Source organism: Haemorhous mexicanus, chromosome Z, assembly GCF_027477595.1.
Source record: "Haemorhous mexicanus isolate bHaeMex1 chromosome Z, bHaeMex1.pri, whole genome shotgun sequence".
NCBI classification, from domain to species: Eukaryota; Metazoa; Chordata; class Aves; order Passeriformes; family Fringillidae; genus Haemorhous; species Haemorhous mexicanus.
In genome coordinates, this window is record NC_082381.1 from 3,748,335 (window position 1) to 3,870,230 (window position 121,896).

The following is a 121,896-nucleotide window of genomic DNA, read 5'->3' on the forward strand; positions in this document are numbered from 1 at the left end:
AATCTTATGTCTACTGCTTAGGTGTAACCACAGTTCTGCTGTCTCTGAGGCCTGCCTTTTGCAGCTTTCCCACAACTTTCTGGTTTATGGTTCCCCACCTTTTGGTTTAGGGTAACTTTGGGAGAAAACTTTTTAAGGGGACTTTTCAGAAAGCAAAATTATATGGCCCCTCTCCCTCACTGCTTTGGCAAGGATGCTTTGGAAAGAAGTGGAAAGAACCTGGTTATTTAACAGGTAAAGCACTTTTTAGCACACAAAATGAACAATACTGGATGGCAACACTTTTTTACTCTTTGAAAAAGATGACAAACTTAGAAAGTCTCTTTTAGGAGTGGTTGCTTTGTTATTGGCCCCTCCAGCGCTGGGATTGGCTGCTGCAGGCCGCAAGGTGCAAACTCTTGGTGTTTCCCAGATCTCAGTCCGGAGCAGGTTTGAGTGGTTTTAAGAAAGAGAAAGAAGGACAGTCTAGGGAAAAATCGGCCTGTTATGCTAAACTAACTAATGAGCAGAAGTAAAAGTAGGAGCAAAGCAGGAGCAAAGCAGATCAAGATCAAGAGCAAAGCAAAAGCAAAGCAAAAGCAGCACTAGGTACTGCTTCATTTTTGTGTCCTGCCAGCCAAGGGGGAGCAGGTTGAAAACAAAACAAAACAAAACTTCAATCTTTAGAGTTAGTTTTGAAGATACAGAACATAATATTTCGCATAAGCAGAATAACGACTGGGGATATAAGCATCATAATGTCACCATGGGACATTCTACCCCTTATCCCCACATTGTCAACATACTACTAAACTTTATGTATTTTATTTACGTAAAAGCTTCTATCTGTTCTCACCAAAAAATTACAAGCAATACCCATCAAGCTTTTGTCGCATGCCCACACTGGACTACTGAATTTAGGCCCTATATTACAGAGCTATAGGGTTTTTCTTTCATTTTTCTCACTCAAAACTCTATCTTTGATTTGCTCAGACTTTTGATACTCACACATTTCTTTCTATTTCATGTCTGTGTGGTTTAATGTACAGACAATGGCAGTAACATTTAACAAACAGTGATATTTGCATATTATTCTCACTCCACACTTAGGTTTCTCTGAGGTACACATCATGCTGTTTTATCTTTCTGCATTATCTACTATGTGCAACTTGGTCCTTGAGCAAAGACAACCTCATGAATGGGTTTGTTTGTATTTGAGGCAGAATTGATCCACACGGTCTTCCTTAAAAAGCTGCTGACATGTGCCACTGGCACTTTATTTCCATCTATTATATTCAGGGACTTAGACTGGGCAGGACCTGCTCGGTTGGTGGAACTTTGGGTATTACCTAACCAGGTGGCCTTTGTTAAATGCTGTTTTGAATTTTTTAAAAGATTTCTTAGTTAAGGTTTTTAACTGGGTTTTTAGTAGTCTATTGTACTTCTTTGTCAAAGATTTTTTGCAGATTGAGGAGTTTTTGAGAAACAATGGCCATATTCATCCGATGCACAATCCAGCCTGCTTGGAATAATGGACAATGGACACGTTCACAAACAATAATGGACATATTCAGAAAATGGGGGCGGTATGTCCTTGAAAAAGATACAAGAAGAAGAGTGATCAGAAGTCAGCAGTTTTGTCAGTGAGCTTGGGAAAGTAAGGAAAAAGACAGTTCATGTGTGGGACAAAAAAACTACGGCCAGACACAAGAAAAATTAGATGATCCAATCAGCTTCCTGTCTGAGACCCGTGAACAGCTAGGCCTAGCCAATCATGTATTAGCTAGAGACATGTGGACAGTAGAGAATTATTATAAATATAGTCTTTTTAGGGATAATAAATTTGGCTCCACTGGATCATATTGGTTGTTGTGTGATGTCCCTGAACCTCCGCATCCCGCACTTTTTCCCCCTCACTTCTTCACTTGGCTTGCAGCTGGTGTATGGTAGGGGATATGGTACACCTACTTAATGCTGTGTTCTTTAGCTTAGGTGTTGATGAGGTTGTTCTTGAAATGAGTCTCATTGTCTGACTTAATCTTCTCAGGGGTACTGTGTTTCTAAAGGACTTGCTTTTCAAGGTTCAGGATGGTGTTATGGGCAGTAGTATGAGACACAGGGAAGGTTTCCAACCATCCCGTGGTGGCTTTTACTATTGTAAGCACGTAGTGCTTGCCTTGGCATGTCTGGGGCAGTGTGATCTAGTCAATTTGTCAGGCTTCTTTATATTTGTACTTGCACTACTGCTCACTATACTATAGAGGCTTCACTTGTTTGGCCTGTTTGATGGCAGCACACGTCTTACAGTCATGGATAACTTGCAAAATATTGTTTATGGGTAAATCTACTCTTTGGTCTTGTGCCTACTTATAGGTGGCATTTTTACTCTGATGGCCTGAGGCACCATGGGCCTATAGAGTTAGGAATAACTCTTTGTGTTGTCAGTTTAGGTCTACCTTTGACACCTCTATCTTTGCAGCCTGGTTTATTTGCTCCATGTTTTGGTGCTCCTCATTAGCTCTACTCTAAGGGACAAGGGCATCTATATGAGGATTTTCACAGGTAGGCTCCTTACTTTGGTAACAATGTCTTTCTACTCCGCAGCAGCTTAACTTGGTTTTCTTTTACACTGCCAGTTAGCTTCTTTCTACTTTTTTAGCTATCTGTACAGAGCATTGGCTACCATTTATGAATTAGTGTAGAGGTAGAGCTTTGGCCACTTTTTTCTTTCTGCAATGTCTAGGGTTAGTTGAATGGCTTTGAGTTCTGTAAGTTGGGTTGATCTACTTTTTTTTTTTCAGTAGCCTCTGAGCCTCTGCGACCTGTCATGTGGGGTTTTATACAGCTGCTTTCCACTTCTGATTCATTCCTACAAAGCGACAGGAACCGTCAGTGAAAAGAGCATAGCATGTTTTTTCTGGCAGGACCTTCTTTAGCTTATGCTATTGGGTTTTGTCTTTCATCTGTAACACTAAAATTTTCATCTTTGGGCCAATTTGTAATTAATTCTAAAATCTCAGGGAGATTCAGTTTACTTATACGGGTGCATTGTGTGATAAGAGCAATCTACTTGCTCTGTGTAGCACTGGTGGCATGGTGGTAGAAGGAACCTTGCCTTTGAACATCCACGCCAGCACCGTTAGTCGGGGTGCCAGGAGGAGTTGTGCTTTTGTACCCATTACTTCTGAGGCAACTTGGACTCCTTCATAGGCAGCCAAGATTTTTTTCTCTGTTGGGGTGTAGTTGGCTTCAGAGCCTCTCTAGCTTCGACTCCAGAATATGAGTGGTCAACTCTGAGTCTCCCCAGGCACTTTCTGTTAAAGGCTTCAGGACAAACCATGGTTCCCAGCTGCAAAATAGAGCATGTTCTTCACCTCTGGTCCTGTCCTGACTGGGCTAAGGGCTACTGCATGAGTGATCTCTTACTTAATTTGGGCAAAGGTTTGTTGTTGCTTAGGGCTTTAATGGAAACAGTTTTTCTTGTCAGTGAGTAGATAAAGAGGGGTCACAGTCTGACTGTACTTAGGAATATGCATTTCTAAAACCCTATGGAACTTAGGAAAGCTTGTGTTTTCTTCTTATTTGTTGGTGGAGACATAGCTGTGATTTTGCTGATGACATCTGAATGAATTTGACACTGTCTATCTTGCCACTTTACTCTTAAAAACTGAATGTCATGAGTTGGTCCCTTTACTTTGCTCTTTTTGATGGCAAAACCAGCTCCCAGGAGGATTTGAATGATTTTTTTTCCTTTCTCAAACACTTCTGTGGCTGTGTTCCTCCACACAATGATGCCATCAATATATTGTAGGTGTTCTGGAGACTCACCTTTTTCTAGTGCAGTCTGGATCAGTCCAGGCAGATGGTGGGACTGTGCTTTTACTCCTGGGACAGTTGGTTTTAGGTACATTGCACTTCCTTCCACGTGAAAGCAAACTGAGGCCTGCATTCTGCTGTTAGAGGAATGGAGAAAAATGCATTGGCAATCTCAGTAGTTGTTGAGGATTTGTTGCAGATTGAGAGTTTTTGAGAAACAATGGCCATATTCATCCGATGCACAATCCAGCCTGCTTGGGATAATGGACAATAGATACATTCACAAACAATAATGGACATATTCAGAAAATGGGGTCGGTATATCCTTGAAAAAGATACAAGAAGAAGAGTCAAATGGACTCAGCAAGTTTGTCAGTGAGCTTGGGAAAGTGAGGAAAAAAGACAGTTCATGGGTGGGACAGAAAACCACAGGCAGACACATGAAAAGTTAGTTGATCCAATCAGCACCTGATCTTAGACGTGTGAACAGCTAGGCCTAGCCAATCATGTATTAGCTAGAGATGCGTGGACAGTAGAGAATCATTATAAATGTAGTCTGTTTAGGGATAATAAGTTTGGCTTCACTGGATCATATTGGTTGTGGTGTGATGTCCCTGAACCTCCTCATCCCGCACTGTTCCCCTCACATTTCTGGTGGAGAATTGCGGGGCAACCCTTAGAGGAACTCGAGGACGGCAATTTGGCTGCTGTGCAGAGGATCGCAGCCAGCCTTCGAGGAGAGGAGAAGCTGGTTGAAAGTATCCTCACTGCCCCAGTGAGAGGAAAAGGTTACTGGAGCTCCAGTCTTAGATGTCCTGAATCTCACCCTGATCAAGGTGAGCGGCCGGGGAGGAGACGGAGTCTGAACATGAAAGGGAAGGTGTTCAGAAACTCCTCCAACATATCCTCTCTAAGAGAGAATATAAGTATGATGCTTCCAATTTGAAGGGACTATTACACTGGGCTTGGGAGCATAATCTCATACCAGGAGCACAGGTTGCTTTTGACATTTCGACACGGGAAGCTGTGGGGCGAAGATTGTGGGACTGTATTGCATCCGGGGGGAATGAGGCAAAAGAGGCATCTAAGTATGCTACTTTGTGGAAAACCAGCATGGAAGTTTTACAAGGTTTAAAGGCAGAGAGCAAAGCTGCTTCTGCAGCTTGTGCTGCCCTTGCCTCTGAGCCAGAAAAGCCTCAGGCGTTCCTGGTAACTTCAGTTCAGCCACTGTTTTCTACAACCTTAGATATTCCCTCGCACGGCCCACAACCCCTCAGCTCAGCATCGAACATTACACCAACTGCTCCTCCAGCTCCTCGTGAGAAAGAGGAAGCTGCTGCCTCTTCAGAGGTGTTGGTCTGCAGACCAAAGGACACTTGTAATCACAGTGAAAAAGTTCTTTGGGTTTGTTAGTCTGCAGAACAAAGGACAGTTGTACTCAGAGTGAAAAAATTGCTGATAACAGTAACTTAGAGACTAAACGTGCTGTAAAGGATAAGGAAAGAGATGTTGTTATGAATAATACTTCTCTTGAAGAGGATTTAAGGTCTCTTGTGGACAATTTACAAAAATTGGTAATTCAACAAACGGATTCAGTTGTCCCTAAAAGAGATTATTCTTTTGAAAAAATGGATCTACCTATGATTGTGGGTTCGGACAGACAATCAGGAAAGCGGGTGCCTCCCTCTCATGTTGTCTCTGAGCCAGCATCCCAGCTGGTTAAATGAAATCCTCCCTCTCATGCTGTAAAGAATGTGGAATTAGAACTGGAATGTGACCCTGAAATAGAAGCAGCACAGAAACGCAAGTGGCAGGGGCTTATTACAGAAGGGATTATAGAAGGGACTTTTGTCACAAATGATATACAGGCTTTTCCTGTAGTAACTAATGCTGCAGGTAGAATTTGGGAACCTTTTGTTTGGGAGATTTTAGAGAGGGTAAGAAATGCAATCTCACAATTGGGTTAAAATCCCAGCTTGCACAGTCACTGCTATATGTATGTTTTTACCTCTAGCACATTAATTCCAGCTGATGTGTATACCCTAATAATGCCACCCCACCAGCAGGTGATGGTCTATAAAAGCTGGGAGGAAAAGTGTGCCCAGGAAGCAGCAAAGCCTCGGGCAGGGTGATCCTCTGTATGGTTTAACAGCACAACAGTTACTTGGCAAAGGGCCCTGGGCTACTGACACTGCCCAGGTTAGGAGCACTGACGAAGTTTTACAGATGAGTCAACAACTAGCCTATAATGCTATTCTTGCCCTTCCTGATGGATTACACACTAAGACTTTTACACAAAATCACCAAAGAGAGAATGAGGACTTTGATAAATTTGTGGACAGATTGCATGAGGCTATTTATGATCATCCTGATTTGGACCCAGACACAAAGGTGAAAAAGTTTAATATGCTTGCTTTTGACAATGCTAATGATAAAACTCGGCAGATTTTGGGTACATTAAAGAAGGGAGTTGATGTTACAGAAATGCTGGAACTGATGGCTAGGACTACAGAAAGGGAAAAGGCATCCGATGTAGCTGCTGCAGTACAGGATGCAGTAAACCCACTGATTTTTAAACTGCAGAAGAAAGCAGAGGGAAAGAACATTAAGTGCTTTGGATGTGGAAAAATCAGACATGTTCGGAGTCAGTGTCGCTTTGCTACTATGAAAAAATTTTGTTCTGTCTGCAGAAAAGATAACCACAATACTAAAGAACGTTGTTTCCAGGAAAACCACTTTGCCAAGGTGTTCTCTCCTCGCCTGCAGAAACTAGTAAGGGAAGCCGCCTGGGTAGCTCAGCCTGCCACCTTGCAGGGGGAGGGGGACTCTACGCACTCAGATCGTCGACAGCCGGAAGTGCCGGATTGGACGTGGACACCGCAGTAGACGTCACCATCACGGACTCTGCTGTTCACCTGATAGACACGAATGTAAAAGGACCCTTGAGGGGGTGGGCTTAGTGCATTTCTGTTAGGGAGATCATCTGCCAGTAAAAAGGGATTGGATATAACCCCTGGGGTTATTGATGTGGACTATCAAGGGGTTGTTAAAATTATGGTTAGAACATTTTTCCTCCCTGTGTCTATTCCCAAAGGTTCATGAATTGTGAACAGCTTGTTCCTTTTAAGTCTTGTGTCCCCTGTGCAGGCGACAAGGAGCGGGGAACAGGAAGATTTGGTTCCACAGTTAACCCAGAAGTATATCGGGCCATGGACATCACAAGAGGTAAACCAAACCAACAGGTAACACTGACACATCCTAATGTGATTCTATTACTAAAAATCTCACAATTGACACTGGGGCAGATGTAACCATCATTTCAAACACAGTATGGCCTAAGATTGGGCATTAGTTAACCCTATTTTAGGCACTGCAGGTATTGGGGAGACTCAGGCAACTCAAATAAGTAGAGATGTAATTACCTTTACCTTCCCAGATGGAGTAAATGCATCTACAAGGCCTTATGTCATGCAAACTCCTGGTACTTTGCTAGGTTTGGTTGGCAGGGATCAGTTAAGCCAATTGAGAGCCACCGTTGTCACACAGTCTTTTTAGCAGCAGCCACTGGGGGGCAGCCAATCCTCAAAATTAGCTGGACCACTGATGGACCTGTGTGGATTGAACAGTGGCCGCTGTCAAAGGAAAAGCTGCCCATAGCTCAACAATTAGTGCAAGAACAGCTTGAGGAAGGGCACATAAAACCATCCACTAGCCCGTGGAACACTCCAATTTTTGCCATCCCAAAAAAGAGTGGGAAATGGAGGTTGCTGCATGACTTACGTGCTGTAAATGCAATAATGCTAAGTATGGGTGTCTTGCAACCTGGTCTTCCATCTCCTACTATGATACCTCAGTCATGGAATCTATTGATCATTGATCTCAAAGATTGTTTTTTTACCACCCCCTTACATCCGGAGGACACAGATCATTTTGCTTTTTCTGTTCCCTCTATCAGTAAGGGAGAACCCTACAAAAGGTATGAATGTGTTTGTTTGCCCCAGGGCATGAGAAACTCCCCTGTGATGTGCCAAATTTATGTTGCTTGGGCTTTAGAACCTGTTCAGCAACAATTCCCTGAGTATATCATCTGTCACTACATGGATGATATGTTAGTGGCTGGAAAACAATTAGACTCTGTAACTGTTCTAAAAACCATGACAGTTTTGCTAGAAGAAAGGAGGTTAAAATGCTGCAGAATGCTGCACCTCCTGATGAGGTGCAGCATTCTGCTCCTTGGAAATATCTCGGGTGGCAGATGGATCAGTCTGTAGTGAAACCACAGAAACTCTCTATTACCACTGAAATTAAAACTGTGCATGATGTTCAGAAGCTAGTTGGAGATATTCAGTGGATCAGAACTATTTGTGGGATACGTAACGCAGAACTTGAACCATTAATACAGTTACTAGGTACTTCATCTTGGGCAGATGAACGCCGGACTCTGGATAAGAGACAACAGCGGGCCTTAGATCACATTGCCACAAAGGTTGCTACATCACATACATATTGTCTGATCGAGGATGTTCCAGTTCAATTGATGATCATCAATCAGAGCAAGGAAGATGACTACTTTGCCAAGCATCCTTTCGCCTTAATTTTTCAGTGAGTTAAAACTCGGGCTAATCCTTTAGTTCTTTTGGAATGGGTGTTTTTACCTGTAAAACAGTCTTGAACTATTACCACACGTTAGGAAATTTTTGCTCATTTGATAATGAAGGGTAGAGGGAGAATTTTGGAAATCTGGGGACATGAACCGTATGCAATTGTAGTACCACTGGCTAACTGGTATCTTGAATGGGGAATTAGACATTCTGTTTCTTTTCAGATAGCCTTGGCTGGTTATGACGGAAAAGTTCACAACACTTACCCACGACACTGGGTGTTATCTTTATTGGAGCATCAGCGTCTGGAGGACAGACCCTGGAGATCGGACTGTCCGGTATCTGGGCAGACAGTATTTACAGATGCAGGTGAAAGGTCAAAAGAGGCTGCCTGCACTTGGCACCAGGACAAAGTGTGGAAAAAGCATGTCATTTTTGGAGAGTCAAAAGATACATTGCAGACATTAGAATTGAAAGCTGTGATTTGGGCTTTTGAAGATTGGTATAATGAGGCCATTAACATTGTTTCTGATTTGCTTTATGTAGTTGGCTGTGTCCAACGCCTTGAAAGAGGTGAGTAATAAGCATTTGTATTCCCTTTTAAGCCGATTGCTTAAAAACCTAAATCAACGATGGCAGGAATACTTTATTACTCCTATTCGAAGTCATCACGCTATCCCTGCTCTGTCTGAAGGTAACGCTCAAGCTGATCGGTTGGTAGCCACTGGTCTGGCCAATGCCAAACCCTGATAAATTTCAGCAGGCTAAAACTTCCTACGCTTTTCTTCATCAATCTGCTAAAATATTAGTTAAACAATTTGGTGTTCCCTTTACTGATGCTTCTGGTATTGTGCGATCCTGTCCTGATTGTCAACAAGAGGGCATTGGTTTAGGCACTGGTCTTAACCCTAGGGGTACTCAGCCTTTGCAATTGTGGTAAATGGATGTAACTCATGCAGCAGAATTTGGTCAGAAAAAGTTTGTACATGTTTGCATTGATACCTATTCTTGTGTTACATGGGCTACTCCCTTAACAGATTGAGGCAGCATGTCATGTTGAGAAACATTTGTACAATTGTTTTGCCATATTAGGTGTCCCCTTAGCAATCAAGACTGATAATGGTCCTGCTTATTGTTCCTTAAGATTCAAGCGTTTCTGTAATTTGTGGGGTATTCAACATGACCCTGGTATTCCTCACAATCCTACTGGTCAGGCAATTATTGAGCATGCTCATCAGACATTCAAGGGCATGCTGCAAAAACAAAAAGGGGGAACTACAGGGTTATCCCCTGAGGAAAAAACAGCTAAAGCCATCTTTGTGCTTAATTACCTTAGAACAACAGGAGATAGGGAAGATCCACCTATTCTTGTGCATCATGCCCTCACACGTAATGCAAGGGAGGAATTGCCTGACGGTATTCAGGTCATGTTCAAAAGCCCAGAAACAGGAGTGTGGGAAGGACCAGCTACAGTAAAACTAATAGGCAGAGGTTATATGTGCTTGCTTACAGATAAAGGCCTTCGTTGGATCCCAGCCAAGTGGGTGAAGCCTTATCTGAAACCACTGTCATCAACCCATGCTGTGTCCAGAGGCGGAGAGTCGGCGAAAACACCGATTGCAGACAGCCTTAAATCCACTTCTTCAACACCTGACAACTGAACAACAATCGGAATATCTACCAAGTGTGCTGGAGTATGCTGAGGAATTACTAGCAACTCCACATAGGTTTAACATACACGGGTTAGATGTAAACAGGCTCCGTTTACCTTCACTTCTATCACAGGTTAAAAATCAGATAGAAAAGGCTTGTTATCTGCATGGTTGTGCATGCAAGCTGTGGCTTAAGGTTCATTGTATAAAGTGTAACTTAAAAACTTGGCAACAAGTTCGTCAGGAACATAATTTAGCCTTCATTCGAGAGAAAAAACAAATATTTAAGCCTACTAACCTAAAATGCAATAGATGCTCTAACCACCTTAACATTTTTACCCAAGAATAGCATTAGCCAAGTTTTTAGGGCATAATTCGGGAGGATATCAGAGTTTTCTCCAGGATGTATCTTTAATAGAAACATATGAGCAGAGATTGTTACTGGGGGTACAGTTTAGACTTGCTTTTATTGCTCTAGTAAACCAAATTTTACTAGGGAGCAAGATAATAGCTACTGAATGGGGAGTGGGAATAGCAATACCACAAAAACATCACATTAGTGATAGGGAGTGGGAACAGGCCAAAGCATTTTGGGCAAAGCGCAGGTGTGTCCTAGACGAGGGCAACAATGGCAATGGTCTGGCAGATATTAACAATGTTGCTTAGTGCAGTGATCAAGGAGACGCAGGGAATATACAATATAGAGCAGCGAGCTAACATGTGTGTTACATAGGCTAACAGAACAGGGCAAGAATTCTTCTGCTTATCACTAGCTACACCTTCGGATCCATTTCGTACCTGCTTAATTGGAGTTCCCTTGGACTCAATGGAAGAATTTGGAAAATGGACCTGAGCTCAAATTTAAGTAAGGCCTGGTCAAATTGGTGTACTAATCAAAATGGAATAATCACAGAAAATTGGTGTGAAAACCAAAACTTCCCTAGAAATCCTTGAGGAGCTCAGGCATTTAAAATCACTGAAAATTTAAATAGTACAAGTCAGGCACCACAGGAGCTGGATATTCTGGGATCAGTGCCAGGAAATTATTGTTTGTTCTTTGAATACTTCAAGGGCAGAGAGATGATTTAGGAGGGGTCAGGAAAGCCCGGAGATGGCAGCACTTGGATATCTCCTTTTTCTTCGTGGTATTACAATACCACGGCATACTGGGCCAACTGGACACAGTCTGTGCTCTTAAAACAAAAATCAGCAAGCATGTTGCCTCCTGGAGTTTTTCTCATTTGTGGAGATAGAGCTTGGCCTGCAATTCCTCAGAAAGCATCAGGAGGACCTTGCTATTTTGGGAAAGTGACACTGTTTGCCCCTAGCATTCAACAGATGCTTAACATCAGGCACAAATAGCAACATCAGAAACGCAGTGTGCATTCATTTGGCTCAGGCTGTAAGGCTAACGTAGAATTGTGGAATAGGCCTTTGGTTATACTGGCTTCACTTTTTACACCAGGCATAGCTTCTTCACAGGCCCTTACACAATTAAAACTATTGGCTTGTTGGACAGGAAAACAAAATAACATTACATCTACAATATTGAATGAGCTTACCACTGATGTAGGTAGCATACGCCACGCTGTGCTACAAGACAGGGCTGCTCTAGATTTTTGGTTGCTAGCACAAGAACATGGGTGTGAGGATTTTGAAGGGATGTGTTGCATGAATCTTTCTGACCACGCTGAATCTATTCACAAATACTGATGCTGCTTAAGAAGAATGTGCAAAAGCTCACAGTTGTTGAGAATGCCTTTGATGTGTGGCTAAAATCCTGGGGAATAACAGGCTGGCTCAAGGACTTAGTGCGCATTGGCATTATGATACTTTGTATTCTTTTTTCAATTCTGTTGATAGTGCCTTGCTTACTACGCTGTATGCAGAAACTAATTGAAAGTGCTTTTAAATCAGTCTGGCTTGTGCAAAAACAAAGTGAGGGAAATGTTGAGGATTTGTTGCAGATTGAGGAGTTTTTCAGAAACAATGGCCATATTCAGCCAATGCACAATCCAGCCTGCTTGGGATAATGGACAATGGACACGTTCACAAACAATAATGGACATATTCAGAAAATGAGGTCAGTATATCCTTGAAAAAGATACAAGAAGAAGAAACAAATGGACTCAGCAAGTTTGTCAGTGAGCTTGGGAAAGTGAGGAAAAAAGACAGTTCATGGGTGGGACAGAAAACCACAGGCAGACGGGTGAAAATTTAGATGATCCAATCAGCACCCGATCTTAGACGCGTGAACAGCTAGGCCTAGCCAATCATGTATTAGCTAGAGAGGCGTGGACAGTAGAGAATTATTATAAATACAGTCGGTTTAGGGATAATAAATTTGGCTTCACTGGATCATATTGGTTGTGGTGTGATGCCCCTGAACCTCCACATCCCGCACCGTTCCCCTCACAAATAGTGGAGTACCACTTCGCTGCCTGGGACTTAAGCTCGTACTGGAGCTCTAATATGTCTAGCATGGCAGCGCTCAGTGGTGGAGTCACTTCATTCAATGCACGGTAGTCCATTGTCCATCTCCATTTTTTTTTTTTAGATTTATGCACAGCCAAATGGGGCTGTTGAAGGGTGAGTGGGTTTTGCTGACCAACCCTTGGCTCTCTGGCTCTTGGATTATTTTATGGATGGGAATCACAGCATCTCGAGTGGTTCTATACTGTTGGCCATGCACTGTGGAAGTGGCAATTGGTACCTGTTGCTCTTCTCCCCTCAGAAGTCCAACTGCAGATGGATTCTCAGGCAGTCCAGGTAAGGTGTTCAATTGCTGGAAGCCCTCTGTCACTATAGCCGCTATCCCAAATGCCCACCTGAGTCCTCTTGGGTCTTTGAAATACCCACCTTGGAGGTAATCTATGCCCAAAATACATGGGTTTGACTAGAGGCAGGGCCTCTCTAAGCCTGGTTATCCTTCTTTTCTTGGACATATGTCTTGGAGGTTCATTCAGGGGGATTGGACGTGTCATCATCATCATCATACCTGCCAGTTCGGATTCATCAGGTCTACGGGTGTAATCCTTCCTTAGGCTACGAAGGTCCTTCAGCGAAAAGGACTCAATATTGGCTTCTGATTTTGTGCCTATTGCTTTCACTCCTGATTTTATGTCAGGAAGCCTTGAGGGTCCTTCTCCTGCATCATCATCATCATCATCATCATTATCATCATCTTCATCATCTTCTTCATCATCATCATCATCATCATTCACTGGTCGATTGGTCTTGTCTGTGCACTTTCCGCTTTTAGTGTTAGTAGCAAGCGCCATTCATTGAGGTTTATCGTCTGGTTTAGCTGCTGGCTTAGGCTCACTCTCTGGTTTAGCTGCTGGCTTTGAGCCTGGGATGTTGGCTGTAGCCTGAGTGACTGGGATAGCTGCTGATTTATCTCCCTGCCCCCCTGCCTCTGTCTGCTACCCTACAGTATTTAGCACTGTACAACAGACATATGCCAGGGCCCAGCTCACTGCAATGATCTTTTTCTCCTTAGGGTCATCATGGTACTTCTCTTTCAGGTATTTTCCGACCTCAGCTGGGCTCTGAATTTGTCTATGTGGAAAGTCTCAGACTATAGGGTTAGAGAATTCCTTCAGGATTTGGCTCATATCTTTCCATTTCCCACACCACTCAGGATTTTCCACGTCTGGGTTTATTCTTGGGTCAGGGGTCGCATTAGCCCATTTAGAAATCTTAGCCTTCATTCTAGAGAAGCTGCAGCCTGTATAGAGGAAGCTTACAAGATTAAATACTAGAAATGTGGTTTTTTTCACATTCAGGGGAAACAGAACATTCTCTAATAGGGAGGTAAAAGATTTAGAGGAGAAGAAGGAAAGCAAAGGCTGAAAAGCCTCATCTCCTGCTCCTCCTCTAACAAACTGGGTGCATAACCATAGTCATGAACCAGTCATACCTGGAACAGACCTTAGCAACATTATAAATTTCTTACAAGTCATTACCACCAAGCCCAACAGCATAGCTATTTTGGTCACTGCTCTTCTGCTGTAAAAACTACTATTTTTGGATAAGAAAATAAACTTAAGGACCAAAGAGATATTAAGATCTCAAGACAACCTAGGGACCAGAAACGCACGCAAGCCTCCACAACAAGAGACATTATGAGTTCAAAAATCATGGCTGTAACTGCTTTATACCAACACAGGGTAATGGCAACCAAATGACAGCTTGGTTTTGCCCAGGGAGCTTGTGTTGTTTTCTTTTCCGAGGCACACCCCCACTTCCCCCCTGAAGATGAGAAGAACCAGTCTGGGGGCAAGGCAGCCGTCAGCAGTTTTAAATTGAGCTGTGATGATCATTTTTCACTCAGGCTCTGTCACCTTTGGAATAGATCCAAGAGGCTTTTCCTTCCTTTTAGTAATGGGTATGGAGTGGGCCACATTTTCTCTGTCCTTTTTATAGAAACCTTCCTAGAGTTGAGATGGAGCTGTGGGAGAACCAACGAAATTTGGAATTGCCACCATAGTTGCTTCTATTGACAATTTACTAATGTTTGTGACTTGTCTGTAGTCTCATCACAGGTGACATGTTGGGAGACCAAATATATGTCAAAGAACATAATTTTATTTTTTTAATGAAAACAAATAGTGGTGTAGAAAAGCTCCTATGGATGTCTAATTTTTCTCAACATAAACTTCTACATATTTAAAATTATGTTGACCTTCCCAGCTCTGCCTTGGGAGGTTTTATAATTACTACTGTCTGGCTACATCTTTCAGGTTTTCTAAGAAGGAACTGAAGAATCCTAACAGAAAACAAAAAATGTCCACTGAGGAATGGTTCCCTTCACCTTCCTCAAGTCTTTTTCAGTGGCAACGCTGTCACCACAGCAGCAGTGCCATGGCAGCAGTGAGGCTGAGAGGCGGCAGCTCTCTGCCCCACACGGTGCTGCTGGCAGAGCTGGCTGCTGCCTACTCAAGGCCCAGGGTAGGCACCTGAGCTGCCTTGCTGCACGGCCAGAGCCATCTCGATGCTGCAGTGCAGGCCAGAGGCGCCACTCAGCCGGAAACTGCAGGACTTGCTGCAGGGCAGCGCCGTGAGCTGGAAGTGGTCCAAGTGCGGCAGGAGCAGCCAGGCCGACAGCACCAACGTTTGCACCCAGCGGGCCACTTTCTCCATGTCCAAGTAAGAGCCCGTGCAGAGGGTGTCCATCAGGTACCACTCCTGATCCGTGGGCTGCTGGCCACCCGAGGTGTGCAGAAAGCACGTGTGCCCCAGCAGCCGCTCCCCGGAGCACAAGCACTCCAGCACCACATGGATGCGCCTGGCTGGCGGCCGCTTCCTGCTCTCCAGGCTGAAGGAGTGGCCGGGGGGTGGCCGCAGGATGAGCAGTGTGCGGTAGGTGCTGCCGTTCTCCTGGATGCCGCAGGCTGCAGGGCTGGTGTCCGTCCCAACAGCTTGGTGCAGCTCTGGCATGAAGCTCCTCCGGGAGAGCACTCGACAGAAACCAAGGAGCTCGTCCACCAGCTCTTGCAGCACCTTCGTGCTGGGCAAGCCCTGCAGCAAAATTACAGAATCACAGAACAGCTGTGCTGGGAGTGACCTTTAAGGACCATCCAGTGTGACTCCCACAGCAATGAGGAGGGCCATTCCCAATGAGATCAGGTTGCTCACAGCCCACTCCAGCCTTATCCTGGATGTGCCCATTGGTGATGGGCTGGGCACAGCCAAAATATTGCCACCCAAGTCTGCATCCTTGACTTTCTTATGGTCCCTGACCTTTTCCTTGCTGCTGAACCTCTCCCTGACAATGTTCCACCTACTGCTGGATCCCTACTCCTTCCTGCAGCTGGCAGGGCCAAGATTCCATCTCCTGACCAGCTAGTAGGCCAGAGAGAGCAGAACAGCCTTGGTGAGCAAAAGCAGCCATAGCAGCTGCCATGCAGAAACGGATGGGCTTTTCACAATGGAATTGCCATCAGTCTCCAGCAGGAGCTGAGTCATCTCCTGATGCAGAAATTCCTCGTGCTCCCACATCCGTTCAGCTTCCTTTTTTTCAGTTTCTGCATTGGCCTTCTGCCTAGATTTGGTGAACCAAGGCATCCACAGCAGCTGCCATGCAGAAAGGAGTAGGCTTTCCATGATGGAATTGTTTGCATCCACCTCCTGCAGGAGCTGGGTCATCTCCTGATGCAGAAATTCCTCGCGCTCCCGCATCTGCCTGACCACATCCTTATTAATTTTCATGTCCGCTTTCAACCCACTGGGGGTGCACAACAGGGCCAGGATGAAGGCCAGTGTTGGAGACAGGGTCTGGTGGGAGAAAGGGAGCTCAGCATGAATGGCTGGGAGGGAGCAAGGGGCTGGCAACACCTGCAATGTTTCCGGAGCCGCTCTGGGCACCAGCCACTCTTAGAGCCCCCAGCCCTGAGGACAGTGCCCTGCCCTGAGGGTCCCAGCTCTCACTCTGGCTTTAAACCCCTAGGGCACCTTTCCCAGCCCCACTCCAGCCCAGCTTTCCCCCTGCATATGCAGTCACTTGCTGCCAGAATCCAACTGCCCGGTGCTGCCCCTGGACACAGATGCCAGCATGACCTGTCCTCTGTGATGTCACAGCCAGCAGAACCATGTCACTCAGCTTCCAAGCTGGCCGTGCCCCTGCTCACAGCTCCCACTGTGTTATAAATTTGAACGAGGCCAGATTTTGAGAAGGAAAAAGCCTCTTCTTTATTAAAACAAACTACAGAGGTCAGGGAGTTTGAGATAAGCCAAAATTCCCACACAACAACCCAAAGATTACAACATGTCCCAAAAACGCTGGATTCTCCCCCAAAAAAGTAGGTCCCTCAAAGGGAGAAGAAGACCAAACCCAACCAAAACCTACATTTTGTAACCCCTCTCAGGTCCAGGATTGGTGGGTTTTGGATCCGTGTGTTGATTGGTCGTTTTCCTGGTGTTCTCATTGGTCCTTATTGATATTCATTCTGGACCAATCATTTTCTCGGGGGGTGTCGAATGATTGGTCAAGTCTCCGGTCCAATCACCTCCCACCCCCCTTCAACTATCGCCCCCACCAAACCCTGGACATCCCCAGGATCCGCAACAAACACCCATCAACTCACCCCAAAACAACAATTCCCAACCCAGCCCCAATTCAACACAAATTGAACCCCATTTATAACACTGTGACCCATGCCCTGGCATGTCACAGCCCCCAGAGCCACACCTGCCAGGCCACAAGCCCCCGCCCTGGTCCCCACTGCCGGCCTCAGCAGCTAGTGGGCATCCTCACCCTGAGTGCCAAGCCAGCAACAGGAGCCCCCAGGGCGCTCTGGATGCAGGCTGCAGACACCCTAAAGCCACCACGGAAAGGGACATGGATGGGAACTGAAGCTGGATCTTCCAGTGCTCACCACCTCTGGCTGCCCTCTAAATGAACCCAAACCTGCAGCAACTTCAGAAGCATATAAGACTCATTGTTCGATCTGTGTGAATTGCATGCAAAGATACATACCAATGTTTGATTGCTCAAACACGTGCATGAAATTCGATAAAATAAAAATAACAAAAGGTACTAAAAAAAAAAGGCATAGTTTCTTTTATAGCTATTTCTCATGCATGTTTAAGAATGCTTTCCATTTTGAAAATTTTGTTATACTCCTGCAGCACAACTCTGTCCCCTTTTTATAAGGGTAGTTAGAAGATCCACGTAAATTTCTCTTAAGAATAACGAGTCTTTAAAGCCATTGAAAAGCCGAGAGCTAAACCCTCAAACAGCCTGACTAAAAGGATATGTAACTAAATATAATTTTGTCTCTCTAGGTACTCTGGATGTAACAAATCTGTGAACTGGAATTTGCAATTAATGAGTCTTTACTAAATCTTGTAGCCTATCGCAATTTAATTTTATCTTGCAGATGTATTCTGTGTACAGGTTGTTCTCTGAGAAATTGCTTCCGAGGGAGCCCTGCTTGCCCATGCAGCCTCTTGGAAACTTTGCTCCGCACCAGCAAATAAATGGTCCCATGGCCAAAGTGACCCACATGACTTGGGGAAGCCTGCTCTGCTAGTACCTAACATTACCATAATTCATGACCAAAAAATACTAAGCACAACAGATTTGTCCATCAGTTTAAATCTGGCTGCAGAAACCAAATTGATTTTTGAGGTAGAAAAAAGAAAATCGTAATCTACGTATTGGGTCCTGGGGTTACTGCTGCAAAACCTTTAAAACAAAATGCTAAGAGAATTGAAAGTGCTAGCTCAGTAAGCAAAGCAATGCTACGTCCTAAGCACCGAGTGAGCTGCTAACAAATGCTAATAACACCAAGCATGTAACACTATAAAACCAGCAGCAATAGACTTTTCACTGCTCGCCCGTGGACACAGCTGCCACAACTTTGAAAGGATGTTCTGCTTCAACTTTTCTTTGCACTCATCATCTATCCATGTAAACATCCAGAAGCTGAAGGAGGCAAGTAAAAGACTTAAGAGTTGAGAAGAACTCAGATGACATCAATGAATTTTTCGGACAATGGGAGAGAACAGGATAGGTTTCATTGTTTTTTCGAGGAATTTTTTGGTTTGTATTCATCGTTTTTACTCCTGTTTCCCTGTTTAGTTAAGTGTCTGCAGAGGTTCGCTGGAGAAGTCTTCATAGTAAGGGAAAAAGAGGGGAGTTGTGGAATCCTCTGACTCCTCTCCCTCAAACTCTGTATCATAGAGTTTTCCTCACCTAGGCTGCTGGAGAAGATTAAATGTCATTATAGAGCACGACACAGTACAGAAATACATGACTCCATGAGAACGGTGCAAGAGAGAGAATTTATTAGAGCAACGTTGTTTTTCTACTTTTTTAAGACACTTACACTCATCCAACATGCATATTCACTTCCCATTGGTCACAAGAGGGAAACAAAGTTCCCAGTAGGTGATCAGGGAGCCATGTCACTCCGTGAGCCAGCCAGAGTCCGTATCTCTTAACTTTCTCTCCTTCATCCTGACTCCTTGGTAACTACCTTGGTCTTCCTTCGGGAGAGATATGGGGCTTCTCCTTATCTTCAGGAGGCCCTTGCTAGCTCCAAAGGACAGCACAGAATGTCTTTCCTACAATTCCTCCTTTTTGTATTTGACCTGCAAGTACAACTGCTAAGGACTTGTGTAGGGCCCTTGCAAAAATTCAAGCAGATGGAGGATCTATTCTTCATTCACTTACAAATAACCAACTTCTACTAACTCCACAACACACACCCTCACAATCTTAAGGTTCACGTACAAACAAAGCACATAAAGACCGTTACAGACCTCGCAATTTCCCGATGACACATTTGTAGCAGAATGACATCTTTACCTCTAATCAAATAACTTTCTCCCACACAGAATCAGAGACCAAGTCATCTGCCTAGTCACCACTTAGAGCCAAGTAGCATCCACTTAACCTTGTAACTGGTTGCTGCTCTCATAACAGGCAACCAACCTAATAGCTCGAAGTGTGGACTTCAGCTCCTATGCAAAGGCAACACTTCTCCCTAAGGTACATCAAGTGCCCCTATTTTGGGACCGTCAGTGCCCTGCAAAAGAAAATGGTACACGACACACTTCTCAGTACTATCAACCTCTCTACAAGAGAATTCAAGGAAAAGAAGCAAAAGTTACTTCCAGTACTTAAATTTTGGATTTTCAGCATAAGCCTATAACTCCCTTTACTCTGTCTCGAATTGTATCTTTACCATACATTCCTTGAGGGTCCATGCTTCCGTCTACCTAATAACTAATGCAATTACCTATTCATTTTGCTCTCACTGTAGAACCACTCATCCTGTCCTTTTCTGTGTGCTCCAAATAAGGTTTGACACAATGGGCAGAGACCCATCGAGGGCCATTTTCTGTAAAAACACATGCATATCCTCCTCTCCATGTTACTAATTCTACTGGGCCAGTCCACTTTCCTGTGATTAAATCTTTTACCCATACCTTAATACCTTTCTTAAAGTTCGGCTGTTTTGAATTCAAAGACAAAAAATGGTAGAACATAGGAGAGACTTGCAAGTCAGGTAAAGGACACAAAAAGTTTAAGACATAAATGGCTTTGTCTAATCTCACTTGAGGTGACACCCTCTGCATTCCCCCTTTTTGGTTTGGTCCTGGCGCTTCAACACACTGTGGAGGGCTGGTAACATGACAAAGGTCACGTAGACATGCTCTGGTTAGCTGACCAGGAATTGGAAAATACTGGACCCAGCTAATCTGAGTCCCTGCACCTGCAAGGCCGCTGTGGCCTTGAGCATAGCTGTAGTATGATACCAAGATGATGTAGCTGAGAGAGGGACGTGAGAAAAGGGAGATGTAAGTCGTAAGGAATGAGGGAGTAAGAGGGGAACTGATATCTATAGTATATCCAATAGATTGCTTAGCTTACAGAATATGCATGAACTTATTACTTGTTGTGCATAAATGTCTGATGCTCTAATCAATAAACGAAGATTGCTGATTCTCATATTGAGCATCCCAAGTCTCCCTCACTGCGACAACACACCATGAGCATGTTCAATAATTGCTTGGCCTGTCAAAGCATGAGGGATACCAGAATGACCAACACCCCAGGCAGGAAAAAACACTTCCAATTTCTTTGAAACATACACTGAGCCATTATCCATCTTAACATGTGATGGAACGCCGAAGATGGAAAAGGCATTGCAGAAATGACAAAACACGTCCCAAGCCATTTCACCTGCCAATGCTGAGACAACCATGGCATGAGAAAAAGTGTCAATTGTGACATGAACATACTTTAAATGGCCAAATTTGGGCATTTCTGTAACATCTGTTCGCCATTCTTGCAAAGAGAGTAAGCCTCTAGGATTAGTACCATTATATTGTGAAACGTGAGACATATGACAATCAGGGCAAGAAGAAATAATTGACTTTGCTTCACTATGTGATAATTTAAATTTCTGCTGTAGTGCCTGAGCACCCTGATGAAAAAATTGGTGAGATAGAACAGCTTTTTGTAACACATTAGGCACCGTTTTTACTGCTGAGGCAGCCACAAGGGAATCCACATAGGCATTACCTTCAACAAAAAATCCAGGTAGCGATGTAGGGCTACGAACATGCATAATAAAATAAGAATGCTTTTGATTACGAATAACGGTCTACAATTTCAACAAGATAACAAATAATGGTTTCTCCTTTACATTATACAACACAGCTTGATCCAACTGCTTCACTAAATTAGCAAAATAAACAGAATCAGTAACTATATTTACAGAACTAGGAAATAAAGTAAAGGCCAAAAGTACGGCACAAAGTTCAATTAACTGAGGAGACCCTTGTTGAACCATTACTTCATATTCCCAGCGGTCATCTTTCTTCCAGGCTACAGCAGCTTTTCCAGTTCTTCCAGATCCATCTGTAAAAACTGTTGCACCTTCCACTGGCACTGAAGAGCAAAGTTGCTTCCCCTGAAAAGGAATCCTCTTAGTGAAATTCAAAATAGGATGAGAAGGTAAATAATATGCTATTTGACCTGTAAAAGAAGATAAAGCAGGTTGCATCTCATGATTATTTTGAAAACACCACTCAAAATACCATTGGTGTACCGGTATGACTATAGTTACAGGATCACAGCCTAAGATTCCATGGCAGCGTCTGCGACCTTTGATAACGATGCCTGCAAAAAGTTCATACAGACCTGGAGCGGTTTTTCGGGACCTGAAAGACAAAAATATCCACTCTAAAATATGCAATTTATCTTCCCATTTATCATTCCATTGACACAACAATCTGCAGAGTATTTCATATTCTCTCAAAATTAATAATTGCACACCAAGAGAAACATCTGTCCTGGTAAAAAATTTAGCTGTCAAGGCCAGTTCAATTTCTTCCACAGCCTTTTTTGCTGCAGCAGTCAAATGTCTCTCATCAGTAGAGGAATTTGTCCCTGATAGTAAGTCATACAAAGGTTGCAGTTGATGATTAGTTATCCCCAAGTATGGCCTAAGCCAACCTATTGCACCACCCAATTTCTGTACATCTACAGCAGTAATTTTATTATTAATGCCCAATTTTACAGGTTGAGGCAAAATTTGTGTATTGGTGATTGTCAACCCCAAATATTTCCAAGGCATCTGTCTTTGAACTTTCTCTGGAGCAATAACCAAATCAAAGGCTTCTAAATTTTTCACAGCACATTGTTCGAGAGCCAAGAATTGTTGTTTATTTTCGGATGCCAACAAGATATTATCCATATAATGATAGCAATAACAATTGCTAAATTGCTCTCGGACCTAAGATAAAGCCTGTGCCACAAACCATTGACAAATACTTGGAGAATTTCTCATTCCTTGAGGCAAAACTGTCTACTGATATCTTTGGACTGGTTCCTCATGATTTAAAGAAGGCACAGTAAAGGTGAAATTTTTCCTTATCCTGATCAGCCAATAAAGTAGTAAAAAAGCAATCTTTCAAAATCAATGATAATTATTTCCCATCCTTGTGGAATCAGTGTAGGTGTTGGGAGACCTGATTGTAAAGCACCCATTGCTGCCATCACGGCGTTTATCCGCCACAAATCGTGCAAAAGTCTCCATTTACCAGGTTTCTTTTTTATTGCAAACACAGGTGTTTTTCATGGGCTAAATGATTTTTCAATATGTCCAGCTAGTAACTGTTCTTTCACTAAGCCTCACAGGGCAAGAAGCTTTTCAGTAGGCGGGGGCCACTGATCAATCCAGACCGCCTCATCTGTCAGCCACGTCAAGGACACAACTGGATGTTTAAAGCCCTGAATTTCAGTGGGCCCCACTAAAAATCTGTGGTAATTTTAACACCCCATTGGGTTAAGCAATCACGTCCCCATAAATGAGGCTGAGCGTTAGTAACGTATGGTCTGATATTAACTTGTTGGCCTTCCGGATGTGTTACAGTGATCGCAATTGCAGATAAAGCATCAGCAGTTGACCCACCTAACCCAACAACTCCAAAGGCTGATTGGGTGAGGGGCCATGTTGGAGGCCAAACAAGCTGTGAAATTATAGTTAAATCTGCTCCTGTGTCAAGTAAACCTGATATTGTTGTAGTTTCTGGGTGATATCCCTTAGCAGTGACCAAACATTGTATTACCGGACACTCATCTGTCACCTTCTGAGTCCAAAGAACCTGAGGTGGCCCTGTAGGTCCAAAATCTCCAGTGCCACGAATCCGGTCCACTACAGTTGGAACACAACTCATAAAAGGAACAAGTTGAGCAATACAAGTACCTTTTTGAAGAACAACAGGAGGTTCACTAACAGACACCATAGCCTGAATTTGTCCCACATAATCAGAATCAATAAGACCCAAATGGACATTAATACCTTGAATAGTGCTACTAGATCTTCCCATTAGAAAAGCACTCACACCTTGGCCTATAGGACCATAAGCATCAAGAGACACTTTACATATACCTCTTGTCAAAACAGTCACTGTGTCAGCTACCGGTATCTCAATCCCTGCTGAGCCTCTTGTGGCCCCTGTGTATTGGTCACAAATGGAGAGCTTTGCAGTGCTGACACGGCTCGCGATTGTTTTGGGGGTATTTGTGTCTCCACACGCCCCTTCACGTTCCTCCTCCAGTTTCCTTGCGCTTGTCGACCACCTGAAAAAGATCTTAACTTACAAAATTTAGCAATATGGCCAAAGTTACCACAATGATAACAAAGCACTTTACTGGTCCAAATTACCCTAGAGTGTGCACATTGTCCAGCAGTTTGAGGGCATTGGGTCTTCACATGCCCTGATTCTTCACAAGCAGAACATCTGGGTGAGGACTTCATGACTGTTGCCAAAGCAGCCATTTTGTGTTCAACTGAATCAACCTTTGAGCAAGCAACTACAAGATCATACAGCGAGGGATCTCCTGGTAAAAAATCAATAATTCTCCTACAATTGTCATTTGCATTTTCCCATGCTAGCTGTCTGTATAAAATTTGCCTCAATTTATCATTTTCTACTTGCTTCTCAGGGGCTGCAGCAACCCTCTCCACAAACTGCAGAAAAGGTTCCTTCAGCCCTTGCTGAATAGTAATATACCTTGGTTTGGGAGCTGCTGTCTCCATTGTTTTAAGCAAGCACTCATACCCAGCTGCTGGGCCTGTGCAAGAACCAGGGGGTCCCATCTTGCCTGCAAATCTGGGTTAGAGAACGGTCCGTTGCCCGGCAAGGCATCAACTCCCACAGCATGACGTGGATCCTGCTGAGGCAATGACATATTGCTCAGCAATATGTTGAAATGGTTGAAAGCTACTCTTTCAACCATTTGTTTCCAGGTATCTTGAAACACACCATACTGCACTGGCTGAAACAGAACTGTAGCAAGGTGAACAATATCATAGGGTGCAAGTACAGCAGCATTTAGAACACAAATTGCTTGCATCACCTGGGAAGAGTTAACACCATACTGATCTACTTTTGACTGAAGGTCCTGCACAACCCTCCATGCAAAAACCTGATGGCTATCTTCTTGTCCTGAATTAGGAGCAGCTTTGAAAACAGGAAAAGCCACAGGCCCACCAGAAGCAGCAGCAGCAGCCATCTCCATCCTTTTTAGGTGGACCTATTGTCTCTAACAAATTCCAATCTCCCACTTCAGCTGCTTTCATTCTCACATGCTCCCAAATTTGCAAAGGGTATCGAGGAGTCACAGCCACCTGGCGGGGAGGCAGAGTCCAAGAAACAGCAGGACTGGATCTGCTGCGAGGTCCCACAGAAAGAGATTCCTGCTTCTTTTTAGATGTACTTATAACCGGCAGTTCATCGTCAGAGCTATCACTAGACCAGAAAGGACACAATGTTAAAGATTTCATTTGTTCAACCAGTTGGGGGGGGGGGCGGCAGATGGCTCAACTGGGGGTGGAGTGGAGGCAGATGGCTCAAAGGGGGGCAGAGAAGAGGTGGGTGGCTCAAGGGAACGTGGAGAGGAGGCAGATGATTCGATTGAGGGCAGAAGCGGGGCGGATGGCTCAAAGGAAAGTGGGGAGGGGGGGAGCAGCCGAACCATGGGAGGGTGGGGGAGGAGAAGCCGACTGAGGGGAGGGGTGAGCAAACAGCCCAGGGAGAGACAGAAGGGCCGATGACCCAACCTGTTTTTCACTTTGCTTCTTCTGTGACTTCATTTTTGCTAATTGCTGTGCAGGCATAAGATACTTTGGTTTAGCACTCAGTTCAGCTAACTGCTGAGCAGGCGAAGCGTACACAGGTTTAACATAGTCTTTTGGAGATAAATACTGAGGAACAGTCTTAGCCTGCCTTTTGATTCTCATGATGGCAAACCCTGGGGGAACCTCCACAGCAGCTGCAGTAGCCTCCACAGGGGGTGATACATCGACAGGCTCAGCCTCATCTTCCTCCTGTTCCTCTACTTCAGTTTCTTGCTCTAATTCCTGCTCCTCCAATACCTCCCCTCTATCTTGTTATACTTACCATTCCTTCAATGCCTCTACAACAGTCTCCAGGTAGTAGCCAAATGCACAACTGTATTATCCCCCTTAGATATCACTTCCCATAGTCTCTTCCCAAATGTTTTCCGTGCCTGGACACTGAAGGCAGTGTCAACATCAGCTTCAAAGTCCTGTGATTTACACCATGTCAGGAAACTATGAAGAGCATAATCAGAAGTTTGAACATCTTTTCTTTTCAGTAAAGTTTTCCACGTGGACAAAACAGTATTTTCCTCATTTGATAAACTATTTCCCTTTTTTTTTTCTTTCCAATCGCTCACCTCAAATCAGATGTCTGAATTAGGTTTGGACCTCCTCAGCGTCCCTGCTGCTTTCACTCATTTTTAGGGTACCCTTCAACTTTTTTCTCTCTTTTTACAGTCCCGTTGCAATCACGGCGTACGGTCACCAGATGTCGCTATAGAGCACAACACAGCACAAAGTACCACGACTCCATCAAAACGGTGCATGAGAGAGATTTATTACAGCAACGTTGCTTTTATACTTTTTCAAGATATTTACATTCATCCAACATACACATTCACTTCCCATTGGTCATAAGAGAAAAACAAAGAAAAACAAAGTTCCCAGTAGGTGATCAGGGAGCCACGTCACTCTGTGAGCCAGCCAGAGTCTGTATCTCTTACCTTTCTCTCCTTCATTGTGTCTCCATGGTGGCAACCTTGGTGTCTTCCTCAGGAGAGATATGGGGCTTCTCCTTATCTTCAGGAGGCCTATGCTAGCTCACAAGAACAGCAGAGAATGTCTTTCCTACACAGATGAACTGTGCTGCTTCCTCTGAAAGATACAAAATTATGGAAATAACATATGCAAAGTCATAGGTTTTTTAGGGCAGGCCTCTGCTATGTAAAATAAGGACTGTTTACATTTAGCATCATGTGCACATAAAATAACAATCAAAACATTTTCTTACCTTCATGAAAAATACTTTTGGTGCTCCCAGAAATGGCACAGCCAGTTAAGGCCGAGCTCAGATACAAATGCGTTCCTCACCATACAAATGGCCAAACAAATGACAGCTTCTTGTGGCACTTTTCCTGCGGTCCCGAGTGCCCCAAGCATGGATCAAAGCGGCGTCTCACCTGCTCAGCTCACTCCGGCCCACAGAGCCGAGCCTGCCCGAGAGCATCAGGAGCAGGCACGGAAGGTCAGCAGCTCGGGCTCGATGCCGTGTGCTCCGCTCGGGGCTCCCGAGAGCTCCTGTGGGGCTGTAGCAGCCCCGGGCAGAGGGGAGCAGCTCCTGCTGCGGCAGCCGGGCAGCCTCGGGGGCTGCGGGGGCACGGCCTGGGCAGGGCTTGGCTCAGCCCCGGGCAGCGTGGACAGCGCCGAGCTCTCCGCAAAGCTGCGTGCTGGCCGTGGAGAAGGGCGGGGGATCTGCTCCAGTGATCCCTGTAATGCCTGAATCCAGAGCCCGCGGGAAAGGCCGCCTGGGGCACAGCCACCTTCCAGTTCGTCCTGCAGCCTTTTGGGAGCTGCCAAAGGGACCCGGGTCTCTCCTTGCCGCCTGCGGGCATCGGCACATGGCAGGGAGCTGTCAGTAGGAACAGGGCTCATCCAGGCTGGAGGCTGTGCAAACAGGGCATCAAAACATCCGTTCCCGAATTCCTCTGTGCCGACGCCTGTGGCGGATAGGAGTAGTCCCACACCTATGAAAAACTCCTGCACATTCACAGCAGCCCCAGCAGCCATGGGTGTACACCATTGCAGAACAGTGTGCTTGGGAATTCTTAGCCAGGCTGATAAGCATATTAAAGGTTTCTGCAGTCAATCAGTACATCGATCACAGATTTTAAGGTTTATAAACTTAAAAATTAGAGTAAGAATTTTAAACAGTTACATTACAACAACTTACCTATATCCCAAATGAATTTTTGCATCAGAATTGTTGAGGAGACAAACCTCTTACAAACTAGGACAACTTTCTTTTCTCTGTAGGGAAACACCTTACAAATATTATTACAACAGAATTAATAACCCATGTTTTCTCTGCATGTTCCATTAAACACAGCCTAAAAAATATGTCACAGGAAACAGTTGTAAGCTGAGTTATTAAGTTACAAAATGCAGCAAAGGCCTGTTGTCCCTGTCTGTGTACATAAACACATTTCCTCTCTCATCTCACGGCTCATTCTGCAAGTTGCAATAAACAGCTGAGTCCTCTCAGTGGCTCCAAGTCCTTCCTCTTACCATCCTGAATGAATGGGCAAAAGTAGCAATAAACGATATAAACAACTCTTTGATTCTATTAAAGCTTAACTCTTAAAAGACCAGTTTTTATTTTGTGTCTTCCAGGGGAAGCAGACGTACCAAACACACAGGAGAACATGATTTTACATGGTGCTGTTTGGTCTGGTAGGTGGTGTGGTCAGGAGCTGCTTTCCTCAGGAACTGGTGGATAATCCCTCTCTAAGCCTCAAGAGCGGCAAAATGAGTAAAGCCTGAAGGGACCAGCTTGCATTTCACGTGTTAGATGGTAATCCTTACATACTCTAAGCTGTGTTTAATAAAGCAGTTAAGGGATACTGGAAAAACATCCTCTCTTGACTTGATCTGTGATTTGCAGGTAAGAAAAAATGTTGGTTTTCCAAAGGGAAAAAGAGTGAGTGTTTACATTGAGGAATTCCCTAGACCTGCCTGAGAATGTTGCACTTCAGAGAAGGCAATGAAGCAATATAGGGATCAAAAGAAAACTTAGGGTAGAGTTGAGAATAAAAACACGGAAACACATATTACAAATATTAACCCATTTGATACACTGAATGGCTATGACTCTGTAACTTTTATTTCAAGTTGTACAAGTATTCATCTATATTTTTTTTCACATTTATTTTTAAGTAAGACTGTACAAATAAAGTAAGGAAAAGCACAAAGTACAGTTAATACTGTCCAAAGAGTGATGTTAAATACAGGCAGAATCAAATAGTGTGAAACAGTGTCAAGCAATTTCTGAAGGCATCTGAAGTCTGCTGGTGAGTCACTGACTGAAAGGAATGGTAGAAAAAACAGAACAAATGTAAAAAAGACAAGACTGGCTATCACATCTTTCATAGATATCCATGCATAGGTGCCTTCTATTATGATAAAAAAGTTTGTCCTGTTCAGGTCAGTGAAAGGATTCTTGCTGACTGCAGTGGGCTGGAAACTACATGCTTTGTGAAAAGATGACAGAGAAAACATAAAACTGGTCAGCATATCCTTTGTAATCAGTCTCTGTTTTCTCCAATAAAAATGAGATACATGCTTATAAATTACAATCATTCCTCTGCTCTCTGTAAGACTTATTTTGGTATTTCACAGCGCTCTTAAAATTTAATTTGCTGTTCTCCTTTCTATTCTTCTACCAGTCACATGAGTAGGGACAAGAAGTGCTGACAGCTCGCAGTGAAGAGTCAGAAAGTACATCCCATTTGTGTGGTTTTTTGGTTTTTATTGCTACGTCACATACATGTGTGACCCTCTCCTTTAGTGAGTTGCCCTGTAACCACTCATACCTGCCAAATATCACAGCGATTCAGCAAAGGGATAAATTTGTTTCAAAAGTTAGACTCCTAAAGTCAGTGCCCTTCATGAAGCTGTGTTCCCATCAATGGAGACTTCCTCAACAAAGCCTCTTGGGTTTATCCTGGGAGTTACAAGCAGAAGTGCCAGCTGGGCACATCTGCAGCTGCCAATATCTCCTGCAGCTCCTCACACTGCAGAGCTGAGCTAGACTTTCATATCTAGATATAGATATAGATCTAGATCTAAAGAAGATGAGTGTACCTTCCACCTCAGCAGCTCATCTCCTGTACCCGAGACCCCTGCCCTGCACCCCATGTCTGTAGGGTCCATGTGTGTATGGGAGACCCTTTTCCTTCTGGAGCAGCAAATGAGGCACAAGAGATCCCACAGGTTGATGAAATTGATCAAGATACCCTCTTGAAAGCACCTGAACCGAGGATGAGATCTCTACCAGCTCTACAGGCAGTTTGGACACCCAGCTCCCATGCAGGCACAGGTACATGGGAAACTAAAGTACAGCCTAAAATTATAAAATATCAACTGTAATCCACCTAATTTTTGCTGGGGGAAATAAGGACTGCAAAGAACATGCAGTCCTACTACAGAAACTTTATGTAGCTGCCTAAGAGTGTTTGAAAGCATTTTTAAGGGGAGATGCCATTTTTTATTTGCCTGTGCAAAAGGACATGTGTGTTCTGCAGGTCATGGGTGGTATCTGTAGGCTCTTTATGGACATTTTGTGTTTGAAACAGTATTAGATGGCTGTGCTGAGACCACAGAACTAAATTCTAGATACCTAGTTATCAGAGACTCAGAAGCCCAGAAGAGCAAAGACAAAAATCGAAGTAAAATTCATTCTTGGTTTAGATGGCTTAAAATAAAATGTGAAGAATGTTAAAGCTTTTTTTAGTGTAACTTTTCCTAGATGGAAACTATAAAGTCTGTAATTTAAACTGTCTCTTACAATCCATGGCTGCACTACCCTATTACCAAGGGCACAAATATTAGCTGAAAGAATAAATCATGCTGCACATGGATAATCAAGAGATTTTATAATGTGGTCTGAACAATAACAAATCTTTGATATTGAACTGCATTGCTGCTGCCTCAGCAACCCCCAGATAAACAAGTAGAATAATTTATTATGTAATGTACTGACTTTTTCTGCCTTTCTAAACAGGATATGATGATACTGGCCACTTGTGCTTACAATTCTGCATCATGTTGCTTAATTGTAATTTTTATGATTTCTTACTGAATCTGTTAATCAGTTTTTTTTTCTACTGGCTCATTTTCTCCTTGATAGCCATGGCAATTTCAGACATTTGTTTTGCTCTCATTAAATTTGCTGACAGACTGCAAATCAGAGCTGTGTTTACTTGCAATGTTGCACAGCTCCTGGGAATGCCTCGCAATGGCAGTCGATGTAATTTACAGCACTTTCTGATACTTCAGTGACAAATCAAGTGATACTGGTTCCATACTGCAAGCTGTAGCAATGGGTTTGTCTTTTAAATCTGCGGGCTGAGACTAAAATAATCAGCATTAATTATTCAGCAACATACAAGAAGTGATGAGTTTTCAATCAGTATAAATCTAATCCATATAAAATACATGTTAAGTATAACTAAGATGAGCAGGAAAAGCTCTTTTTATTGTTATCAAATGGTTCTTTGAATCCTCAAGGGTCAGTGTCTCTTATCCCCATCATTGATGAGATCGTCATATTCACTGCTAGACAACATCCTACAGGTAGTTTGTGCAACCCTACTGGTAACAATGTCTGGTGTTTACCACAGATGAGGTGTCAGTTTTGTTTCTCTTTGGTGACAATTAAAATTATTGTTTGCATACTCCTAAATCAAACTTCAGGGTTGTCAATATTTTAATGGAATAATTTCCCAAAGAACAGCTGTGTTTCTCTTCCTGATTTTACTGAGAAAGAACAGAAGACAAGGATAGCAAAAAATGTAGACGAGAAGTTGTTTACATATAGCATTTATTATTTATTATTAGCTGATACTTCATACCAAGTACCTATATACATGATTTTTTAGGTAATGGTGTATTTAACCAGGTGATTACAAAGTGATGCAAAATAACTCTCAAGCTTTAAAAGATTTGCTCTCTTCCCTTCCTTTAACCTTTCCGTTCCTGAGAGCCATGGATAGTTGTAAATGATAAAGTAGTTGCAAGGTATCAATTGGCCTAGTGGATTACTGTCTTTAAAATAAAAATCAAAATTTTACACATGCCTTGTTTCCAAGGGAAAAAAAGAGGAAAAAAAGACTGCTCTAGTTTTTTATTCCAGGGCATTAATCAGATTTAATGGAAATATTGCACAGAATAAAATAGAATTTGTATTAGATTTTAAACCAGCACTGCAAATCTCATCCTTAATAGTTTTAGCAAAGTGTCTTTCTACTACAAGAACCTCAGAAAAGTATTTGAAATAAATTTCTATGGAACCGTGCTGCTGGAAAACAAGTACACATTCTCAAGGTTACCCTTTCTTCACACAGATGAATGTTACAAACATATACAATTACAAATATATGTGTGAGTGTATATATATAAAAATCTGCTAAATGAGAGAATGCATAGTTCTAAATTTGGAGCACTACGTTTTGGAAGCACAGATGGTACTTAATGCAGAGATAGTCAAAGAAATAAAAAATCCACTATTAGCAGTGGTCCGACTAGTTCTGAGGTCTTATACCTGCTATAATTTATAATCAGGTCTGCTTTCTGCAGTGGGTTGTGTACGAATTAGTAAAGCTAAGAAGATTTTTAGAAAGCTGGGAAAGCAGGCCTTAGAAACAGAAAGAGCCAAGAAACTTAGAGTTAGCTGCAGCTGCAAAGTCTGAAAGTAGAAAAAGTTACAATAGTACAGCCAGTGAGGACATTAACCAATAGCTTGAGTCTTAGGCTTGGCTAAGATAGGCCTTAAGACTGCAGGAAAATATGCTTAGCAAGATAGTAGAAGGTTTTAAGCTTAATAATAGAATATTGTCTATTGTTAATAGAAAGAAGACAAGCAAGCGCTGTGTGAAGCAGGTGTACGTGTACTTTAAGTAATCAGTTAAAACAACTGCCTGTAAGCTTTAGCAATGTGCTATTGGCTAAAAAGTTTTTAAGATACTCTGTAACAAAGAAATCTTTGGCTGCTGCTGGCTGTACCTGAGCTTTGCCATCTTCCTATTGTCTCAACCATGTAATGAGGCTGATGCTGCTAATAAAGCTCAAGTAACGTACCCCGGCAATCCTGTCCCGTTCATGAGAAGAAAAAATGCCAACACAGGTTGGAGCTCAAGAAGCCAAAGAGAGCCTGCAGGACAGGTGACTGCACTGTGACTGCAGCACCAGGAGGGGTCATCTTGGCAGCTCAGGAGCGGCTCCGCTGTCCATCTGTGATGTGCCTGCTGCTCCTGTATCCTGCGAGTCCTTCCCTGGCAGTGACAGCAGGAGCTGCTCCCTGCCGCCGGCCAGCTCCTCTGCCTGTAGTCCCTTCCCGTGCTGGCAGGACAAGCTTCCTCTTGCCTGGAGCCACAGGCGTGCCCGAACTTGGGCTGCCTTTGCCAGGTCTCTTTTTCCAAGCGTTTGATCCCAGGCTTCTGCCCCAGCCCAGGGACGTTTGTCATTTCCATCCCCAGGTCGGTTTACACGGTGAACCATTGTGGCTTTACCTAAGAGGTGAATCATTAAGATTGTGGTGCTTTCCTGTACACAATGTCCTGTTAAGACCAAGAAGAAGCTGCTCCTGCTTACCACGCCGTTTATCCCACACTGCATGACTAAGGAAAATCTATCCTTTTCCTTACTAAGTTCAGGCTACAGCTGAGTGCAAATATGTGATAAAAGAGAACAAATGCCAGAATCCCCTTACATTTTTCCCCTCCCCTCCCCTCTCCATCCACGGTGCTGCCTGAGGGGGTTCTAGAGATGGACCACAGCTTTCACACAAATAACCTCAGACGGATGTTTCACAGACAAGACAGGTCTATTACCCACAGCTGGACAGACTTGTGAGGAATTGGGTGCCACGGCTGTCATACACTCGTCAGAGCTTCAGGATCAGGGAAGAAATAGGGACAAACATTGATGTGGTCACTCACCATAGAAATGAGAAGTGCCCCAAAGCCAATGTCAGTTTAAAAGGGAAATTCATTACAGATTGCTACAACTGAACTGCTTAGACACAGTGACCACTGCCTGTTACAAGGCGGCTACAGAATGGCACAACTCTGCTGACCCTGTATATAAACAGACAAATGTTTATTTCAGTTCCCATAATCGAGTATGTTACAGGTTTCTAAGTGCTGCCTACATATATCTGTGTGTGTCTGTATGAAAAAAACCAAACATGGACTGAATTAACTGCATATCCACAGAGCAGGAGTTGAGTGCTCAGTGGAGCCCCAGAGTTTTCTCAGCAGGCCATTGCAGTGTGCTCTGAGCCAACGTGTGGCTCTGCTGCAATCCCAAATCTGCGCTGCCCTTGCCCAGCCTGAGTACAGGCGGGGCATGTGCTGGGCAGGGCCGGAGATTTTCATAGCCAAAATCCTCCGGCATTTCCATCTGCTCATGGCTTTGGGTACTACAAATCACAGAAGACCCACCGCAGCTGACAAATGGCATTTCTTGCAGATTGCTACAGCTGCACTGCTGATCCACAAATACACGAGAATCAATTTAATGTGAAAAATGTCATTTATTACAAATCGCTACACCTGCACTGAGAATACAGAACTATAAAAATCTCAATTTAGGTAAAAAACAGGAATTTATTAGAATATTACAACCAGTCTGTATAAAAATATACAAATACCAACTTCAGATAAGAAAAACTTATTTATTGCCAACCTCTACAACAACTCACTATACACAAAGATCAAATAGGTATTTCAGGACTTAATTTATTACCTATTAGTACAAACGTACAGCCCACACAGAAACACAAAAATACCATTCCCTCTCAAAACAGCCCTACACTAAGAATTCAATATATAGAATTATACAACCATACCACTCCATACATGTTGAAATGGAATTAAATACATACACGTATGAACATATATATAAATACTTATACAAATATACCAATCTACAGATGTAAATATAAATTAAACATTGCATATTACATACTATATATATATATATATATATATATATATATATATATATATATATATAAAAGTAAACATATAAACCAAAACCTATCTATAAATATACAAATTATCACCAATCTAAATATCCACCCAACTGTATCAATACAAATATACAGCTATACATCTAGACACATATGTAATTATTATTGTATGGACAGAAATAGATTGATACACGTTAAAAAATATTAAAAGAGACATATCAACCAATACAAATTCCAATATACAGATTTAAAGAGACATATACCTATAACTGCATCACTACAGATACCTACACAGCTGTAAACCTAGGAAATAGAACTAAACACACATATAACTACATACATGTATACTTAGATACATACATATACATTTATGTAATTACAAACATATATGTATATATACGCACACATATATATATAATACATCAATAAATAAAACAACAAACATAGAGAAATATTCCTATACAAATAGAAGCCTATGCATGAACATATCCATATAATAATCCCTCTCTATGTGCAAGTCCAGACATCTTTAAACAGAGCTCCAAGCAAAGGGATCCCAGCTGCCCGTTCTTCAAAGCCTCTCCCTCGCTCTCCTCCTCCCGTGCAGAGCAGCTCTCCTGGACAGGGACAGCAGATGGGACATCTGGCAAGCAAAGGGAACACTGAGTCAGTATCGGGACGTTTCCCTTGGCAGCAGCTGCACTTCCATCAGGGAAGTGGAAATCTCAGAGCCTGCCCAGGAGGGTCAGAAAGAAAAAGCAGCCAAGCGGGCCAGGCTGTGGTGAGCGCAGCCGCGGCAGAACCGTCCCGTAGACCCGGCAGCCCAGCACACGCGGCACAGCTCCCGGGCCCTGCCGGCACAGCTGCCTTGCCCAAGGACAGCCCCTGTGCCGGCCGGGGCAGCTGCGCTGAGCAGCCCCAGCACGGGCAGGGCCCGCTCCTGCCCCGCCAGGCAGTGCCCACGGCCACAGCCCACGCCGCCCTCAGCCCCACCCTGCCTGCCCGGGCCTGTGGCCTCAGCCGGGCTCTCTCCAGGCTGGCAGCAGCAGGTCCCCATTCACTGCTCTTGCTGCTGGCCTTCAGCTTCTCCCTGCTGGCTCCCATCAGTCTCCAGCTGTCCTCAAGGTCTTCCTTGCAGCTGCGGCAAAAGTGGAGGCTCTGGAATTGGTTCCAAGGCCTGGCAGAGCTGCAGTCCCTGCTGTGCTCCCTGTTGGCCCTCTCCATCCCCTCAGCCCTACCATGCTCTCAGTGAACCCCCAGCCCCCTTCAGTTTCTTCAGCCCCTCACAGTCCTCTCACCCCCCTCAGTCTCTTGTGACCCATCCTGTTCCCTGAGACCCGGCAGCCCCTCAGCCTGTGCCACTTCCCTGTCACCTCAGTGTCACCATCAGTCTCGGCTGCCCCACAGCCCTTGGCCCCAGCAGCAGCTCAGGCTCTCTGTCCCTTCAGCGCCACCGCCCTCTCAGCCCCCTCAGCCCCTCTGTCTCACCGTCCTTCAGCAGCTCCTCAGGGGACAGTGCCTGGGGCCAGCGGCAGCTCCCACAGCTCCAGGGACAGCCAGGGCTGGAAGTGCCGCTCTGCCCGGCCTGGCTGCCAGCTCGGACCCAGCACAGGGAGAGGGGACACAGGGGGCACAAGAGGGAAAAGCAAGAGGTGAGAAAGGCAGCCGAGGGGGAAAGAGGTAAAAATGCAGCCTAGACCTAGACCAACAACAACCTATCCATCTAAAAATCCATATACCTCTAACTAAATAACAATGCAGATTTATAAAAACAAATATATAAATATATATATCTAATTATTACTCTAACCATATATAAATGTACACTTGAAAATCTATAAATGTAACTACATACCTATAAATACAATTATATCCCATCTATAATGATATATATAGATTTAAGTATATAGATCTATATACGTATATGCACATGTTAACACACATCAATAAATCCATAAATATAACTATGTCGATATATAAATAGGACCGTATAAATCTATAAATGTAACTATATGGATATATAAATAGAATTAGAGAAATCTATAAATCTATGTAGAAATTGAGGGATTCCACCTGCCCAATGGTCACAGGCTCTCCCTCTGATCCTTCTTCTCTCGCAGGGCAGCCCTCCTGGCAAGGTAGATCAGGTAGATATCTGGGAAGCAAAGGGAACACTGGGTCAATATTGGCCTCTGTGCATCCTCCCCTTTAGAAGGAACTGTCCTATCAAAGACTGGAAAAGATGGCTGGAAAGGCAGAGCCTTGGCAATTTGAAGCCTATTCTTCAAAGAGCCAGAATCCTTCCAAGTGTTCAAAACTTCTGAAGTTTTGAAGTATCCCAAAAAACTCAAAGCCCTTGCAGTGCAAAGGGCACCCACGAGAGCTTGAAACACAGACAGTCCCAGGTGCCACAAAGAAGCTCAGCCTTGTTCTTTCTCTGTGTTGACAGAGACACCACAGTCCTCACTGAAATGGCTGAAGCTGAAGGTGCTGGAAGCTGAGTTATGAAGTAGCACCATTCCCTGCCATCTACAACCTGCCCTATGCAGTGAGCAACAGCTCCTCCAAAACCACCACCAGCCCTGGGATGAACAGCTGGGAAGGAAAGACTTGCCTACCAGGCCTGCAGGCTGCACCAGCTTTGCTCAAGAATGCAGATCCAAAGTGCTCTCTCTCTCCTTTAGCTCTCACTAATTTGGGGTAATTTCAGTTTTTCCTTGAGCTGCTGGATTTGTGACTAATGATTTCCTTGGCCTCAGAGATTCTGCTGCTTGTATTTTTAATGTATCTCACTACACCTATCAGCAGACTGGCACTACATTGATTTATTGCTTGGAGACAAAAAGCTTGGACTTCTACACCGACTTTTTGCTGGGCTTTTCCTCTCTTGCTTCAAGAGTCACTCAGTGTTGCCTCCAGAGCACTGACACCCTGCAGCAAACTTATCCATGGACATCAGCACAAAGCTGGGACACCTGGCTTGGTGACACAATTCCCATAAGGTCAGGTTTATTCCCTGCTCTCTTGCCACAGCAGAGGACTCAGTGTCAGAGCCTCTGCAGAAGCGTGGAGGGCAGGGCTTGGGCAGGTTGTGCCAGTGCAGGATTTGAACTAAAGGCACCAGGAAGCACCAAGCCTGCAGACGGGAACTCAACTCTTCTCATCTCCCTTCCTGCCAGAGGCAGGCTCAGAGCAACCATCTCACACCTCTCTAAACCAATTTGGGCTCTGTCCTTACCAAGCTCCTCGGGCTCCCGGGAATCATTCCCGCAGCTCTCGGTGCCAGGCAAAGCTCCCTCTGCTGCAGCTCTGTCCACAGACTGCCCTCCTGAAGACTCAGGGGCAACATGAATATTCCCCTTGAAAGAGAAACAGAAAGAAAGAAACATTTCTCACCACTTACACAAAACACCTGGTCCAACCACTTCATGGCTCACACACTTAATCTCTTGTTCCTGACGAGAACTCTGGGCCCCAAAGGCCTTCAACAGTTAAAAAGATTTGACTTCTCAAACACAGTCCAAAAGCTGTCAAAGCTGACAGTGTTGAGCGTGGGGGTGACACTGAACACATGGAATGGCTGCTAAGGAAGGAGTCCTGCCAGCTCCTGGCACAGGGATGTGCTCCTCCGTCCACAGCCCTGAGCACAGCAGTCTCATCCAGGCTGCAGCTTGGCAGGGACATTGTGGGAACACACATCTCTTCCCACAGAGATGCCCAAGAGCAAGGGGACTGAGCTCTGGAACATGGACAGCAAGACTGGCCAGTTTGCCCAGCTGAGAATTTCCCAGATGGAAACTGCACTGCAGGTACCAGCTTACTGAGAGGACAAGAAAGCTGCAGCTCCAGCCCAGCCCCAGCCATGGCTCTGGGGGTGCCTACAGGCACGGCAGGGCTCATACAGCAGCAGCAGCTGCAGCCCAGCTTTTGCTTTGCCTTGGCCTTCCCACCCAAAAGAGGCACAGCCCACATCTGCTGCTGGAACAGAGGCACCTCTGGCATGCCCCTCCCTGCACGGGACACTTGGCCTTCAGTGCCAATTCTCCAAACACTCTTCTCTTCTTTTCCCATCAAACAAAGCCTCTTAGAACCTACAAAGTTTCCACCTCCTCACCACAGATGCCCCTGAACCAGGGATTCTTCCCAGGAAAATAATCACCCAAATGTGGCCAACACAGGCTCACACCTATTTGTCCTTACTCAGGGGGGAGACTTTTCATTCCTTCTTCCTTAGGAAGTCTTGCTTTACCAAGCAAATCTTTCCCTATCCATTCACAGCTGAACTCAAGAGGCCTTTGCTTCTCAGCCATGCAACAACATTCACAAGCTCTCAGTCCAGCCCCTTTCTTCCCTGTCCAATGCAGTTACCTGAGCAGAGGGAGCAAGCATCATCTCCAGCGTCTCAAGCACCATGTCCAGATCTGGCGGTGGCAATTCCTCTTCCCCAGGAGTATTCCACAGCCATCTGGGGACTGTCCATGCTGCAAAAGCAGCACTGCCAGCTGGAGTGCTGGGGGCGGAAGTGTCTGGAGTGGCTGCAAGAATCCAAACACATTGGTCAGGCTCCACGATGTGTCTTTGGGACACAGAGCTCTAGTGCTGCCTTGGATCAAACTTCACAGGAAGCACACAGCAACCTCAATTCTAGAAATGTATTCAGACTTCCAGGGGATTGGAGGAGGGAGTTCTTCCTCTTAAAAATATTTCTCCTAATTGACATGTACATAGATTAAAGCATACATTGTAAATGTGATATAGACACAGACACACACTCATGAACACCTTATAATCACAGCCTTTTGCATTTTCCCAGCAGCTTTGGGATTTGGCTATATTTGGTTTCTCATGACAAAAGACCACAGAAAGTGGATTCCCCCAGGAAGAGCCCAGATCTGCAGACATGCATGCTAAACTTGAACTGTGAGTTTATTTTAAAACCAGCCTTGTGGGTGAGGCTGTATTCTGCAGCTGTAGCTGTTGTGGGGCACGCAGAGCTCATTTCAAAGACACAGCTTGATTTGCAGGGCAGACAGTCTTAAACATCTGCAATATCCTATCACCATCCTAGTTTGGCTTCATTCTAAGAAATGGGAGAGTGCACCTAACACTGACCACTTGTTAAGCAGTATCTTTCACCCTGCCCTTGTACCCCTACAGAGAGGCAGTCTGGAAAATGCCCAGAACACCCTCCAATTTTGCAGCAAGGACAGGAGAAGCAGGCAGGAGAATCTTTCTGTTTTCAAGGTCCCTCTTCCTAGCTGACTTGACACTTTCTTCCTGATTCTCACTTGAGATCTACCCATGATAGAGCACTGCAGGAAAACTCTTTAAAGGGTCATTAACCAGGACCTGCTTGGAAAGAAAGGGTAGAAACTCTTTCCCTACCTGATGGGCTGCAGGCTGGCAACTGCTGCTCTGAAGATGTGCAGCTGCTTCTCTCTGGAGAGGCCACTGAATGGCTATGATGTTCTACAGGAACCAGAGGAATGATGAGCTCAGGTTGGCATTTAAGCTCCATGGGAATCAGAGGAATGATGAGCTCACAGTTTAGATGAAATTTGCCTGTGCTTGCTTCCTCCGATGAAACTCCAAGAAGTCCAGATGTGGCAAACACCTTCTTGGGAGCAGCTAGGAATACCTCAGAGTCCTGACCACCTGCACTTAGCCTGGAAGGGCCTGGAGGCAGCTCAAAATCCTCAGGTGAGCCAGCACTGAGTTCCTGGTATGAGAGCACTGTGTAGCAGGGAGGGAAGGAAAAAGGAAGCAAAGGGAAGACTGGGTCACTACTGGTTTCTGGGTGTGTTTCCCATGGTAGCAACTGTCAGGCAAGACAAAAGCTCCCATCCCCCCAAGCAGGATGAGAAAGTAGAAGAAAAAAACCAGCCAACATGGTCTGGGGCTATTCAGCTAGCAGTTCCTTGTCAACTGAGCTCCCCCCTATTCGTTCAACTGTCTGGGAAACCTGTCCTGCTGCTGCTCATTGGCAGGGGCCAGCTGCCAGAAACCCAATTGCCAGGTCTTTTCCCCACTGCTCCAGAGGGACAGGAGGCTCCCTCCAGCTGGGCGTGAGCAGGACTGAGCCCTCAGCTCATGCACTCACAGAGAGCTCCCCAAGCATCCCAGGGCAGGGCAAGGAGCAGGGCCAGCCACAGCGCATGGCTGGGCCAGCTGCAGCCGAGCGAGCCAGGCTGTGGTGAGCGCAGCCGCAGCAGAACCGTCCCGCAGACCCAGCAGCCCGGCACAGGCGGCACAGCTCCCGGGCCCTGCCAGCAGAGCTGCCTTGCCCAAGGACAGCCCCTGTGCCGCCCAGGGCAGCTGTGCTGAGCAGCCCTAGCACGGGCAGGGCCTGCTCCTGCCCCGCCGGGCAGTGCCCACGGCCACAGCCCACGCCGCCCGCAGCTCCCACCCTGTCTCACCGGCTCTGGGCAGCTGCCTGGTGGGGAAGGAGGGCGCCGCCCGCTCATTGTGGAGCTGCTGGAAGCGGCTGGGCTGGCGGCTGCGCACCTCCAGCCTCGCTGCCAGCCGCTGCCTGTTGGCACGGGTCAGGCGCTTGATGCGGAGCAGGAGGTCGGGGCGGTCGCGCCGAAAGTTGGGGTTCCTGAAGTGGAGCCAGCCCCCGGTATCGGCCAGCTAATCTGAGCCAAACCAGCCCAGCACCTTTTGGAAGCCGTAGAGGTTGAGCTGCCGCACAAAGCTGCCAAATTGAGTGGCTTGGAAAGAGTCCGGTACCTGCCCCGCCCCATCAGCGCCCGCCCCGTGGGCGTCGCTCGAGCTGAGCCGCTCTCCCTCGAAGAGGGAGCGGTCGATGAGCAGGCCCTGGGCCCGGCTGTCCCAGCGCACGGAGTGGACGTGGGGTCTGTTCGCCAGGCGCCACAGCTTGGCGGGGAAGGTGCTGGCGCTGAGCCCGGCGGGCAGAAGTAGCTCCGCCATGGCGCCGATCGCCGACTGCCGCCACAACGCCCGCAGCGTAACGGCCGCAGCGGCACCGGCGGCGCGCGGCCTGAGGGGGGCGCTATGCTTAGGCCCGTGCACACCCTGAGCGGCCCCGGGGCTGGCCGGGCTCGGCTCCACACGGCACAGCACGGCTGGGTAGGTAATGGCAGGACTTGGTGAGGGCAGGGCAAGCAGGGAAGGGCAGGGCAGGAGACTGGGAGCAGTGATAGGCTCTGTCCCCACACTGCCTGGGGTTCCAGTGGTGACAGAGAGGAAGGACATTGCTTTGTCTTGGCTGGGGAAAGGATGAAAAGGGGGATTAGAGCACATTCATTTGATCTCCTTTTCAGCAGACTAGCTGGTTTTATCTCACCATGTCTGCCTGTCTTTGGCAGGGTTGGCATATTTCTCGTGATTTGGAGTCAGCTGCAGCAGCAGGAAGGGGCAGCAGTTTTGTCAGCATTGATATCAAAGCCAAAGTGCTGCCCCATGGACGGATGTTGCTTTATGCAAGGGATTTCTGGCCTAGAGTTGTAGCGAACTCACTCCAGTGTCTTCCCAAACAGTGCTGCCTTTTTCGTTCCTCAGGAATCACTGCTTCTTTTTCTTCCCCCAGTCTGGGGAGAGTTCCATGCAATTGCCTCCTACAGCCAACTCTTGTCACTGTGGACTGACAAAGGAGATCTTGCAATGGAGAGAGACTCCCTAGAGCTGCTGTGGAGAGCTGAAGGGGGAAGCTTTGTCCCTTAGTCTAGAAGTGTTGTTGGGGAGCTGCTTGTGCTCTGGGGGACAGACACCAATTATGTTTATCCAAGCCTTGCAGGTTCATTGCTGAGCTTCCTGACACACCACAGAGACTTTGGGGTTGTTGTGCTGGCAAACAAATTTCAGTCTGGGGACTTTTGGAAATGCTTCAATTATTCTTTCTTTTTTTTTTTTTTTTTTTTTTTCTCCTTTTCTGCAGAAATATTGTCATCATCTATTGCTTCCAGAGAATCTTTTCCTACTTGTAAGGGAATTTCCTTTTGCTGCCCTCCCAGATCAGACCAATTCCCAGGGCTCCTTCCCAAACTGTGGTGTAGCCCATGGCGTCCACTCTCCAGCTGGAACAGAAGAAAGCACAGAGGTTTCTGTTGTGGGAGGGGAGCTTCTCTTTCCTGCCTGCTTTCCCTTTGGGACACGTTGGTGGGTGCTCATTTGGTAAAGACAGGTTTAAATTGAAGCAGTTGAGTTTCAAACTGCTCCCTCCTCAAGCTCTTCTGTGGGTATCCTTGGAAAAAAGGCCTCTTGGTGGGAGCTCCCAGTGGCAGGTTAAGGCAGGAGGTTGATATTTCAGGGTTGTGACTGCTGAAAGCAATTGATTACTGGAAGTGTCCAGAGCTGGGAGTGGCTCCTTTTCTCACCTGCCTGCAGCAAAAGAAGTTGCAGAGTAGGAATTTCATTTGTGGAGATGGCCACCAGGGGTGTTGGCCAAGAGATGGGCTGGTGGAGAGGCAGCACTTGTGCTAAAGTGGCTGTGTGTTTGTTTTGATGGTGGGGGGGGTCAGAGATGCAGACACAGACAACAGCAGAAGGAACAGTGTAATTTACTGTAATGCAAAAGTGCAAAAAAGAGTCAGGAAAGGATAAGCTAAGCAATGCACCTCAGCATTATGCCAAAAGGTTGCCTCTAGTGATTAAGAAGGATACATCACCAGATACCTCAATCCTTTCCCCTTCATCCAGAACTGCACATCAGCTGGGGGAAGCTGTCCCAGTCAAGGCCTGCAGAGCCATGGCCGGGAACTAGGAAATCCTGTGGTGCCTCCACCTTTGCCAGCCTCAAGGCTTCCAACTGCACTGTGAGAGTAGCCCAGCTTTGGTAGTGCTGGACGAGCAATGTGCCAGAGCTCCTGCTGGGAGGGACATCTGGTTTTTTTCTTCTCTTTGTTTTCTCCCTGAGCTTGCCCAGGGCTCTAGGAGGAACCAAGGCCAGGTGTGGCCTTGTCCGGTTTCCTCATGATACGTAGAACATTTGGTTGGAGAGGTCATCTAGAGAGCAGCTTTGACTCAGATCCTGTTGTTGAGGCTTCAGTCAGGGTCTGTTGTTCAGGCCTTAGTCCTTCAGTATTTGGTGGTGCAAATCAATGCTCTGCAGAGCTGGAAACAAACAAGTCTGTCTTTAGCACATTTGAGACAGGGAACAGGATTAGCCCTGCACGGCCAGGCTAGGGCCAAGAGCAGAAGGCCAGCACCCTGCATTTGCCCGCTGGCAGCCCTCCAGAGCAAGAAGCCACTGCTGTCCAGGGGCTGAGGTGCCTGAAGCTGCCTCCCTGCTGTGCAGCTCTGCAGAGCCCACAGAGCGCAGGGTCCTGGGCAGCCAGGGAAGCCCGGCTGCCTTGGGGCACAAGGAGTGTCCCAGAGAGAAGCTGCTGCCCTTTGCTTTGGAACTGTTTCTCAGAGTCTTGTCATTAATCCACAGTGTCTGACGTGTTTTCCTTTTGTCTCCCAAATTTAACACAGCTTTTTGAGAAAATTGGCTGATGTAGCTTCTGCTGCTGGTGGTGCTTTTGTCTGCAGGTGAGGGCAGGTGATTTGAACCAAGGACGGAGTCCATTGTTAACACCCCAGCTCTGCCTAGTCAGGAAACCATTCACAACTGGGCTACTGAGCAGTAGGTTTTTTTCCCCTAGCTTTTGGAAAGCTACAACCTTAAGAAACCCAAGAGATTTTCCTCCAGGAGGATAGCAGCAGTAGCATGATGCCAATTTTTCCACCTCTTTTCTGTAGCTTTGGTGCTTTAAAGAGTTCTTCAATACCCAAATGGAATGAAAGGACCTGTGGTAATGTTATTTGAGAGCTCTGTGTTGTGCCTTGCCACATAAGTGTTCATGACAAGCTGGACATCCCATTCATGGCTCTGTCCAGTGAAATTCATCCCAATTCTGTGCAAACAGCAGTTACTATATTACATTTTACGTACATAATCATTGATTTTCCTGGAATAAACATACATCTCATAATCATTTTTCCCAAATCATTAATGTGATTCCTCCACTCTGTCCATGTGATCTTCCGTCCCAAGGGTCTCTTTGTTGGTCCCTAATGGTCAGTGACCCCCAAGTCATAACTGACCACCCAAAAATCAGGTACTTCTTTCCAAAGTAGCAGAAAAGTTGGCATAACTGGGCTTACTTCAGGTTTACTCTCCTGTTCTTTTTGTTTAAAGTTCAACATGGTCCCAGATTAAGCATTGTGCAGTTCCATAGGCCATTGATTTTTGAAGAATAAGCATTGTATCAGCCCACCAGTTGTGCAAACAGCTCTTCATCCGGTAAAAAGGTCGATCATGTGGTGATAACTCTTCATAGAAAATACTAGTAAATTTTTTTTGTAATGCCACTATTCAATCAGAGTATTGGTTTGGTTTGGAGGTTGGCTGTGGTTTTGTTGGTTTTGGTTTGTGTTTCTATTTTAAGATGGGAAACTAGTGTTCAGCAGGCCAGACATTTTCGGCAGCTAACCAGATTCTGGGAGTTCCTGTGCAGACCTAGAGAGGCTGTGCATTCTCCCTGCTTTGTGTTTTCAAAAGAAATTGGACAAAGCCCTGAGCAATCTGTCATGGCTGATGCAGTGTTGAGGAGGAGGCTGGGATAAAGACTTCGTGAGGTCCTTTCCCACCTCATTATGTGATTCCAGTTCACGACTTCAGTTTGAGTGTTCCTAGCACAGCGGCAGACTCTGCTAAGTCTGGTCTAACAGCAGCCAGTTCCATTCCCCTAGACTGCCCTTTGGAGTCCTTAACTACCCACAAGAGTAAAGGAACTCAATGTAGGGAGTCAGGCTTGCAGGAGGATGCTCCTTGGCAATTAGGGACCCACCGCATGACTCAATGATATCAGCCCATTGTGAGATGCTCTGCCCAGGGGAGAGGAGCTAAGCATCCCCTCCTGGATATAACCTGGGGTTTGGGACAGAACAAGCTGCCCTTAACCCACTGGTTTCCAGAACCACAAGAGCTACCAGATCTTTTCTACGGGATCACCACTTCAACAAGACCATCTCATCTGGACTGCTACCACCACCAAAACTAGCAGAGTGTCAGGTTGTATTCTGATTCTGTCAGTGGTTTTTCTTTTGTATTATTTCGTGTATTTTTTTCCCCCTTTTCCTAATAAATTGTATTTTTGAGTTGGAGTCTTTCACTGGTTTTGCTTTCAAACCAGAACAAAATGACATCAGCTTTTTAGCATTTTACAGTAACAGAGTTATCTTCTGGTCCATCAACATGTAGCTCACATTTGTTTACTTAACTGAATCTTGGGGGTTAGAGCTACCAGTTGGTCACAAGTACTGCACTGAGAACTAAATTTGGCTTTTTCCTTTCAGTTTCTGAATACCTGCAGTAATGACAAAATTGTTCTGCAGGTACCTAGAGTTTTGCCTGCTGGTTTGTTTTTTTTTTTTTAATGCAACCTTTCGATCTCTGAAATCAACATAACAAATAGCTATTAAACAGAAAGCAGGAAGAATGATGGACCTTCAGTGCAGTGAATGTGAACACAGATTTCAAATATGTGATCACTTTACAAAGTGAATTTGATGTTAATTAGGGGAGTAGAAAAATACAACAGGAAAAACAGTATTTATGAACCAAAATAAAAATGTGTGAGAAGTAATGAGAGTGGTCACTATTAATGTTCAAAGTATGACGCAGTGCTGCTGAAATAGTGAATGTAGAGCTGCAATGAGATTCTCATGGAAAAGCAGTGTGGAGTCTCATTTGGAAAGTCCTTCAAGAAAAGGCAAAGAAAACCACAGAGAAAGAAAAAACCTTAAAAGAGAAAGGTTGCTAACCTTACAGTGACAGGACAGAGGGCAAAAATTACTCTCTGATCACATTGACTTGCCAATTTAAAATATACTGGAATTAAATCCTTAAGATTTAAAAACAGCAAAGTCACAGATGCTAGAACTGGTTGCAATATAATAATAGATTTCTTTGTTGTGAGTGTATATAACATTTGAAAATTATTCACCAGGGAGTGTCATTAGCTGTTTTCTAATGAAAAAACCTCTGCTCTCTTCAGCAGTAGTTGAGAGATTATATCTTTTAAAATGAACATTTAGACATTGAATTAGAAAGAAGATAAAAATGACTGTTTTGAGGAAAATATTAATGAAAGTGTTTATTTTACACATCTGAAGCAGAATGTCAGTAGTTAACAAATCCTAATGAAAATGAAAATCATCTGGAATAAGCCAGTCCAGACATAACTAAATGACCAAATAACCAGCGAACCAACCAAAGAACCCACAAACAGACTAACTGAAGACACTGAGCTCTCTGAAACTATTTCAGGGCATTGCCAGCTGTCCCTGCCTAGCTGGTGGCTTCTGGTGACCTTTCCAGGCCTGTCTCCATGGTTACAGCTGCTCCTGGGCTGGTCCTGCTTTTCAGAATGAATTTTGATTCCTTATTTTAAGGAGGGTTTCTGCTTATAGATCTCCTTAGTTTGATTTCTGCTTTGTCCTAATCCATTTCTCTCTCATTGACGGGAGGGATCTTGGAGGGGAGCTGTGTCAAAAGCCTTATGGAAATCCAGGTAAGTCAGCAGACAGCTCTGACACATCTTCCAGGATAACCATGTGGTGCACAGCACCCGCTTTCTCAGAAGCTCTTCCACCATCACAGCTGCAGCAAGATTTCCTGTGTGAGGAGGTGTTGCCAAAATGGTCCTGGGGCTCCAGAGGCTCTCAGCTGATGGTGGGGTGTGGGGGTCAGGCAAAGGCATTAGAAGCAGGAGGAAGCAGGAACTTTGTCAGAGAAAAAGAATTTATTTACTTTTCCTTGGCTAAAGAGTTCCTGGAATCTTGCTAGTGCCACCATCAAAGCAGCCTCTTGCTGGGCTAAGGAGAATCCTGGGATCTGGAGGCTCTCCTCTTTTGGGCATGCTGGGAATCCCTGAGAGAGTAGTTCCTGGCCTGGCCAGGAGCAGAGGGGCTGCAGATGCTGCCCTGGGCAGATGGACTGCCACAGCTGGTTGCTCTGGGTCCTCCTGGGGCTGGTCCCACTCTACTGGGTCAGGCACAGGTTGGGGACAGCCGTGACTCCCTCGGAGGCTGGCCTGTGACATTCCAGCTTCCTCCTCCATGTTGAAGCTTGCGGGGCCGGGGGCAGGAGTTCTCTTCTGCAAGCTAGTGCAGTTGGAGCTGCTGGAGCTGGTGCTGGCCACAGGCCTGTTGTCCTCTCTGGTGTGAGCAGCCTCTGGGCCTCCTCGCTGCCCTGGTTCACAATGGCACTGATGATGCCATGGACCAGTGGTGCTGTGTGCCCGCTGAGGAGAGGCTGCAGCACCTCCACCAAGGCCTCTGCATTTGGACCATGGGCACAAAGGCTGTGCAGGATGGAGGCCTCTGCAGCCTCTGCCCTCCACCTCTGGTCCCCATAGATTTCTGCCAGCCTCTGGCAAAGCCAGGGCTGCACTGAATCCAGAAGGTGCTGTTGTTGTTGGACCAGTCCTGCCCACACCTGGGGCAGAAGGCTATCTACAGGCTCTGGCTCTGCATCCCTCTGCTCAGCTCGGGACAGTGCTCCCTGTGGGGAAGATGGAGGAGACATGAAATGGCCATGAGGGCTATGGAGGAGACATGAAAAGGCCATGGAGGCTATTTTCAGCAAGGTGGAGGGGAGCTCTCCCTGCCTGTCTGTTGGTCTGTAGCAACTCTCCAGGAGCTCTCCCTGCCTGTCTGTTGGTCTCTGGTGACTCTTCAGGATAGCATATGGCAAATTGTATGTAATCCTGTCCACCCTGCTCAGAAAATCTGACAGTCTCTAGTGGACTGCTGCAGAGAGGGCACGCTGGATTTCTTTTTGCCCACCGCAGGATACAGCCTAGGCAGAGCCGGTGGTGATAGGGCAGAGCAGAAGCCACGTCATTCTGAGTGTTCTGACAGATGGGGAAACTCCACTCTGTCTCTGTGGCCATGTCTGCCTGTTGCAGCAGGAGGGGAGAGATGAGGACCAGGCACGCTTGGCAGGAGTCAAGGATCAAGCCAGTCTGAACCCAAGCTCGGCTGGCACCAAAATTCAAATAGTGAAGCATGAGACTTCATATCTATCCCCCAGTGATGTCACAATCCACCATGCAATGGTGGATGCCACAGGGGGACATCTAGCACCTGAATATAAACAGAAAGGAGTACAAGGTCACAAACCACTCCCGTGTGACATCATGATCCACCACCCAGCGATGTTATCCTCCACCATCCAGTGACATCACAATGGGATGTCATGGCACACCTTCATTCCCTCACACCTTGGCACACATGTCTGGGACTACTGGCAGACATTGCTTTTTAGTATAAGAAAGTAATGAATTAGCCTTCTGATATCAATGGAGTCAGATGCATCATTTCTCCCCCTCGTCGGGGTTGCCTTGATTTACTAGAGTGCCCTGCCCAGCCAGGGCTCTCTGGTCCAGAGCAGCAGCAGCACCAGCACCGTTCAACCCGCTCCTGCCTTAGCTTCCCCTGGGACACAGAAGCCTCTGGAAATCAGCACTGCCAGTCACGTTCCCAGCCTGGAGCGGCTGCTGCTGGCGGGCAGATGCTGCAAGTTCGACTGCTTCCAGAGGGGCAGAGGTGCAGACTAACATGAACAGGAGTCCTGGGAATGTCCAATAAATATGCGAAAATGTGGGAGGATTTGTTAGGAATCATTACAGCTGTTAAACCAATACTGCCTTTTCTCCTGGTTCTGTGCAATGCCTTGAGCCCTTCTCTGACCCCAGCAGTCACCCCTGGCTGCATTCCCTGGTTGCTATCAGTTGCACCTCAAAGCAGGGTTTTGTGGGCTCCAAGTTCCAGCTTTCAGGCTGGAGCACCAAGCTGTGTTGTTCCTCATGAGTGACTGTTCTGTCACCATGTCACTGTGCTTGGAGCTACCACATTTGCTACAAAGTAGGACACAGAAAGCAGAGAATAAAATGGCTTGTAAACTCTTTGGTGGGAACTGGATTGCTAGAGCTTTCAGTTCCTTTCTTTTGAAGAAAAAACTTCATTTTCTGAATGGGGGATGAAGTGTGTTTAGCAGGGCTTTGGGGAGTGTTTTTTGTGTTTGAAACTGATTCCTCATCTCTGATCTAGAAGAAAACATGGTCACCCTCTGAAAAGTTAAATTTTGGAGATGATGACATTAATAAGCAGGAAAAGTGATGCCTGTAATTTCAAAGAAATTGATCGTTCCAGGCATCTAGTCAAGCATTTCTTGTGAACTGTCCTGCCTTTCAGTCTGACGCCCACAGAGGATTTGCATTAGGACAACGTGCAGTCTCCCAGATTCCACAGCCTGAGTTTGGCCAGCTGCTCCCTCCACTGCACTTTGTGGGCTCTTGCACTGGTGTTGGGGGTTAATGCTGGCCAAAAGTCAATGTACCCACAAAAAAATCATTCACTCCTGGCTTTGGCTGCAGCTGGGATGAGCCCGGCAGCTCTGATGGGAAAGAGCCCCCGACCCTGCCGGGAAGGGGCTCAGCAGTCCCTGCAGCTCCCCTCGGAAGGCAGAAAGAAAGAAAGAAAGCTTCCTGCACCTTTTTTCCTCTCTTGGATATGTTGTCCCAGAGGCGTCACCAGCTTTTCTAATTGGCTAAGCAATTTTTTGCTAAGGGCCTATTTTCAGAGCCAGTCAGTGATTGGTTTTGCCTGCATGGAGAAAGCTTATAGCAGCTCCTCAGAGAAATGCCACTTTGGTGGCTGCCTTCTTTCCTCCTCTCCAAAAATTAAGCCATGCAAAACTAACAAAACTGGCCAGTGGTGGTCCGGGGGCTGGGGAGCCTGGAGGCTTAGAGAAAACTTGAAAAACTCATGTAGAGCCATTCAAAAATCTCATGAGGCTTCATATCCAGACACACAGCTAAAGCCCAGTTATTTCTTCACTCTTTTTCTTTTGAACTGAGAAAGGAAGTCACAGATGATGGGGTTTCTATTCCACATCTATTAGAATAGACAGCTATCTCTTTTAAATGCTGCTTAAGATTGTCAAATCAGCACTTAAGATTGTCAAATCAGCACTTCTATGACCATTCATTTTGCAAAACTTAAGATTGTCAAATCAGCACTTCTATGAGAATTCATTTTGCAAAACTCACTTTTGAGTAACAGTTGTAGATTAAAACAATAACATATCTCTGTATAAATTAAATCCTATTCTAAGGAAATGAGTAGCCTAGGAGGTAATCTACAAAAGAAACCAACAAGCATCTTTGAAATGAAATGCAAAATGTTACTGCTACTCCTGCTGTCTGAAATACCTTTGAAATACCTTTGAAATAAATTTAACAAGAGCCTTAGAATGTACAAGTCAAGCTTCAGAAAAATCAAATCGTGTCAAAGGAAATTCTGTAAAGCAATGAAAAGCTCATGTGTTTGCATCTCAAGATGCGTCAAGGGAAATATAGGTTGGATATTAGGAAAAAGGCTTTTACAGAAAGGGTGATAAAGTTCTGGATTAGTCTGCCCAGGGAGGTGCAGGAGTCACCATCCCTGCATGTGTTTAAAACAAGACTGGATGTGGCACTCAGTGCCATGGTTTAGTTGAGGTGTTAGGGCATGGGTTGGACTCGATGATCTTTAAGGTCTCTTCCAACCTAGTAATTCTGTGAATTCTGTGAATTCTGTGCATTTTCCTTATAACTTTGGGATTTTATCCTTAAAAATTGCAACATTTCTAGATCAGTCTATTTGCAAAGTGTTTATCCTAATAAGTTTAGACACATTTCCCCTTTGATTACAAATAAAGCATCGCACCTTCAAGGCATATAGTCTTGAACCATGGTGTCGGGTATGCACTGGTGACGTTGTGCTCATTGCCTCAAACAAGGTGAGTGCAAACATGTAAATCCCCCCAAGCATGTCAGCATGCAAGCTGTTATCCAACTGCACAAACACCTTCTCTCCTAACCAAATTAGTGCCTCTGTGTTTGCTTTCAGGAGCTTAGAATGCTCTTTTTAGGACTTTTAAAACAAGCAGCGTCTTGGGATTTTTTCAAATGTCACCAATATTAAAGTCTGCGTGGCAGCGAAGTTGCCTTGTGTCTGATGCAGGAAGCTAGCAGGAGGCTGTCACACAGGGATTGGCAAAACTATGTATAGAAGCCGGTGCCTTGGGGTTTCCTCTGCATGGTATATTTGTTCCTTGAAGACTTTTGATTTGAAATTGAGTCAGAGTTAGTCAGCGAAAATAAATAGGAAGGTGCTAATTGACATGGGCTAATCAACAGTTCCAATTAATTTAAACATGTTTTTGAGATGATGATGCATCTTCAATGAATGGGTTTTCTTTTGGGAAGGGTATAAGAACATGACCTCAAGGCTGCAGGACAAACCATTTTTTGTTAGTTGGAAATTCCTGTTATTACCTTCCCATGCATAGTTTTTATTCTTTCTGTAATCTCAAATTATCTCAGTTCTGTGATTACTGCATCTCCATGCTTAGCTGCAAAACCCCAGTGTTAAAAGCCATGGTCATATTTTGGTTCAAAAATCAGAAAGTATTGACTTCAATATTGTCATGAGTTGGCATGAGTGCTTAGCCATGAATAAATATGGAAGGTAGTTGTCAGTGATTTTCAGCATGAAAATTATTTTACAGAAATTTTATATTTTATATATTTGACATTTTATAGACATTTTATAAACAGAAGTGAGAAGTGGCAAATAGTCAGAAAACTCTGCAACTGAAATCTGCTAATGAAACACCTCTCTTTCTACAGACCTAGCCTTTAAACACCTCTCTAAGATCTACGGAGTTCATGGGAACCTCTAGTATCTTTATTTATAATACCTTTAGTGCCTTTATTTTTAAAAATTGCTATTCATTATAATTTAAAGCTGTGAACACAAAAGGAATATTTAACTACATGCACTATCTTTAGACACTGCAATCAACGTTTTATTTTGCTCCACCATTCTCCAATATATTTGGGAAAATTATAATTTTGCAAACCTGTGTGTCAGTGTAGTTAAGCACAGTGGTATTGTGTGGATGGATGTATGTACAAAGCCTTGAGATAGCAAATATAAGTTCAGACTGTTAATTCTTACTAATTGATTAGGAGTGCTTTGGTTGATCTGATTTTGTGGTGTTGCAGTATCTCTTCTTTTAAGGCAGCCTGTAAAATATAACTCTCTACCCCACACATAAGGTATTCTGTCAAACAAAACAAAATACCTTGAGACAATTCTAGATTTTTGAGAATTATGACCCATGCTTTTTTTATGTGTTGTGACTGTTTATTGAATTAGCACTCCCAAAAGGCAAATTTGCATGCAGCAGTGGGGAACAAAGCGACTCGGAGCCCCTCATGCATGCAAAGGAGATCCCTTTATTGTAAAAATCGCACCCTTTTCACGCCTTTATTCTCAACCTGACACAACTGAAACCAAACTCAGACCTAACAGAACTGAACAGAAAGAAGGCACCCATTGGCTGGCTCAGCTGCAGTGCTGCTGTCTGCACGTCCTACCATCCAATCAGCTCCTGCTCAAACGCTGTCCACGCGCTCCTCCAGCCAATCACAATCCCACTTCCAGCTGTCACTCCGCTGACTCTCTCCTCACTCCTAACCACCTCTCGCCCCCCAAGCGATTTCTGCCTGTCCAGCCCACAGCTGTGCCTTTCCCATGGGAATTCTGGGTGGCATCAGCCTTAACCACTCTAATCATTTAAACCCCCTACCCTACATCTCCCCCCTCTTTTTTTCTAAAGCAACAAAAACCTATTAGGAAAAACCTAAACAACTCCTAAGACATTAATAACAGTGACAACAATAGTAACTAGAAGAACTTTTCAAAAACTGTAACATAGGCTTATAATAAATTAACAATATACACATTGATTCAGGACCCTGCGGCAGAAGGCCACACAAAGACCACGACAGCATCCGCTTCCCATGATGGCCTGTGGAGATGCAGGCATAGCCTCTTCTCATGTCAACAAGTCCAGTGGTCCTTTCCATTCTGCCGTCAGTAAGTCCTTTACCATTGCAGGAGGTTTTATTCTTTCTGTCGAAATAATACTGCCTTTCACACACAGTTTTTCCTGTCTCATTGCAATTTAAAAACTGAGGACATATAAGGGTTTAGCTCATGAGGACACCCCACCTCCCCCTCTTTATATTTTTAAATACCAAGGCAGAGCCTGTCATCCCTTTCATCACAATCCATTGCTTTTATTTGATTTTTTTTCCCTTTGTGCAGCATCAATTTGTAACATAAGCCAAGCTTGCATCCAGCCTGATGCCACTGATCCTGCCACTGAAGAAGTGGAAGGAGGAGGAGACAAGATGGAGTGCAAACCATTCAGGAGACCATTTTCTCCAATACCAGTTTAGAGTAGGATTGTAGAGTAGGACTGCAAATAAATAAGACTTCTGAAAGTCTCAACTCCTTGAGAAGATTCCTCTCCTTCTGACCCTGTGAGAAAGCTAAACATTTCCTTCTGAATTGTCAGTTTTTTCTTAAAGATGCAAACAGAAATTTATGGCCTCTTTGGAATATGGCCCACTGGCCAATATTTGCCCAAGCGTGGCATTTCTAGTTGAGGCAGAAAAGGCAATGGCATTTGCAGGAAGACCAAAGGAGGAGAGGGGCAGCCAAGACGTCCTGTGCAGATACAGGCCTTCAGTCGTGACTCAAGAGCATTTGGTGGATTCTTGCCACTTGGATTTGGATCCCTAAGTGCAATGTCTTTGGCAGAAGGAGAGCCTTACTCAAGTGAGAAAGCAGAAAGATCAGGGAAGGGTGCTCGGGAAGGTCTCCTGTGGTGCAGAGCTGTCAGCAGCGCCTGTGAGGTGCGAGTGGGCCCGGCCTTGCGGAGCCCCAGCAGAGCCCCGGCAGAGGCCGGAGCAGCCTGAGCCTCGGCAGAGGCAGGCTGGAAGGAGGCCCAGGTAGCTGCAAAGGGCAGCAGCCGGGCCCTGGGTGCCTCTTCCTGGGAGCGGGCGAATCCTCGGCTCTCAGAGCCCAGCTGGCAGCTGGCTGCTCCCGAGGGGAAGCGCAGCCGTGCTGGGCACAGCCCAGACTGGAGGCATTGGTCTGGAGTGTGCCCAGGAGCAGAGCAAGGCGAAGGGCAGCCCAGGGCCGCTGGTCGGCTGAGGATTCCTCCTCTTCTGCCAGCTGCCCTGTAAGTACTGGGAAAGGTCAGCAGTGTGCGCAGCACTCTGGGCACCGGGGGAGGGAGCCAGGCTGCTCGGCAGGCTGGAGCACAGGGCAGCCTCCTTCAGGCACAGCACTTCTCCCAGGGGAAGCGAAGCTGGTGGGAGGCAGTGACAGCTTGGCAGGTCACATCTGCAGGAGCCAGTGCCTCACGCAGCTCTGGGAGGAAGTGCCTGCAATCCTGCAGTTCTGCACTGAGCCAGAGCAAAGGGGTGAGATGCAGAGGATTTTGCAGAAATATTCAGGGCCACCGGGCTAGCCTGCTTTGTGCTGTCTGGCGCACGCCAAGCGCTGTGCAATGCAGCTCTGAGCTGCTGGGAGAGAGGGAATCGGGGATGTGCCTGAGGGTTTTGCTTGAGTAGTGAACTGATTTGGAAGTGAGTGCAGAATAATTTCAGTACGGAATCTGTGTTTTCTTCATTAATTTCAGAAGGAAAGTTGTAATGTGTCTTCACTCATCAATAGCACTTGGCAGGATTTTTTTGGCAAAATGCTTTTGTGTTGTATTCCCAGAAAAGGACGGAGAGGCGTTGGGAAAATGTTTAAGTGTAACAAATGGGGCTTAATCTTGTGAATTCTTTTAGCTTTAACAGGCGGTACTGAACCCTATATTCCCCCATTCAGTGCCAAATGTGTGCAAGTGGCTATCTTAACCTTGAGAACAAAGAGAAAGGGCATTCTAAGAAGGCAGATGAAATGCATTCAAGGGAAGAAAGTGTTTTGAGGATGCTCTTGACTAGTAAAGGAGAATTTGAGGAATGGAGTATTTGTCAAACAACTATGTCCAAGGCCCTGCCATATTTGATCCATATTTGAGCAGGCTGACAAGGCAATGAAGAAAAGTATCTGGTTTAACATGTGGGAACTTGACCCTTTGTCCTGATTGAGGGCAAATTTGGGAGAGAAGCCCCAAAGGGGTTCCTCTAGAAAGCACATTCAATTGGCCGCTCTCTCAAGCAGTTTGGGAAAAATACCTCCTTGGCTAAAAGTGGAAAAAACTGTTGATTAAGCAATAAAACCTAAACAATATTGAACAATAAAACCTCTTGCCGCTCCAAAAGAGGGACAAACTCAGAAAGTCCGTGGATGTAGCTCAACTCACCCAGTCCCTTATCAATCCTGCAGTGCTGGAAATGCCGCGGCCCAGGCCCGGCCCGGCGGGTCACAGGTGTGAGCTGCTGGTGCTCTTGTGGTGTTCAGTCTGGAGAAGGTCTAAACAGGTCCAAAGAAAAAGGGAAAAAACCCCACAGTCCAGTGAACTTCTTTGCCTCAGCTAGCTAAAACTAACTAAAAGCAAACGAGGGCTCTGTCCTGCTATCTGTCCATTTGCAGACATCACAGTCCAGGAGCAGGAATGTGGAGGAGTGAGTGCAGTTTCTGAAAAGAAACTCCATGCTTCTTCTCTCCCCCTTCACTCTTGGAACAAGTGTTAAAGGTGCAACACTTATTATTCAGCAAAACCAGAACAGATGACTGGGGATACAAGCACCATATAGCCAGGACAGCCTTAAAGAGAAGCAATGTATTGGTCCATCAGTGGGCAGTCAAGTTTTGAAAGGGGAACAATGAATAATGGAGCCCTTGGGGGCAGGGAGTCGATATGGTGAGCCTTCATGGCCTCATCTCACCCGCTGGCCATGTGTGAGCTGATGCTGTAAGTGGGAAAGTTCTACTCCTGAGCAGGAGATATAAGGCCTGGTTCTGGGGTGGAGGGGTGAGAAGGATGAGATGCACACTGTTTTGATCCAGGGGATTTCCTGCAAGTGTACTGCCCACCTGCCCCTGCTGCAGAGTACCATGGTCCATCTCCTTCTCCTGCTCAGCAGATTTTTGGGAATCCAGGGGTTGGTATGTATTATTTGCTTTGCAGGCGTGTCTTAGGTTCTTCTGTGCATGGGTCTCCTCCTGAACCAGTGACAGTGAACACCAGGGAGCTACAGTACGCTCCTACTCTGATGTCAGTAAATTCTGAGAAGTGATTTAAATACATCAGATAAGTTGGGGTAATGTTTAGCCTGTGTGTTTCATCAAAGTATTGAATATGTCTTAATTCCATGGATCCAAACTAGTAAGTGAGATTGCTGGGTGTGCAAGTGTTAGAGAAGTGATTCCCTATGCACCGAGTACTAAAATACAGTATTGTCTCCTTTCTAACCCTGAGCTGGCAGCAGGGATGGGGCCCTGCTTGGTAACTTTCATTTTGGCAACTTCTGGTAGCAGGTTCAGAAAGGTCAAAATGAAACATTTTCAGCTGTTTTCCTCTGGTTCACATTTTTGGGAGCCAAGGTGGCCTGGGTGTGTGCAGAGCAGTGCAGCCCCACAAACCCCACAAGTTGTCATGCCTTGTTCCCAGGTGTGCCCAGCTCTGGCAGGAGAAAGAGCCTGCAGCGCAGTGGGCACCATGCCCTGCCCAGCCAGGGCTCTCTGGCCCAGAGCAGCAGCCAGGCCAGCACGGTTCAACCCTCTCCTGTCTTGGCTTTCCCTGGGACACAGAAGCCTCTGGAAATCAGCACTGCCAGTCACGTTCCCAGCCTGGAGCAGCTGCTGCTGGCGGGAAGATGCTGCCAGTTCGACTGCTTCCAAAGGGGAATAAAGGCAGAGATGTATATGCACCAGAGCCGTAGGCATGTCCAATGAATGTGCAAATATATGGGAAGATTTTTTATGAATGATTTCAGCTGTTATGCCAAGAGTGCCTTCTCAGCCTGGAGCAGCTGCTGCTGGTGGGAAGATGCTGCCAGTTCGACTGCTTCCAAAGGGGAATAAAGGCAGAGATGTACATGCACCAGAGCCCTAGGCATGTCCAATGAATGTGCAAATATATGGGAAGATTTTTTAGGAATGATTTCAGCTGTTATGCCAAGAGTGCCTTCTCTCCTGGTTCTGTGCAATGCTTTGGGCCATTTTCTTGGTCTGGTTTCCTTGGCTTGGGTCCCATCTGAGTGCTCAGTTGGGGTACAGGCTGTAGGTGCTTTGTGAACTCTTGGAGTTACTTTTGGATCCCTTGAACCCATAAGGGGAATTTGTTCTGCTTATTGACAGTGGACAACTTCCCAGGCTGTTTTGTTTGCTGTAGGGAAGGTTGTTATTGCCTGGCATAAATTCACTGACCAGCGTAGAGCGTTTGCTTTGTGATGTCAGGGCATGGTTGCCACCTTGTCGTGGTGACATGAGAAGGTTGTCTTGGTGCATGGAAGGCCTGAGTGTCAGAGCAGCCCTAGAGCTTGCTCAGAGCAGCAGCATCCTCCTGCTAGAGGCATTTGTCAGTGGACAGTGGACACTTGTGCACTGACTGACAAGAACCTTACTTTTTCTACTGTTGGAGCACAGCCTGCAAACTGCAGAGTATTACTATAACAATGGAAGAACTGATTGGTTCTTTTATTGCTGCATTTACAGTTTATTATTCTGGCTCTTATTTGACTACCTGGCACGTAAGTAGAGGTTTCCCCTGGGTGTAACCTGACTTGTCTTTTGTATGTTTTCCTGCTCTTTCTTAGTGACTGAAGTTCTGATTTAGAAACAGAAAAAGCATTAGGATGCCACTGGTTTGGTAAAGCTCCTGTCAACAGGTTCAGCTAAAAAGGGGGTAACTATAGCCACAGGGGCAGCATTTGCAAGGGAACTGTAAGGGATTCTGTTTCCACCACGGGAGAGTCGGTGGCAACAGTCTGTCATTTCCTCAATTTGCTGGGACAAACAAGACAGCTTTGAAAATGTAGACTGGAAGATCTTCTTGGAAGGCCATCTAGAAATTCGGCAGTTGGTCCCAGGAATCAGGGAAAGCTTCTTTCTTTCTACATTTTCTCATGAAAGGATTTGACTGTCTAACTTGATCTTTTACTGAGTGCTAAAATAGTGATTTTCCCTTTGCAAGTAAGTTCAAACTCCAAAGCAGTGAGTGTCTGCTCCTGAACCCTGGAGCTGCTGCTGTGCTGTTTCCCAGTAGAACTGCCGCAGCTCTGGGGGATTTTGGGGAAGCTTTTATGTGCAACTGTTTCCAGCAAGTTAATGAGAACTAGTGCATACAACTGATTTTTAAAAAGAGTACCTGAGGGAGAGGATAAGAAAAGCTGCTTTATGTGTTTGGTAGAACAGGAGCATAGAGTGTTGAAGAAAAATTTGCATTTTCTTGATAATGTTTGTACTCATTTACTAGCAAAACAGGCCAAAGTGTAGGCACAACCAAGAATATTGTCCTGATCTCTTGCTGGCTGTGTGAATGAAACATGTCTCCTTGAGGGAAGTTGTGAAATGGGAAATCACATCTGTTTGAGTTGACTTGTTCTGTAGGATTCAGCAGCCCAGGCAGTTTTCTTACAGCATCTGGTTCATTTTCCCTGCCCGCTACAGGTCACATGAAGAGTGCAATCTGTGGTGCTGATCCTGAGGTGAGTGAGAAAGGAACAATTAATGTTCCTGGTGTTTAAGAATTGCAGAGCAAGCTGTCAGTTTGGCCAAAAGCAGTAAACTGTGGAAGGGCAGCTGGGAACGCAAAAAAAAAAATTCATTTAGACAACTGCAGAAGCACAAAGCAAGGCATCACTGGCAAATCCCTATTTTAAAATTACAGAATTTCAAATACAAAAAGTTCAGATTTACAAACAGAACATTGTTACGCATTAGTAGGCAGCATGAAATGTTCGTATGACAGCAATTTGAAGTACAATTCAATTAGCCAATCATAATTCAGTAGGTGTGTCTTAGAATGCCAATGCAATCCAAACCTCTGATTTCTCCTTAGAAGATGTGGTGGTAGATCTGAAAAGAAATGAGGTTCTCCAAAAGTGGAGTGGCAGCCACTCCACTTTTGAAACATCCTCTCACTTGTTTTTTAGAGAGCATGAAGCAACAGCTGAACACAGAGCTTTAGACAGCTCACACTAGGATCACTGCAAGGGAGAAGAGGATGGAGGAAGAAATGAAAATCATCAGAGAGAAAGCTAATCGCCTCCTTCAGTCTGTCCAAAAGCAACTGAGTGAAAGAGGGATGCAGTCACTGCAGTCAGCAAACCGGTGGTTTCTGCCCTTCTTGCCTTTCCAGTGCAGAGCAACAGGGAGTGGGGTGATGCCTCTGAGTGCCATCCTGCTGTAGTGTGTATTAGAGTCACTCTGAAGGACATTTCCTGGTGTGCTGATTCTCTACTGCTGCCCTGGATAGTGGGACTTGTCCTTTGGCCTTTTGGCCAGCAGTCATCTAAATTGATTCCTGCTGGCCTGTTCCTGCTCTCCTTGTTTCTTGAGGTGTTTTTACAGGGGAACATGGTGACCCAGATGGAGGATTGAAGCAAGCTGTCTGTATCTCCTGTCTGTCTGTCCTTTCCCCTTCCTCACAGTCGATGACTCTTGGCTGATAGGGACAAGCTGTAGTCTCTGACTGCTTTGTTCTGTTTGATTTGAGGTGCAAATGTTGACATCTCACCTGGCAGCCAGCGAAGACTTCCAGCGAATGACTGGCCATGAAAGGCCCCAAGTTAGGAGTGAGGCACAGGTACCGTCCCCACCAGAAGTGCTACAGGTTAAGCATGACCTGAAGATGGTGCAAGAAAAGAAGACAGAATGGGTGGAGGCAGAACATTTGAACAAGGAGCTGCAAGTGTGTCTGCAGCCCTTGGAGGGGGAAAGGAATCCTTGAGAGGAAGTAGAATGGTGCTTGTGGCAGTCATCCTTCAGAAAATCCATGAAAATGGAACATGAATCTGGCCATGAACTTGAGTAAAACTAGCCTTTGGTTTTGACCCATCCAGTTTGAGAAGTGGATATCAGAAAAAAACCATTGAAGAGCCCTGCATGTGGCTGACAGCACCTTCCTAAGGGCTTGCATTTCACAAAGGGATCTCAGGGAAATCTCTGCCAGCCACCTTTCTGACATAAACTCATTTCTTGTCCCAGATCTCCACAGGCTCTGTCACCAAACCAGCAGCAGCAGCATTGTCTAAAGGAGCCTTTGCTCCCCGACCTGAGAAGCGGAGCCAGGGCAGTTTGTTCACCTCCCGCACTGAGCCAGCTGCTGCTCAGCAACAGGAGACCGAGGGTGACTCCCTGGAGCTGCTGAGTACGTCTGCTCTATTTCCTGTCTGAGGGACAGTGCAGTGTGTGCACGTGTCAGCACAGGTGTACCAAATGTTTCTCCTGAGTTTGGTATCACAGGGACATTTAGGACTCCCCAGAGGAGCTGCTGTAGAAAATCAGTCTCTCTGCTGGCCATCTGTGTTCAGAGCTGTCTGCCTGATTGTTGTTGCTGTTACCCAGCCGACCACAAAGGGCTCAGAGCTCCAGGCACTGGGGCTGCCTTTTGTATCTCCTGGAAGCTCGGATCTCTGCTTTAAAGTCAGCATCTTGCATTTTGTTTCCCTCAGGGAAAATAGTGAAGAAGGAAAATCCCATCATGAAATTCACTGAACTGGAATATATTGGCAGCGGGTGAGTCCAACCTCAGTTACTTCTACACAGCCATGGGCCAGGTATTTTTCTGGTGGAATGTCTATCCAACATGAAGTCAGGCAAGCTGCAAACAGACATCTATCCCCATGTTCACATACTGGGGATTGATTGTCCCATCTCTCAGTGCTGCTCAGAATTTGTGTGTGTGCTCAGAAGGCATTGTCAGAGACACCTCCATGCTGCCAAGGTCTTGCCTGCAGCAAGGAAAATCTCTTTGTCTCTCATGTATGGGACAGTTCTGTGTTCATTTCCTTAGCATCTTTGTATATCTCTATATCATACTGCCACACTAATAAAGGGGAAGAAACTTGTTTGCCTGAAGGAGAAACCTCCTCCCTGATAGCTGTCAGATAACAGTTCTCAGGAACATTTCTTTCCAAGAGTTTGCTGAAGGAAATACTCTGTGGTCAGGATAAAAACTGAACAGTTTAGAAACTGAAACCCGAGATGAAAGAAGAAGCTCTGTTTTTGAGCAGAGGCAGTAAACCCCAGCGCTTCGAGAACAGGCCCAGTGCCCATGCACTTGAGAAGAAAATGCATCATGTGCCTTCTGGCAGAACCCTCCTGCATCCTGCAGGTTTTAGGCACTTACAGCAGAGATCTCCTGTGTGGGCTGGCTTTCAGTGCAAGATCTAAATGGCTTCTACTTTCTTTGCTTCTGTTTTGTTTCTAGGACTTTTGGAGATGTTTGTAGAGCACTCGACAATGCCACAGGAGGAGAGGTAAATGTCAACAGCCCCTGCAGACTCTGATGCTCTTGAGGGCCTTCCCCTCTGGGGGGTGGGAGCTGTGGCTGGAGCTTTGGGTAGAGCTGTGCTGAAAAGGCACAAGAAGCACAGACTGGTAGCAGCCTGCAAAATACATCTGGCACAGTCTTTGTCCTCCTCAGCTGCCGGAAGAAAGGCATGGAGGGCAGCGGTTCCTTCCAGACAAGGAGGCGCTCACTCGCTCTTCTTTGCTAAAACAAGGGTGGTGCCTTAGAGCACCTCCCTGCTCTTTGGGGCTACAGCTTCAGAGTCCTGAATTCTCATTTCTGACTGCCAGCAAATACATCTGAAAGTTACTGGTAGTTCCTTAGCCACCTGCTGTGTGCACTTGGGAACTGCATGTAGGGAGAGATCTGCAAGGTGTCCCTAAAAGCCCTAAGCCCTGCCCATAGCCCAAGATGTATCCACAGAGTATTAAGGCATAGATTACTTCTTCTGAATCCCAAACAAAGCAGCAGGGAGTGTGGTCAGAGCTTTGGGGGTGATAGCTGAGACACACACCACTGTTACCAAGTGGAAAAGGCAAAATGTCAATGGCCCCGTGTGTCCTGTAACAGCCCCCAAGGAAGCAGAGAAATGGGCTGTTGGAATGTCAGCTCCTAATTACTGCAGTGCCTAATCACAAGGCAGTTTAGCGCAGCCCAGCTGTGTCATTGCAAAATCACTTGCTCCATGTGTGTTGTGGTCTCGTGCCACCAGCTTCTCAAGTTACTGATTTTCAATGTCATTTTAGGTGGCCATAAAGAAAATAAATCTAAAAGGGTGGAGGAAGAAGGAACTGAAAGTCAATGAACTCATGGTCATGAAAATTAATAGGAATCCCAACCTGATCAACTATTTAGACAGGTGAGTTTTTCTCAATGTTTCTTTACATATAGTAAACATGCAAGGTAAAATCCCACTTTGGTCACTGGCAGAAAGTAGAGCTGTAATTACTGGCTAATTATTATTGCTGTGCTCATCTCTAATGGATGGGAAAAAAGTGCATCTTCTCTGCATGAGTCTTTCCTGGAATACATAGTTTGAGAATTCTTCAAAAACCTGGATCAGTCATATCTTACTAAATTAATAACCGTAAATTCACAGCCACCACTGTGTTTTGGGGCTTGATTTTTTTCAAGTGTCTTTTTATGACCGGATAAACTAACATGGATTTCCCTTGAATTGTCCCCTCTTTTTCATTGCTTTGCATGCCAGGAAGAGTGGGTGCTTATCTCCAGAAACACACAGTGAGACAGGCTTTTTAATCTGTTACTAAACTGCATTTTTTGCTTGCTGGCCATTTTAGACATCTCCTTTTTCACAGCAGTGCCTTTCTCCTCCAGACTGCACAGTTTGCAAACAATGCACAGCCGAGAGGGAATGTCTATTTCTTTGATTCTGGCCTTGTCACAAAGGGACCTGGAAACAAGAATCAATCAAGAAAACAATCTAGCCATGCATGTTCATCTCCATGCCCTTGTTTCCTTTTTTCAGCTACCTTCTGGGTGAGGAACTCTGGCTGGTTATGGAGTTCATGGATGGAGGCACTCTGAGCGATGTCATCAGCAAGACCCACCTGTCTGAAGAGCAGATGGCAGCCATCAGTCGGGAGGTCAGCAATCCCATCTGTGCTTCTGAGGGCTTGGGAAGAATTGTCTGGGAAACAAGGGGCTCTGAAGAGGAGAGGTTTCACGTGCCAAGCTTTGTTTCTGTGTGGCTGGTATGCTGTGGGCAAGTCAAAGCACTTAAAGTTAAATGCCTGCCAGTGCCCCTGTACTCACTGTACTCAGTTCTTGTACTCTTATCTCCGGCTGTTATACTCTCGCTCTGCCTCTTGTATTTGCTGTGGTCCACCTTGCCTCTCTAAATATTTGCCTGGAGCCTTTCTTCAGTGCATTCCTTGCCTGTGAAAGCAAAGGTGCTTGTGGCAGGATTTGAAACGAAGAGTAAAGAAAACAGACAGACTCATTTCTCACAGTCCTCAGCTGAAAAGGATAGTAGTGCGGCCAAAATGCTTTTTTCTTCAGGAAGGTGACTGATGTGATACTTCCAAGTCTGTGCTGAGGCCACTAATAAAACCTTTGTCATGCAGCCTCCCATCCAAAAGTTGAGCCACTTCACCCCAAAGGAAGTGTGTTTTTCTTTCTTGGGAAAACCCTCATTTGTCTTCTGCATGGAGATAGCATGTCCACTACAGCAGCTGTCATCCTGGCTGGTTTGCAGGGAGCAGTCTACAAGTGCAGGTGCTGTTGCTCTTTCAAAAGCTGACATGCCTTTCCTTAGGAAGGTCCTGCTCTGCAAATGTTGGAGCAGCAAGCTCTTCCTCTCAGTGGCACTGTGTTCTGCCATTACTCCCCATTCCCCTGGGGAAAGGGAATCTTTTAGATTCTTTGTTTCCTTTCTTGTGTGATGAAATCACATCACTAATTTTTGCCCTCCTGTTTCTGTTTTCTCTCTCAGTGCCTGCAAGGACTGGATTTTCTCCATTCAAACCATGTGATCTACCGAGATATGAAGAACTGCAACATCATTCTCCGAACCAACGGCTCTGTCAACCTGGGTCAGTATATTCTTGGTCAGGTGCAGCGTTCCAGGGATGTGGGGCTGCTTTGAGTGACTGCCAGCACCCCAGAAGTGGTGCGGGTGGCAGTGCAGGACCCCTGCTGTGAGCTGAGGGCACAGTTGCAATGTGCACAGAGGTATGACAAGGAACCCCAAGAAGTCAAGACTGCTGTTGGTCTGCATGTGTCCCTTCCAGAGGGAGGCAGCCACGACCTAAAGCTTCAGGGGAATAAAGTCCACTGCTGTAAGTAGCGTTAAAAAACCCGGTATTTTTTGGAAGTGGCCAATTCCATACTTCCTTGGCTAAAACCCCAAGGAAAGTGAGTGTGGACAGTTCTCCAGGACATTCAACAGCACATCCTTAGCCTGAGAGGGGAAAATTCATTTGCTTGGTTTCCTAATTGGAGCTGGCTTTCATGGTTTGTTGTTTTCTCCACAGCTGACTTTGGCCTCTTTGTTCAGCTCACCCCTGAGCAGAGCAGACAGATCTCTGTGGCCAGCACTTCTGGGTGGATGGCGCCTGAAGTGCTGACAGGTCAACCATATGGCCCCAAAGTGGACATATGGTCTTTTGGAATCGTGGGCATCGAAATGGTGGAACGAGAAGTTCCTTACAGGAATGCAACTCCTGTTTCGGTAAGGAGCAAATACTCTCTGATCCTGCTGTCTTTCTCACCTGTCCCACATTCTGTGTGCCATTGGACAAAATCCCATTGCCATCTGCTGGCACCACTTCCACCAAGGTCCCCTACTAAAAATGTCCCTGCAGTACATAGGCATCCACTGTAGATTCGGTTGCATCAGAAGGGAAGTGGCAATTCAGAAACCTAACCAGTTTAAGCAGTTCAGAAACTTGCCATTTTGACCTCCAGCCATGCCTGACATTTCTGATTTGCTTTTTGAACCCTGTTGGAGCTCTCTCTCTGAAGGACCAGAATTTTTCAGTGGAACGGTTGGATGTGTGATAAATATCCTCTAAGTGGCAATTCAGAAACCTAACCAGTTCAACCAGTTCAGAAAGTTGCCATTTTGACCTCCAGCCATGCCTGACATTTCTGATTTGCTTTTTGAACCCTATTGGAGCTCTGTCTCTGAAGGACCAGAATTTTTTAGTGGAACGGTTGGATGTGTGATAAATATCCTCTAAAATGGAGGTTGAGTTTCAGTTTTACAGAAAAAGCGAAAAAGAAACAGCCACCAAAGCATAGCCCAAGTAGTCCTGCTTTCTTTTTCCTTTTTGAACCACAGCACATCAATTTTCCTCCATACTGTAGCATCTTTTCCAAGTCCTGTTTCAGGTTTTCAAGTCATCTGTACATTGTTCAGTCACATGTGTGGGCGGCCTGGATAAGTTTAGGATGTGTTTTTCTCCAACTGCAGTTAGAATTGTACGCTAAAGCCTTGGCTGTTTCTTGGTACTTTAACAAGTTGATGAGCTTGCAGCCAGGTGCCTGGGCTGGGATCCAGCGTGGACAGTTGACACCAGTGCTGTGTTCCTTTACCACACAAGCAGGACCATCCCTGGCCTGCACAGTTCTAATGACAGTGAGGACTCCAGCTCCCCACCATGTCCAGTGGCTGAGCACAGCTGCAGAGGGACAGGATAAAACCCTCTTTGTGACCTCTGGTGGTGTGGGGAAAAGGAAAGAAAGCTGCCAGAATTGTTTATACTCAAGCGGAGTGTGTTTGTTGTTTTAGGCTTGGAAATTTTCCTTTGGGTTGAAGAGGATAATAACAAAGTCTCTTTGGGAACCATCCATTTCAGTGCCACCAGCACAGAGCTGCTAGTATTGTGATGAGCATTTTTATGGAGACCAGGCCGTAGCCTGGGGTCATGGAGATCCTGCCAAACCTCCCATTTCTTACCCAACACTTTCCACAATGGGCACACCATTAAGGCATTGCCTTGAGTATCCAAATGAGCAGAGGGTAACCATAGGTATGGCACTTCTTCCTCTGATTTGACCATGAAAAGGTTTCCTTTTGCCCCATAAAGAAGCTGAAACTTGCAGCTGAGAGACCGAGCTACAGGAGGCTCCCGTGCACCCAAGCAGGCATTTTCATCTCAATATATTTGTGCATGCATTTTGATGTCTCTGTGTTGGATATGAGATTCCAAATGTTTGTTTTCCTTTCCTGATGAATACGTGGTGGATTTCCTTTCTTTCCTTTCACTTACCACTGTTTCCTAGAAGAGGACAAGAAGCTCAATGAGATTTGTTTTATGGCAGTTGTGCTTCAGGGACTAACAAGCACTGCAGAGATACCTTTCATGTACTAATCCTTGGAAATAGTAGGTAGTATAGCAAAGTCCCTCTTCTAAAAAGCCTGTCAAGATGGTGTGAATCCTCAGGGAAGGAAATGTTCTTTGCTGATGTAGCTCCCACTAACTCAGTCAGTCAATGAAATCGGCTGCCAAAGCAAGATCTGCTGAATGTTGGAAAAGCTGTGGCTGCATCAGGCTTTGGGTTTTTTGTTGGTAAAGGAAAGTAATCTCTGGGTCTCTGCCAGTTCAGAAACTGCCACTTTGGAGTGGAGCTTAAACAATGGGACGTGGGAGAGCAGTTACAGATGGGAAAGAAGCAGGTGGAGCCTGGTGTTTCCTTTTTTTGCAGGCTCAATTCCTGACAGCCAGGGGAGAGAGACCACAGCTATGGCAGCCCAACCGATTCTCATCTTGCCTGTGTGACTTCCTGAGCTGCTGCCTGCAGACAGACGAGGCACGGCGCTGGTCTGCCAAGGAGCTCCTGAAGGTAAACTGTGAAGGGGCTGCAGGTGAAATGGAGTCCGAGGGATGGGCTCCTCCTCCACTGAAGTCCAAGGCATCAGATGAACCCCCTTCCTTCTCACCTCCACTCTTGGTGCTCTTCAGATGAAAATGGTGAGAAATTGTAGATTGGGCTGGGCTGGCAGGGCCCTGTAATGGTCCTCTGCTCCAAGTGTCCTGCAATGAGCAGGGACATCTTTAAAGAGATCAGGTTGCTCAGAGCCCTTTGCCACCTGACCTGGAATGGTTCCAGGGATGGGGCACCTACAAGCTCTTGGGACAACCTGTGCCAGAGTGGCACCATGCTCTGAGTAAACAAGTTCTGCCTTAGACCTACTCTGACTTGATCCCCATTTTGATTTAAAAAATTGACCACATTCTATTGTAACTGGACCTGTTAAAAAAGGTGTCCCCCACTTTCTTCAAAGTCACTCTGAAGTCTTGGAAAGTGGCAAAAAAGTCTCCATGGGGCTTGTTCTTCACAAAACTGAATAACTCCACCTCTGTCCGCATTTCCTGACAGGACAAGTGCTCTGTCCTCTGACTATTTCTGTCATCCTGTTTGGTAATTAGGTGGGGTGTTCAGTTTTATCTAATGGCAAAAGAATTGAAGTGGAGCAATGAAGGTACAGAGACATGAAATGGTGGTGAAGGAACCCAAGGAAGCCAGTCCTGGCCTAGCAGTCAGAGATTTGGCTGTGGGCAGGAGGGGCTGTGGGGGGCTCACTGTGAGCCTCTGAGGGGCCTTGGTTTGTTCTCCCCAGCCCACCCTTAGAGGTTTCTGGCACGCAAACAGGGACAGCTGGGAGGGACTTGTCCCAGCCCCATCTGCTGCCTGGCATGCTCAAGCAGACGGGAACTGCCCCAAGGTCACTGCCAGGTTGTGACAGAGAGGGAACTGCAGGACCCAGTGTCACTGGGTTTGCCCTGCTGGGAAGGAAGGTGCCATCCAGCATAGGAGGGCCATGGCATGGAAAGGCAGACACTGCTTTCTGTCCCTGTGGAAATCAGCACAGTGCCTGTCTTTCAAGGCAGGGAGCTATGTGAGTCATTGGAGTTTCCTGAAAGGAAGAAATGGCAGGGACAGAAAGCACCATTTCTAGAGCACTGGCAGGGCAAAAATCCCAGAGAGATGAAGCCATCACAATAAAGAGATGAATGGGATTCTGGGCCAGGTTTGCCTGTGATGGCAAGGTCCTGCACGTGAGGACTGGAGAGCTGATGGTCCCATCGCTCCTCTTCCTGGGTCTTTTTATGACCCAGAGGAATCCTGATTGAGTCTGTGAAGCACTGAGCTTGGAAAGTCCTGGTTCACTGTTCTTTGTTGTTTTGTTTTTTTTCCTGTGGACAGCATCCATTTGTGACTTCAGCCAAGCCAGCATCCACCCTTGCACCACTCATCAACTCAGTCAAAAAGAAGAAGGAGGGGTGGAGAAGAAGAATGTAATGATCAAGATATTATCTCCATAGCCAATTTAGAGTAGGATTGTAGAGTAGGACTGTAGAGTAGGATTGTTGAGTAGTTTTGGTTTATAGAGTAGGTTTATAGTATAAGTTTATAGAGTAGGATTATTATTAAATAAAGTTTCTAAAACATCAATTCATTTGGGAGATTCCCCTCCTTCTGACCCCTTCAGAAAGCTCCGCATTTTCTTCTGAATTACCAGTTGTTTTTTACTGGTGCTAAGTCACACTTATGTCTTCTTTGGTATGGTTTGTAAGTGGGGAAGGTTCTTCTTCATTCATCCTCTCCAGACCATACTGAAATAAATAGGGCAGGAGATCCTTCTCCTTTTTAATGCCTTTATTAAAAATCAGCTCAGGTGGGAAGAACCGACAGGTTGCGCGCATGCCGCCCCTGCTTCCAGGAGTGGCACTGAGGAGGAGGAAAAGTGCAGCTTTGTCCGCTGGTCTGCAGGCAGAGCTGGGGCTTCCATCCTCATGAGAGCACCAGGAGATTCCCAGTTTTTCAGTTTGACATTCGGGGTTCTCTTTCTAGCCAACGTCTTTTTAGGTTAAGGTGAAGGGTGAAAAGGGTCTTAGCGGATCTGGGATTGTGTTCCTCACGCCTAGACATCACTTCGATCTCTTAATTCCGTGTTGGCTCATTCTTTTTAGGGGTTTTTTCTGGGTTTGGTGAGGGGTTTCTCCATTTCCATGCCAATCCCATTGTCCCCTCCTCTTCACTGTCCAGGTGCCATTTTCCAGGAAGCAGCAGGGGTGTAGCTCAACAAAAAGGGGAATTCCCAACCATCAACAACAGGTAGTTAATGAAAAACTATTAACAACAGGTGACTACAACATGGAACCATCAACAACAAACAGTTAGAACTCCATCCTGGCCGCAATTGGGTTAACTTGTGAACTCTGCAACCTTTAAAAAAAATGGGCAACATTTCTACTCATAACAGTCCACCCTCTTTTTCTTTGATCGGGCTTAAACTTGAGCCCGCATCAACTTGCAATTTCTAACTCATGAACATAGAGTTTTTTTAATTTTTTGTATTGATTATAAATTTCTTGAGCCCTCCTGTAATCATGGTTACTTTATTTCATTACCTTTTGTGGTTTCTTCAGGTTAATTTCTTTAGAGATCTCTAGGTTGGTCTGCACAGCTAATGTTACCATTTTAATGAAGTGGGCAAAAAAGCATGGTGAAAAGAGCAATCCAGCAAGTATACACACAGTGAGGAAAGCGACCTTTTTCCACCAATCTCTTTTGAAAGTCCATAGGTTTAGTTAGATTCAGTTTGTGGCTGATTTTTTTTCCACTGAATCTAGGAAAAGATTCTTACCTCGGGCTATCTCTAACTGGTCTTGTTCTCCTATTGCTTTTACGATCTCTTTCTCTTTGACCAGATCTACCAGGCTTGCTCCAGTAGCATCACGTTCAAAGTGCAACCAGGCTTCTCCGACAGGGCACTCTGCCAGTAGTCGCTGCCTAAAAGTGGCAGTATTCTGGGCTATCCATTATATTTTCTCATCCTCTTGACAAAGGACCGATTGGAAAAGGTTGACACAATTAGGGTTAAAATTGGTGTCGACTCTAGACAAGGAACTTACTACTTCTTCCTCATAGAGGGGTTGGTAGCACTTACTGCATGGCTCTCTTGGGCTCCCAGAGCACCAGCTGCATTGAAAGCCATCATAACTACCCTTCCCAAGAGTCCAGTATGGGTCATCTTCCTTCTATCCGCTTCTCTGGTTAAACCTCTCTTGGTCCGTCTTTCCTAATTTAGTTTCTCCTAGGGGAGTACTCTGTAGAAGATTAACCTGGAGTCCTTGGTACTAAATTGGGAGAACTTAATAAGAATTACTTATGGAATCCTCAGGTGAATTAACTTGTGATGTGGTTGAATCCTGTCCTGAGTTAGGGGGTGAGAGTAGTGTGGAATCTGTGAATCTGGTCCAATGCCAGAGGGAGAAACTGATGTTGAATTCTGTCCTTAGTTAGGGGGTGAGAGTAATGTGGAACCTGGTCCAATGCCAGAGAGAGAAACTGACGTTGAATCCTGTCCAACGCCCAGGGGTGAGACTGCTCCTTTTATTCTTGTGATGTGGGTCCAACCCTTTTCTCTGGTCCACACAGCCAAATTAGCGATGAGGAGTACCTGAAAGGAGCTTTCAAATTTAGGCATTAATGGTCCACTATTCCAGGATTTTATCAAAACTCAATCTCCTGGGGGTAATGTTATGTACTTTGGTGTCAAGAGGGGAAGTTTGGGGGAGGTGTCCTCTTTTTCTAAGTCCTTCCAGGGTTCTTCCAATGACTTCTAAATATTTTCTGGCAGCTTCTTCTTCTTCCAAATAGTCTCCTGTGCTATAGGGTGTTAACAAGAATGGCAGTCCAAACATCATTTCATAGGGTGAAATCCCTATATCAGGGTCTTGTTCTGATGTGCAAAAGCGCTAGGGGCAAGCACTTTAGCCAATTCATTTTTGTTTCTTCCATCAATTTAGTTAATACATTTTTTTGAGAGTTTTGTTCATCTGCTCCACCCTCCTAGAACTCTGGGGGTGCCATGGAGTATGTAATATCCATTTCATTCCTAAAGCTTGGATTATATTTTGCAATATTCAGGCCACAAAATGTGGACCTCGGTCTGAGTCTATGGTGTTCACCACTCCATATCTGGGGATAATGTTCTCCAAGATTACTCTTGCCACGACCTGGGCTGTTTCCCTTTTAGTCGGGAAGGCTTCCACGCAATGGATGAGATGATCTACTATAACCAGTAAATATTTGTATCTCTGCACTGGGGGCATCTCAGTGAAATCTATCTGTAAGCCCTGGAAAGGTCTTAGAGCTAATTCCCTCCCTCCGGGTGCTACCTTTCTCATGACCTTCTGGTTTACTTTTTGACAAATTAAACAGCCTTTTGTAATTGCTTTTGCCAGGCCATGTATGCCTATGCACAGGTTATTTCTTAGGAAATGATCACATAATCCTTGGACTCCCCAGTTGGTTAATTTATGTGGATCTGTTAGTACTGTCCGAGCAAGTGCTTTGTTTAAAAACACCCATCCATCTGAGGTTAACCACTCCCCTTGTTGCCCTTGGTGTAACTTTAAATCTTTTATAACCTTCAATTCTTTTTCACTAAACATGGGGTCCTCTCTTCTTTCTCCCTCCTCAGGTGTGGTTTCTGCTTTGAAAACTTTCACTGGATCCTCTGATTCTAAAGCTGCTTCTTTTGCTATCCGATCAGCCAGTCGGTTTCCTCTAACTTCAAGATTGTCTCCTGTTGGTTTCTGTAGAGATTCTAATACGGACCTGACCAGGTTCTCAGGGCTAAGCTTTTTCCTTTTGAGCTTAGATACCCACGCTCCACCCATATTTTCCCAAATGTGTGAACTCTATCCCAAATGCATATTGGGAATCTGTAGAAATAGTTCCCTGGTCTCCCTCCAGTAAGTCTAATCCTCTTTTCAGGACATATATTCCACCTTGGGCTCACCAGTTTGGTGGTAGTTTCCCTTTTTCTTCAATTTGTAAAGTTTTTCCATCTCTGATGGCATGACCTGAAGCTCTTTTTCCATCTACTACCCTCGAAGAGCCATCTGTGAACAAGATTCTTCCAGTGGCTAGCGGCTGATCTTCTAAATCCTCTCTTACTTTTGTTTGAAGGCTAATCAGTTCAAGGCAATCGTATTCTAAATTCTCTAAAGGCTCTCCCATGAGGAATTGTGCTGGATTGAGGGCATTTGATGTGAAAAATTCTAAATCATCTGTGTTCATTAGTATTATTTCATATTTTAATATTCTTGCATCAGTTAGCCACTGCTGAGCCCTCTGGCTCAGCACTGTCTTAAGATCCTGAGGGGTATGTACTTTAATTTTTCCTTATAAGGTCAATTTTTGGGTCTCCTCTATCAGGATAGCAGTAGCTGCTACTGCTTGTGTACAAACTGGCCAGCCTCTAGCCACTAGATCTAACAATTTGGAGACGTAAGCCAGGGGTTTCCTGCAGCCTCCCCACTCTTGAGGTAGAACACCATAAGCTTTACCCCCTTCCTCCTGATTAGGGTTCCAATTAGGATCCGCTGATGGCAATTTCTGTACACCAGATGGTACTTGGGGTCCCAGACAGTTTTTTTTCCCAAATTCTTTTGCTAGCAGCTCTAATTATCTGGACCTCTTCTGGGGAAAATAATAGCTTTAGAATGGAATTCATCTCCTCCCAAGTGTAGATATTTGGACCTAGGAATTGATCCACTTGGTTGGCCATGCCCACTGGGTCCTCAACTAAATTCCCTAACTCCTTGAATCTTCTCACCTCAGAAGCAGAGGAGCGTTCACAAAGCCAACACCTCCCGCTACTCCTACCATAGGAACTTCTCTGAAGGGAAAAAGTCTCTCTACCTTGGAGGTTTTGGATCAGGTACCACAGTATGGCCCATCCTCAGACACAAAACTACTCATTTAAAGGTATATTCTCATTAACCTGGACTTTCTGTAGGTCAACAGCTGTATCTGGTGATAAGAGTTTACCAGGTAAGGAGGCATTTGTGTCCCAACTAGGAGGAGGTAAAGGGACAGCAGTAGGAGTGGGAGAAGAGTGTGAGTGCATGTTCAGTGGAGCTGGAGAAGGGGTGGAGAGTGCAACAGGTGGAGTAGGCACTCGTGGTGGTGCAGAAGCAAGTGAAGGAGCCAAAGGGGGTGGTGAGGGAGTGGCCACCAGAGGAGATACCGGGTCTACCATAGAGGAAGCCAAAGAGGTAGAAGAAGGAATTAGAGGAGGGGGCAATGGGATGGCAGCCAGGGGAAAAGCTGGATCTGCCATTTGAGGTGCCTGAGGAAGAGGATGGTAAGGTGGAAGGGCATCAGGAGGCAAACAGTCCAGGGGGTCCCACCTTTTACTAATCTCTCTAACTCCAGCATCCCCTCCTTCATTCCTCTCTTTCTTCCTCTGCACCTTACAAATTCACACACCTTCATCCTCAATAGCACTTTTTAACCAACAAGTTGCATATAATAGTTGCTTGGGATCTGTATCCTCTTGAGCTGTCAGATAGTGACTCAGTTGTTGACACATCCACTTGTCTTTTGTCCCACACCACTGCCATCCTCCTTGCACATCTAACTCTGGGCAGACTTCTAAACAGTAATGAATCATCTTAACCTTATCTAACCCCTCTGTGGCCTCTATAGAATCCCATCTCTCTAGCAGTTCACCTGAGGGACTATGGTGGGGGGTATATTCCTCAGTCTCTTGCCTCCCTTCTTGCTATTACATCCTCCCATTTTTTTGGGGTCTCACCCAATGCGGTGCCTCTACTCAAAAAAGGTGCCTCTACTCAAAAAGAAATGCACTGACATGTAACTCAGAAAAATCTTATTTGAGGAGTCTCAGCTTCCTCCACTGAAACTCAGATTTGCCTGACCCTTTTCTTCAGGACTTTAAAAAAAAGAACTGCCTGATCTCTAGTTTGCCTAACTTCCCTTGTTAATGCTAGGACTTAGGTTATCAGGACTTAAAAACTCGCGATCCTGGCCTCCTCCACTGACTCGTGCCTGACCTCCTTTGTCAGGACTTAACTTGCCTGCAGGACTTTTGGGCTTGCCCCAAATTCTTTTCAGGACTTGCGATATGCCCAACTTTCCCCTGTCAGGACTTTTGGATTGCATGCCACTCACACAATAGTTCCACCGCACGCCCGGAAAGGGGCCCTCTCTACCCCTTAGGAGGTGCCTCAACCCCCGATCCCACTCTCTTCCCCCCGTTCTCAGCCAGCTCCCTTGCGGGAGTCCGAAACTGTGGTACTAGAGGGTCTGCACTCACTCACAGGGTCCGAGCTGCCAGCCCCCATCTCATTCACACTCCACTCGCTCGCACCTACTCCCGCCGCCAGACACTCTCACCAGTCCGTCGCTCCTCCACGCCACTGGTCCCAAGCCAATCTTCTCTACTCCTGATAGCCAGCTGTCCTGGAGGTCCAGGGTGGGTGGCCATCCCAGTCCCGGTGTCCTCTTCAGGCATGGTTATCCCAGATGAGTGCCCAGCTGAAATAAATATGGCAGGAGATCTTCCTCCTTTTTAATGCCTTTATTAAAAATCATCTTGGGTGTGAAGAACCGACAGGTCATGCACATTCCGCTGCTACTTCCAGGAGTGGCATGGAGGAGGAGGAAAAATGCAGCTTTGTCCGCTGGTCTGCAGGCAGAGCTGGGGTTCCTGTCCTCATGGACTGGAAGCCTTGGTGGTCTGGAGTGTGCCCAGGAGCAGAGCAAGGCGAAGGGCAGCCGAGGGCTGCTGGGCTGGCTGAGGATTCCTCCTCTTCTGCCGCCTGCTCTGTAACTCCTGGGAAAGGTCAGCAGTGTGTGCAGCACTCTGGGCACCGGGGGAGTGAGCCAGGCTGCTCGGCAGGCTGGAGCACAGGGCAGCCTCCTTCAGGCACAGCACTTCTCCCAGGGGAAGCGAGGCTGATGGGAGGCAGTGACAGCTTGGCAGGTCACATCTGCAGGAGCCAGTGCCTCACGCAGCTCTGGGAGGAAGCGCCTGCAATCCTGCAGTTCTGCACTGAGCCAGAGCAAAGGGGTGAGATGCAGAGTGTTTTGCAGAAATATTCAGGGCCACCGGGCTAGCCTGCTTTGTGCTGTCTGGCGCACGCCAAGCGCTGTGCAATGCAGCTCTGAGCTGCTGGGAGAGAGGGAATCGGGGATGTGCCTGAGGGTTTTGCTTAAGTAGTGAACTGATTTGGAAGTGAGTGCAGAATAATTTAAGTAGGGAATCTATGTTTTCTTCATTAATTTCAGAAGGAAAGTTGTAATGTGTCTTCACTCATCAATAGCACTTGCAGGACTTAGTGACAAAATGCTTGTGTGTGATTCCCAGAAAATGAAGGAGAGGCGTCGTGAAAATGTTTAAGTGTAACAAATGGGGCTTAATCTTGTGAATTCCCCTAGCTTTAACAGACAGTCCTGAACCCTGTATTCTCCCATTGCAGTGCTTAATGTGTGCAAGTGGCTATCTTGGCCTTAAAAATGAAGAGAGTGTTCCTTCTAAGTAGGTAGCTGGAATGCATTCAAGGGAAAGAAAGTGCTTTAGGAGGCTCTTGACCAGCAAAGGAGAATTTGAGGAATAGGATATTTTGCAAACAACCGTATCAGGGACTGGGGTTGTGTCTTAAGCTCTGTCATATTTGTTCCATGTTTTAACAGGCCCATGAGAAATGACGAAAGGTTCAATGGGTAGTTAACCTTTGAAAGGGGAACAATGCATAATGGAGCCATGTGTTTTTGCCATGTGGTTGGTATCGTGAGCCAGCGTGGTGAAGCACAGAATAGAACTCGCCACTAGTTAAAGTTAGAAGGTTTATTACAGTGCCAGGCACACGAGGAGTCTTGTCCTAAAGATATGTGCAAAGAATCACAGGCTCCGGCTCTTTATCTAAAAAAGTCTTATATATTCATATCATTCCCAAAACGCCTAATACATATTCATTACCATACCCACCTACCCCCACTTTGTATTAAAATGTATTATAATTGAGTCCAAAGTTCCTTCACACTTGTGCAGTCTTTCACTTCAAATGGCTTGGTGGGTTTTAAAGTGGAGAGTGGTCTCCTTCTGATGAAGGCCAAGACGTCTTCCTCAATTTGACCTCTTTACTTATGACCTGTCGGCAGACTTTCGGACCCCTTGGCTGTAGCTCAGGTTTTGGGCCCCAGGTGCAGGCTACGGTCCTCTTTTTTTTCCACAATAAAATCTGTATCCCATCCTGCTTCTTTAAACATAGTAAAGAAAAACAAGTGATAGATTACCCTAGCCTTAACTACTTTGCCTGCTAAAAATTAACTATCCCTTATTATTTCTGCTCTTGCTATATTCTTCCCCCCATACTAAATCTAGTAAACTTTTAACTCTTTCTGTTTTTTTAAATCCTTGATTCATTCCCCCCTCTTTCTATAGGGTTAGTAAATTCTTTTACTAATACACAGTTTCTTCCCCATCTAACCAAGTCATATGGTAAGTGTCTTTCAAGGCTATACCATACGCTCTTGGCAATGAATTCAGGACTGCCATTAGTCGTAGCATCCTCCAATTCCAAATAAGTATTGCAATGGACAAAATTAGCTTCTGGCAATGAAAATGAGCAAAACAATGATTGGAAGGATTAGGGGGTAAACTATACCAGTTGCTTTTGGTGACCATCCAAAAAGTCCATTCCACCAATGATGACTTACCTTCTCCTTTATGTTTTGCATAGTCCTGCCAATTTCTTTTGCATCATGATGAACAGTTATTAAAGTTTTCTCTCCATTCTCTTTAATTTTTCTCAAGATCTCCCTCAGATCTTGTAATATTTATGCCAATGGGTGCAGGTGATAAAGGGTGATACATTTTGTAGTTGACCTTTATCAGTTGGTAGGAGAAAACTGGCTCTGAATATGTAAAATCGCACTCTACAATGTAAACAAAATTACAAATACAAAAGTTGGAGTGATTTTTAACAAGTAAATATCTATTTTCATTGTCTATTTTTACTAAGGCACAGGCAGTTCTCAAGCATACAAAGCCCTGACCAGTGTGTATAAGCGCTGTTTTCTCAATGGTGTCTGGGTGGATCTCAAAGTGGCACACACCCTGTTCAGTATCTAAGCTTATGTCTTGGGCATCAATGGTATTACTTCCACAGATGAATCCCCGCTGCTGTCGAGTAACAGAGGATTCTACGTTTACAGTTTGCCATTTCTTCTCTACCCATTCTGGCCCATAGCCGATGTTGAGAGAGGTAAAGTACTGCCTTCTCACTATTGAATCCTGATGCAATGACAGGGTGGATAACATAAATTGTGGCTCTATGTATGCTTAGTGCAAAGGCAGTGGCCACGTTAGTAATGGAGTCATAAGTAAAATTTACCATGTGTTGGAAATGGATTTGTAGAGAATTCTCAGGGCCCGACCGAAGGCTCACACAGTATGCATCCATATGCAAACTTTGAGACAAGAAATGCTGAGTTAGATATGCCATGGAATAGGACAGATATTGTTGAGAGAGAAATGGAGCCAGAAAAAAGTTTCAAAGGATGGCCCTGCAAATGAGACTAAATAATTTGGAGAAATAGAACTATGAATGATGCATTGTAGTGGGACCCCCGAGGGGTAGTTTTAGGTGATTGGCTTTAAGGCATCCACAGCATGGTGTGGCAAAAAGCTGATAGGCCAAGAAACACTTCTAGTGTATTGGAATTAGGAAATGGTTGGCTTCTGATTGTGATGGTGTGAATTATAACATCTGTATTGTCTCACCTTTCTCATGAGACTGAAAATGGAATAAAAGTTTTTAAAACGCCTCTCACTGGTTCCATGTCTGGGTCAGAAAAGGGTATTGTCTGAGAAATTGGTGTCCCTGAGTGAGGCAGATAAATTAGCCAATGTGTCTGACTTGTTGGAAAGACCTGAGGTAATTTCTGTAAAGTAGTGCTGAAAGAAGGGTGAATTCCAAGATTATAATTCCTGCAAGAAGAGAGAAGTGGGATTGCTACCCTTGTCGCTGGCTCGATCGGGTCAGAGATCTGATAATGCTTGCCTGTTGTTCAAGATCAGGTAAGCCCTGGGAACATGATAGGACACAAGATGTCCAATTTGCCTAGAGATGTTTATAAAAACCTTGAAGATCTGGTCAAATCTAATTCTTGTAACATTTCAAAAACTGAGTTAAATGACTTACCATTATGCATTCAGAAGCAGTTTCCAGCTGCGGATGAAGCTTCTGTGTTCACTCCCTCTTTGGGAGCTATTAGGACCAAAACTCTACAATGTTTTTACCAGAAAGAGAAATCAAACAGCTGCTAAATTGCTTCTGGTGTGTCCTAGGATGATTGATATCTTTAAACATTCTACTAAACCCTGCACTTCCTTGGCTGCGTCTGCGCCTACCCCTGACACTCAGGCAGAGTCCCCAGACCCCCCTGTGCACTTCAGCCGTAACTCAAGACCCAGAAATTCAGACTGGGGCAGTGACACCTCCACCCCTACCACAGTGGTGTGCCCCCCAACTTTCACCATTTTCTGAGCCCTGTCCGGGTCCCCCCTCTGCCCCCTCCAGAATGCGAACTCTTTGCCGCTTGTGAGGAAAAGGACGGGGAGAGAAAGAGGGGAAAATTTCTCAGTACCGGTGTCTCTGCTAGCAAAAGGGAGGATGATTTCTCTGGTAACATTACAAAGCAAACAGGTTCTGGTCGCCTTGAAATTCCTCAGAGACTGTCTGTGATTTACAAGGCCGTGGGGGAGAAGGAGAACAGTAACTCTAGTGATTCCAGTGAGTCTTTAAAAGAAGAAGTTAACCTTTTATGTGCTGGTCCTGCAAAAAAAAAAAAAATCTGATTTTGATTTGGGAAAATAATTCAAAGAGACTGGCTGCTTGGGTTGAGATAAGATATAAAGGACAGGCAAGGTAAAGACTTTGCTTCACCTAATGGAGACTTGCTTGTAATGCCAGGTAGGTATGGAAGGAATAATGCTAACCCCAGATGGGAGCCCGTCTCACATTATGATATCAAAGAGTTAAGGAAAGAAATCAAAGATGGTGGCTTGAGTTCCTCGTATTTTAGCAATGTGGTGAAAACTAGATTTGACTCTTATGACCTAACACTGTCAGATTGTAAGAATATTTCTTCTGATGATTTTGATGAACTCGCAGTATATTTGAGGGGATTTAGAATGGAGAAAGCATCTGAACAAATTGGTTGAGAGTTATGCTGGTGGTCCTAATGCTCAACTCACAGTTGGTGTATTAGCTGGCAATGCTCCAAAGGACAGAGCCCAAGACCAGGCTGAGGCTTTGTCTTGGGCTGTGCTTGGAGATATTAAGAAAGCAGCCTGGAGGGCCCTTTTAACTGTACAGCCTGCGGGAACTCACGAGAATGCTCATTCTCTGATTCGGCAAGGAGAAACTGAATCCTATGGTTCTTTTCTGGATCGTTTAACCCAGGCTGTTCAGAGGCAATGACTTTTCTGGATCATTTAACCCAGGCTGTTCAGAGGCAGCCCATCCACTTTTAATTAAAAGCCTCACTTTTGCAAATGCAAACAATGATTGTAAAAAAGTCATTTTGATAGTGTAGGGATAAAATGTTTCTAAAATCATGGGATATTCAGAGGGGGTTGGAAAGAAAAGGTCGGGCTTGGTAGGCCCTGGGAAAATGCTAGGCTTTACTGGATCATGCGAAACTGCGCCTGTATATTCATTTATTGACTATGATAAATGATATGATTGTTCAATGTGATGATTGCTTGGTAATTGGATATAATTATTGTTTAATCGTAACAAGAATCATGAGAAACTATGTGGGATTTTGTGGGAGCTCAGCACATCACTCCTGATGTCCAGAGCTACCGAGAGAACCCTTGGGGGGCTCGGGAGTCCTGGAATGTTGCCAAAAGCACTTGGTGGCTTGATTTTGATCCATCTAGAGATGTGCCACCGATGTATGAAGAAATGGAACCTGCGAGAATCACTTGAGTGTAAATGGTGAAGGGAAGATATCATTATAGGGTGAATCACAAATTTTGGGGTTTTGGTACAGGGGGGTTGTAGAGACAAGATGGAGGAATCAGGGTGTGCCACCAGGCTCTTCCTTCTTCTTCCTGTCTTCCATCTTCTGGAGTGGTGTTGGCACTTGTGGATTGGTCTAGGGTGAGGGTGTACTTGGTGACGAAGATGATAGGTATTGGGGACAAAAGGTAAATATGATATACGTAGTTTTTGTTATAAAAGATGCGGCTGCCTTGGGGGTGGGCAGAGTGCCTTTGGCTGCCGTGCTGGTCAGATCCTTCGGGCAGAGAAAGGACTTTTTAGATAAGAGATAATAAACAATTCTGAAAACCGAAAAAACCTAGCGTCCAGTCTCATCCTTTGAAGCCCAGCGTGCAAGAACCATCTTGAGTGTGTGTGGGGGCAGAGACAGACAGCCGACCCCAGAGGATTTGATGGAAAATTACAAAATCCATGCTCTGACGAAATCAATGTATACAATAGAACAGTAAAAGTTGAATAATGAATATGTGGTTATAGAATGATAAGGGTATAAAAACGTGTTTATCCCAAACCCATGTCAGAGTCAGATTTGGGTCTGTACCCCTGACACTCAGAGCTCTTCAATAGAAGCAGCTGCATATAATCAGTCCCTGATTATGTGTTTCTTAACGTGAACAATTTTAGCTCTGCCAGAACAACTCCCCACAGTTCCCCAAATGCTGTCTGCTTGTAGTAAGCTGGGCACACCTTTGCATGTAGCTAGGATGCAAGCTAATATGCTGGGGGGAACAGCTTGCAAAAGCCCTTGAAACACAAACAAAAGCTACTGAGAAAACCCTTACTGCTCTGCGAATTGATTCAGTTAAAGGCCTATGTTTTCACTGTCATAAGCTTGGACATTTGAAAAAGGACTGTCCTGAGGCTGCAGAAAATATAAAAACACCTAATGTCTTCCCTTGGTGCCGGAAAGGAAGGCATTTTGCCAATGTTTGCCGCTCCCGATTTGAGAGAGATGGAAAACCGCTGACGGGAAACGCAGACAAGAGCGCCCAGCGCCATCGCGTGGAGAAACAAATGATGGCAGCTCAATCACAAGTACATTCAAACAACCTGAAGGTACCTGGGGAAAACCTGGACCAGGTGCAATCTGTGCAATCACCAGCAATCTCCCAAGTCACCCCACCTTATTACCTCCAGGGGTTCAATGTGACCTGGCAAATTCCAAATTAATATTGTTTTAAAAACTTTTGCCGTTAGTGCATTCCCACAGGAGTTATTGGTACTTCACAACAAAGACTTTTTCATGATAGGCAAGGATACTAATAAAATTCTTGGAATTTCAGTTTTTCCAGTGGTCATCTCAGCAAATTGTAATGTAATTGCAATGCTCCCATGGTAATAAAACTAAAAACGACAATAGCTATTGCTATTGTATTTCCAATGACTAGAAATAAGCAAGTTGCATGCTGAGAAATGCCTTTTAAGAATTCTGGTCAGGTGCCTAATATCCTTTGGATAAAACATGTCAGCAATGAACGGCCAGAGCTGACGTGCAGTCTTACACACCTTGGTCAAACCAGTCATATTGCAGGTATGCTGGACACAGGGGCAGACATCACTGATTTCTCGTGCATCCTGGCTGCGCAGTTGGAGTTTTGTGACACCCATGGGTGCTCTCACAGGAACTGGAGGAGCTGCCTTGTGTCTGCAAAGTGAATTCATGATTACTGTTACAGGTCCCAAGGGAAGGACAGCAACCATCCATCCCTTCGTGGTGCAGAAGCCCATCACACTACGGGGTAGAGACGTGTTGTCCCAGTGGGGATCAAAGGTAGAAGTGGATTTTTGATGAAAACCACAGCAACGCCTGCCACCCTGAAATTATCACGGAAAACCAATCAGCCCATTTGGATTGCTCAATGGCCTCTTGAACAGAAAAAATGGAATATTCTCAAAAAATTAGTAAATGAATACCTACAAAAAGGCCACATCAAACCTACAGTTCGTGCCATTCCCCAGTTTTTGTCATTCATAAGAAGACTTTCGATTCTTGGAGATTGCTTCACAAGCTGAGGAAGATCAACAAGATCCTAAAGGACATGGGGCCTCTACAACCTGGACTTCCCTCTCAGTGATTTCAGGAGACTGGCCTCTTCTTGTCATTGACTTAAAAGATTGCTTTTTCAACATTCCACTTCATCCAGAGGATGTTCCTCAAATTGCCTTTTTGGTTCCAGCCATCAATAGAGTAGAACAACTGCAAAGGTATCACTGGGTCTTTTTGATGTAAAAGATGAAAAATTCGCCAACTATTTGTCAGTATTTTGTGGCAAGAGATTTGCCTCCAGCCCTGTGGGACAATACCCTATTCCTAACCCAGAGATGGGGCCACTGAGAGGCATTTTAAAAACTTTTATTCCATTTTCAGTCTCATGAAAAAGATGAGACAATACAGATGTTATAATTCACACCATCACAATCAGAAGCCAACCATTTCCTAATTCCAATACACTAGAAGCATTTCTTGGCCTTTCAGCTTTTTGCCACATCATGCTGTAGATGCCTTAAAGCCAATCACCTAAAACTACCCCTCAGGGGTCCCACTACAATGCATCGTTCATAGTTCTATTTCTCCAAATTATTTAGTCTCATTTGCAGGGCCATCCTTTGAAACTTTTTTCTGGCTCCATTTCTCTCTCAACAATATCTGTCCTATTCCATGGCATGTCTAAGTCAGCATTTCTTGTCTCAAAGTTTGCATATGGATGCATACTGTGTGGGCCTTCGGTCAGGCCCTGAGAACTCTCTACAAATCCATTTCCCACAATTTCCCATCTCCTGTCTCAGGAGCCCCTAGAGTTTCTACTTATTACTTACAAGGGTATCAGCTACAGACCGTGAAGGGGCTGATTCATTCCTCCTTTTAACAGCCTGGACCTCTGGCGATGGCACTGTCCATGGTCTTCATTTTTATTTTTATATTCCTCTAGGCTGGAAATCCTCTTCACTGAGTGCTGGAACCTAAGAAATTCCTCTGACTGCCCTGGAGGACTCGAGACCCTCTCAGAGGGCTTGGAGAACTTGGTACAGAGCCCAAGACCCCTATGCCTTTGATCTTGACCCTTGGAAAAAATTACCAAACTTATATAAGGATTTACAAGCCATGAAAGTTTAAGTAGAATGATAGTGAATTTATCACAGGGTGAAAAATTTATTTTTTGGGGTGTTTAGAATGGAGGGTTCAGGAGGCAAGATGGAGGAATCTGGGCGTGTCCAGTCTTTCTTCTTTTGGCCTCCATCTTCTGCTGTGATGCTGGCACTTTTAGATTGGTTTAGAGTAGTAACTCACTGTCTAACACAGGTGATAGGTATTGGGAAGTTATGGTAAATAATGTACAGATAGTTTTTAGTATAAAAAGATAACATTGCCTCTGAGGCGGGCAGTGTACCACAACCCGACCTGCCAGACAGACCTTGGCGGGTCAGAGAAAGAATTTTATAGATAAGAAACAATAAACAACCTTGAGAGCAAGAAGAGAAAAAATCCTGACTCCTTTTTCAGCTACCAGGCTGGGAAAAGAGACTTTGTAACGCATCTCAGGGTCACTCTGACCAGCAGAGATTCTGAGAACTGAGAAGCAGCTTTCCCAAAACTCTCTGATTTTAAGGGTTTTCCCACAATACACTACATTATACATATTTTAATAAATGTAATAAATAGAATATATAATACTATAATACTATATAATACTGTAATAAATAGAATATATAGAATGTATCCTTGATCTTTTTCTAAGCCAGCAGGCCTTTGCAGTGAGTTCTGAGCCAACGGGTGGCTCTGCTGCCATCCCAAATCTGCGCTTCCCTTGCCCAGCCTGAGTGCAGGTGGGGCATGTGCTGGGCACGGCTGGAGATTTTCATGGCCAAAATCCTCCAGCATTTCCATCTGCTCATGGCTTTGGGTACCACAAATTACAACACATCCATCTCAGTTGACAAATGGCATTTTTTAGAAATTGCTACAGCAGCACTGACAACATAGAACTGTACAGGTCTCAGTTAAAGTTTAAAAAAGTAATTTATTTGATTGTTACACCACACTATTTAAAAACATACAAACATCAACTTCTGTTAACACAAACTAATTTATTGCAAACCTCTACACACCCTCACTATACACAAAGATCAAGGGAAAATTACCCTCCTAATTAACTGCATATTACGACAAGCATACAGCCCATATAGAAACACAAAAATATCAGTATCTCTCTCTGATACCAAGAACTCAACAAATAGAATTCCACCACTATACCACTCCATACACATTTAAACGGAACTGATTACATATATAACCACCACAATATACAGATATGAATAAAGATTAAATGTTACATATTACCTGCCAGAAACAGGTAGATAAAACAAACCTATCAATAAAGAGACAAACAGCACTACCAATCTAAATATCTGTACAACTGCATCAATACAAATATACAGCTATACATCCGGATACATATGTAAGTATAACATATATAGAACTAGATCAATATACAGCTAAAAATATAAAACCAGACATATATACCAATTCAAATACCAATATAGCTATTTAAAAAGACATATACCAAAAACTACATCAATACAAATAGATACCTACACAACTGTATACATATGGAAATCTAAACACAGATATTACAACATACATCAAGAACTAGATACATATATGTGGCAGTGAGGGTTTGAAGCCCTGCCTGTGGTGATTTGCGGAAGCAAACAAACTCCACAACTTTTGTGAAAGTTGTAAAGCCAGTATGCTTATTACAGAGCTGGATGCATGTGGAAATCATTCCCCTAAAATGACATGCCTACCTCTGGGAACTCCAGATCCCCTTTTATTTCCCTCTACAATGCATATGCATGCCATTTCACAATAGGTTCGTACATATTCATTCCACTGATTTTGCCTGACGCCGCTAATTCTTCTTTGTCCTGGTTCAGGGCAAATTTGGGAGAGAACCCCCAAAGGGCCCCCCTAGGAAATCGGATTCTACCACCCCTCCCCCAACTGGTCCAGGAGAAAATACTTCCTTGGAGAAAAGTGGAAAAAACCTGTTTATTAAACAAGAAAACCTAATATTAAACAATAAAACCCCTTGCTGCTCCAAAGGAGATGACAAACCCAGAAAGTCCCCTCCCCAGATTCCAGTTCAGCTCACTCAGTCCCTTATCAGTCCCTCTGGCGCTGGAAATGCCGTGGCCCAGGCCTGGCCCGGCCCACCGATGCGAGCTGCTGGTGCTCTTATGGTTGTTCAGTCCAGAGCAGGTGTGAACAGGTCCAGAGAAAGGGGAAAAAGGAAAAAAAAGCACAGTCCAGGGAACTTCTTTGCCTCAGCTAGCTAAACTAACTAAAAAGCAAGAAAAAAAAGAGAGCCCTGTCCCGCCGTCTGTTCATCCACAGAAACACGCAGTCCAGAAGCAGGAATGTGTAGGAGTGAGTTCAGTGTCTGAAAACAAACTGCGCACCTCCTCTCCCCCCCTCAATCTTTGAAGCAAGTCTTAAAGGTGCAAAACTTACTATTCAGCATAAACGGAATGAGACGATTTGGGATAAAAGCATCGTATAGTCAACCTAGGACATTCCCCTAAAATGACATGCCTACCTCTGGGAACTCCAGATACCCTTTTATTTCCCTCTACAATGCATATGCATGCCATTTCACAATAGGTTCGTACATATTCATTCCACTGATTTTGCCTGACACTGCTAATTCTTCTTTAGCAGAAAGAACTCCTGGGTCAGGTTGCCCTGCTCTGTCTGCCCTGCCCCCACTCCCCCCTTATCTCTCGTCCTTCTGCTGAAGCAGTCTCTCCAAGCACAGGCCCTTTGCGAGAACAGGCAGACAGACTTTACAGCAAGCTACCAACTTAAAGATGTACATTTCACCTAAATCAAAATGGATTTCTACTCTGGAAAATTTCCACTCTGCCTCAGTGGCAGTGGTGGTTGTGGGATGTTTGGCCTTTCCCTGCCTGTGGCATTGGTGGTTTGAAGATGTTTGGTCTCTGTCTGAAGTTGTTTGCCCCCTGTCCCGCCATGGCAGTTAATAATTTCAGATTCTTCCCTCTCTCTCCTCAAAGATCCTGCCCCTTTGTCTGGAGAGTTCCCTGTCAGTGAGGATTTTCCGTTTTGCCATTGGTCTGTGTCCTTCCCGCTTCAGGTTATGTTTACAGCAAGCCAGACAGCCCCCTCTCGGATTTCCATCCCCCTCCTGCATAAAAGCTGCTGTTTCCCTCTTTTCCCTGCTTTCTGCCACTGCCTCGCCTTCCAGCTGCACGGCTTCCTCACCCCACTGGCACCCACCGCAGCGCAGCCCTCTGCAGCTGGCACCGCTCTCCGTGGTGAGAGAGATCACCTGCACGGCATCAGCTGCCCCATCCCAGTGATGGGAAAGCCGCTGCCGCTCCTGCACTCCCTCCCCCGTGCTCCCCCGGCACCGCTGCGGCTCCTGCCCAGAGAGAGAGAGAAGAGAGAGAGAGAGAGAGATATCACTCGTACCGCTGGCACCGCCCGTGTGACCGATGCTGCCGGCGCTGCACTTCCCCACAAGGCTCCTACCATGGTGGGTTTTTTAAATGATCAAATCGGCAGCCAAATTTATAAAAAAAAATTATAAATTTATTAGATTGACAACCAAAAAATAGAATATTATAAAACCACCACAGCCAAGACGTCACCCTGGACTTTGACGCTGGGTCAACCTGGGTCAAACTGATGTAGTGTAAGCTTCTCCCCAGAGTTTCACACCAACTGCTCCAGGTAGCCAGTTTTTATACAGTTTATTCCGCCTGAAGCAGAAATGACCTAAGATTTCTGTAAGTCTCTACATATGTATAAGGGGGACTCTACAGATTCAGTCCTGTACTAAAGTTAGTCCATTGGTTTGGATGGCTGTCTGAGCTCCTCAAAATGGTCTTCTTTTCAGTTGTAGCCAAGACAACCTTGTCTTAATAATAATGAGGTGGTTCCTCGATGTAATCTCTTCCAGGTGCCGTTCTGTGAATGTTCTGGACATTCCTGGGAAATGGCCGATGATTGCCCGGGAAGGACTCATTCATTCGTTAATAGTCATGATTTTATCTGGGCGAGTCTGGGAAATCTTTTGAATTGAGAGGAAAGCCCAGCTTCTGGCCACGGGGGTCAGAGGTGTTATGGACTTGGTTCTGTTAGTTTTGGAAAAAGAGGGTGTTTGTTGTGGATGGGTTTGATGTGGATGGTCCAGGATTTGGTGGGGGCAAACGGGCAAACCAGGGCGAAGGGTGATTGGACAAAGACACCAACCAATCATTTGACGCCCTGAGGAAATGATTGGCCCAAAATGAACCCCATTAAGGGCCAACTGGGGCCCCAAAATTCCACCAATCAGGGCAAGGATCCAAATCCCACCAATCCTGGGCCAAGGTGTGTTATAAAGGGAGGGGTTTTCAGTCGGGCGGGGGTCTTTTCTGGCCCGCGAGTAGAGAGAACTACTTGTGAGGGAGAGAACCCAGCGTGTTCTGTACACGTTGTCATTCTGAGCTGTTGTGAGGGGTCCAGCCTGTCCTGGACCCTCCATTCTTTCTGGTTTATTTTTTTTAAATAAATGAGAGTCTTTTTCATCCTTTTTTGAAATCTGGCCTTGTTCGTTCATAACAGAGGCATGGTTGGATCTTTATGATTTTTTATACATAAAAAATCATAAAGCATTTATACAAAGCATGAATTTTCTCTATCATGTACTACAACCTCTCCCCATTTATTTTACCCATTTAATTCATGCTTCTGCTTTATTAATTTTCTATTTCTACCCATCACCATTGAGGGTTCCTCAGCAAGCGGACTACCCCTTCTACTATTCGGAATTCCCCTTGTGGGATGCCCTGATACACTATACTACTTCTTTCTTCAGTGTTTTGCCTTTCAAACCTTGCCAATGCTTCTGCAGCATTGCTGGCATACTTCCTCTCCCCGAGCCACATAATCTTAGATGCATCACCTCTGGAAGCTCCCTCCGAGTCTATGGGGACTGTTGCAATCTGCATTCCCCTGACTACAGAGTGGATCAGTCTGATAAAACATGGAATCAGACAGGGTAGGAATAGCATCCCAGCTACTGAATAGAGTACAAGAAATATTACCTTGTTCCACCATGCTCCATCGAATAACTTGTCCCATGAGGAGGGCTGCAAAATAGAATTCCATTTTTGGATGGGGACATGGGCCACTTTTTTTATTTCGGCCGCCAAACCTCTTATGGTTTCCCCATAATCATCAATTTCAATACAACATTCTGATTCATTAAATTTCCCACACACACCTCCCTCTTCGGCCAACAAATAGTCTAATGCTTTTCGATTTTGGTACACAAAGGCTCTCACCTGTGTGTGCTGCTGATTTAGTAAATCCAGGGCTTCGGAGGTGTGATTCGATACAATTTCCATAACTGCTTGCAATCTGATCAGCCTGTTCAGTAGGTAAATCGGGGTCCTATATCCATAGCTTCCATCCTGTGCCCACATGGCCAGCCCATAATAATCGATTATTCTGGCCGCTGGCCCCTCCTCTTCCCTCCAAGCTTGCTTCCCGCTTATCACTAGTATCATCTTCAGACTCCTCCTCTCCCTTTTCAAGGTCTTGTACAACGGAGCCCCTAACAGATTGCTTTTTGTTCTCGGGAGAGTGAAGAAAACTAGCCTAATCATACCTAAAGTGCAAGACCCTTTCCACCTTGGGGGTAATTCACTGTATGCCTTTTTTCCACAGATCCAATAAATCCCATTTGGGGCTTTCCATTTAATATTTATTTTCCCTGGGTCTCCCCAGAATTCTCTCACACTTTCCAAGGATTGGAAAGGGTTGGGTCCTGGACTTTGGACCCAGCATAACCCTATTCTCTCTTCCCACTCACAATTTGTTTAATTTTTCAGGCTCCAATACCCCAAAGGAGGGGCTGGGTGCCATGCCTTGCTTTTTGAATCAGAGTTCACTGTCAGAGTAGATACACATGGAGTGTGTCCTACCATTTCGGTGTATTCTCTCCCCACCCTACTGACACAAATTGAGCTAATAACTCTTTGGTCCAAAACCCACCCCTCAGGCCTCTGTATCAATTTTGAGACCCTTGGGCTATCCCATTTCAGAAGTGTCTCAGGAGCCAAACCTTCCCCTCTCCATGGCCATTTCTCTGCAGATTTCAGCCCCCCATAAATCCAGCAATTCAACAAACCAAAATCTGTTGCAATTTCTTGAATTAGATCAATGAATAAGTTCCTGTCTGGGGAAGGTAATTCCTCATCAGCATATTGTTTTTCCAATACCTTGTACTGTTCACTCAATGTTTTCAACCTCTCCTTCTCAATTCTCTGTTTCCTCAATTCTGACTTACTTCTTTTCGTTTCTTGAATTATTTCTTTCATCTTTCCTTCAGGATCCTCATTATCTTTGTTGTTCACGAAACAAACCACCCTATCATATTGCAGGCACACCCTGTCATCATTTGCTCATGCCTGATCCAATATGAGTGGGTCCTTGTTCTGAATAATTTTAGTATCAAATTTCTTATTCTTTGTCACCCAATACATTTTCCCATTCATCGTGCATATCCCCAACTTTGCGCTATCATAACACAAAGGGTTCACCTGGTGATATGCAATAAAGACTGACTCTGTCTTTCCCCCGACCACATAGTTTGGTTACATTGGTCACAAATGGGGATTGACATTTGTTCTGTGTCATGTTTTTTCCTCTGGAACCTGTGATCGTTTGACTGCCCGTTCCTTAACCCTGCCTCGGGATTGATGCACCAAGTTCTGATTTCCAATTCACACAATTTCACCCAAGTGCCATTTTTGCAACAGTAGCTGCTAGTTCCATTCAGGCATTCCTCTGGGGCTTGGTATGTCGAGAGTCCCCCGTCCCCTGCGACTGGGACCACCTGAATGCATTTTCCACACTCATCCACGGAGCTTTTGTTTCCGTTGTTCCTGGGGATCTCAGTGCTCAGACTCTGCATCCTGCACATGACTAGGCTCAGGCCAATCAGGATTCCCACTAGGCGTACTCGTCTGCCTTTGCCTCCGCCCCCTGGGGTGCCACCAGCGGCAAGGAAGACCATCTTCGCGGCAGCAGGAATACTCTTCAGGGAAGACGCCCCTGGACCTAGACGCATACCTCCTCTTAAAGGCACCCCACCGAGACACCCTGATTGCATCGGAACTGCAAGGGACCCTGATGGACTTCCGGCACTCCATATCCAGGATTTCTCCTTGGGACCTAAGCTTCCCACGCACCCTGTTTTGAAAAATGCGAAACCACTCCTGAGAATCTAATTCAGTGATTCCCAAACTTGTGGCTAGGGTCAGGATACGGTCAGTCAATTCGAGTTCTTCCTCCAAACACTGAGTGGACAGTCCCTTTGGCCTCTCTCCCCTTTTGCAATGAATCACAAAGCCCCCTTGACAATATTCACACTTAAAGTGTACAAACGGATAGCATACACAATCTGACAGTATACAACTTATCCGCTCCTTGTTGGTCAATTACGAGAACATTGGAGTTGGATCTTCATGTTGCCGGGGGAAGAAGTGACCCTCCAATCGGGTGCCTCCTCCTGCTGTTTGACTTTCTTCACCCTAGACACGTGCGTCCAGCCCTTCTCCGCTGTCCAAATGGCCGTGTCTGTTGTCAAGAGCACAAGAAAAGGACCTTCCCAGTGAGGAGAGAGCGGTGCCTCTTTCCACACTTTTACAAACACCTTGTCCCCAGGCTGAATTTTGTGAATAGCAAACCCCAGAGGAGCACTCTGTGTCACTATCCCCTGTTTTCGAAGTTCCTGTAAGTTTCTGTTGATCGCAACCAAATATGGTTGAATCTGACCATCCTCAAATCTGGGGTGTCCCACCGGCATTCCATGCTTGTATGGCATTCCCTATAGCATTTCAAACAGTTAGAGCCCCGTCTCTGAATGAGGCATGGTTAGGATATTAAGCAATGCCAACGGCAGACACTTCAGCCAGGACATCTTTGTCTCCAAGATCAATTTTGATAACTGTGCCTTCAAAGTTTGTGTTGTGGTTTGAGCCTGGCGCAATGCTAGTGCCCCCATGAGAATACCTCTTTCCCTGGTATCTACTGTGAGATGTGATCAGAGACAGAGCAGAGCAGGCTCCAACTTAAGATTGAAAGAAAAAAAAGCTTTATTAACCTAAAACTACAAGAAAAAAAACACAGAACACAGGATGAAAACCTTCAAAATTTTCTCCTCCTCCCCTACCAAATTTCCAATTCCATTACCACCCCTTAAATCACCCACTCTCAGTCCATCATCACCCTTTAGTTAATCAATTTTTAATTCCTCGAGAAGAGAGGAGAATTCCTCTTGCACCACAGACTTCCCCAGGAAACAGTTGAAACTTCTCATGTTTCCGTGTCACGTGTGGCATCGCCCGGAGAACATTTGCCATCATGACCTCTTCCTTCCATGTCCAGTGCTCTCACCACTGCACATGGACCAGAGCTGCTTCTAGGGTTTTTCCCTTTAAGGATGCTTTGTCCAGTTCCAAAAAGAGCACAGTCTTTCTCCTTTTGGGACACCTGTCCCCCCCAAATTTCACCCCCTGGGGCTGAGGGGTCTTTTGAACAGAGATCATCTTCCTCTTCTTCTTCGAAGACGGAGGGCACCACCACCACCCTTCTTACCCGTCGTCTCTGTTCACACACTTTCACATCACTGCACTCTCCTGGCTCTGAGCCATTGCCTCCCCCTAGAATACAGTCTCTGTGTCACAGGAACTCAAGTGGTTCTGCCATGGCTACACAAGAAAAGTCCAGCCCAAAGGCCACTCCATCATCTCCTCCCACCTAGGACTCTTCTCAACTTCTCTCAATATCTTTCACTTGCCTATTTCCTGCTATCCCATTCTATCTCATCAACTTCAGGAGGAATCAGCATTTGCAAGGTTTCCACCATCCCACAAAGGGTTAAAAGTCCCAGGCTCTGCCGGTTTGGTTCATGAACTCCCAAGGCTGGCTGCCCTGCCAGGCACCCCCCTGCTTCTCCTTCACACCAGGTGTGATATCACAACAGGCACAGGCTCTCGCTCTCTCTCCCTCCGGCGGATGGGGGGGATGGGGGATGGCTGCCCGAAGCCTCACAATGCTCTCTTCCACCCTTTGGCCCAGGCCTGGCCTACCTCCCTCCGGCCGCATGGCTCCCCTCCCCCCGCCCAGCTCGGAGCCGGGCAGGGGAAGGTCTGCTCTCTTCCAAGACTGGAACCCAAAGAGAGTTTCCCCTGGGAGTTCACAGCTTTTAACGCCCTGTGTTCTCAAAGGCGTATCTATGCCCTCAGTGGACAAATCAGGTGCCAATAATAAAATCTGAACACCCTTTGGTGTGGCCACACCATCCCAAAAAAACCTCATTTCCTCTCAAACCACAACAGTTTGATTCATCCTTTCCACTTGTCCTGAACTCTGGGGGTGCCATGGAGTGTGGTACTCCCACCGAATGCCCAAAGCCTCAGCCATTTGCTTAATAACCTTTGATGTAAAATGTGTTCCTTGATCTGAATCAATGTAATTCACTAACCAATATTGGGGTACAATTTCCTCCAACAATTTTCTGGCCACCATCTGGGCTGTTGCTTGAGGGCTGGCGAAGGCTTCTACCCAATGAGTCAATTTATCCACAATTACCAATATCAATTTGAACCTTTCCACTTTTGGCAATTCTGTAAAATCAACTTGAATTCTTTCAAATGGTCGGTACGCAATGGGGCGACTCCCCGGGGCAGCCTTCCTGGCTCTTGATTTGTTTACCTTTTGACAAATCAAACAACCTTATACCTCCTGTCCTGCCAATTCATAAATTGCCTTGCACCTGAAAAATTTTAGAAACTGCTCTGCCAGGGCCTGTGCCCCCCAGCATGTTTTCTGGTGCAACCTTCGCAGAATCCTCCAAGTAAATCATCTGGAAACTAATTCCCTCCCATCAGGTAACCTCCACTTACCTTCTTTCAATTTGCCTCCGATCTTTTCATAGCATTCGATTTCCTTTGGGGAGGGCTGAGGGGAGTCCTCAGGGGTTTCTTCCCTTTAAATTTCTGGGATACTTACCACCATCAGTGCCGCAGTTTTGGCCTCCTGATCCGCCAAATTGTTCCCTCTGGTTTGGAACTGAATTCCTGTCTGATGCCCTTTCACATGGACCACCACAATTTCTTCTGGCCCTCTCAATGCTTCCAGAATTTGTCAAGTCAATTCCCCATGCATCAGTCCTTTTCCCTTCATGTTGATCAGCCCTCTTTCTTCCCAAATCTTTCCAAATGTATGAACCACCCTGAAGGCATACCTCGAATTGGTGAAAATTGTTCCCTTTTTCCCCTTTAAGTCTTTTCAATGCCCCCAAAACCGCATGCAATTTGCATGCCTGTGCAGACCAGCTTGCATTCAGGGGACCTGCTTCTATCACTTTCCCTGTCATCCCGTCCGCGACAGCGTATCCTGACTTTCTTTTCCCTTCAATCACTCTGCTTGACCCATCTACAAACCACTTTTCCCCTACATCTAATTCTTCTTCTTCTAAATCCTCCCTGATCTTGGTTTGCAGCTTGACTGTTTCCATGCAGTCATGAACTAATTTCTCTGCCGCCTCTCCAAACAGAAACTGTACAGGGTTCTGCGCAGTCGTTGTTCTCAATTCCAAGTCCTATGAGTGAATCAAAATGTCCTCTTACTTCAGCAACCTTGCATCTGTGAGCAGACTGGAAGATGGCTTGAAGATCCTCAAAAGTGTATATACCTGTTCCTAAAAACTCATCCAACCTCTCCGCCACTCCTAGCGGATCATCCATCAGCTTTCCCATCTCCTTTTTTAACACCCTTACATCACTGGTGTCTATCAGGGTGTGGACATATCCAATCACCCCCGGAGCCGTCAGTACCTCCCGTAAGGGATAGATACCAAGTTTTTCCTCCTCATCCCTGGTTTCCCCCACGGTTGACCTCCTTGTTCTCCTCGTAGTTCGGCATGCTGGGGGAAAGTCATCCCTGGTGACACCCGCCCCCTTCTCCTCGACTTTCAGGAATACTTGTGGCTGTGGCTGAGCCGCAGCCGCTTCGCCGTGTGGGGGAGCGGATGCCACCACTTGTTCTGGTGGCGGCAGTGGTGCAGTCACCTGAACTTGGGGCACCCCCACCTCGGGAGGCATCCCTGGCGCCGCTTGTGCCAGCGCGGGATCTGGCTGCTGTGGAGCCACAAGGTAAGGGGGTGGAAGGTTTTCCAATGGTTCCCACACCCTCCCTGCTTTTGCCACGCGCCGGCAGGCTGTACTGGCTACAGACCTGGGTGAGCATGCCTCCACATGTCCGCGTACTCAATTTCCTCAGGATCCCGCGGACTGTGACCGTTCACATGGTCAAACAAAGACTCACAGGTCCAACTTTCAAATGTGCCGAATATCGGCTAGACCACGTACTGTCCGATCTCCCTCCCTCCCCATTTCTCCATACTGTAACGGATCATCTTTTCCTTGGATTTCCCCCACCTCCATGGATTCTCATCCCAGTGTTCCAGCATCCACCCCAAAGGACGATCTTGGGGTATTTCTGGTAACACTCTCTCGGGGACCTGAGGGATTTTCGCATGGGTTTTCTTTTGTCCCTTGCTCTTTCCCAACCCCATTTTTTTGAGGAAAGTTAAGATTTTCCTTACCTTCTGTCATTTTCCTGGAACTTTTGTCTCGAGTCCCGATCCTTTTTCCAATGTCAGGTTTTCTGGCTTGCGAAAAGTCGCCAGCCTGACCAAGTCGGACAGCTGACCGCCCTGTTGACTTGTAGGTAGTGTTTCTTACCTGTTTCCTCTGGTGTCAGAAGGCGTATGAGTTCCTGGAACTTTCCAGGCTTGCTTCTCCCCTTCCGATCCCAAATGTGACTGGGTTTGCCCTAGACTCTACCCAAGCCCTGGGTCTCATATGTTTCGAATGAGAACCTCTCGCTTCCCCCTTGACTGACCACTTCCCTCACAGGATAGTGGAAAACTGCAATCGTGGGGTCCGCACTCGCTCTGTGATAATGTCACATCTCACACACGTGTCCGATCACGCTCCACCCAACCACGCAATACTTACGGTCTTTTTCCTGCATGGAATTCTTCATGCACGTTGATTTTTACAGATGGAAATAAAACTCAGATCTCAGAGATCTCTCTAGATCTTTCCGAGCCGAGAATGGGCCCTTATCTCCCTTGGCTGTGGCTCTGTTATCATGCAACTCCAATCATCATCTGCGGCTCCAGGCTGCAGCTTTTTGAGGATCTGATTGGTTCCGAAATCCGATTCCAGTCCAGGCCGCTAAAATCAGCGGGGTGCCCCACAAGCGAGAAAAGAGGTTCCTGGACCCCAATATCAGATCACGTTGGGCTGTCACCAGTTTGTTGTAAATGACCAAATCGGCAGCCAAATTTATAAAAAAAAAATTAATAAATTTATTAGATCGACAACCAAAAAACAGAATATTATAAAACCGCCACAGCCGAGACAGCGTCAACCCCGGACTTTGACGCTGGGTCAACCTGGGTCAAACTGACATAGTGTCAGTGTCTCACCAGAGTTTCACACCAACTGCTCCAGGTAGCCAGTTTTTATACAGTTTATTCTGCCTGAAGCAGAAATGACCTAAGATTTCTGTAGGTCCCTACATATGTATAACAGGAACTATACAGATTCAGTCCCTTACAAAAGTCAGTCCATTGGTTTGGATGGCTGTCTGAGCTCCTCAAAATGGTCTTCTTTTCAGTTGTAGCCAAGATGTTGCCAATCCTCAATGTAATCTTTTCCAGGTGTCGTTCTGTGAATGTTCTGGACATTCCTGGGACATGACCGATGATTGAATGGGAAGGACTCATTCATTCGTTAATAGTCATGATTTTATCTGGGCGAGTCCGAGAAATCTTTTGAATAGAAAGGAAGGCCCTGCTTCTGGCCAAAAGCATGGTTGGATCTTCATAATTTTTATATAGTTACAAAGCATGAATTATCTCTATCAACTACTACACTGCCAGGACACAGAGGAGAAGAAAGAGTATGGGAAGGGAACTGCCTGTCGGTGTCCCTGCACTCCTTAGGCCCTGGTCTTGCACTCTTCCATGCCGTCTGTCATGTGGTGCTGGTGCTTGCTCACTCGCTTGGTTTCACTTGTTTCCTCCGCTCAGCTTGGCCTCAGAATGTCTGCTTGGCGCCTCTCTGTCCTACATTCCTTGCTCCTGGAAGGCAGCATGCAGGTGGCAGAATTTTAAGGTAAGGGCAAAGAGCTGTCCTCAGCTTCAAGGATAGCATTTCAGCCCGCATGGCAATGGATTCGGGAACAGGTCTAAGGTGCCGCTTCCTCCTCTGCTGCCCCTAGGCTTCCCCAAAAATCTTTGCCGTGCCGCCTCCCAGCCAAAAGTGACGCGCTTGGTACCGAAGGCCAGTGGAACTTTTGGAAGCCCAGATGCCTTGGCTTGGAAACCTAGAAAAAACTTCCAAGAGTCTTGAAGCAGCAAGCTTTTCTTTGTGACAGCGCCATGATGCTGCACCCTGGCTCCCGATTCCCTGAGAAAGCAGTCCATCCCGTCAAGCTCTTTCCTTTCTGACAGGATGAAATCAGATCCTGCACGTTAACTTTCCCTCCCTCCTTTTTCTCTCTCAGTGCCTGCAAGGACTGCATTTCCTTCATTGACGCCAAGTCATCCACAGAGACATCAAAAGCGGCAATGTTCTTGTGGGCATGGTTGGATCTGTCAAGTTGGGTGGGTATCCCTGCTCGGGTGCAGCATTTGCAGCCTGTTCTCTGGGGCTGCCTTTTGGTGCGTGCCACTTGGCTAGGAGCGCCGCTGGGCCAGCGCGTGAATGGTCGGGGTGTTTTTGAAGGGGCCGATGCCTTCTTTCCCTGGCTCCAGCTCCGTGCAAGGAGAGCTCGGCTGCTTTTTCAGCTAGACTCAGCGTGGCCTGGCCAGGCTTGGAGTGGGCAATCCTTTTGGCTGCTTGGCCAGTGGTAGCTGGCTTTGACAGGCTTTGTTTTCCTCCTCAGCTGACTTTGGCCTCTGCGCTCAGCTCAGCCCTGAGCGCAGCAAGTGCAGCTCCAGTGTCGGCACTCCCAGCTGGATGGCACCGGAGGTGGTGAGAGGAGAAGCCTACGGCCCCAAAGTGGACATCTGGTCTCTGGGGATCATGGGGCTGGAAATGGTGGAAGGGGAAGCTCCTTACCGGCGGGAAGCCCGTCTCAGGGTAAGGTGCAGCTTAGAAAGAGGGCTCTGTGTGGAGAGAGCTGATGTGGCTAGCAAAGGAGCAGCTCGAGTGTCCTCTTGCATCCGTGTGCTGTAGGTTTTTGAACTGATAGAAAGGAACGGGCCCCCAAAACTGCAGAACCCCAAGCACCACTCGGCTCTCCATTGCGACTTTCTCCGCTGCTGCCTGCAGGCAGACGCGGACAGGCGATGGTCTGCCCAGGAACTCCTGCAGGTAAGAAAAAGCAAAGGGCTAAAAGCCCTGTCAGCTGAGGACGTCTGCATGAAGGGATGAGGAGCAGTGTGGGCCACGTGGCTGAGATGGGAGCCAGGACAGGAAGGGGCAGGGGGACATGCTGCCCTCGGTGCACTTGGTGTGTCTTTCTGGTAGCCAAGGAGTCCTGCTTGAGCCTGTGAGGATGTGATCCTGGAAAGTAAGGGTTCCTCTCTTTGTTTTCTTTTTCCTCTGGGCAGCATCCCTTTGTGACCTCAGGCCATCCTGCCTCTAGCCTGGCTGCTCTGATCACCTCAGCCAAGCAAGTGCAGAAAGACTGGAGAGGAGATGCCTGCGCCTGAGGAGGCCCTTGTGCCCTGCCAGCTGAGAGGAGGGAGAAGAGGATGTGTCATCTTCAGGCAGAGTCTCAGCCATGCCCTGAATTTTTGGAGGAGCTGGGCTGTAGATAGGAAATGGAAGGCTTTTGTAATTTGCTAGTTTAGGTGATAGGTTAGCATAGCTTAGGTTAGTTTAGGTGTCAGGTTTCATTTAAACCTCCGCTGGTTTCTTTTCAAAATAATTTTTCATTTTAGTTAAAATTTTAAAAAATTCAGGACATGTAGGGAACAACTTTGTAGGACTCTAGAAGGTAGATAACTTGTGTAATAGAGGATTGTTTTGCTTAGACGAGAGTATTGTAAATTTAGGCAAGCTCTGAGGTATCTTTGAAGTAGAAATGAAAGAATTGTCATCATAACATTAAGCTGTGCTGCAGCAGAACTGGACCCTGCAGGCGTTGCAAGCTGTCAGCCTGAGCAAGCCACCTGCAGGACCGAATGCTGAAGAGGCAGAAGTAGCAAGGGGCTACTTTCTTTCAGCCAGAGTCACAATAAAACTCTAAAGTATGCCGAGTCTTGTAAGGCTCCCTTCCTTGCCGTGCTGCAGCTAAGTGGCCAGCCCCTTTCAGAAGCCCAAAGAACGTCCTGAGCCAAGCTGCTTTGCTTGCCTTAACCGGGGAAAGCAAGGGCAGGAAGAGCAGAGAGGAAATGCCCGCACCTGAGGAGGCCCTTGTGCCCCGCCAGCTGAGACGGGGGTGTAGCCGTGATATTTTCTGAAAAGTCCCTTTGCCTGGATTTTTCTCCTGAGAGGCTGAGAGGCCTCAGGAAGAAAATGTAAACAATAGTGATCTGCTGCTGTGGAATGCAACAGGTGGCATCTTTGATTGGTCTCATGAGGTTGTTTCTAATTAATCACAGTCAATGGCAGTCCAGCTGTCTCGGGCTGTCTGGTCAGTCACAAGATTCTATTATCAATCCATTCTTTCCCTTTCCTTGCAAGCCTTCTGATGAAATCCTTGCTTCTATTCTTTTAGTATACTTCTAATATATCATTTTTAGAGAAGATGTATCATAAAAGAATAAATCAGCCCTCTGAAACATGCAGTCAAGATTGTCTCTCTTCCCTCATCCTGGGAGCCCGGTGAACAACACCAGCACAAGGAGGGAAAAAGGGGATGGATCATCTTTAGGGAGAGCTTCAGCCATGCCCTGAGTTTTAAGAGGAGCTGTGCCATAGATAGGAAGTGTCATGTTTTGAAGTTTTCTTGGCAAGGCTTTATTTAGTTAGAACTATGGAGCATAGAAAGCTTCCTTTGTGATGCATTACTTGGATAAGAGAAGTGTACTGCTGATGTAGGGAGGCTCAGAATTGTCCTGGAAGGAGAAATGGATGAATGGATGAACGGATGAATGGATGGTCATAAGAACAATGAAGCTAGCCAAGGAAAAGCCGGGTTTCAGTAGATGTGCTGTGTGCTGTCAGCCTGAACTGGCCGCCTACCGTCGGCCGGGGGCTATGTACAAACCACAAACAGGACGGGACTTCTGAGGAACGTGCCTTGAGCTGTTTTATTTTTCAGCACCGCTCTCACTACATGGTTCTGACAACGGGAAGATGCCATCAGCTCACATCCCAGGCAGCAGACAAAGAACTTGATGTTACAACTTACTTGATAAGCTTTTTGACCAATCACACAAAGCAGAAGCATATTGACAGTGGTTCCATCCAACCGCTATAGGCACACGTACCTTTGGTTAAGACAATGCCTGCTTATTTCGAATACAATGCCTGTTTGTAAGCCTTAAAACACAATGCACAGAGCTCCATTATTAAGCTTCAAACTTCCTAATATCTTGCTAGATAAACATTTTCTGCAGCTTAGGAAGTTATCCTAGACAAGCGTTAATACACAGACCATTGTTCTATTTGTCCTTGCTTTTCTAGATTTTAAATAATTTTTCTGCTGACCTATCTCATGGCTCCTGCTTAGCTCTAATCACAGTTCTGTTGTCTCTGATGCCTGCCTTTTGCAGCTTTCCCAAAACCATCTGATTTTGTGGATTCCCACAATTCCCCCTCTTGATTCATCTAAAAAGAAACCTTTGTACCTGTGTCGTTTATTAGTACTTTGCATTTCAAGCCTCGCTCTAATATTTCTTCTTTTTACCTACTTAAAGCTCCTTTTTCCTTGCTTTAATCATTGCTATATTACAACAGAGCTGTTTAATGCTTTGAAAGTCCAGTTAGTTCAAAGGGCATACATCATGCCTGACAATAATTACGAGTCATTGTTTGAAAAAGTCTTTTTGGTTTCAAGGTCATAATTCGAAACCTTCTTCTAAATCTATACCTTCATTTACCATCTCGGCATGATTCCGAGAACTCTCTGTGAATCCATTTCCTACCTTTCTCTCTTGTATGATAAAAACTTATTTGATAGTTTTGTCCATCATTTGTCACACACACACTGAAGTTTGCAAGGTACTATTACTAATATAACTACCAGAACACCCAATACATAAAGACCTATCTTACAAAGTTCCCTTAGCCAAGGTGCAAAGCTCCATTCTTGAAAGAAATCATCTAACCAGGACCCACCATTCTTCTTTAATTTGAGCTGTCAAATCTTTCAGCTTTTGTATGCTTTTGTGGATGGATTCAGAATGATCAGACAGGTTTATGGAACACAATCTTTCAAATTCCTCACAACCATGTCCATGTGCCAGTAAAAGAAAATCAATTTCTGCTCTATTTTGAAGGGTAGCGTTTCTAACACTATTAACATTGGTCAACCTATCAGGCATTGCAGTGGTTGTGGCATTAGTTTACTCAGGCAACATCCAACCCGATCCAATTTTTTCAATGCCATTGCTGAAGCCAGGTGGGGTGAGAACAAACCTGCTGAAACCCTTTTAGCACTATTCCAAGGCATGAAACACTCCTACAGTTTTCATCATAACAATGAGCAGATCTTGTTCCCTTACGTTTCTTCTTCATGACTGCCTCAGCAGTAGGTGCTATCATAGTGAGCATTCCGGAGCTACATTGGGCCACCTTCAAGGCATGATGGGATGCCCTGCCAAGCCCTATCTCCACCAATGAGCCAGGTATCCTTTTGGCAATTGTCGTGGATATTGGTTAGCCTCAGAAAGCACATCCCAACTGTCGGAATAATTACACCAAATCCTTAAATTTCTTTATATAAAATAATGGGAAGTAACATTGTACTTTGGAGGATCACCTTCTCGCCAATCATTAGCTATAAATGCGAAGCAAAAATCCATTGTAAAGAGCCAAGGATTTCCAATTCTTGGGGGTCAGATACTGCTTTGGGAAGTTCTTTGGCCCAGGTGTTCGAATTCAATATAGGATTGCTCCCATTGCCAAATTCACCAGGCTCACCATTAGATTGCTCTTTGATCAAAGGCAAATCGTTTACTGGCACACAGACCAGACAGGTTGAGAAAGGCTTTTCTGGTTCCGAATTAGACAAACATATGGTATCTGAGCCTGGTGCCTTGGCTAAGGTCACCCAAACATTTGTTTTTGGTTGTTCCACAGGCAAATCTGCACTACAAGAAGCAATGAAAACCCACCAACACCAGGATATCCTTTGATTTTGCTCCATCCTTTTCATGAGCTAATTTTTGGCAGAAATCCTCCCGTCAATCTAAGAATTTTGCTTTTTGACCTCAAATTAAGATTTCACTGTTGAAAGTCCAGTAGAGGGGATCTATGACATAACAAAACGAAAACCACGCCTTTGCCAAAAATCAGCTCTACGAAACCAAGAATTGACACACTTATAAATAACAGAAAAGTAAAGTTTGCAGGTTCCACTGATGAACAAGGAACGTCAGGCATGACCCGGGATCCCTCTGTTTGGCTCACGTCTGCATACTTGCTTCTTCAGTTTTGGACTTGTCAACATGTTCTGGGGTGCGATATGGTTTGTTGTTTTTGGCTGGGACCCACTTATTTCCTGCACCTGTAGAGACAGAAGCATACCCTTTGCCCCAAGTGATTAATCAGAAAGGACCTTCAATTTGTCCAGTCTCAGTGTTTCTAATTAAAACAGGGGGATTTTCTTTCAACCTTGCCTGTGTATTATTTGAAAAATGCCTAAAAATTGGTGGATTGCATTCTGCAACCGAGCTGTTGTAAAAAGTAAAAGCATACAAAGCTTTGTTCAACCTTATCCGTGGTGTGACCACTACTCCCCCCCCCCCGTTGATCTAGAATGTGTTTCAATGTCTGATGTGTCCTCTCAAAAATTGCTTGACTTGTGGGAGAGTGAGGAATACCAAGGATGTGATCAACACCCCATTCTTTTAAAAAAAGTGGTCACTTTTTGAGATATATATGTGGGACTATTGCTGGTTTTTACTTCTTGGGGCACACCCAATGAAGCAAAAGCTTGCAAAAAATGATGACAGGCATGATTACCTGCTTCACCTGTGTGAAGAGAAGCAAAACCTGCACCAGAGAAGGTGTCCACTGAAACTTGAATATTTTTAAATTTACCAAAGGAAGGGTATGTAGGCGAGACTGGGGGTAGCACGGTCGGGACGGATGGAGACGAGAGATCTCTGAAGCCAAGTTGTGGAACTTGCGGTTTATTGCAAAGGGCGTGGGTAGAGGGCCCTGCTGGGAGCTGCCAGCTGCAGCTCGGAGCAGGCCCAAGAGAAGAGAAAGGATGAGAGGGTAATAACGTAAAAAGGCAAGAGCTAAGAGCATAGAAAAGTAAGAGCGCAAGAGTAAAAGCAAGAGAAGAAGAGCAAAAGCAAGAGCATAAGAGAGCGAAGTTCCCGTTACAATACAATATATCATCTTCTGTGTTGAATATTCTGATTCTCACTAACCAATCTAGTACAGCATACAAATCTTATAGCATTTACATACAGCCTATAAGAATCACTACATTACCATATTGTGCTACATTTTAAACCCAAAAAACTACTCTTCAGACCCCTTCTGCCAAGCTGGCAGGGTCTGCTCTGACCTTTGGACCTGCCTGCTTGCAGAGGGTATTGTTTCATCAAAAGGGGATTACCTTCAGCCGGCCACACCATTGTTTTCTCGTTGTTCAGTAACTAAGGGATGTCAAAGCTTGCTTTCATTTCAATCTCGCTTATAGTTTCTATATTCTCAAAATCTTTTGCCAGGCAATCATATTTGTAAGGCTTTCTTGTTTCATCTTCCCCAACAAGGGTATTTAGTGACATCCATTTGCCATAACTGCAGGCTTTGAAAACCCCTTGGGTTGACCGTTCCTGTAGGGACAGGAGGCTGCACAAGCTGACAGTCAGGGCAAGTAGTAATGATAGCCTTGGCTTGACTTTTGTAAATTTGAAACATTCACACAAGTGCTTGCGCATTTTGATGAAAAAAGGCATGACTCAGTTTTGCTTGTTCAAAAATGTTTGGCAGAGTGTTTGAAATAACCACTGTCAGTTAGTCCGCTCTCGCATTTCCTTCCACTAAAAATCCAGGAAGCAAAGAATGAGCCCTGATGTGAGAAACAAAATATGGATTAGTTCTATATTGCAAAGTTGTATAAAGACGTGAAAGCCAATGATACAAAACGTCATTACTAACATCCTTTAAAACTGATCCTTCTAATCTCCTAACTACATTAGCAACATAAGCAGAATCTATGATTAAATTAAGAGGTTGCTGAAAAGCCTGAACCACAGCAGCAAGCTCAACAATCTGAGGAGATCTTTCTACTATTTGAATATCAGATTCCCAAGCATTCGTTTTTTGGTTCAACCAAGTTACGACTGATTTGTGACTTTTGCCAGAGCCATCAGTGAAGAGAGTTACTGCATTTAAAGGTTCTTCACTTAACTTAGGTTTCTCTCTAAAACTCAATTTTGCTTGCAATATTTTGTGAGCTGGGTAATGAACGGAACAAACACTGGGAAGTTCAACAATGCATACTGCAAATCATCAGAGTTTTGCATTGCCCAATGAAGATAATCCTTTTTAAATGGTAAGTAGATATTGGCAAATTCTTGACCCGCTTAACTTGAAAATCTTGTTCTGGCCTGAATTACAATTTGTGCTATCATCTCTAAAACCATAAAAATAGTCTTTGGAAAACCATAGGGAAGAAAAATCTATTCTATTATCAACAAAGGATATCTCTCAGAAGGGTCCCACTGAAAAATGAGTTCACAAAGTCACATTTTTTCTCCTAAAATTGCAAAAAAGAGTGGCTTTTCTGGAATACAGCAATGAGCTTGTTGTCTTTGGAGAGCCTCCATGACCTTGTCAAGGGCTGCACGAGCTTCAGGTGTTAGAGTTCTAGGAGAGTTGATGTCGCAGCTTCCTCTCAGTAAATTGAAAAGTGGACCCAGTACATCGTTGGTGATTCCCAAAACAATTCTGACTCAATTGATTTCTCCTAGAAACTGTTGTGAGTCATGCAAGGTGTCTACACTGGTCCGGAGCTGTATCTTCTGTGGTGTAATTTTTTTTTCAGTCATCTTCCATCCCAGATACTTCCAAGGTGGAACTTCTTGGATTTTTGTTGTAGAAATTTCAAGTCCACATTTTGGATTTCAGTAACAACACTAGCACGAGTTTGTTCCATCTCTGGCTGCCTTGGAGCCAGAGCAAATCATCAATGTAGTGTAGAATGAGCAAATCATCCATGTAGTGTAGAATCATGGATCTTGGATATTTCTGTTGACCTGGAGACAAAGGTTGTACGACAAAATATTGGCAAATTAACGGTGAATTCTTCATTCATGGAGGCAATGATTTCCAGTGCTATCTCTGCTTGGGTTCTCTTCGATTGGTGACTGGAACTGAAAAGGCAAATCTTGAAGTATCATTGCAAAAGAAGTGGGATGTGGAAAAAACAATCCTTTAAATCAATGACAAGGAGAGGCCACTGTTTTGGGATCATTGATAAAGAAGGAATTCCAGGCTGTAGAGGTCCCACGTCTTCAATCACTTCATTGATCATCCTCAGGTCACGAAGCAATCTTCAGGAGTCCGATGTCTTCTTGTGGATGATGAATATTGGTAAATTCCAGGGACTGTTCATGGGGGTGATGTGACCTTGCTGTAATTGCTCCTTTACCATTCTTTTAAGGCTATTTAATTTTTCTCTGTTAAAGACCATTGATCAATCCATATAGGATGACATATTTTCCAGTTTAGCTTTCAAGTGGCAGGTTTCAATGTGGTTTCCATCACAGGCCCTCTTCCATTTTCGCTTCTCTTTGGGACAGGACATCTCTCCCCCAGAGGGTGAGAGGCTTCTGAACAACAGAAGGACATACCATTGCTTTCCTTTCTTGAGGACCTGCAATGTTAATTATGGATGCACTTTTCAAACACACAGTAGTACCTCCAATCCCTGTGAGGGAACCTGCAGGAGCTACCAAATCCCAATCACTGGGCCAAAACACATGAGAAATTACAGTGACATCTTCACCAGTATCTGGCATGCCTGTAATGTAAATTGTTTTACCACAGTGAGTCAGGCTGCAAGTCAATTTTGGTCAGTTGTGGTCCAAGCATTGCACCCAAAACACATCATGACCAGAGGTACTAAATGGTACAGACATAAGTGAATTCTTTGGAAAGTTGTTTTGCTTGGCTGTATTCATGGGTAAAAGAAATGCAATAGCTGTAGGTGTTTTTGGTGGAATTACCATAGGAACATCAAATGCAAGAGCTGAAATTAATAGCTCTTCATTACAAGTTACTGAAACAACGGAGGGAAGGACTGAAAGTCCAATAATTTTGTTGCTGGCTTTGCCTAGAATCAAAAAATCTTGTCTTTGTTGAAAAAGATTGACAATTCCAGTAGGAATGCTTTCATGACAAAAATTATTTAAAAGATGAATCAATTTTGAGGAGGCCAATTCGAATCTTTTACCTGAGGGTATTGAGCTGGGACCATTTGAGGAATGGCTGACTGAGGGATAAATGACTGAGGTACCAATACCATTTCACTGGGTAGTTGGTTGCAAGGAGGTCACTACTTATGTCGGGGCACGGTGGTAATCCGCGCTCTTTTTTGAGTTTAACAACCAAGTTTTTCCATCGATATCAAATTGAGACTGGCAGTACTATGCAAGATGCTTCCCTTTCCCACATTTAGGGCAAATAGAAAGTTGTTTAGGTTGGATTGTGGTTGTAGGACAATGCCCTTTTCATGGGTCCTGCTTTACCACAAGCAAAGGAACAAGCCTTTTTATCAGAGTCCAACTGTACAGTATCAACAGATTTTGCAAAACTTTTTGCTTGTGTTTCTAAGGCCTTTTCAAATTTTTCAATTTGTTGTGCCAAATTATCTCCCAATGTTTTTCCTAACTTTTCTTGAGATTCTGCAATCTGCTTTCCAAAAGCATTGACTTGCACGTTAGCAAGATGTTGTAGAGACGTGAGCCTACTGCAGGGTGTTAGCATCCGTGTTACAGTTGGAGACTGGTCAGGTAAAGTTAAGATAATTTTTCTACATTCTTCATTTGCATTTACAAAAGCAAGATTTTGAATAATATAAGAGTGAGCTTGTTCATCTGGACATTGTTTTTCGATTGGTTTGTTTTTTGCTTGGGTTAATCTGTCTAGGAAAGAACCATAGGATTCCATTTCACCTTGTCTGATGGTAGTATAAGCATTTACATGGGTACCAGCTGGCTCAACTGAAAATAAAGCTTTTCTAGCATCATCTTTAATATCTGTTAGTACAGGCCAAGGCAGTTCCACCGCTTGATTTTCTGGTCTATGGACAGATGGATCACCTGCTATTTGGGTAATATCTATATTCTCATAAGGAGTATTTTCATATCTTTCAACCAATTTTTTAAGAAGTTTTTTCCATTATAATTCCCACAACAGACAATGTGAGTTGGTTAAAATCAGGGAAGTCACAATTTGACAATCAGCAGGGACTAAGTCATAAGAATTAAATATACTTTTCAACACATTATTAAAATAAGGAGAAGAGAACCCGCTCTCTTTCAAAGCTTGGCGGAGTTATTCTGTATCATGGTGAGAAAGAGTTTCAAATAATGGATTTACATCATTACAACCACATCTTACAGGTAATGCAAGGAGTTGTTTCTTTGAATCCAAATATTTTTCTAAATTTTGAATTATATTAGACCAATTAGGTTATTGCAAAGGAAAGTTTACCTCTGATTTAGACTGTGCTTTGTTTGTCCCTCTCACCACTCCTGTGTCTGATACAGAAGAACAGGTAGTATTGTCACTGTCATCAGCTGCCCCAGGAACTCTGTCAAGAAGCTCCAAGTTCTTCTTGGCAGAGGTGTTGCTGCAGCAACAAACTTTCCCTGCCAGTAAGGGCTGGGGAGGAGAGCTCCAACTTCTAGGCAGCAGTGCCACCTGAGCCCCACACCTTCCCAGGAGCCCTGCCAGGAAGGGCAGAGGAGGAGAAGGAGAGCTTCACATTCCCAACAATCCCCATCCCGCCCCCCACCCCCCCCCCCCCCCCCCCCGCCCAATGGAGGTAGCAGCGGAGGAATGCGTTGTATTGGTTACAGGAAGAAAGCCAGAGCCTGATAAATCACATCTCAATTCACTAAATTGGGTTTTATTAAATCATACAAATTGAGCTGCTCTCAAACTGCAGATCCCAAATTTGTATTTGTGACACTTTCCAATGGACTCTTACAGGTTCCACATGGTATCTCTGCACACAGGGATACAGCTGGAAAATTCTCAGCTCCAAGCTGCAATCTCGAAATGCTGTTTTCCCCCCCAGCAGTGAATGAGACAGGCTTCAAGGCCTCTGAGCAACCTGCCTGTGTCTCCACAGACACTTTTCTAAACTCTCCTGCCTTCACTCCATGCATCTCTCTGGGCAGAGCCATCCTGACCCCGCTTGGTCCCTGGCTGCTGCCTGCCGCCTCTGTCCACCCCCCTGCCTGCTCCCCTGCAGGCAGAGCCAAATCTAAAGCCCCCCCCCCGACCTGCTGTAACCGGAGGCTGGGCAGCCAAAAGCGATGAAAACCCTGGAAGAGGCTTGGGGGAAGAATTTATACGAAAAGAGCTCTCAGAACTGGAAAGCAAACTGCCCGCCTGAGCCGAATCTGAGGAGGTGACTTCCCAGGCAGGGGAAAAAGTTGGCAGGGATGACCCCCACCGTCCCCCTGCCAGGCAGAGCGGATCCAGAGCCCGCCTTGTGAGACCCTGCCTGCACAACTTTAGAACAAGGTCTGGCCGCATCTTGTTTGGAAGAGGAGCAGGGCACAGAAACAGCAGCCCCTGTTTTGTAAAGCCTCCCCAGACTCTCATTTCCTGGACCTGGGCGACTCCCCAGAACACAACCCCTGACCCCCCACATTCTTGGAACACAACGAAAATCCTGAATGCTGTCTTGGGAATTCCGGAGGTGGGTGATTCCGCAGAGAAATGGGAGGACAGCCTTTCACAGCACCAGTGACTCAGGGAATCCCAGAAGAAACAGAGGACACAACCAAAGCTGGAAGCTGATCTGATTCCTCCTTCCCAGTCTTCAGGGTTCTGTCCACACTGCCTGGAGAAACCCCAGATGCACCAGAAGGGAAGGAACCCCAAACAAAACCCGAGATCCCCCCTGAAGAGGACAACAGCCCAGCACCACTTGGAATTAAAGTCTCAGAACCAGGTGTTCTGTTTTGGCATTTGAGAAAGTCTTTATTATGATCATTCTGCTATAAAATCTCCATTAAAGCTCTGGAGACAGCCATTAGCTTGACCAAAGTCTCTTCCTTTTTGAGAGAGACTAGATTATAAATTTTCCAGTTCATCTGGTCCCGAAAATCAAAGGTAAAAGCAGACTGCAAGTCTTTGAGTTTTTGCTTTTACCCAGATTAATAAGTCTTTCAGTTCATGTTTTGATTTGTCTGCACATCCTTTATCCTGTAAAATTTTCTCAAGCTGGTAAAAAAGGTCCCATTCTGTTTTAGAGAAATGATTTCCCATCTCATTGCCCAAAAGCCCCTTATGTTGCTACTCATTACTTACAAGAACATCAGGTGCAGACGACGAAGGGGATGATCCATTCCTCCATTTAAAAGCCTGGGCCTCTGGCGACCAAAATGTCCACGATCCTCTTTTTTATTCTTCTAGTCGAACCAAGTTCCTCACAGAGGAACACCATTTATCACCGGCTGGGGGTCTATGTACAAACCACGAACAGGATGGGACTGCTGAGGACCGCGCCTTGATCTGTTTTATTTTTCAGCATCAGTCTCATTACATGGTTCTGACAATGGGAAGATGCCATCGGCTCACATCCCAGGCAGCAGACCAAGAACTTAATGTTACAACTTTCTTTATAAGTTTTTTGACCAATCACACAAAGCAGAAGCATATTGACAGTAGTTCTATCCAATCACTAAAAGCACACATACCTTTGGTTAAAACAATGCCCGCTTATTTCGAATACAGTACCTGCTTGTAAGCCTTAAAACATAGTGCTCCATTATTAAGCTTCAAACTTCTAATATCTTGCTAGATAAACATTTTCTGCAGCTTAGGAAGTTATCCTAGACAAGCGTTAATACACAGACCATTGTTCTATTTGTCCTTGCTTTTCTAGATTTTAAATAATTTTTCTGCTGACCTATCTCATGGCTACTGCTTAGCTGTAATCACAGTTCGTTTGTCTCTGAGGCCTGCCTTTTGCAGCTTTCCCACAACTTTCTGATTTATGGATTGCCACATTTTGGTTTAGGGTAAATTTGGGAGAAAACTCAAAGGAGACTTATTTAGAAAGTAAACTTTTACAGCCCATCTCACTCATTGGTTTTGGAAGGATGCTTTGGAGAGAAGTGGAAAGTGCTTTTACCTGTTTATTTAACAGGTAAAGCACTTTTTAGCACACAAAATGAACAATACTGGATGGCAACACCTTTTTACTCTTTGAAAAAGATGACAAACTTAGAAAGTCTCTTTTGGGGAGTGGTTGCTTTGTTATCGGCCCCTCCAGCGCTGGGATTGGCTGCTGCAGGCCGCAAGGTGCAAACTCTTGGTGTTTCCCAGATCTCAGTCCGGAGCAGGTTTGAGTGGTTTTAAGAAAAAAAAGAAGGACAGTCTAGGGAAAAATCAGCCTGTTAAGCTCAACTAACTAACGAGCAGAAGCAAAAGTAGGAGCAAAGCAGAAGCAAGAGCAAGAGCAAAGCAAAAAGCAAAAGCAGCACGAGGTACTGCTTCATTTCTGTATCCTGCCAGCCATGGGGGAGCAGGTTCATAAAACAAAACTTCAAACTTTGTGTTAGTTTTGAAGGCACAGAACATAGTATTTCGCATAAGCAGAACAACGACTGGGGATGTAAGCATCATAACATCATCATGGGACATTCTACCCCGTATCCCCACATTGTCAACATACTACTAAACTTTATGCATTTTATTTACGTAAAAGCTTCTATTTGTTCTCACCAAAAAATTACAAGCAATACCCATCAAGCTTTTGTCGCATGCCCACACTGGACTACTGAATTTAGGCCCTATATTACAGAGCTATAGGGTTTTTCTTTCATTTTTCTCACTCAAAACTCTACCTTTGATTTGCTCAAACTTTTGAGACTCACACATTTCTTTCTATTTCATGTCTGTGTGGTTTAATGTACAGACAATGGCAGTAACATTTAACAAACAGTGATATTTGCATATTATTCTCACTCCACAGTTAAGTTTTTCTGAGGTACACATCGTGCTGTTCTATCTTTCTGCATTATCTACTATGTGCAACTTGGTCCTTGAGCAAAGACAACCTCATGAATGGGTTTGTTTGTATTTGAGGCAGAATTGATCCACACGGTCTTCCTTAAAAAGCTGCTGACATGTGCCACTGGCACTTTATTTCCATCTATTATATTCAGGGACTTAGACTGGGCAGGACCTGCTCGGTTGGTGGAACTTTGGGTATTACCTAACCAGGTGGCCTTTGTTAAATGCTGTTTTGAATTTTTTATAAGATTTCTAACTTAAGGTTTTAAACTGGGTTTTTAGTAGTTGATTGTACTTCTTCACTTGGCTTGCAGCTGGTGTATGGTAGGGGATATGGTACACCTACTTAATGCTGCATTCTTTAGCTTAGGTGTTGATGAGGCTGTTCTTGAAATGAGTCTCATTGTCTGACCTAATCTTCTCAGGGGTACTGTGTCTCTAAAGGACTTGCTTTTCAAGGTTCAGGATGGTGTTATGGGCAGTAGTATGAGACACAGGGAAGGTTTCCAACTATCCCGTGGTGGCTTTTACTATTGTAAGCACGTAGCGCTTGCCTTGGCATGTCTGGGGCAGTGTGATCTAGTCAATTTGTCAGGCTTCCCTATATTTGTACTTGCACTACTGCTCACTATACTATAGGGGCTTCACTTGTTTGGCCTGTTTGATGGCAGCACACGTCTTACAGTCATGGATAACTTGCAAAATATTGTTTATGGGTAAATCTACTCTTTAGTCTTGTGCCTACTTATAGGTGGCATTTTTACTTCGATGGCCTGAGGCACCATGGGCCTATAGGGTTAGGAATAACTCTTTGTGTTCTCAATTTAGGTCTATCTTTGACACCTTTATCTTTGCAGCCTGGTTTATTTGCTCCATGTTTTGGTGCTCCTCATTAACTCTACTCTAGGGGACATGGGCATCTATACGTGAATTTTCACAGGTAGGCTCCTTACTTTGGTAACAATGTCTTTCCACTTTTCAGCAGCTTAACTTGGTTTTCTTTTACACTGCCAGTTAGCTTCTTTCTACTTTTTTAGCTATCTGTACAGAGCATTGGCTACCATTTATGAATTAGTGTAGTGGTAGAGCTTTGGCCACTTTTTTCTTTCTGCAATGTCTAGGGTTAGTTGAATGGCTTTGAGTTCTGTAAGTTGCCTTGATCTACTTTTTTTTAGTAGTCTCTGAGCCTCTGTGACCTGTCATGTGGGGTTTTATACAGCTGCTTTCTACTGCTGATTCATTCCTACAAAGCGACAGGAACCGTCAGTGAAAAGAGCATAGCATGTTTTTTCTGGCAGGACCTTCTTTAGCTTATGCTATTGGGTTTTGTCTTTCATCTGTAACACTAAAATTTTCATCTTTGGGCCAATTTGTAATTAATTCTAAAATCTCAGGGAGATTCAGTTTACTTATACGGGTGCATTGTGTGATAAGAGTGTTACTTGTTCTGTGTAGCACTGGTGGCATGGTGGTGGAAGGAACCTTGCCTTTGAACATCCACGCCAGCACCGTTAGTCGGGGTGCCAGGAGGAGTTGTGCTTTTGTACCCATTACTTCTGAGGCACCTTGGGCTCCTTCATAGGCAGCCAAGATTTTTTTCTTTGTTGGGGTGTAGTTGGCTTCAGAGCCTCTCTAGCTTGGACTCCAAAATATGAGTGGTCAACTCTGAGTCTCCCCAGGCACTTTCTGTTAAAGGCTTCAGGACAAACCATGGTTCCCAGCTGCAGAGTAGAGCATGTTCTTCACCTCTTGTCCTGTCCTGACTGGGCTAAGGGCTACTGTATGAGTGATCTCTTACTTAATTTGGGCAAAGGTTTGTTGTTGCTTAGGGCTTTAATGGAAACAGTTTTTCTTGTCAGTGAGTAGATAAAGAGGGGTCACAGTCTGACTGTACTTAGGAATATGCATTTCTAAAACCCTATGGAACTTAGGAAAGCTTGTGTTTTCTTCTTATTTGTTGGTGGAGACATAGCTGTGATTTTGCTGATGACATCTGAATGAATTTGACACTGTCTATCTTGCCACTTTACTCTTAAAAACTGAATGTCATGAGTTGGTCCCTTTACTTTGCTCTTTTTGATGGCAAAACCAGCTCCCAGGAGGATTTGAATGATTTTTTTTCCTTTCTCAAACACTTCTGCAGCTGTGTTCCTTCACAAAATGATGTCATCAATATTTTGTAGGTGTTCTGGAGACTCACCTTTTTCTAGTGCAGTCTGGATCTGTCCATGGCAGATCGTGGGACTGTGCTTTTAGTCCTGGGGCAGTTGGTTTTAGGTACACTGCACTTCCCTCCACGTGAAAGCAGAGGCCTGCATTCTGCTGTTAGAGGAACGGAGAAAAATGCATTGGCAATGTCAGTGGTGGCATACCACTTCGCTGCCTGGGACGTAAGCTCGTACTGGAGCTCTAATATGTCTGGCACGGCAGCGCTCAGTGGTGGAGTCACTTCATTCAATGCACGGTAGTCCATTGTCCATCTCCATTTTTTTTTTTAGATTTATGCACAGCCAAATGGGGCTGTTGAAGGGTGAGTGGGTTTTGCTGACCAACACTTGGCTCTCCGGCTCTCAGATTATCTTATGGATGGGAATCACAGCATCTCGAGTGGTTCTATACTGTTGGACATGCACTGTTGAAGTGGCAATTGGTACCTGTTGCTCTTCTCCCTTCAGAAGTCCCACTGCAGATGGATTCTCAGGCAGTCCAGGTAAGGTGTTCAATTGCTGGACGCCCTCTGTCACTATAGCCGCTATCCCAAATGCCCACCTGAGTCCTCTTGGGTCTTTGAAATACCCACTTTGGAGGTAATCTATGCCCAAAATACATGGGTTTGGCTAGAGGCAGGGCCTCTCTAAGCCTGGTTATCCTTCTTTTCTTGGACATATGTCTTGGAGGTTCATTCAGGGGGATTGGACATGTCATCATCATCATCATACCTGCCAGTTCGGATTCATCAGGTCTACGGGTGTAATCCTTCCTTAGGCTATGAAGGTCCTTCAGCGAAAAGGACTCAATATTGGCTTCTGATTTGTGCCTATTGCTTTCACTCCCGATTTTATGTCAGGAAGCACTGGGGGTCCTTTGCCTGCATCATCACCATCATCATCATCATCATCATCATCATCATCATCATCATTCAATGGCTGATCGGTCTTGTCTGTGCACTTTCCACTTTTAGTGTTAGTAGCAAGCGCCATTCATTGAGGTTTATTGTCTGGTTTAGCTGCTGGCTTAGGCTCACTCTCTGGTTTAGCTGCTGGCTTTGAGCCCGGGGTGTTGGCTGTAGCCTGAGTGACTGGGATAGCTGCTGATTTATCTCCCTGCCCCCCTTCCTCTGTCTGCTGCCCTACAGGATTTAGCAGTATATGACAGACATATGTCAGGGCCCAGCTCACTGCAATGATCTTTTGCTCTTTAGGATCATCCTGGTACTTGTGTTTCAGGTATTTCCTGACCTCATCTGGGCTCTGAATTTGTCTATGTGGAAAGTCTCAGACTATAGGGTTAGAGAATTCCTTCAGGATTTGGCTCATATCTTTCCATTTCACACACCACTCAGGATTTTCCACGTCTGGGTTTATTCTTGGGTCAGGGGTCTCATTAGCCCATTTAGAAATCTTAGCCTTCATTCTAGAGAAGCTGCAGCCTGTATAGAGGAAGCTTACAAGATTAAATACTAGAAATGTGGTTTTTTCACATTCAGGGGAAACGGAACATTCTCTAATAGGGAGGTAAAAGATTTAGAGGAAAAGAAGGAAATCAAAGGCTGAAAAGCCTCATCCCCTGTTCCTCCTCTAACAAACTGGGTGCATAACCATAGCCATGAACCAGTCATACCTGGAACAGACCTTAGCACCTTTATAAACTTCTTACAAGTCATTGCCACCAAGCCCAACAGGATAGCTATTTTGGTCACTGCTCTTCTGTTGTAAAAACTACGTATTAGGGACAATACTCAAGCTATTTTTGGATAAGAAAATAAACACAGGGACCAAAGAGGTATTAAGATCTCAAGAACACCTGAGAACCAGAAATGCATGCAAGCCTCTACCCCAAGAGACATTATGAATCCAAAAAACATGGATATAAACTGCTTTATACCAACACAGGGTAATGGCAAGCAAACAACAGCTTGGTTTTTCCCAGGAAGTTCGTGTTGTTTCTTTTCCTAAGCACACCCCCACCTCCCTGCTGAGGATAAGAAGAACCAGTCTGGGTGCAGGGCAGCCACCAGCAGTTTTAAATCGAGCTGGGATGACCATTTTTCACTTAGGCTCTGTCACTTTTGGCATAGATCCAAGAGGCTTTTCGTTCCTTTTAATAATGGGTATGGAGTGGGCCACATTTTCTCTGTCCTTTTTATAGAAACCTTCCTAGAGTTGAGATGGAGCTGTGGGAGAACCAACGAAATTTGGAATTGCCACCATAGTTGCTTCTATTGACAATTTACTAATGTTTGTGACTTGTCTGTAGTCTCATCACAGGTGACATGTTGGGAGACCAAATATATGTCAAAGAACATAATTTTATTTTTTTAATGAAAAAAAAAGTGGTGTAGAAAAACTCCTACGGATGTCTAATTTTTCTCAACATTAATTTCTACGTATTTGAAATCATGTTGACCTTCCCAGCTCTGCCTTGGGAGGTTTCACAATTATTACTGTCTGGCTACATCTTTCAGGTTTCCTATAAAGGAACTAAAGAATCCTAACAGAAAACAAAAAATGTCCCCAAAAAAATTCACCTTCCTCAACTCATTTTCGGTGGCAATGCTGTCACCTCAGCAGCAGTGCCATGGCAGCAGTGAGGCTGAGAGGCGGCAGCTCTCTGCCCCACATGGTGCTGCTGGCAGAGCTGGCTGCTGCCTCCTCACGGCCCAGGGTGTGCTGCTGGCAGAGCTGGCTGCTGCCTCCTCACTGCCCAGGGTGTGCCTCTGGCTGCACAGCCAGAACCATCTCGATGCCGCAGTGCAGCCAGAGGCACCGCTCAGCCGGAAGCTGCAGGACCTGCCGCAGGGCAGCGCCGTGAGCTGGCGGTGGCGCGACTGCGACAGGAGCAGCCAGGCCGACAGCACCAATGTTTGCACCCAGCGGGCCACTTTCTCCATGTCCAAGTAGGAGCCCATGCAGAGGGTGTCCATCAGGTACCACTCCTGATCCGTGGGCTGCTGGCCACCAGAGGTGTGCAGAAAGCACATGTGCCCCAGCAGCCGCTCCCCGGAGCACAGGCACTCCAGCATCACATGGATGCGCCTGGCTGGAGGCCGCTTCCTGCTCTCCAGGCTGAAGGAGTGGCCGGGGGGTGGCCGCAGGATGACCAGCGTGCGGTGGGTTCTGCTGTTCTCCTGGACCCCGCAGGCTGCAGGGCTGGTGTCTCTCCCAACAGCTGGGTGCAGCTCCGGCATGAAGCTCCTCCGGGAGAGCACTCGGCACACACCCAGGAGCTCGTCCACAGGCCCTGCAGCAAAATTACAGAATCACAGAACAGCTGGGCTTAGGAGTGACCTTTAAGGACCATCCAGTGTGGCCCCACAGCAGTGAGGAGGGACATTCCCAATGAGATCAGGTTGCTCACAGCCCACTCCATCCTTATCCTGGGTGTGCCCATTGGGGATGGGCTGGGCACAGCCAAAATTCTGCCACCCCAGTCTGCACCCTTGTCCTTCTCATGCTCACTGACCTTCTCCTTGCTGCTGAACTTCTCCCTGACAATGTTCCACCTGCTGTTGGATCCCTCCTGTATCCTGCAGCTGGCAGGGCCACGTTTCCATCTCCTGACCAGCCAGAAGGCCAGAGAGAGCAGAACAGCCTTGGTGAGCAAAAGCAGCCATAGCAGCTGCCATGCAGAAATGAACAGGCTTTCCATGACGGAATTGTTGTCATCCACCTCCTGCAGCAGCCGAGTCATCTCCTGATGCAGAAATTCCTCGCCCTCCCACATCAGCCTGACCGCATCCTTATCAATTTTCACGCCCGCTTTCAACCCTCTGGGGGTGCACAACAGGGCCAGGATGAAGGCCAGTGTTGGAGACATGGCCTGGTAGGAGAAAGGGGGCTCAGCATGAATGGCTGGGAGGGAGCAAGGGGGCTGGCAACACCTGCAATGTGCCCAGAGCCTCTCTGGGCACCTGCCACTCTGAGAGCCCCCAGCCCCACTTCCCCCAGCCCTGGGGACAGTGCCCTGCCCTGAAGGTCCCAGCCCCCGCATCGGGCTTTAAACCCCCAGGGCACCTTTCCCAGTCCCCATCCAGCCCAGCTTTCCCCCTGCATGTGCAGTCACTGGCTGCCAGAATCCAACTGCCCGGTGCTGCCCCTGGACACAGATGCCAGCATGAACTGTCCTCTGTGATGTCACAGCCAGCAGAACCATGTCACTCGGCTGCCAAGCTGGCTGTGCCCCTGCTCACAGCTCCCACAGTGACCCATGTCCTGGCATGTCACAGCCCCCAGAGCCACACCTGCCTGGCCACAAGCCCCAGCCCTGGTCCCCACTGCCGGCCTCAGCGGCTCCTGGGCATCCTCACCCTGAGTGCAAAGCCAGCAACAGGAGCCCCCAGGGTGCTCTGGATGCAGGCTGCAAACACCCTAAAGCCACCACTGAAAGGGACATGGATGGGGACTGCAGCTGCATCTTCCAGTGCTCACCACCCCTGGCTGCCCTCTAAATGAACCCAAACCTCACCTGCAGCAACTTCAGAAGCATATAAGTCTCTTTGTTCAATCTGTGTGAATTTCATGCAAAGATATATGCCAATGTTCAATTGCTCAAACACATACAAAAGATTTGATAAAATAAAAATGAAAAAAGGTACTAAAAAAAAAAGGCATAGTTTCTTTTATAGCTATTTCTTGTGAGTGTTTAGGAATGTTTTCCATTTTGAAAATTCTGTTATGTTCTAGCAGAACAACTCTGTCTCCTTTTTATAAGGATAGTTAAAAGATCCACATAAATTTCTCTTAAGAATAACGAGTCTTTAAAGCCATTGAAAAGCAGAGGAACTCTCCAACAGCCTTACTAAGAGAATGTGTAACTAAATACAATTTTGTCTCTCTGTGTACTCTAGACGTAACAAATCTGTGAATTAAAATTTGCAAAGACTCAGTCTTTACTAAATCTTGCAGCTTATCGCAATTTAATTTTTTCTTGGAGATGCATTCTATTTACAGGTTGTTTTCTGAGAAATTACCTCTGAGGGAGCCCTGCTTGCCCGTGCAGCCCCTTGGATACCTTACTCCCCACCAGCAAATAAATGGTCCCATGGCCAAAGTGACCCACGAGACTCAGGGAAGCTTGCACCGCTAGCACCTAACATTACCATAATTCGTGACCAAAAAAATTAAGCACAACAGATTTGTCCATCAGTTTAAATCTGGCTGCAGAAACCAAATTGAGTTTGTAGGTAGAAAAAAGAAAATAGCAGCCTCAGTATTGGTCCCTAGGATTAGTGCTGCAAAACCTTTAAAACCAAAATGCTAAGAGAATTGAAAGTGCGAGCTCAGTATGCAAAGCAATGCTATGTCCTAAGCACCGAGTGAGCTGCTAACAAATGCTAATAACACCAAGCATGTAACACTATAAAACCAGCAGCAATAGACTTTTCACTGCTCGCCTGTGGACACAGCTGCCACGACTTTGAAAGGATGTTCTGCTTCAAGTTTTCTCCACACTCAACATCTATCCACGTAAACATCCAAAAGCTGAAGGAGCAAGTAAAGGACTTAAAAGTTGAGAAGAACTCAGATGACATCAATGAACGTTTTGAACAATGGGGGTTGACAGGGTAGGTTTCATTGTTTGTTCAAGGAATTTTGTGGGTTGTAATAATTGTTTTTACTCCTGTTTCCCTCTTTAGTTATGTGTCTGCAGAGGTCCACTGGAAAAGTCTTCATAGTAAGGAAAAACAGGGGAGTTGTGGAATCCTCTGACTCCTCTCCCTCAAGCTCTGTATCACAGAATTTTCCCCACTTAGACTGTTGGAGAAGACTTAACCCATGACGCTTTGCAGCACTACTGCCAATCTTCATCAGATTGCCTCCCCCATTGGACAATTGACACTGCCCACCCCAATTATTCATGCCTCATCCCTTTGCCCGCCCCTGGGCCCTCAGGTCATTGGTCACTGACCCCACACTTAAGTGGTGCAGAGCCCATCGCTTAGTCTTTTGTCTCTGGTCCCTTTGGTGTGAGGGATGCAATAAAACCCTTGCTGGAATATCTCCTGCAATGACCCTTCCAGTCTTTCCTCCGCTGAGCTCTCTGTGGCGTGTGCGTGTGCATGGACTGGAAATGGCTGTTCTCGTGGCCTTCCTCTGAGCGGCTTCTGAAGGAGACACCTCAAAGAAGGCTGCAGCATTTCTACCACCCTGCAATGCTGCAACTGTGAACAAATACACAAAAATCAACTAAAAAATGACATGTGTAAAAAATGACATGTTTTTTAAATTGCTACACTTGCGCTGCCAACATACAAATATCAATTAAAGGTTGCAAAACAAATTTATTGTTACTATCACGCAATGTGAATATTTACAAATATCAAATGCAGTTAAAAAATGAATTTACTGAAATCATCTACAAACACTCACTATAACCAATATCAATTGAAGTTTAACAACTAAATTTATTACAAATTACTACAACTGTACAGCCCACATACAAAGACAGAAATATCAATATCCCTCTCTAAATAATCCTAGTCCTAGAATTAAATTAATACAATTTCAGAACTATACTAATCCATACATATTTCAATATAATAGAAGAAAATACACAACCATAACAATGTACAGTATAAATATATAATAAGTGTTACATATTAGATATACAAGACACTTATGAATATATACATAGGAATCCTATCTATAAATACAAAGATCAATGTACCAATATAAAAATCCATCTCACTTCAGCAGTAGAACTATACAGCTGTGAAAATGTACACATATGTGAATATAAGAAAGCAGGGATGTAAAGTGAACACAGACATATAAATATAACTAAAATACAGAGGTACACATATAAATAACCGCATACGTATCTATACTTTTATATATATTTACACATGCACATATATGCATAACATACATCTGTAAATGTAACTAGATACACATTTGTAACATCCCAATACAAATATCAGTGTATGTAAATATCCCTACACTTGTGACTATCAAAGTCTGACTCTACCCCTCCATAGACAGCACTAGATCAGGAGGGATTGCAGCCGTCGATGTTCCCAGGCTCTCCCTCGGTCTCTTCCTCCCGTGCAGAGCAGCTCTCCTGGACAGGGACAGCAGATGGGACATCTGGCAAGCAAAGGGAACACTGAGTCAGTCTGGGGACGTTTCCCTTGGCAGCAGCAGCTGCACTTCCATCAGGGAAGAGGAAATCTCCAAGCCTGCCCAGGAGGGCCAGAAGGAAAAGCAGCCGAGCGGGCCAGGCTGTGGTGGGCTGTTCGCTTCTTTCAGGCATCCCAGTTTCTCTGAGGCAACTCCCTCCTGTCACATTGAACCACCTCTGCACTTACCAGGACTGTGGCCCCCAAATCAATCAGTATTTATGTCTCCAGCTGCTTGCACCAATGACAGGAATGTCCTCTGACAGTGCTGGGGCACAAAGTTACCTTCCACAGGACATCTGACAGGACCTTGTTCTTCCTGTGCTGCCTGTCTTTCTCCTTATCTTCCACTTGGAATTTTTACAGCATTTCTTTTTCTTTCCCCTTGATCAGGGCTAAAATGCATGTTTCTCTGCCATGTTTCAGTTTGTTCAGTGATCCTGTCAAGCCTTTTCTCAGAAGCTTTTGTCATGGAATTGAGAGTTAATTTCAGCAATTTTGTTGATTTTCTCTGTGATTTATGCAAGTGTCTTGTTCATTAGGGCACCACTTAGGAAGGTACCAAGAGAAGAAGGATCTTTCTATATGTCCGTTCACTAGTGGAATATTCATGGGTAGAGAGAGAGATAAACTGATATTTACATGTACTCCTAAGCTGAAAGTGCAACAGGTAACTTGGGGAGAAATTCAAGCCAGATACCTCCTTCTACCAGCCTGTACTCAAATGTAAAGTATATAGAGCCTTGTGAGAATGCTCGTGTTCAGTTCATGAAGTGCCTTCTTAAGGTTTTCCTAAAATAATGGAGATAAAATCTGGGTTGGCATTCCTAATTTCCAGACACTCATTGTCAATTTCATTGACTCTGGAAGCAGCAGAGATGTGCCCATAATACGTTATCAATCCATTTGGGGATGTTTTAGGTTCAGATTCTCTGAGGCTTTAGCTTTTTAGATCTCTAGACACTGCTTCCAGGAATGTAAATGACTTTTAGAAATTCAACTTTTCTCCTTTTTTCCTCTGTCTTTGCACTTGTGCACCAGAAACCTTCAGTGAATGGATTTCACTCTAATCCAACGCCAAGCTGAATCTCTCAGCTGTGTTTACCCTGGTGGTTTGTGTGTCTCTTCTGCAGAGCACAATTGTAAAATCTTCATTCCTTTCTATCTCTGCCCTTCTTTTTCTGTTTTAGCTTGCAAATGCATGCACATGTATCAGAAATTATACATTTAATTTCTGATGCATCACTTCCTGTCTAGTAATTTCATTTTATCCTGTTCTGATGTTATGCTAGTGTTATGTTTGCCCAATTATCCCTCCATTAAAAAACCAAACAAAATTTTAAGTAGCAGCAATTTTAATTGAATAGCTTATGATATACAAAATCAGATATAATTTGGTTAAAATAAGAAATCATTTGGTTCCAATAATAGCGCATAAGCAAAAAAACCGTGGGGTACTGTGGGAGCTCAGCACATCACTCCTGATGTCCAGAGCTACCGAGAGAACCCTTGGGGGGCTCGGGAGCCCTGGAATGTTGCCAAAAGCACTTGGTGGCTTGATTTTGATCCATCTAGAGATGTGCCACCGATGTATGAGGAAATGGAACATGCGAGAACCACTCAGGTGTAAATGGTGAAGGGAAGATATTATTATAGGGTGAATTACAAATTTTGGGGTTTCGGTACAGGGGGGTGGTAGAGACAAGATGGAGGAATCTGGGTGTGCCACCAAGCTTTTCCTTCTTCTTCCTGTCTTCCATCTTCTGGGGTGGTGTTGGCACTTGTGGATTGGTCTGGGATGAGGGTGTACTTAGTGACGAAGATGATAGGTATTGGGGACAAAATGTAAATATGATATACGTAGTTTTTGTTATAAAAGATGCGGCCGCCTTAGGGGTGGGCAGAGTGCCTTTGGCTGCCGTGTTGGTCAGATCCTTCAGGCAGGGAAAGGACTTTTTAGATAAGAGATAATAAACAATTCTGAAGACCGAAAAAACCTGGCGTCCAGTCTCATCCTTTGAAGCCCAGCGTGCAAGAACCATCCTAAGCGTGTCTGGGGGCAGAGACAGACAGCCGAACCCCCCAGAGGGTACGGAGCCCAAAGGTCCCCTGAACTTCGGCACTTCACGTACAAAGTGTGCCAAATGAAAATTCCCCCTTTTATCTTATCTGTTGGAGCCATCTCCTCCCATTTTCGATTCATCACACCTCTATCTCC

The 121,896-nt window shown here is 45.3% G+C and overlaps 1 pseudogene; it reads left to right on the forward strand.

Annotated features, from left to right (window-relative positions):
* The first annotated feature begins 41,176 nt into the window (after positions 1 to 41,176).
* On the forward strand, positions 41,177 to 97,662 carry LOC132342041 (serine/threonine-protein kinase PAK 3-like; annotated as a pseudogene).
* Positions 97,663 to 121,896: the final 24,234 nt, after the last annotated feature.